Raw genomic sequence first — 144,179 nt, 5'->3', positions numbered from 1 at the left:
TATACTCTCATTCTCTCTCTTATCTCTCTCTTGCTTTCTTTTTCATTCTCTTTTTTGCTCTCTATCACTGAATTGTCTCTCCTCTCTTCTTTATTCCCTTCTTGTTCTCTCTCTGAATTCTCTGTCCTTTTCTCTCTCTCCTTGTTCGCTCTTTTTCTCTTTATTCTCTTGTTCTCTACTTCTCTCTGTCTCTTGCTTCTTTTTAATTATCTCTCCTTTTTTCTTCTCGGTCACTGAATTCTCTCTTTTTCACCCTTTTTTCCTCTGCTTTTTTCTTATTCTCTCTCTCTCCGCTTGTTTTCTGTATCTCTGAATTCTCTCTCTCTCTCTCTCTCTCTCTCTCTCTTCCCAGAGCAACAGTTCACGTGCGAGTGAACGATGTGAACGAGTTTTCTCCGGTGTTTGTGGAGCGCCGGTATGAGGCGTCCGTCCCTGAGGGTCGTCTGTTCGACCGGATCGTTCGTGTTGAAGCTTTGGACGCTGACTGTTCACCCCAGTACAGCCAGATCTGCTTCTACGACATCATCACCCCCAATGTCCCCTTCGCCATTGACAACGACGGTGAGAACTACAACTCCCATGATCCTCCAGCTTCCGAAATTGGTGGAATGTAATACTGCGTCAGCTAAAACGCTTCTCAGTCTCATAATAACATTACAGGAGGGTGCCGCCACTCTCATGGCTCAGTTTGTCACATCTAAGTTAATATCTAGTATCTTCAGCTAATGCTAAATTATATTATTAGATAACGACCAAGCTATTATTTAGTTATTTGATACGTTGAGTTGCTTCTGTCGTCTATTTTGAGCTAATTTGTATGAGCTAACTTCATTACGAGCACTTTGAACTCACTTAATTTGCGCTAGTTATGCTAGCTAGCTAACTGCATGACAGATAATGTTAATGTTGGCTAGCATTAGCTAGCTGATTTTCAGGTGAGCAAACTTAGACCAATCATTTTAAGTTCAGTGTAGTTTGCACTGGAGCTGTGAGGCTAATGTTGCTAACAAGTAATGGAAGCTCACATTCCACCAATTAGCGTAGTGCTAACAGCATGGCATCATCTCATGCTTGTCTCAGATTGTGTCGAGTTGTTGAGTGATCTCAAATAGACTTCCTTTCGTGGTTTTCGAGGCCGTCATATGTCATATAAGTGTACGGACATTCAGGCTTCAGGATGGCTGATACTAATGTAGCTCTGCGTATGTTTGCCTGTTGTGGTGATTTAAGCATGCAGTCTGGATGATGCTAAGCTCTCGGCTGGTCGACTAAGAGGGCAGAACTGTGATTTTTAACCTTTCTGTCTCTGTCTGTTCCGGTGAGAAAGTCGAGGTCTCCATCTTCAGTGGTGGTGAAGGTTTTTTGAGGGTGGTACCTGATCTGAGATCGATTCATCTGGCCTGGGTTCGATAGGGGATGAGAATCTCTTTCTCGCAGAGACTCATTGACAAATACTGAAGATCAATAGCCGACATTTTGTAACATGACGAGAGTCGAGGGACAGGAAGCCAAGCACGGAAGAGCGGCTGTGGGAGGAGAGAAGAAGAGACGAGCAGGAAGGAGATACATATATATATATATATATATATAGTGAGAGTTGAACAAACTGTCATAGATCTTTAGTGTTGGATTGTACAGCTCTGAATGTGAGCTGTTCTAGATCTTAAGAGCTGGATTGTACAGCTCTGGATGTGAGCTGTTCTATATCTTAAGAGTTGGATTGTACAGCTCTGGATGTGAACTGTTCTAGATCTTTAGAATAGGACTGTGCAGCTCTGGATGTTAGCTGTTCTAGATGTCTTGAGTTGGATTGTACAGCTCTGAATGTTTGCTGTTCTAGATCTTAAGAGTTGGATTGTACAGCTCTGGATGTTCGCTGTTTCAGATCTTAGAAGTTGGATTGTACAGCTCTACAGCTGTGGATTGTACAGCTGTACTTATAGATCTTTAGAGTTGGATTGTACAGCTTTAGATCAGAGAGCTGTTCTTTTAGATCTGTATTGATGGTTTTATACAACTGTGGATGTGAACTGTTCTAGATCTTTAGGGTTGGATTGTACATCTCTGGATGTGAGCTGTTCTAGATCTTTAGAGTTGGATTGCACAGCTCTGGATGTGAGCTGTTCTAGATCTTTATTGATGGTTTTATACAACTGTGGATGTGAACTGTTCTAGATCTTTAGGGTTGGATTGTACAACTCTGGATGTGAGCTGCTCTAGATCTTTAGAGCTGAATTGTACATCTCTTAATGTGAGCTGTTCTAGATCTTTAGAGTTGCATTGTACAGCTCTGGATGTGAGCTGTTCTTATAGATCTTTAGAGCTGACAGCAGCCGTTGGTTTCTCCTTCATTTTGCTGAGCATTGACGTGACTAACAGCAGCTCTGCTCCTGACCGTCTTCTACTGGCCATCAATACATCCCACTATCTTTACAGTACTTCTATACAGTGTCATGCGCTGGTATCTGCTCTCCGTCAGTGCAGTGTTCTCACAGAAATCAAATCAAAGTAGTGCATTTTTTCAATGGACACCAGAATGTTCTCATGAACGTAGCCTGTTAGCCTCCTATCAGGATCAGCAAAGCCAGCCTCTATTAGCCTTATTTTGTCTTATCTTCTAAATAGCTTAGAGAGACGGAGGATGAAGAAGAGAGCGTGAGGGAGAATGAGAGAAATATATATAGAGAGAGATGGAGGGCGGCAAAGCAGAGAGACACTGAGAGAAAGGGAGAGAAGGAGGAGGTAAAAGGAGAAACAAGAGAAAGAAAATTGAGAGATGGAGGAGGATGAAAAAAAATAAGAGAAGAGGGACGTGGAGAGAGAGAGGGAGGGAGGGGGGGGTGGTCTTTACAGTGATGACCTTGCAGATTTCTCTGCCTGGGTGTGAAGGGTTTGGATGGTAATTTGGGTCAGACTGAACCAGGCACCACTCAGTGAATACACTTCCATTGTGTCTTTCTCCACTGTCCTCTCTTGCTCTCGCTCTCTGTCTGTCTCTCTCTCTGTCTCTCTCTCCAAAAATCAGAGAACCCCCTCTATTTATTTATTAGAATTTCAGGTCAAAACGGCCATTAAGTACAAGTCATTCATTTTTCACTGTCGGGAAAAGCAGAAAACAGATATTTAACAGAAAACAACTAAATATATAAACAGTTTTAGTATTTGTGTTCAATCTCTGCCTGTATTACAACTTTAATTTTTTTAGGAGGCTCGTTTTCAGGTTTTCAAAGAAATCTGCAGGGATATTTTTCCACACCTCCAAAGTTCAGTCTCACCCTGCGTTCACAGCGGCAGCGAGAAGGCAGCTGGAGGTCATTCACCTTCAGTGAGACACGACAAAGTTGAGCGGAATTTAACTTAAATAAGGAGCGAAGCGACAAGGCGATTACCAATAGGAATTGAGCACTGAGCCAGAGAACTAGTAAAGAGGAGAATTATCGCTCTGTAATGTCTTCCAGGTTTCTCAAACACTAGAGGGCGCTCCTGAGTGAGTCAAGAATGAATTGGTTAATATGGAGCATTTGAGCAAAATCATAGTTTATAAATGCTGAAACATTTTTAACATACAAGAATACATTAATTTCCTGAACACTGAACAGCATAAAACGTTTTAACACTGCTGTTATATTTTAAGAGCTTTTAAACTCGAGATGTAGGAGTTTAAAATGCTGCCTCATGTTTATTCATGACGTCAGTGAGCGCGAACAGCCAATGAGCTGCTCCGCTCGCCAACCAATCAGCACTCAGTAGCAGGAATGTTAGCGTCCTGCTGCACAAAAACCGTTTGCTGTAGAAAAAAGGAAAAATACAGGTCAGTTTTCTTTGCTTTTTTTAGTGAAATAAATTCTTCTGCTTTCTAAAATTAAAGGAAAGTTCTGGTTCAGTGATTAGAAACTAGCCATTGAGCTGTTTACTCCCCATTCATTGAGGACTCGCTCGCGGGCGCCCTCTGCTGTTTGGCAGTCCTGTTTTTGATATAACGGGGGAAATAGGAAGAGGCCAGGCTCCTCATACACCGGCTCTGATTGAGCAGCGTTGTATGCACATCATCTCCGCCACTGTGAAAGGGTACACTCCTTTTTTGGTTCCTAGATAATTGTTCCTACTAGAGATAAAGTGATGGCGGCGGTGCTTTCGCCACAAATAAACAGTAATTGCAAAGACCAAATACTGTTTTCCTCACATACTGACTGAACAGACACGGGGATTAAATAAAAATAAGCACACAAGCGATTCCTCACCAGGATTTTTATTTTCAGCTGAAACGCATCTGATTTGTTCTTAGCTTCAGTGAAACCGTGGCAAACAGCGCCAGTTCGGGTTCAGATACGCCCTCAGGTGATGAGCGATCAGCGGTTTGGGCGACAAGAGGTGAAGAGTTGCTGCCGACCCTGCGTTCACACTGCCAGCGACGAAAGTGTCAAGGCAGCCGGAAGCCATTCATTTTGAAAGAGAGTCAGCGACACTCCGCGGCGAAGAGGTTCAGCTCTGCTCAACTTTATGCAAATGAGCAGAGACGTGGGGCGGCCATAACCAATCAGAAAAGATGTTTTCTCGTCCCGTGGAAAACGTTGCATTGACCTTGCTTCCTGCTGAAGATTTGTTCTGCTGCATTAGCGCAAAAATGTAGGGAAAGCGGGTCGCGGCGCTGTGTGGGAGCACCGTGCTGTGTGGAGCCTGTTGTGAACTGAGCTTATGCTGTAGACCAAGTTAACTGTAGCATCTGCTTTTTTGGCCCGATCCCATTTCACCCCTCGGCCCTACCACTTAGCCCTTAGCCCTTTGTTTTGCACATTCATGCCTTGAGGTAGGGTGTCCTGATTCTTGTTGAGATAGAGGGGTAGGGTGTTGGGTGTTTGGGCTACATGACCCTCCAAACGGAGGTTTTTCAGAGACTCCGAACAGAGTGATATGAGAAAAAGAAAAACCAGCAAGATGGCTGAACAAGAGACCAAACAAACCCACAAATGTGTGAATTTTCTCTGTTAAAATTACAATAACCACTGTATTGTCTTAGTTTAATGTCGTTTCAGTGTATTATGGTCCTTTTCTTCATAACAAGCATAAAAAATCGCTAGTAGTGTGCTGATGTCTTGGTAGCTGGCTAAATTTCCCGTTCCACTTTAAATAGTGCAGCAGTTACATTCTGCTGCCTCAGGGAAAATTCAAATAAGAAGCTGGTGAATATCTGACTTCCACTTCATATCACTGAAGAATTAGGGGTGCACGATAATAAATAACTGCCCCCCTCTTTGAAGGCATATGATGCCCTAAATGTAACTAAAGCCCAGCAGTGAGGAGCTGAACTTTACCCTCCTCTGCTGTCACTGCAGACTGGCAGGGTCGCCTACAGAGCAACGCTGGTAGCTGTTAATGAAGTAATGTTCTTTTTATTTGAGGGTCCCATTTCAGAGGGAAGACAACCACTACCCTTGTAATCAGTTCCAAGGGGCAAGGAGACACTCAAAAACAGCCATTTTGACTGGTAGTTAAATAAATGAAGGGTGGTCTCTGAACTTTGCACAGTTTTGTTTATTTAACTGCTGATATATGAGCAGCCGAAACAGACAAACTTCCTTGCCTGTTTCATTTTTAAGAAGCTTGCCTTTTGGTGCATTTTTTCAGTCTCTCTTTGTCATATGCTGAGTGTCTCTGGAGATATCTGAAGCGTTTCGCTGAGACGTTCCTGCCTCTCTCTTTTCATCTCTTTACTCCTGCGCTCGCTCTTTCTTATCTTCAGACTGTTACGTTGTTATAATATTTTAGGAAAGTATCTGCTGGTTTCTGTCACTCTCGCTTAGCTTTTAAATGACTGTCAGTGTCTGAATATCTCTCCCGGTCTCTCTCTCTCTCTCTCTCTCTTCAGGGAACATTAAGAACACTGAACCTCTGGACTCGAAGAAGCAGCGTGTTCACAGTTTCTGGGTGACTGCGTTTGACTGCGGGAAGAATCGAGCTCAGGCTGATGCTCAGGTCGTCATTACAGTCAAACCCTCCTGCAAGCCTGGCTGGATCGGTAAGCCAATGCTGATGCTAATGGTAAAGCATTGCTTAACATTTCAGCACCTCCCTCATTCTAGTGCGAACATGTGTGGTTGACTTATTAGGTGGTTTTCACAGACATCTGTCATTTTGTAATCGCTGTTATGACCAGGAGCTCCATGTCTAGGCAGTTTTGAGCAAAATGGATAACGAGGTTCAGTTGAAAAATTAATATTGCTGCAATCTTAAACTGTTGCACCCTGAATTAGCATCATGAGATTGATAACCCCACCAAAATACCCCATACAAACCACCAAGCTTGGTCTAATGTGGGAGTTTTAAGGCCTGTTCACTCCATTCATGTATTTCGGAATTCGGATTTTTAACGTAGTGGGACCTTCACATGAGTCCGATGCGTCATCTCGTCTAAACGCTATTAAGATGCGGTGAGAAAATGGATGATGAATTCATCTTTTTTCTTTCAATCACTACAACTAAACGACACACATTGGCTTCATGCCATTTTACAGAATAGACAAAAAACATGGGGAATTTCTCCGCCTCACAAAGGAGCACAAGAACCAAAACAAAAACACAAGCACATGGCTACAAAACAGAGGAAGTAATAGACACAGGAACAAAGGGAAACCATGACATCATCGTTGTCGGGACAAAACCTCTATTGTTTGTGTTTTGTTTTTTTTGTTTTTTTTTAATATAAACACAAAAAGCTCAAACTCATTCCTGTGTTTGTGTGTTCTGGACTCTCAGGCTGGTCGAAGCGAGTTGAATACACGCCGGGCTCCGGCAGCATCCCCCTCTTCCCCAACCTGCACCTGGAGACGTGTGAGGAGACGGTTTGGAACATCCAGGCCACCGTAGAGCTCCAGACAGGCCACATTGGGAAAGGCTGTGACCGGGACAGCTACTCGGACCGCTCCGTCAGGAGGCTCTGCGGTGAGTGAAAGCACTTCAGGACAGCGCAGCAGGATTAAAGGGCCAGATTCCATGTTTTTCATTGGATTTATTTTTTTCCCCGAGGGTCCATTTATGACGTCCCTGTGGTTCTACGTACCAGTCATAACTAGAAGGGGAACGTTTGGTTGGAACTTTATCCCAGGTGGTTGCTGTCATGTTGCTAGGCTGTTGCTATGCAATCCTGGACAGTTGCTAAGGTGTTGCTTGGTCGTTGCTCTGGTATGCCAGATATGAGGTGTTGCTAGCTCATTGCTTATCCCAGGTGGTTGCTAAGGTGTTGCCAGGTGGTTGCTAAGGAGTTACTATGGCATTGCTATTGTATTGGTTGCCAAGGCTTTATTAAGCCATTGCTGTGGTATCCCAGGTGGTTTTTTAGGTGTTATTTGGCTATTGCTACAGTATCCCGGGTGGTTGCTAATATGTGTGCATATATGTTAGTATGCATATGAATCTGTATGTAGTGTCTATTAGGGTCAGTGTAAGGTGTGTTTTATGAAATCATTTGAGGAAGTTCAATTTCAATTTTCTTAACATTCTGCTATTTATTTCCTGTAGTGAAAACATTGTTTGAACGAACTCTGTGAGAAAACCTTACATACCCCTCAAGTACAAGCACACTGTTCTTGAATAGTTTTGTGGTTCTAGCTCAAAAACAATGACTTTTTTTTGAAGCTTAGTTCCCATATATGGACTGTATGGATTGGGAAGTGAATCTGTATGTTTTGAAACTTTAACAATGTTTATACAGAACAACAAACTCACGTTATGGGTCCTTAATTAGGAAAGGCGTTAAAGGAAATTAGCGGCTACCTTCACTCGACAAACAGCTGGCTTTGCTTTTTCTTATCATCATTAAGCAATTTTTCTTTATCGCCAATACAACAGGTATTATTGCTTACTAACCAAATTAAGAGGTAAAATTTTGGCTGCAGTTGAAAATTATTTCTATAATTTATTAACAGTCAAATCGAAACTTTCTTCTTGAATAATTGTTGCCTTGTAAAAAGATAGATATAAAAGATTTAGCAGTTTGGCTCCGCCCATTGACCCTGAAGTTATAAGGAGTATTTCAACTCTAAATTCATTCTAAACAAGGCACCATACAGGCTGCCAATCAGAACAGAGCTCATTTGCGTATTCCAGCCTTAAAGGCATGGTAACAAAAGCACGCTGTTTAATTCTAAGGGATATAGAGGGGTTAGAAAATGGTATAAAAATTGATTTTGACATTAAACCAGACATATTTCTTCAGTGGACCTCAGGGAACACATTAAAGATTAATGTGGGATCCTACCAGTTTGGAGGTTGGACTACCTTGCAGGTCAGCATGTGAAGCTGTTGGGGCACAGTATTACCTTCCGTGACACCCCCCACCCCTTCAGTAACTGATGATCCATAATTCCACATTACTCTGGATACGGTTCAGGTTTAGAGTGAAGGAAAGTGCTTTCAGATTAGTATTCAAGCGGCCGCTGCGCTCTGTGTCGAATGCACAAGAGGATGCCGTCTGCTTTAGCGCTTACGAGCGGATTAAAAGGATTCCGTCTCCCGGCTGCAGACCCTGATGTGTGAGAGTTAATAACGCACCGTTTCTTCTCATGACAGAAAATTGTGTGTAAAGACGAGGATTAGCTTTTTTTAGAGCGTGTTTTCCCTCCTTGTTTTCAATTTAATGAGATTATAGCACGGCAAGCTATTCTGATGCTCTTATAAAAATCTTGGATTCATCAATTGGCGTCCAGTTCTGTTATTCACTCGGCTGCACGTTGGCACAGATTGGTCTGTATGTTAGAGGGGCTCTCAGGCCAAGATGGAAAGTGTAGCCATTGCTACATCTGCTGTAAACATGCCTGCTCACCTCCTACGGTGATGACCCGCAGTAGCTTTTAGATTTTCTGGTTTGAAGGCTAGGAAAGGTCCTTTCTGAAGCTTTATGTTGAAGGTGGAAGGGACTTTTGAGAAACTGCATTAGCTGGTTAGCTTCAAATCATCATTACAATGACAAGAATTACTCAAATGAGGAGAAAAGACTTCGGATGAGCGGCGCAACAAGCTAAAAGCTAATGTTAACAAGGTTACCTCAGATTTTTCTTTGTTTCTCTGTAAAACTGACAGTTTTGTGCTGAATAAAGAGAGAATTGCTGCGTTTTTTACAGTTTAGTTCAACGACTGAGGCTCAACAAGCTAAAAGCTAATATAAACAAGGTAGCCAGCTATCTAGATACCTTTCCTCAGATTTTTCTTCTTCTCTCTGTGAAAAACTTGTCAGTTTTGTGCTGAATAAAGAGAGAATTGCTGTGTTTTTTACAGTTTTGTGCAACAACTGAGGCGCAACAAGCTAAAAGCTAACATAAACAAGGTAGCCGGCTATCTAGATACCTTACCTCAGATTTTTCTTCATTTCTCTGTAGAAAACTTATAAATTTTGTGCTGAATAAAGACAGAATTGCTGTGTTTTGTTCAACGACTGAGGCGCAATAAGCTAAAAGCTAACATAAACAAGGTAGTCGGCTATCTAGATACCTTTCCTCAGATTTTTCTTATCTTCTCTGTAAAAACATTTTTTTGCTGAATAAAGACAAAATTGCTGTATTTTGTTACAGTTTTGTTCAACAACTGAGGCGCAATAAGCTAAAAGCTAACTAACATAAACAAGGTAGCCGGCTATCTAGATACTTTACCTCAGATTTTTCTTCATTTCTTCAAAACCTTGTCAATTTTGTGCTGAATAAAGACAGAATTGCTGTAGTTTTGCAGTTTTTGTTCAACAACCGAGGTAAGAGTTACACTAAAGCTAGCCTGGTTGTGTTTATTAGCCTGTGGATCAGTAGCTAGGCCAACAGTCAGGATTGGTTGAGACCACAGGGATTCCCAGTGGTTCTGTGACATGTTTCTGTGATGGATGCTGGGTATTGTAGTGAGAAAACATCGATGAATAAAACGATATGAAATTAAAAGATGTATAAAATCTAAACATATAAAAAATGTTTCCTGTTTTTTGTCCCCATAGGTGCTGTGAGGGGTGAGGTCGACCTGCTCCCGCCTCCCTCTCCTGCAGCCAATTGGACAGCGGCGCTGCCCACTCTGCCCTCCTCTGATTCATCATTGGTCTTCTCCTTCAATGGCTCTGCCCACGTCGCCGTGGTGCCCGACTCGGTCGCCTCCATGGTGTCAGGGGACCACTTCACCCTCCAGCTGTGGATGCGAAGGGGCGGGGCCAGCACTCAGCCGCCAGCCAATCAGGCGAGAGGGACCCGCAAAGAAGAAGAAACCATCATCTGCAGCACGGTGAAGAACGGTCAGTCACGTCTCAGCCTTTCTGAATGTGTTTGTTTACCTGTTCATAATTTGGTCTGGTCATTGGAAAACTGGAACTTTTTCCGTTGGTCATCGGTCCAGTACTAAAGGCTGTATTTTTATTGCTTTTGGTGCCTCCTTCCAGGACCTGATGGTACTTGAGGGTGTTCTCTTGTAGAGAGAATTACCACTCTGTAATGTATTCCGGGTTTCTCAAACACTAGAGGGCGCTCTAATGTAAAAGAATACATTTATTTCCTGAACACAGAGCAGCATAAAACATTTTAACACTGCTGTTATATTGTTAAGAGCTTTTAAACTCGAGTTACAGGAGTTTAAAACGGCGCCTCATGTACGTTCATAATGTCTGTGAGCGCGAACAGCCAATGAGCTGCACCGCTCGCCAACCAATCAGCACTCAGTAGCAGTAATGTTAGCGTCCTGCTGCCCAAAACCTGTTTGCTGTAGAAAAAAGGAAACACAAGTGAGGTTTCAATGCTTTTTAAGTGAAATCCATCCTTCTACTTTCTAAAATTAAGGGAAAGCTCTGGGAGAGTGATTAGAAACTATTTTAACTTTTTGTTTTTAGCCATTGAGCTCCATTTACTCCCTTTCATTGAGGACTCGCTTATGGGCGCGTTCTCACGTTTTGCAGTCATGCTTTGATATAACAGGGGAAATAGGAAGTGGCCAGACTCCTCATAAACCGGCTCTGTTATTAGTTTGTAAAGAGTTTGCTGGTTAGCTAGTCAGGAAGCAGTCGTGCTGGCCATGACACTCTAAAGCATGGGTGGCAAACTCAACCACTAAAAGGGTCATATTAAAAAATCTCAACAAATCTGTGGGGACAGAGAACGGCTTTGTTTTTATTTCAGTTTTTAATTAATATTTTGCTGTAACCTGAACAGGACATTGTTTATTCAAAATACGGCAAAACGTCAACAGCAACATGTAGGCATTTGTAGTGGACCTTGAAATATAACATGTCCCAAGTAGTTAAGTCTTTCAAACATACCTGTATGTTTGATACAGAAACCTGACATCTTTTCTTTGCTGCAGGTTTATTCATTCTTGGGATCAGTTTCTGAGCTGCTGAGTGTTTACAGTGTTTTTACTGGCTGAACTGCAGCTGAAACACAGCTAGTGTGTTTGTTGATATGACTGGTGTGGAATTGTGTAGTATTGCAGTGTAACTGCTGTCCCATTGTTGTTGAGGGAGTGGGCTGGGAGCGTACATAATGTTGCAGTGCATGCTGGGGATTGTAGTGCGGGGCATTCTGAAACAGGCTAATGTTAATAAAATATTGAAATAATCTTGCAGACCGGATAGGATTGTGCCGCGGGCCTCGTGTTTGACACATGGGCTCTATAGTGATTCTCTGTAAGGCTACATTCACATTACAAGCCTCATAGCTCGGTTCTGCTCAGATCTTTCTAACATGATGGTTCTCATTTGCATAAGTGACTCAAATCTGTTATTAGTATGAAACCCGTGTCCTGAAATGAGCTGCATGCGCTCATAATAATCAATAATGTCATGTGAATGAACCATGTGCCTCACGGACAGCAAACAAACTAACCAGCAGAAGAACATTGTAAAGGTAATTAGCTCTGAGCAGCTCTCAGCTGTTCATCATCAGAGCGAGATGAAGGAAAAAAAAGGGGGCTGATGTTTTTGCAGTTTAATGACACTAATGTCAGAATATTGGCTGCTGCCACGGTAACGCTGAACGATGACGCATGCGCAGTGAAAAAGAACCACATGAATTTTGATCTGAGAGTTCTAATTTAGGTCGTATGGCCGCTAATCTGAAATGTATCTGCTTTAGTGCCACATATAAAATTTGGATTTGAAAAAAGTCACATTTGTGTGTCCACACAGCTCTGAAAACAGCACGGCTTTGGCAAACAAATCGGATTTGTGCCGCCTCAGCCCGGTAATGTGTGGCCTAATTGTAGACATTTTTGTGAGCGAGTGCACACAGAACAGTGCAGTGTAATGTTTTAACTTAGGCCAATACATTAAGGTAACTATAGCTAGCTTAATGAGCCAACGTAGCCAGAACTGTCAAATGTGGTTATTATGATATTATGATGTCTCTTAGCTGTGTAAAGTGAAGTGATGCTAATGTCCTGAATGTATTACAGAGATATAGAGAGAGAGAGAGAGAGAGAGAGAGCAGGTACTATTTGGGTGGTGGATCATTCTCAGCACTGCAGTAACACTGACGTGGTGGTGGTGTGTTAGTGTGTGTTGCGCTGGTACGAGTGGATCAGACACAGCAGTGCTGCTGGAGTTTTTAAACACTGTGTCCGCTCACTGTCCACTCTATTAGACACTCTTACCTTGTCAGTCCACCTTGTAGATGTAAAGTCAGAGACGATAGCTCATCTGCTGCTGCACAGTTTGTGTTGGTCATCCTCTAGTCCGTCATCAGTGGTCACAGAACGCTGCCCACAGGACGCTGTTGGCTGGATATTTTTGGTTAGTGGACTATTCTTAGTCCAGCAGTGACACTGAGGTGTTTAAAAACTCCAGCAGCACTGCTGTGTCTGATCCACTCGTCAGTGTTCCTGCAGTGCTGAGAATGATCCACCACCCAAATAGCACCTGCTCTGTGAGGGTCCATGGGGGGTCCTGACCACTGAAGAACAGGGTAAAAGGGGGCTAACAAAGTATGCAGAGAAACAGATGGACTACAGTCTGTAACTGTAGAACTACAAAGTGCACCTATATAGTAAGTGGAGCTGATAAAATGGACAAAGAGTGTGTGTGTGTATATATGGAATGGCTTATCCGGCTAAAGGGCTGCTCTGAAGAGCTGCTGACAGCAGATGACTGCCCACCGTTTTTAAGCTGAGTCACAGAACAGAAAATAAATATATAAATAAGTACAGGACAGCAGCATTAATTTTTCTCCCCCACACTCTCGGAGCTGGTACTCTGACAAGATTTGCTTTCTTCCTTCCTAGATTACTGGCTGCTGAGGCTGAGAAGGACTGCTGAGAGGAAATTGAATAAAGAGCTGGATGAAGAATGACTGTAGCGTGTGTCTGAAGCCAGATACCACTGAGTAACCATGAGATGTCTCTGTTTGTTGTTATTGACAGATGACTCGTATTCGCACTACTCCCTGTCTGTGCACGGCTGCCGCCTTTCTCTCTTCTACTGGCCAGACGTGTCGGCTGCGCGGCCGGTCAAATTCCTCTGGAAGCTGGAGCAGGTAAACTGGGCCTTGTTTCTTCGCAAAACTAATAGCAAACCAGTAATGGAAGCTTGTGGAAACTGTAAGACATGCTGTTTATGGGTGGAGTGGTCCTCCTTCTCCATCACTCTGCACGATGCTAGCTAACGTAACAGCATTAGTGGATAGTGTTCTCCTCCAAGCGTGTTGAGCTGTTGAGTTCGTGGCAGCTTGAAAAGAGCTTCATGTGTCCCAGAGGACGCACATGCTAACCTTTGGCCATGACAGAAAGAGAAAAAAACTTTAAAAATAAAAAATGAAAAAATGAAAAAATAAATCAATTCACATTTCAAGACAACTGCTACTGTTTTTAGCTATGCTAATGTACTTTTGTCTATATTAATAGGTTACAGTATATCATGCAGTGTCAGAAACCACGTAAGCAAGTCTGGATCCCAAAAAAAAACTTCTAAAGCATCTTTTAAAATAGATTTGAAAAATGGAAAGTGGAAAGTGTGTGTGTTATAGTAGTTCAAGTTCATGAGACTATAAATTATTTCACAAACAGTCCACAAAAAGCAAGAGATATGTAATTTTAGAGTGCACCACCATGCACATATCAAAGACTCTACTGCATATTAAAGTAAGCAGTGGCCACATCATCAGGGAGGTCAGTAAAACTAGATCTAAGTTAATATTAAACACACTATAAAATGGTCATTTTGAAAAACTATGCTCAACTTATTAAATGCATATCTCTCCTTTTAAACTTGTGCTTTTGAAATACTTTAGTGACAAAATGTGTAATTTTACAAAATGTATTATTTTAAAAACTCACCTTTATTATTTGTTCACTGTTTTGGCTTTTTGGCCCTTTAGCTTACAACTAACACTGCACTTTGCCCCCCAAGACAAAGAGTTTGGATACCCTAAATTAGGCCCAATCCCATTTCTTATTTTAACCCCTACCCCTGTTTTCCCCTTGGAACTGAGTTACGAGGTGTAGTGGTTGAAATCTTCCTCTATGAAATGGGTCCTCAAATAAAAAGAGCATCACTTCATTAACAGCTACCAGCGCTGCTCTGTAGGCGACCCTGCCAGTCTGCAGCGACAGCAGAGGAGGGTAAAGTTCAGCTCCTCACTGCTGGGCTTTAGTTACATTTAGGGCATCATATGCCTTCAAAGAGGGGGGCAATTATTTATTATCACCCACCCCTAATTCTTCAGTGATATGAAGCTGAAGTCAGCTATTTGTTAGCTTCTCGTTCAGATTTTCCTGTTCCACCTTAAATGGAGCAGCAGTTACATGCTGGGGTTTCAAGTGTCAGAGCTGCTGCACCATTTAAGGTGGAGTGGGAAACATCAGCATACTGTTAGTGATTTTTTATGCTTGTTATGAAGAAAATGACCTTAATACATTTAACACGACATTAAACTAAGATAATACAATGATTATCGTATTTTTAGTGGAGAAAATCCTCACGTTTGTGGGTTTCTTTGGTCGCTTACGCAGCCATCCTGCCGGTTTTCCGTTTTTTTTTTCTTCTTGTAACACTCCATTTCTAGAGTGTATCTCTGAAAAACCTCTGTTTGGAGGGCCATGTAGCCCCAACTCTTCACTCTACCCCTCTATCTCAACAAGAATCGGGACACCCTACCCCAGACATGAACATAACGGAGGGGTAGGGCTAAGTGGTAGGGGCGAGGGGTGAAGTGGGACTGGGCCTTAGAGTAGTGCTCCACATTAAAGGACTCTAATCTGATTGAGAGCCAAATCCGGAGATCCCTAATTCAATTCTGAGATGATTCCTGAAGAACAAGTCATTTTATGTAATAAACTAATTCAGAACATTCAGTTCACCAAAAATATCTAGCTGATAGTGGCCCTGTGGTCAGAAACTGACCACTGGTGAAGCTTGAGAAAAACTGAGAAACTCAATCACATTGAAAAGACATTAATACAGGCTATATTTGAGCTTGTGTGTGCTGTTGTGTATTATTGTTGCCTTGAGGTCTTAAAAAGGTATTAAAAAGCACTAAATTGGATTTTTTACATTTCTAAACCTCCACGTGGTTTGAGGCGAGTGTGTGATGACTTAGGAATGAAGTTAGCGACATGCTTATTTGTGGACTATAAGCTTTTGTTACTTGTTAGTCACAGTAATGTGTAAAATTCTTTGTTTAGACCTCTTTTCTCAGCAGTTAGTGTGTTTTTGCCTGTTAAAGCACCAGATAACATTGGAATAAATGCCAACAAATATTTACGCAACAAAAATGAGCAAGAATTTCTTCTTTTATTTAAAAAAAATGGCTTGTGAGCTAGTTTGGTTCAGATTTCTCCTAATTTAATAAGGTATTGATTTGCCAAAGCAGGTGTTGCATGACAATTACAATTATTACTGGGCTTCGTTGAGGAGCTGGTTAAACAAACATACCAAAAATGATAACTTTTTACTAATGTTATATGTATTTATTCTAATATTAAGGTTTTTCTGAGCAGATAAAAACTTACTGACCACACTGTACAGCACATTAGCATCTTAGCTTCAAGGTATAAAACTAAAGAGGCAAACATGACACCAATCGTGTTGGCTGATCGACTCTATTTGGGGTTAGAGGGGGAAAACTAAGTGTAAATTAAGTGTATTGCTTGAATACTTGCGCTTCGTAGCTTTGCATTTGCATTTGTGAGTGATGAGAAAGAGAGGGCAGTCAAATGTATGATTTCATGGGGGGGCGGGAGGATGGTCTGGCGTGGCAGATGGATTTACACTCAGCAGATTAAGGATGGGGGGATGCAGTCTGTTCCAGAAAGACAGAGAGAAAGGGTCGCTTATACTGGGCTGATTTTGGCTTTCTATTCTCCAGCTTCTTATTCGAAGTTTCCGTTCCACCTTAAATGGTGCAGCTGCTGCATTACTTAAGGTGGAACGGAAACTTTGAATAAGAAGGTGGTGAATAGGGAGCTAAATTTAGCAACATTGCCCTCATTTTCTGCATGTTCTCTGTCCTTGTTGACCTTCTTGCTCTGACCTCTGCAGGTTTGTGACAGTGAGTGGCATCACCTCTCCCTCAGTGTGCAGTTCCCCTCCGTCACACTCTACGTAGACGGCGTGACCTTCGATCCAGCGCTCATCCACGATAACGGAGCCATCCCTAACCCAGCCCCACGCCAGCGGCTGGTCATTGGAGCATGCTGGGGTATGTAGTGTACGTTTGCATATGCAGTGTAGTGATTAGGATCTGCTAATATGGAAAATGTATCACTAATATTTACACTAGGGGTCCTTCAGTACTCAGATCTAGTGGTGTGTTATATTTTTTTTAATTTTCAAGTAGTGAAATAGTGAATCAGTTTCCAATCTGTTCAGCTCAATTAAGCAAACAGAAAGACTACTGCAGCCGGCTAAAGACTGCAGCCGGGGTTACACTAAAAGACTTTTACCCCTATTTTAGCCACGATTCTCAGTCTTGCTGAGTCTGTGCTGGTCGGCTCTAGTCTGCATATTTTTGGGTCGGTCGGAGTCTGACCCAAAGTTGGAGAGAGAATCGAGTCATGTGTGAGGGGCGCAGACTCCTATTTTTGGCCCCCCAATTGCGTTTCAGACCAGTCGGAGTTTATCAAACATGTTTGATTATTTTGATCCAACTCTGAGCGTAATCTAGCGTAAACAGGTCATTGACTCAATCTGAACGAACTCCTGCAACAGCCAATGAAAACTGAGAGTGCAGAAGAGGAAAATACAGCAAGTACACGAAGAAAAATGGTGAAAAGTCTCTCACGTGTGGAGCAAAGCTTTTTAATGAGCTGGGTTTAATAAGGCACGAGCACAATAGAGTTTATATACATTTAAAACTTGCTCATTTTTAAATCCCTGAGCCTCTTAAACATGTTTACCTGCTGCTTCTTTACTGTGTCAGCGCAAACGGCAGAGAAAACAGCAGCAGCAGTGAGACGCTCCACGTTTGTTTATTTGCGTCTCCTAGTAACATGAGAACGAGAGAGTTCGCGAGAGTTCGCGAGAGTATATAGATTCAACAGAATAAAACTTTCAGCATCATTTAGTGAGTTCATCAAGTTTAGTATCTCTCTTAACTCTTTACACACTCAGTGTTTTCCAGGTAAAAGGTATAAGGTAAAATAAGCAACGTGTCCATGCTAGTAACGTTAGCATTTGTCTGTCTTATTGAAATATTACTTTTTTTGGACGGTTGTGTATCCAAATACAGTGAGACCCCAGATGATATTAAGGAGGTAATGAAGAAGCCTGAATTGCGGATTTCAGTGCAGCTCTAGGTCTGTCACTATTTACATACAATTGAAATGATCACATTTTTTTAACTGACTGCAGACATTTTTCACAGTCGTTAGATTTCAGTCATATTACGCTGCAACAAAGTGAATTGGATGCTTTAGGTTGAGGCAAATGAATGTAAATAAAAGAAAGTAGCAAATGCATTCAGTGAGACATTGGAGGTGGGCGATATGGCAAAAATATTATATCACGATACTTCAAGACATTTTCACGATACACAATATGCATCACAATATTTTGTTTTTTCTGGGATTCAATAATTTGGAACAGATAAAACTGAATCTGTAGTGCCATATATAAAAATACAATAATATTCATTATAATAACAATAATAATACCTACAACTACAGTGATTTTACTTCAGTGTTTTACAAACTACACTGCACTAAATCCAATTAAGCAGTAATATTTATGCTCACTTTGCAATGAAACATGTAGTTAGTCACTGTTCAGGTACTGACGATATCCTTGATATGCTCAGAAAAGCATATTGTGACAATTTATCATGATAATGCTAAAATATCATCATATTGCCCAACCCTAGGAGAGATTATGGTACTTATCAGGAGCATCGGCTGGTCTGGGAGTCCAAAGCGGCAACCCTGTATATTTTCTAACCAGCCCTGATCCTCGTAACGTTAACAAATCACACATTTCACTCCGACTTGATTACACATTCTCATCATCCATGGTTTCCTTCAGGGTCACATTCACCCTGAGAGAGAGAGAGAGGGAAGGAGAGGGGCGCGGACAGAGAGCAAGAAGGAGAGAGCGTGCGTGCAAGAGTGCAGCGCGATAGAGTGTGAGAAAGAGAGACTGCGTGCACAAGAGAGAGAGCAAGCGAGGCCGTGATAGAGAGAGTGAGAGAGAGAGGCTGTGATCCTGAGACAAAGAGAGTGAGGGAGAGAGAGAGAGCGTCCGTGAGTGTATGAGTACTTTTTGGTCACCAAATTACCACCACGAGTCTTATTTAGCGCCAATCCAGCGGCGCCTTCTTCTCACGCTGGGGCTGAATCTCAAACGGCTCCCTGCTCCCTACATAGTGCACTACATAGGAATTTAAATACTGGATCCTGCAGCCCAACAGAGCAAAGTACAGACAAGAAATAGTCATTTGTGACTCAGACACATCCACACTCGATAAGTGATGCACTATTGGGCTGTAGAGGCTAGAATTTCTAAACTTATAGAACACTATTTAGGGAATACAGAGCTGTTTGGGATTCAGCCTGAGTTTGACACACAGACATTTGAAGTGCGTAAACCATTCAAGTGACACTTTTTTTAGACTTTTATATTGCAGTTTAACAGTGATTCATACCGTAAGTGCTTTAATTCAAGCCTGTGATATTAATGATGGAGTTGTTTAGGCTGTTGGCTCTTTTCAGCCTGGTTCTAGTTAAGAACATAAGTTGTCAGCCCCTCAGTTATAACAAAAAACTGGTTCTTACTTCGTCAGTACACTCTGTGGTCCATGCGACCAGCATGAGAGTCAAAGATTATTCCATTAACAGCACAAGGGTTTTTTCGTGATGTGATGCAGTGTTACATCAGTCAGCGTTAGAGTTCAGTCGCTGTGAGGCGGTCATAGCTGTGCGTATGTCGTGGATTTTACAGCGGCTTTGAACGCGGCTCAGCCAATCAGATTGTAGGACCGGAACTATCCGTTTTATAAGTATGCATAAGCATGTCAGAGATGTAGGAACGTTCCAGCGGTAGCGCTGATGCTAAAGGAGCCTGGACTTTCTCTTCTTTAATTACATGGCGTGTGTCTGTTTCAGTCTGCTATTAATACTCTCTGACTCATCTATTATTCAGCAAAACACAAAAACAGCTCTGTACGCGTACGAGAGTGAGACAGATGCCCAGCTGGGCTTTTAGTCTCCTGCTGTTCCACTCACCGCACCGTGAAGTTTGTTAATCACCTTTCAGAATTCCTCCATTATAGCACAGATGACACCAAATTAAGGGTGGGCGATTTGGCAAAAACACACTGTATGGCCAAAAGTATGCGGACACCTGACCATCACACCGACATGAGTGTGTTGGACATCCCATCCCAAAACTATAGGCATTATTATGGAGTCCAACCCCTTTGCAGCTAGAACAGCTTCCACTTTTCTAGGAAGGCTTTCAACAAGATTGTGGAGTTTGTCTGTGAGAATTGGTGCCTACTCAGTCAAAAGAGCATTGGTGAGGTCAGACACTGATGTTCTGGCTCACAATCAATGTTCCAGTTCATCCCAAAAGTGTTCAGTGGGGTCGGGACTCTGTGCAGGCCACTGGCGTTCCTCCACCCCAAACTCGTCAAGCCATGTCTTTATGGAGCTCGCTTTGTGCACAGGGGCTCAGTCATGCTGGATATAATTGTGTAAAATGTCTTTGTGATGTAGCATCAACATCACCTTCACTGGAACTGAGGGGCCCAAATCCTAAAAAACAGCCTCAGCCCATCATCCCTCCTCCACCACACTTTGGCACAGTGCATTCCGGTAGGTAACGTTCTCCTGGTATCCGCCAAACCCAGATTCATCCATCAGACTGCCAGATAGTGAAGCGTGATTCATCACTCCAGAGAACACGTTTCCACTGCTCCAGAGTCCAGTGGAGTAACACTACTCCAGCCGGCGCTTGGCATTGCACATAGTGATCTTAGGCTTGTGTGCAGTTGCTCGGCCATGAAACCCATTTCATGAAGTTCCTGACGCTCAGTTCTTGTGCTGTTGCTGCTTCCAGAGGCAGAGTGGAGCTCTGTAGTGAGTGATGCAACAGAGCATGGGTGATCTTTACACTGTGAGTTTGTGAGGTCTACCGCTTTGTAGCTGAGCTGTTTGGTTCTCCTAGACGCTCCCATTTCACAATTAACGATGACTGGAGCAGATTTAGAAGGGCAGAAGTTTCACAAACTGACTTGATGACCTGACTTGAGCTGTTAGAAATGGGTGTGGCTGAAATAACTGAACTCAGTAATTAGGAGGCGTGTCCACAAAGTTTTGGCCATGTAATGTATCATGCATACAGTCAGTGTTTCAGCTCCTGCATGATTCGAGCCTCTCGCTCTCATTCATACAGCTGGATTCTTGGTATGGTGGAGGATCTCGGGGGGGAACTAAAGCACTTTGCTGTAGCTTTTGTTAGTTTGCTGCTGTTTAATTTATCCATAGTTCCTCCTCTGAGCTCTGTCCAGCGTAGTCTGCTGAAGGTGCTGAAGGTTTCGCTTTAAAAGCCATTTAAAAGCTGTGTTTGAAGGAGCAGCTGGGCTTCAGCCTGCACTACTGCGGATGAGTTCAAAGGTCATACTATGAAAACATGCTATTGGCATGCTGTTAATAATTATGGTTGCTCATTGCAGTTTTCAAGATATCAACACCGTTCCAACTCCAGATTGTCCACTCTGATTCTGTGATTTGAGCTTTTACAGTTTTTTGTTCGGATGCACGTTTTTCGTATGATCTTCGTTAAATTCCCAATTTTTTTCCCATAGGAATGAATGGGGTGAAAATTGCATGATCATCTACTGCCCTCTGCTCGACCGAAAGACACCGTTTTGCATATACTATCTCATGGCAGGCCCCCAAGCACAAATTCAATGTTGTTCTGACCCACACTCATCTGTTTGTCATTTTTTTTCCATCCCTCGTTTCTCCCCATTCAGTCCCATTCATTTTCGCCACCACACAAACTATTACTTTGTTGCCCGACAGCCGCCAAACTTCATGTACTCACTAAGGGTACGACCTCAAACTCTACTGCACAGCCATACCGACCTGCACTCCTCTATGTGTCATTTTTTCATCCCTCATTCCTCCCTTAGAGTTACATTCATTTTTGCCCAAAACCCCAGCCCTGTTTTTTCCTTTGCGCAACAGAGACCAAAATGCATGTACTCACTCAGGGCAGGTCTCCAAGCTCTAATCCACAGCCATACTGACCCGCACTCCTCTGTGTGGCATTTTTTCATCCTTCGTTCCTCACATAGACTTCTATTCATTTTCAACAACACGTAGCTAACACCTGGCAACTCCCTACGAACAACTAAACACCCCATACACCATGGCAACTGCCTAGCAGCAATTTAGCAACCGCACGGGATACCATAGCAACTGCCTAGCAACACCTTAGTAACCACCTGGGATACCAGAGTAACCGCCTAGCAACAACCTAGCAGGAAGTGGGAACCATTTAAGCTGCGCAACCGTCCGGCGTTTACTTCAGGAAATGCATGTTTGTAGTTTATTGTGTGAAATTTGACAGCGCTAAACACAAAACAGTTGTGCCACATTAAAAAAGTCTAAAAAAACTATGAATGCAATAAACATTTTAATTAGACATTTGCAAAAAATATTTTAGAAGGAACAGGCGGAAAAATCAGAACATTGGTAAAAATTTAATAATAAAGAAAAAGCATATTGGCTTCCAATCAACTACTTTGCAGTTTGTACAGTTACTATAAAGTGGTTGTTGTTGTTTACCAGCTCTCTTAATATGGTCTAAATCTGTCTTTTTATGATCTATGCTGTTGTTCAGTGTTGTAGAAGTGCTGATGATACTCATAATGTACTCAGAAAAGTGCTGTGATGCAGTTTATCACTGTAACGATAACATATCGTCATATTGCTCACATGCACTGGATAGACTCTGTCCTCTCATAATTGTGGTAATATTTCACTCCTTTTCTGCCTCCCTCCTTTGCCCTCGCTCCCTTCCTCTCTTTGACCTTCACCATCTCAGAGCCAGAGGAGAAGCAGAAAGATATTCTAAACAACAGCATCCCCGAAGGCAAGGACACAGGTGAGTTTCAGGCTCCAGAGAGCCGTGTCTGTGTCTTAGAGAGTTAGTTTCCTCACAATGATTCTTTAGAAAAGGCATCATGAAATCCCCACCAACCCATTCGATTATTTTGATATAATTCAGTTTTTTTTTTAATACACCGAATAAATAAGTGTAGAGAAATCTGGAGGAATTATTTGCACAGCTGTGGAACACAGACAATAAATAATGAATAAAAAATAAAAAATAAAAACTAAAAATAGAAACTAGTATTAGTCCACTTTAAGGGCTCGTGTCCGTAATGGTGATATTGTGTAATTTTGTGAATTTGCTTGCTGTCTCTCTCAGCCGTCTCTATCTTGTTACCGTCCTCAGGGAAGTTTGTGGGTGGTTACCGGGGCCTGTTGTCGGGGGTGACGGTACGTCCGGGAAGCGTGGAGCCCCACAGTGTAGTGGAGTGTCTGTACGCCTGCAGAGAGGGCCTGGATTTCGGGGACCTGGAGACTCTAGGCTCTGGCATGAAGGTAATGTAAAACCCAACACTTGTACTGTAGCACAACACTCGTACTGTAACATAGTACAACATTCAGAACACAATACTTGTACTGCAAAAATCCAACCATACTGTTAAACAGCAGCACTCATACTGCAGCTAACTGGTAACTGGTACTGTAAAACATTTATACTTATTGCTTGTACTGTAACACGACAACGCTCATATTGTAACACATCACTCATACTTGAATAACATTCATACTGTAAAGCAACAGTTGTAATGCAATAATACATTTGTACTGTAAACAACACTCATACTCATACTACAACATGACATGCGTACTGTAAAAGATTCATACTTAACACTAGTACAGCAACACCTCACAGAGCAGGTACTATTTGGGTGGTGGATCATTCTCAGCACTGCAGTAACACTGACGTGGTGGTGGTGTGTTAGTGTGTGTTGCGCTGGTACGAGTGGATCAGACACAGCAGTGCTGCTGGAGTTTTTAAACACTGTGTCCACTCACTGTCCACTCTATTAGACACTCCTACCTTGTCAGTCCACCTTGTAGATGTAAAGTCAGAGACGATAGCTCATCTGCTGCTGCACAGTTTGTGTTGGTCATCCTCTAGTCCTTCATCAGTGGTCACAGGACGCTGCCCACAGGACGCTGTCGGCTGGATATTTTTGGTTGGTGGACTGTTCTCAGTCCAGCAGTGACACTGAGGTGTTTAAAAACTCCAGCAGCACTGCTGTGTCTGATCCACTCAGACCAGCACAACACACACTAACACACCACCACCACGTCAGTGTTACTGCAGTGCTGAGAATGATCCACCACCCAAATAGTACCTGCTCTGTGAGGGTCTGTGGGGGTCCTGACCACTGAAGAACAGGGTAAAAGGGGGCTAACAAAGTATGCAGAGAAACAGATGGACTACAGTCTGTAACTGTAGAACTACAAAGTGCACCTATATAGTAAGTGGAGCTGATAAAATGGACAATGAGCGTAGAAACAAGGAGGTGGTCATAATGTTATGCCTGATTGGTGAATAATAAATGAACCTTGCAGCTCCAGTGCAAAAGTAAAGCAAACGTCAGAATCAAACAATGACTTTTGGTCTCAGGGTGTAATATTGTAAATTTGATTTTAAGTGAACTGTCCATTTAACATTGGCCCCTGCAGTGTGGGTGGTTCTAACTGTTCTGCTGGGTTCTCAGGTCCATGTTAACCCCAGTCAGTCGGTGCTGGTTCTGGAGGGAGACGACATCGAAAGCTTTAACCGTGCCGTCCAGCAGGTGACCTACCGGAACTCTCTACGCTTCGCCACGCCTGGAGTCCGACCTCTAAAGCTCACCACGTCCCTCAGGTAAATACACCACGGATACGTGACCGACATGAACATTTTGTGACTGATGCTGCTTTTAAAGAGCTACCAATTTTCTCTGATTTCACCCTGAAACACGTTGGCGTCCAGTTTCTTTCAGTTTTTAATCAGGAACTAAATTTCCGCAGCTTTTCTACTAAAATAGTAAGTTCACGTTTTACATCTTTCTTTTCATTACGTTATTATAGATAGTTGTAGCTCAGATTTCAGTTCATGCTCATCTCCTGAAATGAAGAAGAGTCATTCTGTCTGTGGAGAAACGTGAAACGAATGAACTCAGCCCGAATTAGAAGATGAAGAGAGGATAAAAAGACGGGAGGAGAAGTGAAATGGCAAATCCCTTGAAAGCATCTACAGTGGACAGATACGGTCGGGCACTGATCCAAATTAGTTCAAAAAGGATGAACGATGAATAGGGAAGGTGCAATACAGTGCTTATTAGGAACGTAGTAGGACCATTATTGTTTTAATGAGTTAAAACATTGAATCATTTTTTACAGTGTGGAAGTAATAATGTTTACAGGACAACATGTTTATACAGTTATAATCTGAACAGTAAACAAAAAAAGCCAACTTACTGTTCTTTGTTTTCTTCTTATTATCATTATACTACACTTTTATACCACACAGTTTACGCGCTACTCCTACAGCTTTTGTGCTACGACCACAGAACTGAGCCTATAGCCGAATAAATTGCCTGTGCTTTTTCACCTGGAATACAGTACCAACAGCCCACCCAGCACGTTAGCAACCACCCGGGATACTGTAGCTGCTGACTTTTGCTAAACTATAAGGCAAGTCTGGTTTATTTATGTAGAACCTTTCATACACTGCTGTCATTGAAACTGCTTTACAAATGAGAAAATACAGAGTCGTTTGAAAAGTAAAGGAGAATAGAAATTAAAAACATTATTTAAACATGATTAAAAAAATGATTTAAAAGAGAAAATCATCAAATTAGAAATGAAATTAGGATAATAAAAAAAAAAACAAATTAAAAAATAGAAATTACAAGTAAAAAAGTTTTAAACTGAGCTGAAAACTGCTTAAACAGGAACGTTTTGAGCCTGGATTTGAAAGTGTCCAGTGTCGGGGCTCTTCTAATGCCCTCTGGTTCCATTTAAGAGCAGTATAGTAGCGAAACACCGTGCTTTCTCCGTGTTTAGACTTCACCTTCAGCAGGACTAACTGACCAGGTCCTAATGATCTGAGAGTTCTGCTCGGCTCATATCGCTGCAGCAGATCAGATAAATACGCTGCTCCTGCACCATTTATAGATCAGAAATAGTATCTTAAAGTCTATTCTGGAAATCATAGCCAGTGTAAGGATTTAAGAACGGGGTGTGATGGGGGTGATGGGAGACCATTAGGAGACCAGTACATGTATATATCGCTGCTGTTGGAACAAAACCTTGTAACTCCATTTTTGTTTTTCAGTTTTTGACACAGTTTAAAAGTACCTGTTGCTCTTTACATTGTGTGTAAATTTCATGATGAATGGACCAAAAGAAACGGCCCAAAATGACTTGGAAAAAAGTCTGGTTCCATTGACTTACATTAAAAGTAAAGTGTGTTTTTCCTTCTCCTGTAAAGTTACCATTTTGGAAATAGAAGGTTTTCTTCCAACAATGGTGATATGTTTTATAATCACAACAATTGAAATAACACTCGTCCGCCAAGCAGCGCAAGCTTTAAGCACGTTCACTTCAGGCTTTTCTTGGTGTCAAATTTTATATTTATCCACAATATATAGCAACCCTGTTCCCTAAATGAGTTCAGTGTACATTAGTTGATTTGTCCATTTTTGTCCAGATTTTGTCCAGTTGCCGTAGCCGATGCTTCTCTGTATAAAACAGTCCTGCTGCATTAATACAGAATTTAATTGATGTGTGCAGTCATAGGTGTCTATGCCGAGTGTTTTACTTCGAACGTGGCTCAGCCAATCAGATTTTAGAACTGGAACTCTTTTTTTTATAGTACTTTTGAAAGATTTTCAGTATATTTTAAATGACTGTGAAAATACTGTTGGAAAACTCTTTTAAGTAAGCGTTATATGTTGATGTAGCATTGTTAGGGCCTCAAAACATGCTGTTCGCTCCCCAGTCAATACAGTCCATATATGGAATATATGGAAACTAATCTCTGTGATGTCACAAAAACCAACATATTTACACACATCCACCTGTTCAGCCTACTTACAGCAGATTAGCCCCGCCCACTCATGGTGAAGTTCAGCGTGGACTACTTTTTGAATGAGGCAGCCAATCAGAACAGAGGTCATTTATGTTTACACTTTGCAAAATGTCCCAACTTTTCCGGAACTGAGGTTTGTATATCAGTCTTAAAGAGATGTTGAAAGTGGTCATGCAAATATGAAATATGACTGTTTGTGGTTCATAAACACACACAAACATCATCAAAATACAGTCATCGGTCACAGATAGCATACTTACCATGCTGTCCCATCACTCGTGGTTTATAGGGAGTAGGTGGACGGTGCTGGCTAAGCAGGCGTGGAGAGATTGTGGCTCGGGGCTGTTGGCGACAGTGTGTTTTTTAAGGCTTGTCTTCAGTATAATCAGATTTTAAGGGCAGAAGGTTGTGATGACCAGCTGGTGATACATCAGCGATCAGACTGAGATAAATATGACCAGCTGCTCATTCAGAAACACACACACGCGCAGATGTGCGCCAGACAGAGTGCATTTACACACACACACACACACACACACACTTTATGGCTTAATGAGTGCATCATCAAGTAATCAGATCTAAAATTACATGTATGCGTAGAGCACCACTTAGTGTAGACGTTACCATGACAACGAGCATCACGTGAGTCCAGTCAGAGTGAGGCGAGCAACTATGAAGGTTGGCACTTAGACTGCTGGTCACCATAGCAACTCAGACAGCAATCTCGCCTAGCTAGTAGCTAATTAAAAGGCAAAGAGAGAGATTTAAGACGTACATCGGTAATTTGAAGACGAACGGACTTACTTGCGTTTATAATCACTCCAGCTGGTTTCCTGATACGTTTAATCTGCAACGAGAAACTCAAAAGCTGTAGTCAGATTCGTTCGAATTGTTGTCCACCTTAAATGGTACAGTAGTTAAATTCTGTCATCATTTAAGGTGGAACGGGAAAATGTGAACAAGAAGCTGGCGAATGAGAAGCGACTTCAGCCTCATAAAAATTCGAACGTTGAGAGACATTTTACAAGAAACTTTTGCGGAAAAGTTTCCTGCCCGAGATGCGAGAAAAGCAGCTATAGCTGAGCTAAAGCTTAAAGCAGAGCACAGTAAGTCTGTGTTTTTGTTTATATTATATTTTTTCGCCTGTACTAGAACATCAGCACATACTGAGACACATTTGAAGCCAAGATGGTAAAATGGACAATATTGTGGCTCCCAAGATTAGATTTTTGTTGAAAGGACAAAATGGCTCTTCTTATCATTTTGATTGCCAACCGCTGGAATATGGGGAATAGTAAACAAATGTAAGACAGAAATGTGTTTGTGTTGACGTGCTTTTTACACTGGAAAAGTGAAAATGAGATCTGATCTCGTCACCCTGAGGATGCGTGTTGATGCAACATTCTTAAGTCACGCTATCGCTGTTTTTTCCCACATCTGCTTCAGTGTAAGAGACCGTGGGAAAATTACAGGACGAAACAGAAAAGCAAAGAAAAAAATACCCCCCCCAACCCAGTTTAACTGTTTACCATGGTTATTTACCTGAATAAGAGGGCTAGCGCAGGCCTAGCACAGCACTACACTTAAAGCACTAAGAGAGAATGGACAGTCATCACATCCCCGTCTCTTTCTTTAGGTGCTTCAGTGAGGAGAGCTGCCTCTCTCTGAGGCAGCTGGAGGGTTATTTGGTGGTTCTTCAGCCCGACGCCCCCCAGATTTCTCTCTCGGGGGTTGGTCCCCACCTGGCCCGCCCGGCCCCGGAGTTCGAGAGTCCGCGTGGGGTCCCCCTGTTCCCCGAGCTCCGCATCGTCTGCTCCCTTTCTCACGCTGTCAACACGGCCGCTCAGGGCATGGAGGGAGGAGGTGAGTCCCTGAGGAGAAGCACACACTGGCTAGTGTAGACGTTACCATGACAACCAGCATCATGTGAGTCCAGTCAGAGTGAGATGAGCAGCAGTGAGCAGCGCTTGTGTTTTTAATTGCTTTAAAATGATGTCAGACTCAGGAAAACGTCCTTCACACGTCCTTATTAAAGAAGGCCGAGAGGAAGACGTCGTGCTCTGAGACACATAAGCTGGACGTCCGTCCCACCGCCGTCTTTTAAAGATCAGAGCATAAACTTTGTCTCCTCTGCAGACCAGTTTCTGCTCCGCCATGTTGAACGGTATAAACTTTCACTATGACGTGACGAACATGATCAGAACGGACTGAAACTTTCTGATAGGGAATGTAATCAGATACAGGCGTTTACACTGATATTATCCTTCTATTTAACGGATTATTTACAGGATTGCCCACCTCGTTCAATCAGGTAGAAACTGTATTCCGAATGGCCTCAATCAGACTAGTCTATTCTGACTGAGGTGTTTACATGGACGTATTCTATTCCGACTATCAGGCTGCATGTAAACATGGCTACTGTCTGTTTTAAAGCAAATCAAATCTACACAGTTCCTCCATCTCACCCCACATCGGCTGGTGACTGAAGCTTCTTTACTTTTGTACTGGAGCTACAAAGCTAATGTAGCAAAGCTTATGCCCCACCAATTACCATTGTGCTAACATCATGCCTAAATCATCATGTAGTGGCCTCAAACTGGGTGGAGCTGTTAAATAATCTCAAATAGACTTTCTCAACATTAAATAATTATGGGTAAGATTCAGACTTCCTGTATTTTTTATAGCCACACAAAGATAACCACATAAACAAGTTTATTACAGGTCTCTTTAACATCGTACGATCATAGACAAAGTGTGCACGGCTCGCGTGAGGTAATAAAACAGTGAGTAGTGGTGCTATGAAGTAACATGGACACATCATTGTAGTAAAAGTGATAAAGAGAATGGCAGCAAAACAAGTGACGACTCACCTGTTTACCTCCTTACTTATCTGATTACCCTTTACCCTCCTTTCCCTCTGTCTCCCTCTCTTCCCCCTTTGTTATCTGTGGCTCTATGATAATGCAATCACTCCTGACGAGCCTTTTGATGTATTGTGAAACGCATTTGCATACAAAATGCACTGTATTTAAAATATACTAAAGAAGAATTCAACTGATTTTTCAAAATTCATTTAGCAAAAGTTATGCAGAGTGGTTTAATGTGAATACTACTGACTTGTTTACAGCAGTGGTGAAGGGAAACAGGGGTCACAATGTCTGTAACACATTTTATTCACTATATAAAACCGCCAGTGATCATACGCCTGTCTTCTGAGTGTTTATATGTAATGTGGATGATGGTGAAAATAGTAATAAATCTGAAAACAAATACATTTTGACTTGCTCGCTAGATTTTAAACATAGGTTTTAAGCCAAAATGTTGTTGTAAAACAATGTCTTAGACATCAAGCATCATATTGGTCACCATTTCATGTAGTAACTTTCTGGGAGGGAGCTTTTAGAGGTGGACGTCTGGTTCCTATCACCACCACTGTGAACAATTCTGAGTCGCTTTTCTAGAGTAGAGCATTTCACACCAAAACGGTTTGAATGACTTTGTGTACATTTTAAGCTGAATGATTTCATTTTGTGGACATTTTGAAAAAATACTCTTTAAAATACACTCTTATTTAGATTTTGAATGGTTTTGACAGTTTACTGGGATATACTGCATTTCCATATGGGCTGATTCCCCTGGTATTGCATTGAATTCTGGGTTGTTTTATCCCCGTTTTGTGTTCACCTAGTAATAAAACAGCCCAATTATTATCTCCTCATCTCCATAGCATATATTCTCTACTTTTATTTCTCGTATATACTTAAAGTACTGTCAGTATAACAAGCCTCACTTCTGCATGTCTTGTGGTTTGAGAGTAACTGAATTGTACTGATTCTGCACTCTGTATTTATCCGAATCAGCGCTCATGTCAGACGCAGTGGCCCACACTCTGGACGGCTGTGAGGTCCAGCCCCTGGGGGAGGAGCTAAACCCAGAGAAGGAGGAGCTTCTGGTGGATATGGAGTCTTTGAAAGAGCAAGGGCTGGACATCATCAACACCACAGCCTACATCGCCATCACTGGTAATGTAGCTACATTACATGTAGAGTAATGCAGTGCAGTTATCTACAGTGCTGTGCAGCCAACAGTTGTTTAAAGCTGTTTTTCTAGGCAGAAAGTGTGTTTTTGTGTGTAAAATATTAGAGTAGATACAAATAAACATAAACACAGTGAAACATATCATTGTTTTCAGTGAAGGCCGAAAGTATGTAGACCAATTACTGAGTTCAGGTGTTTCAGCCGCACTTATTGCTAACAGGTGTATAAAATCAAGAACATAGTCTTGCAATCTCCATAGACCAACATTAACAGTGGAAGAGCTCAGTGATCTTAGAACACCACCTTTGCCACAAGTCGGTTAATGAAATTTCTGCCCTGCTAGATCTGCCCTAGACAACTGTAAGTGCTATTATTGTGATATGAAAGCCTCTTATTTTGCATTTATTTGAATATTTGTGTTTTTTTGAGGCAATAAATGCTTAAGGACGCTACAGTGCATAGTCATATGACAATGGCCTTTCAGTTGCATTGATTTCATAATGTTAGAATTGATTATAAGCAACCATAATAGTCTTCAACAAAGTATACATTAATTGAACTGAATCAAATCCTGGTGAAATTTTAGATTTCATGATGCACCGAATTATTTTTTGATCACAAAGAACTGTGATCAAACTGAATGGTGTGGTCACTCCTATTCTCTTGTGTTAATTACATGAGGTGGCATTTGTCCATTTAGTGAATGTCTTTGGATACAAACTGGACAAAATGTCCACTATTATGATGAATACAAAGCACTCACTTACGGAGTCCTACTGGTGACATCCCATATAAATAAAAATAATGTGTGGCCACGCCTTATTAACGAGTGGGAACGAGATCCTAATTTGTGGCTAGTAAGGGGTGGGCAGAAGATCATGCCTTACTAAGTCGTGGCCACGCATTAGGATCTCGTTTCCACTTGTTAATAAAGCGCCGCCACGCATTAGGATCTCGTTCCTTCACGTTACTAAGTCATGGCCACGACTTAATTATCTTGTTCCCACGCTTTACTAAGTCATGGCCACGCATTAGGATCTTGTTCCCATGCATTACTAATTCATGGCCACGCATCAGGATCTCGTTCTCACTTGTTAATAAGGCGCGGCCACACGTTGTTCCTTACTTACATGACTTACTAAGTCGTGGCCACACATTAATTTTATTCATACAGGATGTCACCAGCGGGGCTCTGTACATCACTAAAACAGTAAAAACTCTTTAAGTTGAAGCAAATAGTCATATTGAGGCTGAGCAATGTGGCCAGAACTCTTATCATGGTGTGTTTTTCTATATCATTCAATATTGATAATAATCAGTGATTATATGCATTTATTAATGCACCAAAGTTACTGTTATTATTTATCATTACTAATAATTAGCAATACTATTATATATTACATACTATTATTATATTAATACTATTACAATTAGCAATGCCCACTCCTAACTCTGCTTCTTCCACTGTCATCCTCAGGGGCGGAGTCAATCTCAGTGTACGAGGATGTCCTGCGTTCTATTCGCTACAGACTAGCAAAAGGCTCCGCCCGCTTCGAGAGGAGGTTCAGACTGTCCTGTTCAGAAATGAACGGACGCTACACCAGTAACGAGCTCACACTGGAGGTACCAGAACTTTTCCCCACAGTGACAGACAGCATTCAGAGTCAGATCACGTACTGGAGATACTAAACGCCAAACGAAACATTTTGACTTGCATTCAAATTCAGGACAGTTAAAAGTAGGACTGGGTGAAAATCTCTCCGTATGATTCGATATTAGATGTTGTCGACAGTTTTTATATGCATTTCCTGTTACTGAATTCTGACTCTGAATAGTATTTCGAATCATGAAGAAAAAATGCCCATCAGGGCTACACGATAAATCGTACTTTTATCGTTACCGCGATATGAGTTTCCGCGATAAACACATTGTCAGAGCGGCAATGACAGAACAGGTCAAATAACCTCATAAAAAATGTTTATTAGTTCTTGTGCGCCTATATAAAATATAAAAAATAAATATATATTTGCTTGTGGAAAAAGCTGTTGAGGTAATGCCGACTGTTTCTTAGCCTTTCTGTGCACAAAATGTGCTTGCAGTTCTGATGTAAGTAGCTTTTAGTATTTCTTTTTATTTTGCACAATAGTGAACAGTGCTTTTATAAAGTTTTATTCTGTTTGCTTAAAGGAGAGGCATGATCATTTATCACTTGTCATATCATCATCGTGACATCCGACAGCTTTATCAAACATTGCATTGTATATCAATACTGTACAGCCGTAATGTCTATTCTGGTGTAAAGGTAGAACATAAAAAAGAAAATATAAAATAATATAAATAAGAATCTTTCCTTTACATTCAACAGTCCACAGACATCACCTTAAAACTAATTATTATGAACACTGAAAATATCCTGCTAGCTGTTTGTGGTGCACATAGACTGTATATATAGTATATATAGTTGTCATATATATATATATATATATATATATATATATATATATATATATATATATATATATATATAAATGGGTGTGCATTAATGGCTAGAATTCTTCTTTCTTTTGAGCCCAGACTGTATATGGTCTGATAAAAGATCCACAGGCGCCACCTAGTGTACAGAAATCGGCCAAAATTCAAGCCTTTGCTGCAAATGCTGGATTGAAGAACAGATTGGCCTAATCGTATCATTGAAAATGCATTATGAGTCAAAGAAAATCTCTATTTTGATGCTTATTGTTACTGTGTTGACGTCCTCTCCCGTCTCTCTCTCTCTTCCAGGTGAACTTCCTGCACTCTCTGGACAGTCTGTATCACCCCTCACACCTGCTGGCCTCTCAGCAGCAGTTCCTCCACCCGTCTCATCACACAGGAGAGCTGAGCGGACACACACTGCCCAATCCGCACCGCAACTCAGGTACACACACACACTCGCTTCAAAACATGTTCTTGGCATCTGAAATGTACACTCTCAAAAATAAAGGTATGAAACTGTCACTGGGGTGGGACCCTCAAGGATACATCTCAGTACCTTTAGTCAGGGAACATAACTGAACCATAATCCACTGAAATGATATGTTCTAAGCTGTACTGACTCCACACACCCCGTCTCGTCTCCAGGCTTTTATTTTACTGTTCTGTTTTAAAACATTCGGTTATGAAAAGGTACAAATACGAACTTTTCACCTGGAGAAACTTATTTAAGGTTCACAATCAGACCTTAAAACCACTGTTGTACCTTTGAGGTAACATTTACACTGTTTGTACCTTGATGAATGAAAATGTACCTGAACAGAACCTTTATTTCTAACGGTAAAGGGCAGCATATGTAGTATTTCTCATTATAAGATGAGTTTAATCTAGTATTACCATTATAAGTTGTGTTATTGCACAGACAGATGATCCTGCTTGTTTTTTAGAAATATACATAATTGTCTCGTGCAAAATAGTAAGTATTCAGTTTGTCCACCATTTGCTTTTATTATAGCTTACATTTTTTCAGGGGACTCGATTTCAGTTTTTCAAAGCAAATCTGCAGCCACACCTCCACAGTTCAGTCTTAGAAGTTGGTTTGGCATTTTCTGCTTCTTACGAACCAAGTAATTACGAACACATTCAGTGATGTTGAGGTCTGGACTGGGGTGGTCAGTCCTTTGTTCTGAGAACACCAGCGGCTCCTTTTTTTTTCTCAGTGAGGTTCTTCTTGATCAGCTACACATCCTTTCAGACCCACAGCGCTGAGTCGTCTTCTCACAGTGGAAGGATGGACAGAAACACCTGTGGATGTTTTCAGATCTGAAGCAGCTTGATTTTCTCCTCTCTCTCAGAGATGAAAGCTTTAAGTGCTGTTTATCTGATGGGGGCAGTTTTGGTGTCCACCAGCTCTTCCAGGTGGTTGTTAGGAGGCACATTTTCTCTGTAGCTTCTATATTTTTTTTTAACTTTGATTTTCTCATTCAGTATCCAAGTAGAGTATCTCATCTCCTCAGAAATATCTACTGCAAATGAATATCTTGTACTTAATGATCAAAAGGAAATAAATTAAGACTAGCATCTGGTTTTTGAACAGACTGTATATAAGTATAAATAGGTTGAATAATATAATATTCTTATAAGCATGTAATAAAGAGAAACATTAGTTATATTGGCTACATTTAAGATGCCATTATTTGCTATGTAATGACTAATCAAAAACATTTATTATTGTATAAACTGCAGTGCCAGGCAGCCGGGCGCCAGATGCCCCACCCTACACCTCCCTGTAATATTACAAACACATCTCTCTTGCAGTAGTTCCGGGAGCTGCCACTGTCATCATCATGGTCTGTGTGGGGTTCTTGGTCGTCATGGTGATCCTCGGGGTGTTCCGCATCCGCTCCATCCATCGCCGTGGAGACGGAGCCAGGGGTGGCGGCAAAGAAGGCAGCAACCAGTGGGACGATTCGGCCCTCACCATCATTGTGAACCCCATGGAGGTAATTGCTGCAATTATATATAATACACATATTTACCTACTCAGTTTGGCTCTATACACCAAACACACTTCATCAGCTGTGACATGTTTGGTGTCTGGCACTGGAGGCTAGTAGTGAAAGCTTATACCCCACCAATTAGCATCTAAATCATCTCATACTTGCCTCAAACCACGTGGAGCTGTTAAATATTCTCAGATTGACTTGCTTATGTGTTTAAATTAGGCAACTTTCAATATTTAAATTTTCCAATATTCAGTCTAATATATTTCTTGCAAATTTGAATTTAAAAATATGTTTCACTTTAAAGGGCCCATGTCATGGAAAACCAAATTTTCCTTGCTGTTTTATTTTTTAAATACAGGAGTTTGAAGTGATATGTAAACATTGTCAAAGTTTTAAAAGAATACCCAGCCCATACAGTACCTATATATGCAAAATCAGCCTGTTTTGAATTCAGTGTGATGTCACAAGAACCAACACATTTACATATATTTAGCTCCGCGCACTCGTAGTGAAGTTCTGAGGAGTGTTTCAGGTCTGAGTGCTTTTTGGATGAGGCAACATACAGAGCCAATGAGAGCATACTAGATACATAAATACATGTTATGGTCTCTCTCTCTCTCTCTCTCTCTCTCTCTCTCTCTATATATATATATATATATATGTGTGTGTGTGTGTGTGTGTGTGTGTGTGTGTACATGTATGTATGTATGTATGTATGTATTAAAGTTAGCTTAATGAAAACAGCCAGTTGAATTATAAGGAAAAAGAGAGGATGGAAAATGGTCATATAAAAAATCAGTTTTTTGGTACATAAAAGACAAAAAATGGGCCCTTTAATAACTGAATAAACAGAAAAAAAAACATTTCTTTTCTGTTTGTTTTATTTAGATTTTATATATTATTATTTGCCTTATATTTGCATGAATATTTGGTCATTTTATTTTATTTTTAACACAGCTTAACTGAAATACAAAAGGTAATGAAAAAACATCACTGATAAGCAGTTATTTTCAAAGGCAATTGCATTAAAATGCAATATCAGAAGTACTGCCCAATCTGGCAACCCTGTACAAGTTCCTGGCTCTGTTTGACCAGCAGTGAGCAGTGCAGCAGTTTAACCATCCTCAAAATTGAAAACAGTCGTTAGCTGCCGCAGCCTTGTAGCTCCAGTGCTAAAACTAAAGAAGCAACAGTGTTGCCAGATTGAGCACATTCCTGCCAAATTGGGTGGAGTTTGGTGGCGGGGATTGTGTTGGTGGTGGACAACATTTGGGCTGGTTTGTCATCATTTTGGCAGGTTTTAAAAAGTATATGCAATTACATAATAATACAGGTGCAATTATAATAAGCTATATCCAGTTTGTAATTGATGTGATGGATGAGTGTTCTGTAATAGATCCAGTTCACTCTGCATTACTGACTGTACACAGTTCAGCATTATATATATATAATGACCCATAATCTGTTTTAGACGTGTAAAAAATGAATATGCTTTAATTTAATTTGATTTAATTAAATTATTTTATTATTATATAAGCAATCTGGCAACCTTCAGACTACCAAACACAGCTGATAGATTGCATTTAGGGTAAGCGGGGGAAGTGAATGTAAAGGTTTTGGCTGAACTATCGCTTTAATGCGGATCTCTTTCAGACGTACGAGAACCGCATGGGCATGGCGGCGGATACAGAGGGGGAAGGCGACGACGAAGAGGAGGTGGTGGAGTCTCCTGACGACACGGGCGACGACCAGCGGATCATCATCAAGAAGGAGGGAAGAGACTCCGCCCCCCGTCGCTACTAAACGAAACGCCCGCACACGTGAAACATGAAACCCATGATAAGCCACACACAGCGTAAAGATATTGGATATCAGCCTTCGTGAATGCATTGTCTCTGGAATGTATGCTCACACAAACACGATGCACAACGCCCAGCCGACGTTTAGGCCACATTTAACCCAACACTCCTCCACGTATGTATGGCACAACGATGTAAAACTACTGTATGTATATCACTCGTCTAATCCCTTCGGTGAATGTGATCATTGCACTGTATCTAAAACCACTGAGAACACCGGGTATCATTACAGACGAATGTAAGCTAAAGTGATTTACGTTACTATAGAAATTAGCCACTTAAAAAGTGCAGTGAAATCAAGGTTTTACGAGTTAATCATGTTTTAACGTAATAGTAGCGTGATTCACATTAACTCAGCGTTGTTGTCGTTTGTCTGTACAATCTTTTTTTTTTCAATCTCAAAGCATTCCGCCATAAACGACTACAGTGAATTTGCGGTTAGACTTCAATGATATAAGCTGCACTTACTGTCCACTATATTAGGGCCTTGTTCCTACACTTATTGTCCATTTTATCAGCTCCACTTACTATATAGGAGCACTTAGTAGTTCTACAGTTACAGACTGTAGTCCATCTGTTTCTCTGCATACTTTGTCACCCTGTTCTTCAATGGTCAGGACCCCCACAGGACCCCCACAGAGCAGATATTATGTAGGTGTTGGGTCATTCTCAGCACTGCAGTGCTGAGCAGCCACAATACACATTTGTAGTTCATCCATTTTGGTGCATTTAGCAAGCTAGCTAACTCGCTAACCATAAACAGTAAAAATACAAACATAATAATGTAATATATTCACACTCGCCAAAGTATATTTCTGCATGATGGTCTGTAAAACAAATATTTATAGATAACTAGTGTGTTTGGTGACACTGGGGTGAGCATTGTGGTTAGCAATCTGGCTAACATGTCTACTACTGAAACACAGAAGTGAATCAGATGATATACTCGCCACTGCTCAGAGCTGCACATTGATCTGTAGCAAAAAAAAAAAAGTGTAGATAATCGACACGGCAGTGGGATGACTTGTGTGCAGCTGCAGTTAGCCAAGGAGCTAACATAACAGATAGCAGGTTGGCTAACTTGCCTTTCATAGACAGTAAAACACAAAAATGAACATAATTATATCAGATAACTATAGAAATGCCACAGCACAGTGCTGCACACTGAGTGGTACCAGAAAAGAGTAGATAACAGCTCTAGTTGGCTACAGTGAGGTGAACTGTGTGCAGCTGCAGTTAGCCAAGGAGATAGCATAGCAGTTAGCAATCTGGCTAACTCACCTACCTAAAACAGTAAAAGCACAAACGTAAAGACAGTATTACTAATTGACTGTATTGGCCTCTCTTTCAGTGTTTATTTATAGCAAGTGGGGAAGAAATGGTAAAAGGTTGATGTTTAAACACTGATTAATTAGCATTTTTTTCTATTTTGGAGATTCAGTGCTGCTGTTAGGGCTGGGAGTCGATCTCAGTAAGTATCTATGGACTCGATCCCGTGCTTGTGTGCACACTGATTGTGCGGCGAAATGATTAGACAGTGTGTATGGAAAACTACAGCCTTCTACAAGTCACACATTTGCCCTCCGGGGGCCGTATTACGGAAACTTCCTATCGTTTTGTCTTAAGATCCGACCTTTTTTTTCACAAGTTAGTATTATCTTCATTTACATCCTCGTTGGCATCTTCGATCTTATCTCAAATTAGGAAATCTTACTTCAGACAAAGTGGAAAACTAAGGTAAAATAGAAAAGTAGTAACTACAGATTGGCTTACAATCGAACAGCATTGCCAAGGCCAAAACATTTACGCACCTGAAAGAGTGGACACGACAGAATCAGGTACAACTTAACCCCTGTTAGAGAGCTAAATTAATATAGTTAGCTCTCCAAATGTTCAGGTCAAATCAGATTCATATTGTACTCTTTATTTTTGACAGATAGCTCTCTCTGCATCCAAAGCAGTGAAATGTCAAAGATCTCCAAAACTGAACTCGATGTGAAGTTTCATGCGCAAAATGTATTCATCCTGGAAACATCGCGGCGAGTTCCATTGAAAATAATGTGATTTCGCTTGCAGATGCTAGTGGGCCTAAACAATAGCTGCTCAGTGGGGGTCCTGTGGGGGTCCTGACATTTGCTAAACAGGGTAACAAAGTATGCAGAGAAACAGATGGACTACAGTCTGTAACTGTAGAACTACAAAGTGCACCTATATGGTAAGTGGAGCTGATAAAATACAGTACCTAATAAAGTGGAACCTATGTGTGGATAACTCAGTTTCCCCAGCGGTCAGAATGGTTCTCAAAACCCAAAACATGCACAGGAACAATAAAATAAACCTGCACACCACTACTAACACTCCCCGCTCCGCTGCATCAGAATGTTTGCTCAAACCTGGGCAGTTTTGATTGTATTTAAATGTATGTAAATACAAATTACTACTATTATTATCATTATGTATGTTTTTGTTATTCCCATTGTTCTGATCCGCACTTCTGTCTTTGCACTTTCGGACGGGGTTATTTTCTATTTCTATGATTTCGCTGATGATTACAAGTTCTGTAACATGCCGTATAGTGATAATGATAATAATAGTATTAGTAATAATGATAATAATAATATTAATAATAATAATAATGGTAATGATTGGCTTGATGAGTGTCTATTTATTTGTGTGTTCAATTGTGTAATTTAAAACCTTGTTCATATCTGAATCACGGTGAAACAGAAGGCACGTTGTCGTTATAATGCAGTGCTCCTCTTCCCCTCCTTCACCCTCTTCTTCTCTTCCCTCCTTCTTCCAGTCTCTGTCTTTAATTCCTCCACTGCTTTTTTGTTTTCTGAATGTACAGCTCAGTCATTCTCTCTCTCTCTCTCTCTCTCTCTCCTCTCGCTCTCTCTCTCTCTCTCTTGTCTCCTCTTGCTCTCTCTGTCTGTGTCAGTGTACAGTGGAAACCTGTCAGTTAATAAAGGCCTGTTGTTTTTCAATGTGATATTTAGAATGGATAAAAACTGCATTCATATCTTATGGTTATTATTGGGACATTTATCTGTACTTACTATTGATACGATAACATGGATTATTGACTGATTGTTATTGATAATCGTCTGAAGTAAGAAAAAAATAATCTGTTCAAAAAGTTCATAATAAAAACACTCGGATGACGTCAGCACGTGGTGAGTGGTGATAAATGAGGAAATTAAGGCAAAACACTGGCAAAAGTAGATATGACCACTTTGGTCCCATCAGTAATTTTTCGGATTTTGGATAAATTGCATAACACGTTCTCTATAACACTACAACTCCCTAACTAATAATAATAATAATAATAATAATCATAAAACTGTCAAAACCCAATGGAAATATGTTTATTTCAGCATATTTTATCAGTTTGTGACCATTTAACTGCATTTTACCAAATTTAATGTAGTCTTAGCCCCGCCCAGTGGTAGAGAGAGATGTAATTTTGTACTGGTCACTGACTCTTGTGGCCAAAGTAAGAGATTTGTGGGCAGAATTATAAAAATATTGTTTATTGTATATCGTCACTGTATTTCCAAAATGGTGACTTTACAGGAGAAGGTAAAAAACCTTACATTTTAATGCAAGTCAATGTAAAGAGAGTTTATTGTAAGTGATTTTTGGAGCATTTCTATTGGTCCATTCCTCATGAAATTTTCACACAAAGAGCAGCCGCTGAGCTCAATTTAAGTAGAAAAATAAAAATCATCAAAAATGATGACACATGCTTTTCTTTGGACAGCGATGATGCACTATATTTCCAAAAGTATTCACTCACCCATCCATATCATTGAATTAAGGTGTTCCAATCACTTCCATGGCCACAGGTGTATAAAACCGAGCACCTAGGCCTGCAGACTGCTTCTACACACATTAGTGAAAGAATGGGTCGCTCTCAGGAGCTCAGTGAATTCCAGCGTGGTACCGTGATAGGATGGCACCTGTGCAACAAGTCCAGTCGTGAAATTTCCTCACTACTAAATATTCCACAGTCAACTGTCAGTGGTATTATAACAAAGTGGAAGCGATTGGGAACGACAGCAACTCAGCCACGAAGTGGTCGACCACGTAAAATGACAGAGTGGGGTCAGCAGATGCTGAGGCACGTAGTGCGCAGAGGTCGCCAACTTTCTGCAGAGTCAATCACTACAGACCTCTAAACTTCATGTGGCCTTCAGATCAGCTCAGATCAGGGTAGAGAGTTTCATGGAATGGGTTTCCATGGCCGAGCAGCTGCATCCAAGCCTCACATCACCAAGCGCAATGCAAAGCGTGGAATGCAGTGGTGTAAAGCGCCACCACTGGACTCTAGAGCAGTGGAGACGTGTTCTCTGGAGTGACCAATTACGCTTCTCCGTCTGCCAATCCAATGGACGAGTCTGGGTTTGGCGGTTGCCAGGAGACGGTACTTGTCTGACTGCATTGAGCCAAGTGTAAAATTTGGTGAAGGGGGATTATGGTGTGGGGCTGTTTTTCAGGAGTTGGGCTCGGCCCCTTAGTTCCAGTGAAAGAAGCTCTTAATGCTTCAGCCCCAAGAGATTTTGGACAATTTCATGCTCCCAAATTTGTGGGAACAGTTTGGGGACGTTCCAACATGACTGCGCACCAGTGCACAAAGCAAGGTCCATAAAGACATGGATGAGAGAGTTTGGTGTGGAAGAACCTGACTGGCCTGCACAGAGTCCTGACCTCAACCTGATAGAACACCTTTGGGATGAATTAGAGCGGAGACTGCGAGCCAGGCCTTCTCATCCAACATCAGTGTCTGACCTCACAAATGCGCTTCTGGAAGAATGGTCCAAAATTCCCATAAACACTCCTAACCCTTGTGGAGAGCCTTCCCAGAACAGTTGAAGCTGTTATAGCTGCAAAGGGTGGGCCGTCATCAAATTAAACCCTATGAATTAAGAATGGGATGTCACTCAAGTTCATATGCGTGTGAAGGCAGACGAGCGAATACTTATATATATAGTGTATATACATCGGATTTACAGCTGACAAACATGCAACAGCACCAAAAAAAAACAGCCAAGTGTTGCTTTGAAAAGGAAACATTTATTAAAAACTTTACATTAATGAGATCGCGTGCACTCGCACTCGTTCAGCCGTCTGAAGTTTCTCCACTAGGTGGAGCTGTTAGCACTCTAGTGGCTTCTCATTTAAAGCGAAGAAACAATCATGAACCCACACCAGCAGGAGCTCACGAATGTACATGTTTGCAGTCATATCTTACAAAATGAGAGAAGTTCATTACTATTGAGTTACATATATTATTTAGCATGTGATCTTCTTAAAGATTCCCATTAAATCAGTTAATGCTAAAAAAAAAAGATTTTAAGTTAAGAAAGCATAGACAGTAAGTGTCATGCTAAGTTACTTTTTTAGATATCGCCCAAACCAGGCCTAGTGAAAAGCTATTATTATTATTATTATTATTATTATTTTACTAGATTATCTGGATATGTCTATTTCCTTTGTATTGAGGGACATTACAGAAGGATTCACAGTGCAGTTTCACAGTGCAGTTTCTGCCTGTTCTGGAGGCTCCTCAGTTGAATTATGCATTTATTCTTCTTTAATAATGTTGAAGGTTTATATTTTGATCGAAATGTGTCACAAAACTGGACGCGAACTGGATTTGAATGGAGCAGGCAAGTCGATACTCACAGTGTGAAAGTGTTTTTACTGTGTTTAAATGCTATGTTTATGTTGTGTCAGTCGTCCTGGACTGTTTATAAGAAGAAAGCTGTGATTGCGCTGACCATTTGATCCTTTCTCTCCCTTTCACCCCTCATTGCTCATTAGCAGCTCAACTAATGTCCTAGTTCATCTGATAACAGTTATGGGGAAAATATTTTTTTTAGATTGTACTGATTAGAAATATCAATTTCCATTCTGCTGGTGAAATAGCCACTAGGACAAATGCAGAAAGAGGCTACTATATTACTAATAACTAGATTTAGGCTAAATCAGGGGTGCCCAAACATTTTGGCCCAAAGTGTAATGTTTGGGGTGGGCCGAGGACCAAAAAGACAAAACACCATACAAATAAAGAAGTAATTTTAAAAAACAATTTAATAACAAATTTATTAAGTTTAATAAACTATAGTAAAACAATATATTTTGTTCACCCTCTCATCTCTGAGGGGGTGGGGTTAGGGCGGGCAAAATCGTTTGTCCTCGAATGCCACAGTATTACAGAGATTCTGTTTCTGTAAAATCCTGAAATATACATTTCAACTCTAACATTGTCTGAAGGCTGGATTTTATTATGTAATGTAATGTATTTTCTCATTTGTACAGAGCCCCTAGGCGTGGTCATGGGCTGGACGTTAGGGAACCAGCTTTGTGACCGGAAGGTCGCCGGTTCAATCCCCTGAGCTAACATTACGTGACTGAAGTGCCCTTGAGTAAGGCACCTAATCCCCAGCTGCTCTCCGGGCGCTGTGGATAGGGCTGCTCACCGCTCTGGGCAAGTGTGCTCACTGCCCCCTAGTGTGTGTGTTTCACTGCACGGATGGGTCAAATGCAGAGGTGAATTTCCCCACTGTGGGACTAATAAGGGTCACTTAATCTTCGTCACACATTAATATATAGAGACCACAAGTTATTATACTGAGGCCATAATTTACTACATTGAGGCCACAAACTACTAGATTAAGGCCACAATTTACTATATTGAAGCTACAAATTACTATATTGAGACCACATTTTACTATAATGAGGCCACAATTTACTATATTGAAGCTACAAATCACTATATTGAGACCACATTTTACTATAGTGAGGCCACAATTTACTATATTGCGGCCACAAATTAATTTAAAAAAATAGGCACTATGTTGAAGCCTCGAATTACTATATTGAGGCCACAAAATACTATACTGAAACCGCAAATTACTATATTGAGACCACAAATTAATATATAAAAAAGACTCACTACATTAAAGCCTCAAATTATTATACTGAGACCACAAGATAGCATAATAAGGCCACAAATTACTATATTAAGGCAGAAATTACTATACTGAAGCCGCAAATTACTGTGTTGAGGCCACAAATTAATATATAAAAAATTGACGCACTATACTGAAGCCACAAATTACTATATTGGGGCCACAAAATAATATATATATATATATAGGCCACAAATTACTATATTGAGGCCCCAATATAACAATTAATTCGTGGCCACGCCTTATTTCAAAAACGATCACCATGCCACTTCAGGGGCTCCGTACATTTGCATATCTAAATGTAATTTTCTGAGAAACCTTCATTTCCATAAAAAATCACATGTGAACAGCAGCTTTAAGCATTATTAGTCATACAGCTCCTACTTTATGAATAATACTAGTGCTGCACTAACAGCGCTGTAACTGCGGCTCTCTTACTAAACCAACGTGGACTGACAGCAGTGGACTTTGTATCCGTCCTTGAGCGCATGACATTTATGCTAAGTTGCATTTTAAACTCCAACTAAAGAACAAATGTCTGTCTCAAATTCATCAATTAATGGTTTAAAAGTGCCTAATTTGGTGGAAACCATCTTATTGTAAAAGCACCTCATCCAGTAACACACCTTTGGTCAATTTTTAGAGATGCCTTCGTTTTCTTTTTTGCTGTCATTTTAGGAATTTTACGTAAGCTACGCACCGACCGTTTTTCACATAAGGCGATCTGGCGCCAGACGCTTCGTATCTCACGTTCGTGAATGTCACTTCTGTAGCGTTGGATTCACGCAGCGCCTTCTGAGAGGGGAAACAGGTAAATAAATAAAGATTTATACACCTAACCGACCACCGCAGGGCCTGTCCTTCGGCTCACTGACAGCCGGACGCTTCTTAATCTTATCTGTTTTTGTCAGTAGCTCACACGGTGCGTCATATTTTCGGTCAGGTTGCTAAGCTAACCGAGCAACGGCCGTGAAAACGGCGTTAAGTGACTGACTACAGCGGCCACATAGGCTGGACTGAGGGCGAGAGGTGAGTTTGTTAACTCGTTTAGCTAAATAGCTGCATTTATCTTAACCATACTAACACTGACTAACGGCATTTTTGCTATTTTTGTACGTTTACTTACTTACTAGCCAGTTAAACGAAGTTGGCTTCCTATTCGCCAGCTCCTTGTTCGAATTTGGCCGTTCCACCTTAAATGGTGCAGCAGTTACATGTTATTGCTGCACTGTTTAAGGTGGAACGGGAAAACTCGACTAGGAAGCTGATTTCGGCTTCGTGTTGAACGGGGTGTCCTAATATGTTTCCACACTGCTGTGGATTATTAGCCTGCATTGCTACGTTGTTGTGCTGACATGTACATTAAACCGTGATAAGACAGGCTGGACAACACAGAACCACCTGAACATTTAAGGACCGATATGTTTACGTCAGTTGTCATGTAACCAGCTGTATTGGATCTGTAATGAAGCTCAAGTTAGCTTCTTACACGATTTTTCCGTTCCACCTTAAAAAGTGCTGCAGTTACACTGTGGCGCCTGTGCAGGACCGAATGAATCGGCTGCGCCGTTTAAGGTGGAACGGGAAGTTCGACTGGGGCTTAACTACACACTTAAAAAGGATGGTTCTTTAAGGATTCGTTAGGAAAGCAATGGTTCTGTCGTAGAACCATTTACATGCTTAAGTGGTTCTTTGCATGGTGAAAAGGTACTTCAGACTGATGGAGAATGTGTTCCACATAGAACATCTTTGAGAATGGTTCTGTACAGCACCAAAGAGGGTTCTTCTGTCGCTCTACATGCTTGATATTGTAACAATAGCAAAACCCTGATCCATTTTCAAAAAAGGTTCGTGTAGGAACATGTACGACACGTTCGTTATCAGTCTGAAGAACCGTTTCACCATGCAAACTATTTAAGCAGGTAATTGGTTCTATATAGAAGTAGAACCAATGCCTTTACTAAAGAACCTCTGAGGAACCATCTTTTTTAGGAGTGTATTGTTGCCGTCTTAACATCATAACAATAGCAGAACCCTTTTTGGTGCTATGTAGAACCATATACAACACATTCTCCATCAGTCTGAAGATTCATTTCAACCCTGCAAAGAACCATTTAAGTGTGTAAATGATTCTACATAGAACTCATGGTTCTAAATCACCACTGCATTGACTAAAGAATCTTTGAAGAAGCATCTTTTTTGAGTGTGTAGAGTTGCCATCTTGACATCATAACAATAGCAGAACCTTGTTTGGTGCTATTTAGAACCATATACAACACATTCTCCGTCAATCTAAAGATTCATTTTGCCATATAAAGAACAATTTAAGCGTGCAAATGGTTCTGTATAGAACTCATGGTTCTAAGTATAACCATTGCCTTTACTAAAGAATCTTAGAAGAACCATCTTTTTTAAGAGTGTGTTGTTGCCATCTTGACATTGCGACAGTAGCAGAACCCTTTTTTGTGCTATATAGAACCATTTTCAGAAAGGTTCTATATAGAACCATATACAACACATTCTCCATCAATCTGAAGATTCGTTTCAACCCTGCAAAGGACCAGTTAAGTGTGTAAATGGTTCTATGTACAACTCATGGTTCTAAATCACCACTGCCTTGACTAAAGAACCTTTGAAGAACCATCTTTTTTAGGAGTGTATTGTTGCCGTCTTAACATCATAACAATAGCAGAACCCTTTTTGGTGCTATGTAGAACCATATACAACACGTTCTCCATCAGTCTGAAGATTCATTTCAACCCTGCACAGAACCATTTAAGTGTGTAAATGGTTCTATATAGAACTCATGGTTCTAAATCACCACTGCCTTGACTAAAGAACCTTTGAAGAACCATCTTTTTTAGGAGTGTATTGTTGCCATCTTGACATCGTAACAATATCAGAACCCTTTTTGGTGCTATATAGAACCATATTCACTTTGCCATGTAAAGAACCATTTAAGCATGCAAATGGTTTATATAGAACCACTCAAAAAAGATGGTTCTTCAAAGGTTCTTTAGTCAAGGCAGTTGTGATTTAGAACTGTTAGTTCTATATAGAACCATTTACACACTTAAATGGTCCTTTGCAGGGTTGAAATGAATCTTCAGACTGATGGATAATGGTTCTATATAGAACTCATGGTTCTAAATCACCACAGCCTTGACTAAAGAACCCTTGAAGAACCATCTTTTTTGAGTGTGTAGTGTTGACTGTAGTCTAAACGGGCTGTCCTTATCTCGCTGCATGCTCGGCTGAAATGACTGACGCTTGTGTTCAGTCAGTGGTTTATTCAGCAGATGGGATCCTCATAGCAGATGAGGTTGGAATGAGAAGAGGATCATTCTGAAATATTAGTCTTGGACAGACACATGGAGGGTTTCGGTTGCTGCTCTCTGAGACGTGTCGCCCCCTTGAAATTATAAGGTTCTGTCTGACGTTTCTGTCAAAATTGAGTTTTTCACATTTCACAGATTCTTATTCTGTGACAACCTCTTAACCTTATGTGAGGTGTTTTTAAAGTTGTGTGCATTTTTGGACTCTTTATCTAGAAAACAATCAGGTTCAGTCTCCAAAGTCAAACTCTAACTTAGTTCTATAAGGTTCTGTCTGCGAGCCAATCAGCACTTCGAATACACACAAGAGGACCAATCAGGTTCTGCCTCTTTGTCAGGTCGCCGCTCTGCTCAGTGACTGCAGGAAAAGTTTATGAAACATCATCAAACATGAGAACATGTTGCTGAAACTCCGCCTGTCTTCTTACAGCTCTTTAAAAAGTCTAATTGTCTTAAATTTTATTAATATTAAGCCTTAAAGGTGATTAAATAGTAAACATTTGAATGGAGGGGCTCTTAATTACAACATAAATATTAATTTCATTTATTAATCCGTCTTTTCTTTTTCTTCTTTCTCCCAAAATAAGACATTTTGCCTCATTAGAGTCACATTTCTGGTTCAACACAAAACCTCATACTGCCTTTAGACTGACCTGCTACACTGACCTGCTGGGACAGTTTATTACAGTAGCTGTTTCTGTCTGACCTAAAGGACACTTAAACTAAAGGTTCCTACCTAAAACTGACCTCTGCACTGAACAACATGTTTAGCACTGACCTTTATACTTAATCTGTCACTCGGTGCTTTTTTGAATAAGATGATTTGTCCTAAAACAAGAAATAAACTTTATAAAAAAATAGATAAATAATAAAAATAAATGCCATAAAATTTGTCATGGAAAACATTAAATTTAACTCTCTGATACCTGTAGAGACTCTGTTACAACACTAACCTTATGTTTTAAAGATGGTTCTTCTATTGTTCTACAAGCTTGACATTGTAACAATAGCAGAACCCGGATCCATTTTCAAAAAGGTTCTATGTGGAAACATATACAACACATTCGTTATCAGTCTGAAGAACCGTTTCACCATGCAAACTATTTAAGCATGTAAATGGTTCTATGTAGAAGTAGAACCATTTCCTTTACCAAAGAACCTTTGAAGAACCGTCTTTTTTAAGAGCGTATTGTTGCCGTCTTGACATTGTAACAGTAGCAGAATCCTTGTCGGGGCTATATAGAACCATTTTCAGAAAGGTTCTATATAGAACCATATACAACACATTCTCAATAAATCTAAAAATCCATTTCCCCATGCACAGAACCATTTAAGCATGTGAATGGCTCTATATAAAACTCATGGTTCTAAGTAGAACCATTGCCTTTACCAAAGAACCTGAACCTTGAAGATCCGTCTTTTTAAGAGTGTATTGTTGCCGTCTTGACATCGTAACAATAGTAGAACCTTTTTTGGTGCTCTATTTTTCAGAATCAGTGCTTTTCATGTTTTGCCAGATAGAACCTTATAACTCCCAGCAGAAAGTGAGTTCTTAGGATTACAAGGTTCTGTCTGCTTTTAACCTGTTCCAAAAAAAAAACTCATTAACAAATATAGTAGGATTTTGATATTTTACATTTAGAATAATTTAGGGTGTCTGTTATTTTCACATATGAAAGAGACGAGTTCCATGTATCAGTTTTGCTCTGAGTCCAAAATCTTTGATCTCATTATCTCAAAACGGCTCAGAACGCAGACAGAACCTTATAATTCCAAGGGGACGATTTGTCTTAAAGGGGAATTCCACCCAAATTTTAAAATGTCTGCATGAAAAAATTAATTGTTGAGGTGCAGAGTCACTCAGAGTGGTATGATGTGATGAAATGGTTCATATCTACTGTCCAAAATGACAGTAAAGTGCATTTAATGTTGATGATGGTACAGTAGTGCTGAATCTGAAAAAAAAAAAAGGTTTTCTGTGAGGGAGCTGTTAGAGGTGGACGTCTGGTTCCTATCACCACCACTGTGAACAATTCTGACTCTGTAAGTTTCTCCAAAACGGAGAATTTCACACCAAACCACTCTGAATGACTCTGTTTACAGTATAACCCTTTAATTATGGAGAAATTTGGAAAAAATGATGGAATTCCCCTTTAATCACATCTCTTGTGAAGCACTCACCGTTATAGGTGTCTGTCAGACGTCCCTTTTGAAGGGAGAACCTGCAGACTTGAGTGTCCATCCGTTTTATAATGTGCCCTGTAGCTAATCGTTTTAGTCTTAATCAGCTTATGCGACATGTGTGGATGCCAGGGGAAGATTAGACCGGAGGGACAGAGATAACAAGAAGGACGGCTACTGATGAAGCTGATGATGCTGCGGCTTATTGCCCATGTAGCTCTAAAGGCCCAGATTTCCTTGAGCCAAGCCAGCGGTCAGTTGTATTTGACTCGGATTGTATCGGAACAGTTATTAAAGGAATAGTCTACAGCATGTGTCCTGTGTTGGACTGTAGTCTAATCCTGTTCGCACGGCCGTATTTGTGTCTTCTCTCTTCCCCAGAAACTCCCTGCTGCTAGTCGGAGCCGTCCTGACCCTGCGTTGTCATGGCGATGCGGGAGCTGGTGGAGGCGGAATGTGGGGGAGCCAATCCCCTCATGAAGCTGACAGGTCACATGACCCAAGAGGGTGGAGCTTGGAGACACAGGTCGACGCCCACCGTAAGTTTTGTTGATGTTATTTGTTTATTATGAAGGATAAATAAGCTCCCACTATCACCACCTAATGCTAACTGACAGCGAATGCATTCTGCTCCAGTATTGGGAAACATGTTTGTATTCCTAGGCAGACTGATTGTGTTGACATGTAGCCTAAAACATGTATACAGTACTGTGCCTTTAGTTACCAGATGAAATTAGGTTTAAAAAAAGGTATTTATGTGGGCACTAAGCATTTTGCTGTTGTTGGAAGAAAACATCATATCTTCAAAATGGTAACTGTACAGGAAAAGGAGGAAACCTACTTTACTTTAATGTAAGTCAATGGAACCAGACCTTTTTCCAAGTCATTTTGGGCCGTTTGTTTTGGTCCATTCCTCGTGAAACTTGCACAAGGTTTTCTTCCGACAGCAGCGATTTATTTGAGCAGAAAAAACAGAATATTTTAGTAAATACAAAAAAAAATTAATACACTTATTTGTGATTTTACACGAGAGGCTGTATTACATGACAACTTCAGTACGGACTGAATTCAGGACAGTAGCTATTACAGAAAAACAGTTCTTAAGTTCAGAATCTCATCATGAACTCCAGATAAGAAAACAGCATCACACAGACATCCTAACTAGACTAAACCTCCTGAATCCTGTCCTAACTTTAGGATGAACCCCAACAGGGTCCTCACTTCTGTTTAAGGTCCGTTTCTATGGTTTTTAGGCAGCTGTGTCAGCAGCATAGTTCACTACCAGCATAATGAGCTCCATTTATTCCTACTGTAAAACGCTGCTTTCACTGTGAGATGATTTTCTTTTCTAACTCTGCGTTTTAAAGATCTCAGACGCTGCAGACTCGATCTCCACCGCCCCTCTGATCACCTTCGTGTGTTAATGTTGATGATGAAATATTACAGTGATGGTGGTGAATAATGAGGAGACGGAGCTGAATGTGTGTCTGTTTATTAGGAGGAGTAACGTTAGCGCGCTCGGCTAAAGCGTTTGGGAAATGGAGACTGAAACCGGAGAGCAGTGATGCTCTGATAAACAGCACGAAGTGCTGTCACAACAATATTAACTTCAAGTTTATCGTGTTTTTTGTTTTGTTTGAAAACGAATGGACGAAGCTGAACGGCTGTAGGCGGAATGGACTGAAAAGTGATATATGTAAATGAACTATTTCTTGTGACATCACAAACAGTGAATTAAAAACACAGGCTGTTTTTGCAGCTTGGTTTATATATATGGACTGTGTACGCTCTGACACTGTTAAGAATGTTTACATACGACTTCAAACTCCTTTTTTTCACATTGTGATTTCCCATGATATCTGCCCTTTAATTAATGTGCTTTGTACCTTTTTATGCATTCTCATGGTCAGTGATCCTTGACAGGTCATTGTGGACCTTTAACTGCTTTCTCAGAGTGCTTTCTGGCCAGAAAAGCGTTCAGGAAACCTCTCAGAGGGATTCCTGAAATGCTTTGTGGATAGTCGTTCATCCACCAGCGTGTGCTGCTTTTTGCTGTACTCATTTTCAGCATAGTAGCAGTAAAGTAAAGCTGTATTGGTCACAGATGGTCATTGTTTGGAATCTAAATGCCTCTTTCTGTCTCTTTCCACTCAGATCCCCCCCACACCAATCGAGATCGCCACAGAGGAGGAGGTATCATTTCCTTTTTTTTTAATCAATTCTGTTTGTTCTGTTGACCAGTTGTTTGTGAATCTGCAGTTGACCAGGTCTATAATAAATGTACGGTCAGTGTTTTAAAATGTTTAATGATGCTAGTAAAGACCTGCAGTGAAATACACTGTGGAAAGTGCTGCGTTGAAATTACATAATTCAAAAGCGTCAGTTGTTTACTTTCGTCTTTATCAATGATTTTGTTAATGTAACATATTTTAGTCATGTGGAAATTACATGATCGTTCGACTCAAGAAAACCTGATGCAGTCTCGTCTGGGGTGCCAAAACTTTTGAAAATGCTGTGTTTTTAAAATTAATTTTATAACTATGCAAGTAATTTTGTAATTAAAAGTCATAAATTTATTTTTAAAAGTAAAATAAGAAAAAAAAAGATATATCATTGTATGCAAAAGTTTTGGCACCCCAGGTCAAATGACATGTTTACGTTGATTTTGTAAGTGAAAATAAGTTAACACACTTCAGCACATTTGAATGCACAATTATTGTTTATTGCTAAATTTAACATATTGGAGAAAAAAATTAAAGCAGAAAATGTGGCCTGTGTGCAAAAGTTATAGCACATTCAATATTTAATGCTTTATCTTTCCAATAAGTTAAACCAGTCTTGTCAAACTGGGGACCTTTTGGGCCGAAGTGCTGTGGAGATCAGCGTTTACCCTCATCTAACGCTCCGAAATCAGTTCACGAAGGCCTTGCTAATCAGCTGATGAGCTGAATTGGGTGTGTTTAATGAGACAGTGTGCTGAAGTCTGCGGTGTTTTGGCCCGCAAGGACTGGAGCCTGACACATGCGTTAAACTCAGCCTAAACAGAAATTGTGAACTAAAATTAGCAGAAAAATCTTATATTTAAGTGTTTTCTCTGTAGTGGGTGAGTTAACTTACTCCGATCAGGCATAACGTTATGACCACCTCCTTGTTTCTACGCTCATTGTCCATTTTATCAGCTCCACTTACTATATAGGTGCACTTTGTAGTTCTACAGTTACAGACTGTAGTCCATCTGTTTCTCTGCATACTTTGTTAGCCCCCTTTTACCCTGTTGTTCAGTGGTCAGGACCCCCATGGACCCTCACAGAGCAGGTACTATTTGGGCGGTGGATCATTCTCAGCACTGCAGTAACACTGATGTGGTGGTGGTGTGTTAGTGTGTGTTGTGCTGGTCTGAGTGGATCAGACACAGCAGTGCTGCTGGAGCTTTTAAACACTGTGTCCACTCACTGTCCACTCTATTAGACACTCCTATCTTGTCAGTCCACCTTGTAGATGTGGAGTCAGAGACGATAGCTCATCTGCTGCTGCACAGTCTGTGTTGGTCATCCTCTAGTCCTTCATCAGTGGTCACAGGATGCTGCCCACAGGACGCTGCTGGCTGGATATTTTTGGTTGGTGGACTTTTTTAAACGCCTCAGTGTCACTGCTGGACTGAGAATAGTCCACCAACCAAAAATATCCAGCCAACAGCGTCCTGTGGGCAGCAACACACACCAATACACCACCACTTACTGCAGTGCTGAGAATGATCCACCACCCAAATAGTACCTGCTCTGTGAGGGTCCATGGGGGTCCTGACCACTGAACAACAGGGTAAAAGGGGGCTAACAAAGTATCAGAGAAACAGATGGACTACAGTCTGTAACTGTAGAACTACAAAGTGCACCTATATAGTAAGTGGAGCTGATAAAATGGACAATGAGTGTAGAAACAAGGAGGTGGTCATAACGTTATGCCTGATTGGTGTATTTTCACTTAGAGAAGAAATGAACCGTGTCATTTGACCAGTGGTTTGCATACAATAATATATTATGTTTGTTCTAAATTATACGTAGTGTAAAGTACGTTTGGGTATCGGGTGGGTTTGGGTGACTTTCTGGCTTTCCTATCAGACAACGTCCTGGGCAAAATTTGTCCCACAGGCCACGCTTTGGGCAGCCCTGGTCTAGGTTCACTGTGACAGAACCCTTGAAAAGAGATAAATGAGTAATAAATGGTGTCATGCAGCCACTGTGGGAAAACCTAAAACGTTATGATTTCTGTGGCAGCTCAGAAATGAATCTGCTGTATTTCTGCAACACACTGACGGCACTTTTAATTGCAGCTGGTGAGTGAGTTCCTGCAGGCGCCTCCTCGGCCTCCTCACAGCTTTGACATGGGGCAGCTTCTGGAGGAGATGCAGCAGATCGACCAGCAAAGCTACAGACAGGCTCCACAAAGAGGTAACACACCCATACACAATCTGAGATGCTCTCAGCTTGAGTTACCATGCATGCTTTAAAGGGGAATTCAACCAATTTTTCAAAATTTCTGCATAATTTAGTCGTTGAAAAGTCGATTCAGAGTGGTTTAATGTGAAATGGCTGGTTGTAGAGACTCAGATGTCTTTACAGACATTATATACATAATTCCACTATTTTACCAACATCAACATTACAGTGAGTTATTGTATGTAATGTTGATGATGGTAAAATAGTGGAAAATCAGAAAAATGAGTTTTGTTTGGGGACTATTTTGCCTCACAACACCCTGCTGTACCTCTCCGCCATGAATGACTTTTCAAAATATGTTTTGTGCCAGAATCTTCTAAAAACTCTCAAAACAATGTGTCACATCAGACAGCATATACATAATCATTTCATGTAGTAACTTTCTGTGAGGGAGCTTTTAGAGGTGGATGTCTGGCTCCTGTCACCACCACTGTGAACAGTTCTGACTCTGTACGTTTCTCTAGAATAGAGTGTTTCACACCAAACCACTCTGCATGACTGGTATCTTAACTGTTTAATTATGCAGACATTTTAGAAAAAATGGTGGAATTCCCCTTTAAACCATGCTGTATTATGTTTTAACTCAAATCTCAGCAGTATCAATATCAAAAGTTTCCATAAAAAGGTTTCCAACGAACAGATTTGCTTAGTACTTTCAGAAAATAATGTTATTGTGCCCAGTGGTTAAGGTGCCAACGTTTAAGCCAGAATCTTCATAGTTTAGATATAGAGGCTTTAAAAGTGGGTGTGGTCTTTTTTGCCTTAAAATTAGTGCTACTGAAAAGGATGACGAACTTTGATAAGTCATTTCCTGTGAACCGTTGATGCTAGAGGTGTGAAATCTTCAGGGATTATTATTGTAATTGTTTTACCATCAAATCATAAGATACAGAGATGCTTGTTTGCTGTTATAAGCCTTTATGCATTTAGGCTCAGTAGTTAAAAAGCAATGACTTAAGGGAAAAATGAAGGCCATGCCCACTTAAAGCCCCTATCATCTCAGAAACTAATGAATATTACAAGCCTAAAGTTTTGCAAACTGGTTTTATGCAGATCTAAAAGTAGAGGGGCCTTCTGTGATTTCATGTTGGGGGGTTCTGTTAAGGTTTGTTAAGGCCTGTTAAGGTTTTTCCTGTATGTTTAAAATGCTTAAACACTGAGACAGACCTGCAAATGCAGTTTCTGTTCGGGATGTTCAGGAAACTTTCCGTCACTGTTAGGAATTTACACGCCGCCAGTGTGTGAGTCATCTTAGAACAAGCACATGGAGGACTGGAAGGAAAATATTTATGTAATGAACTGACCCAGGATCAGATTCTTCCCCTGTTTATGGTGATATTAGAAACAGATACAGAATACAGAATCACTTTAATCTGTTTAAACTGTCAGATCTTTCAACATTATGTTAATCTCTCTATTGACATTGTTTATGTGCACTATGTGGACAAAAGTATTGGGACACCTACAGCTTTTATGAATCCCATTCTAAATCCATAGGCTTTAATGTGGAGTTGGTCCCCCTTTGCAGCTCTAACAGCTTCCACTCTTCTGGCAGGTTTTCTACAAGATGTTGGAGTGTCTGTGGGAATTTTTGCCCATTTATCAAGAAGAGCATTTGTGAGGTCAGACACTGATGCTGGACGAGAGGGCCTGGATCACACTCTCTGTTCTAGATCATCCCAAAGGTGTTGGGATTGGGTTGAGGTCGGGGCTCTGTGAGGGTCAGTCAAGTTCTTCCACACCAAACTCACCCAGCCAGGAATTTATGGAGCTGCTTTGTGCACTGGGGCTCAGTCATGCTGGAACAGGAAAGGTTCTTCCTAAAATTGTTCCCACAAAGTTGGAAGCATAGAATTGTCCAACATGTCTTGGTGCTGAAGCATTAAGGTTTCCCTTCACTGGAACTAAGGGTTCTAGACCAACCCCTGAAAAACAGCCCCATATCATCATCCCTCCTCCACCAAACTCTACAGCTGGCACAGTGCAGTCAGGCAGGTAACGTTCTCCTGGCATTCGCCAAACCCAGACTCGTTCATCAGATTGACAGATAGAGAAACGTGATTTGATTGCGAGCCAGACCCTCTCGTCCAGCATCAGTGTCTGACCTCACAAATGCTCTTCTGGATGAATGAGCAAAAATTCCCACAGACTCTCTCCAACATCCTGTAGAAGCTTCCCAGAAGAGTGGAAGCTGTTTTAGCTGCAAAGGGGGACCAACTCCATATTAACGCTTATGGATTTAGAATGGGATTCATAAAAGCAATGTGTAGGTGTCCGAATACTTTTGTCCATTTAGTGTATCATCAATCTGTATGTTGGAATATTGGAGTGTTAATTTTATTGATTTAAATGTAATTAATTTTCTTACTTGCATTAAATTTAATAACTATTTTTAAAAAGTGCATCTGAATAATTCAATAAAGGGAATTTATAATAATTCGTTTTGTAATATTATATTACAGTATTATAATTTAATAATAAATGTGCTGTGGCACCCCAGTTTCCCATCGTTCATTAACTCATAATACTTCACTTGTAAGCAGCAACAAACAGTTGTATGCAAGAGTTTGAACACCGCTGGTCAAATTACACGTGTTTTCTAAGTGAAAATAAGTACAAACTTATTTTTTTGCACAATTAGTGCACAATTGAGTATGTTTTATGTTCAATTCAGTAAGTAAACAGTATATGCATTAAATGTGCAGAACTGTGTTCTCTGTAGAGGATGTGCTCACATATTTTCACTTAAAAAATCAACGAAACATGGAATTTGACCAAAACCTTTGCATATGACTTGGTGATATTGTTTCCTGTGAGACGTAACATGTTAATAATCTGTTTCAGCTCCAGATGTAGCCGCCTTGGCGTTGTCCGGCGACTGGGCAGCAGAATTCCTCTCCGGAGTCGACTCCGCAACTTCTCCTGGTCAGGCAGGTCTCGATACGGCAGATGCTGACTGGACCCGAGAATTCATCAATGAAGTGACAGGTTAGTCTCTGTGTGACCAGTTTCTGATTTCCAGACTGCGCCTGCTCTGTCTCCCTCATTATTTAGCCTTTCCTGTGGTGTTCAAGATATTTCCGTCAATGGTTCAGACACCTTAAAATGTTTGGTATTGTTTGGTTTTGTACTGGAGCTACAAAATAGACGTGTTTATATGGTTTATCTTACTGTATGACATACTGCTGTCTGTAAAAATAGCTACATTGGGGCAGATTTATTAAGAGAGGCTCTAATTGCTGACTGTCTGTTGGTAGCATTAATAAAGTTAATGAGCCTATGCTTTAAATAAAATGAGTAAGTTAGCATTTAATACTGGTAATGAGTAAACATTAATAAAGTTAATAAGTTAGCATTAATAAGTAATAAGTAACTATTCAATTATTAAACTGTTACAACGAGCCCCTCAGTTTATTACAAGTAACCCTGCACTTAACTCATGGGGTAAGTTGCAACATGTCCACTCGCACCTCTTTTGGCCGTATTGTTCACAAACAGCAGGTGCTGAAACAATATTCTGTTTGTCAGTGAAAATCTAAGCTGTGCAGCCCAACACACGTGCTTGTCTCTGACACTGAGTAGACGCCACCAGTCACCAGTTAGCATGATGTCATTTTCATAATGCTAATTAGTGGCTATTTGCTTTTATTCATTGTTATCAATATTAGCATTATTGATGGAACCACTCTTTTAACTCTCTCTCTCCCTCTTCCTCAGACCCTGGACGATGGGCTGAGGAGTATCTGGAGCAGTCGGAGGAGAAGCTGTGGTTGGGCGATCTGGGAGAGAAGGAGCAAGAGAAGGAGTGGTGAGAAAGAGCGAATCATAGCATCTGAAAGTGAAAGAGGGAGGAAGGCCAATAAAGGGCAGAACGAATGGGAGATATATTTGGATGGTTCTACCAAAATGGTTCAGAGTTGAAAACATATTTGAGACTTATAACGAACAAATGATTAAACAGTCTTAACGCTGCTGAAACTGTACCAGGTGTTTCAGTAGTGACTGTTTCGGTAGTGACAATTTACCTAATTTTGGGCAGAACTCAGAAACACTAGCTAGTACATGAACACAGCTTTGTAGACACAAAAATCACAATGTTTCTCCTCAAACCGCAAAAAGGATTCATAAGTGCAGAAAATCTGTGTTTCGGGAGTGACAGTTCTTAATGTTACACACTGATTTAGTGATTTTCAGACTTTGGGACACATTTATTTTAAAACAATGGGATCTAACTGCTCACCATGTGGCCATGAGGGACAGGGATGCAGCATCACTTCCTGCTCTAAAATGCAGGGACGTGGCTAAAATAAGGCTCCGCCTATGGACTAAAACTCTCTGTTGCACTAGTGACATGAAAACGTGGGACTTCACTTTTAAAAGGAAAAATGAAAAAAATGTGAAAAATGAAAGTATTATTATTACAAGTTGAAATTTTGGGATTAGGGTTTGGGACAGACACATCCCAGTAGAACAGTTCGTATCATAACAACATAATCTTTGTAAATTTCTATGGTCTGAATACCTCATTGTTTTTTTTTATAGTTTTTTTTTACTATAGGGCTGCAAAATGGTCCATAAAACACCCGAAAGAGTAAATCATTGAGGCGAGGTCAGAGCAGGTCAGTGAGATTCCTCTGATGATACAGTGCACTTGAGTAATTTCACATTTCGGAGGAATGAGAGAGCATTAAACTTCAGGCCTGAGTGTAATCTAAACAGAACATTTCTGTGGTAGGAGAGCAGATCAGGTCCTTTAGGGCTGAATGTGGTTTGAGATCCTTGAAGGGGAGGTTTTACTAAGTTACTACTTTTATTAGAGCAGTCAGGCTTTTACCTGCAGATGTTTTTGAGGATGTAAGCCTTTACATTTCTACATTCTGTCAAAGATCCTCTGCCTTCAAAAACTCCCATTGGATGGGTTGAATATAATTATATAGGCCGGTATTTGGGTCAAATTAGTAGTGCCAGTTTTCCATTTTTTTACACTGGAAACAGACTTTCTCATGCATTTGAATATAGAAAAGGATGTTGAGGCGCTGTGTCTGAGCTCATTCACAAAATCATGGTCTAATATATTACAGTATGCTAATTAGAGGATAACATGGCAAGCTTTTATTCATTAACTGTAAATATTTTATTCATTTTTATTCATATACTCGTGAATTTTAACACGCATGCACAAACTAGGGATGTGTGCTTGAGCACTCGGTTGACTGTTCCAAGCAACAGATATTGAAATCACTGTTTGGATATTATTTTATTACAGGAACATGGAAAAAATACATAGAAACAGTAAATATACTGGTCAAAAGTTTTACAACAGCCCCATTTTTCCAGTTTTTAATGACATGTAAGCAGTTCAAGTCCATTGAATAACCTAAAATGGTACAAATGTAAGCAGTAAACTGCCAGAGTTAAAAAAACTAAAAAAATGTACCCTCAAAAGACGCTTTTTAGAAGTTTAAGTCTTATTTAACAACTTACAGCTGTTCTGCAGCAATGGAAGTAAATTAAGCTTTTGACAATCGCTTACAAACCATCTGTGTGAATAAAGCAGTGTTGGAACAGACTCACTCCACCCTCAACATTGTTAGAAATAAAGGTTCTGCACAGGTACATTTTTTTGTTCATCAAGGTTCAAACAATGTAAAAGTGCCCTCAAAGGTACAACAGTGGTTTTAAGATACAATTGCGCACCTTAAATAAGTTTTTCCCAGTGGAAAAGTGAACGGCCAGCGCAGTATAACCCCCTGTTTTTACAATTTACTTTTTTCCTACAGAAGCATGTTTCCACCAAGTAGGAGAAAAAAGATTATAGTATTAGTCAATATTATAATATTGACTTATTACGGCAAAAGTTTGACTTTTCATCTTAAAATAATAACTTGTTTTTTTTATATATATTTTTGACTATTTATATGACTTGCAGTGCCTTTATAATGACTAATTTTCTCCAGATTTTGACTTGAAAGGTCAAAATAATGTGTTATTCATGTTAAATAATTTGAAAAATCAGTATTTTGAGAAAATAAGTTACTATTTTGACATAATAAGAAAATAAGCCGTTATTTCGACTTACCAATCCAGACCTTCACATTTGAAATTCTGCTGCCAGAAATGGAGGGAAAAACAACAAGTAACTTTTTTTTTACCTGGTAGAACTGCATACAGTCAAAAGTAAAAGTTTGGGTGCTCCTGGTAAAATGACATGTTTTGTTGACTTTGCATTTTGTTGATTGTTGATTGTGTTGCATCTTGCCATTTCGCTATAGCGTAATTTGTCAAGCTAAATGTGTAATATAGCCAGAGAAGAGGGGGAATAAAGGGGGGGTTGGGATGGTGGGGTGAACATGGTGGTGTTTTCAATTTACACAGTCATAACTCTGTGATCTTTATGAGGGTAAACATGCAGACTTACTCCTGAACCATTATTAATAGTTTCTTGTGAGTGAAAGTAACGTATAAAATGTCGAATAATTTATTGTTCAATGTAGGTTTTTTTTGTTTCCTTGTTTAACTTCCTTCTTGTGTGGTACTTGAAACCTAATGAGTTTTAATTCATTAGGACAAAGGAATACGAACCAGGCGAGGAGCTGAAACAAACAGCCAATGAACTTCTGGCGAAGGTGGACGACCCCAAACTCCAGAACACAGAGGTGAGCATGTGGCTTTCTCATGCTGGATGCATTTCTTCTTCTGGACCTCACCTGTACCTGCTGACACGTTATTTTAATCCAAAACATTTACTGAAATGACACAGAAACATGAATAAATGCTCCAAATGATTTTCAGCTAAGTGTGACTGCATTAAATCTCACCAAAAGCTTGATTTTGTTTTAATGTAAACCATTTGAGTTACAGCCTGGTCGAATACTAACCTAAGACCTAAGTGTAAAGCTTTAACGTACTTTACTAAATATCAACTTGCTGAACTTTTTTTTCAGTTTTTCTCTTGCTTTGTCAGGTTCCAATAGCATGACATTCAACCATTATTTTAGCCATTATTAAAGAATAATTCCACCTATTGTTCAATTTTTCTGCATGACTAAGTGATTAAGATACAAAAAGAGTCATTCAGATTGGTCAGTTCGTACTGCGTCAGAATTGTTCACAGTGGCTGTGATAGGAACCAGACGTCTGCAGAGCTTAATGCTTCTAGAAGCTCCCTCAGAGAAAGATACTTAAAATGGGTACGAATACACTGCCTGGTGTCTCTGACAGTGAGTGAGTTTACATGCACTCAATAGTCCGATCATAATTGATTTATTGATTGATAAAGGATTTCTGCAGTTACCCCATTATTCAAATGGTCATGTAAACAGCACACTCCAATTTCTTAGGTCAGAGTAAGGTCTAGAGAGGCTGGATCTTAGCTCGGTAATCAGATTTCTCAGTGAACTTTGATTTCTTGCGGATTTCTCATGTGTGAAAACGGACCACAGTACCGGAAATAGGCGAGCAGCGTCGCCGCGAGACGCAGCAAAACACAAATACATTCTTGATCAAATGAAAGATTTAAATGTTCATCTTCTAAATGATGTATGTTCATATTTTCAGGTAAAGTGGTGCAACGTTTTTAAAAAAAAGTTTGAGTTTTAAATTACGTTTACGTCACGTCTTCTTCTGTGAGTTTATTGGCCGGTTGCAAAGCAGAAATCCGATTACTTGTCTTACTCATGTAGACCTGGAGTTTCCCCATTATTGGATTCCCCGTTATCGGATTGCACTCTTTCAGTTATCGGAGTATTAAGTGCATGTAAATGCACTCAGTGTGTTTGTGATGGTTTTGAGAAAGTTTTTGGTCTAATTTGTGTTTTCAAAGGGCCTGAGGTTTGTGCAGGTTTATGTACCAAAAACAGAGTAATTTATATCTACATGACCATTTTGCCATTTACAATTTTCTCTTTATCCCATAGAATTAAACAGGCAGTTTTTGTTGCTGTGCTTTTGTGACTGATATATGTAAATGAGCTGACGGTGGTCTGACAGGCTGTGCTGTATTTTGCCTCATTTAAAAACACTTGGATGTGAAACACTATAACAGGTGGGAAGGGCTGAAATGCTGTTGGCTGATACAGTGGGTTTAGTGACATCACAAAATACAATGAATTCAAAGCGGACTGTTTTTGCAGCCTAGTTTCCATGTGGAGTAAACGTCAAATGGACTATATATAAAAAAAAAAAAATCCGGCCCACACTTATGGTAGAGAGGTGCATGCAGGATGTTGTGAAGCAAAGCAGTCCCAAAAGAAAACTGGTTTTACCATCATCAGCATTACATATAAAACTCAGAAGACTTGTGTAGGTTCACTGGTGGTTTTGGATGGTAAATAAAATGGCTATATTTGTGTTGTAGACATGGTGACCCCTGGTTCCTATCACCACCACTGTAAAGAGATCAGTTTCACATCAGACTACTCTGAATAACCTTTTTTTACATCTCAATGATTTAGTTATGCAGAAATTATAAAAATTTGGTGAAATTCCCCTTTACATTTTAAACCAGTTCATATGCCCTCATAGCTCTTTGGCTAAAATGCAGAGTGAAACATCATGAGGTGCAGGATCGTTTTCTGGCTACGTCTGAATTCCACGTAGAGCAGTCATTATAGACCCGACCCCTGAAGTGTTGCTGTGTACGTTTGTAAAATTTTGTGTAGTTTGTGATGCTTTTCCTCCTTTTTCATTTGTAATTCATTTGTATGTTTTTCTCACCATTTATCTCATTAATTGTAACGTTGACTGTTTATCTGTGTTGTTCAGAGTGGAGCCCTGCTCTATTGTGTTTGATGAGTGTAGTCATGGCAACCTTACGAGTGTACACCAGAACGTGTGTAACACTGTGCCCTTCCCTTTAGCTGTAGATGTGTAATGGCCATTGTTGTTGTTGTTGTGTTGTTGTTGTTGTCGTTGTGTAGTTCCTGCGGTTCATTAGGCAGATTGGCGAGGGCAGTGTGACTGTGGAGGACAGAGCAGGGAAGCAGCTCACTGATAGAGCACAGGCCAGGGAGGCACACAACTGGGCCTCCAGCTTCACCCAGGTACGACCCCTACGTCCTCCCAGTCAGGAAGCTTTGGAAAGGGGACAGCTAGGGACGTTCCGATCCAGTTACTCCCCCCCAAGAGTCCCGATCTCAGTCATTTAGTATTGAATATCTGCCTAAAACAAGTCTTATCAAGCAGCTTATCAAGTAGCTAGACCTGTCAATTATATTAGTAACTGATTAATCTACTCCTTATGTGGATGAAGTTATCCGAGTTTTTCAAGACGAAGGACTTAACTGAACAATAACTAACCATGAATAAAACCTTTGGATAAAGATAAACTAGGAAATTTGGAAAAAAGACTGTTTAAAAAATATGAGGACCATAAAATGCATGCAAAGGTGTTTCTTACTGTAAGAAACTATCAACTAATCACTGCTGATCCATTGAGGAAGTAAATGAAGGCTTTCGCTGCAAAATACATGATTGACCGCTTTAAAATTTTGACTTTTTTTTGTGATGTATATTGTTGGGAGGGGGCGTTACTCATACAAGAAATATTGATGCTATCTTATGATTAATACCACCTTTATTAGAGAAATAAAAACATGGTTTCAAAAACGTTGAATTGCTACAGACCCCTATTTCCTAACACCACCACTGTTAAGAAATCTGAGTCAGTAAGTTTGAACCACTTCACATCAGACCACTCTGAATGACTTTGTTTACGATGAATTAAACAGGAATGTTGAAATATCTGTAGCATTCCCCTTTAATATAGCCAATACTGATTAATTCAAATCTATATTTAAATACACCGATCAGGCATATCATTATGACCACCTCCTTGTTTCTACACTCATTGTCCATTTTATCAGCTCCACTTACTATATAGGTGCACTTTGTAGTTCTACAGTTACAGACTGTAGTCCATCTGTTTCTCTGCATACTTTGTTAGCCCCCTTTTACCCTGTTCTTCAGTGGTCAGGACCCCCACAGACCCTCACAGAGCAGGTACTATATGGATGGTGGGTCATTCTCAGCACTGCAGTAACACTGATGTGGTGGTGGTGTGTTAGTGTGAGTGGATCAGACACAGCAGTGCTGCTGGAGTTTTTAAACACTGTGTCCACTCACTGTCCACTCTATTAGACACTCCTACCTTGTCAGTCCACCTTGTAGATGTAAAGTCAGAGACGATAGCTCATCTGCTGCTGCACAGTTTGTGTTGGTCATCCTCTAGTCCTTCATCAGTGGTCACAGGACGCTGCCCACAGGACGCTGTTGGCTAGATGTTTTTGGTTGGTGGACTATTCTCAGTCCAGCAGTGACACTGAGGTGTTTAAAAACTCCAGCAACACTGCTGTGTCTGATCCACTCACACCAGCACAACACACACTAACACACCACCACCACGTCAGCGTTACTGCAGTGCTGAGAATGATCCACCACCCAAATAGTACCTGCTCTGTGAGGGTCCATGGGGGTCCTGACCACTGAAGAACAGGGTAAAAGGGGGCTAACAAAGTATGCAGAGAAACAGATGGACTACAGTCTGTAACTGTAGAACTACAAAGTGCACCTATATAGTAAGTGGAGCTGATAAAATGAACAGTGAGCGTAGAAACAAGGAGGTGGTCATAACGTTATGCCTAATCGGTGTATTTCTGATTGGATCGGGACATCCTTAGGGGTCAGCTTAGCTGGTGGCCGTCTTGGCTTATGCTGTTTGGCCGAATTACAACTTGTGAATGCCCTTGCCAATGTGCACCCACCGGTGCTGTGTTGTTATAAAATATGAAATGTAGTTAAATGTAGTTCATTTGAGCATATTTGCTGGATTTCTCCCTCAGCCACTCCAGCTTTGAATCCATTTAAGATCATACATTATTACTGTAAGATTTCCTTCTTCTTTTGTCTACAAACTACTATAACATCTTCTTGACCTATTTACCTACATCCATACCCAAATATAACTCCTCAATGAACCCAATTCCAAACCCACCATGCCCATAAATACCCGTCCCTCCCACCTGCCTCTCCTCATAATGGCCGTCCAGTACCTGGAGGAAACAGGGGGAGGGACTGTGCAAGTGGAATCTCGAGAGTGCAGAGAGAAGAGTGACCAAGCTAAAGCTAAACAGGCAGAGCAATGGGCTTCTGTCGTCAGGCAGGTAGGACCCCTGGTGCTTGGCAACACAGATACAGTGGTCCTTCTGTTGTTTATTTACATATTTATTCTTTTTTTTTTTGCTTTAATATTCTAGTCTCCCTTCCTAAACATTGTACATTTTTTTAGTCTTATTATTTCTGCCATAGTTGCTTTAAAGTCTTTGTGCTTCCTTGATTAGCATTGTGATGCAAGAAGGCAGTTTCTTACAGTAACCTGCTTGCATTCTGTGAGAGCAGATCCACCGTCCTGCTCCTGACAGCGCAGTAACGAGCCATTTGGTTGTTCATTAAAGGGGGCAGGTGCCTCTGTAGATGAGTAGTCTGCTTGCTACGTGTAAGTAGAGAGGGAGGGAAAGAGGGATGAATGAGGGTAAGATGCTTTCTTCTTCGGTCAGCCTCCCCAGCCCTCTGTCTCACTTCCTTTTTGTCCGTTTGTCCTCCACTCTCGTTCATTTTTACTGCTGTCGTCCTCTGTCTCTGTGTGGAACTGCGGCGTGGTGGTCGTAATGCGTTATAAAGCCTCGATCCGTTCTGCCTGCAGGTTTCGGAAGAGTCTGCAGAATCCTGGGTAGACGAGTTCACCACATCAGGGCCGGAGTTCCAGCAGGCCAAAGCTGCTGTGGAGGTACCAATGCATTCCTATACGATACGTACTCTACCTCATATACCTTGTTTTTAGTTTTATTGTCCATTTTATCAGCTTCACTGACCATATAGGAGCATTTTGTAGTTCTACAGTTACAGACTGTAGTCCATCTGTTTCTCTGCATACTTTGTTACCCTGTTCTTCAGTGGTCAGGACCACCACAGGACCCCCACAGAGCAGGTACTATTTGGGTGGTGGATCATTCTCAGCACTGCAGTAACACTGACGTGGTGGTGGTGTTTTAGTGTGTGTTGCGCTGGTCTGAGTGGATCAGACACAGCAGTGCTGCTGGAGTTTTTAAACACTGTGTTCACTCACCGTCCACTCTAGTAGACACTCCTACCTCATCAGTCCACCTTATAGATGTAAAGTCAGAGACGATAGCTCATCTGCTGCTGCACAGTTTGTGTTGGTCATCCTCTAGACCTTCATCAGTGGTCACAGGACGCTGCCCACAGGACGCTGTTGGCTGGATGTTTTTGGTTGGTGGACTATATTCAGTCCAGCAGTGACACTGAGGTGTTTAAAAACTCCAGCAGCACTGCTGTGTCTGATCCACTCAGACCAGCGCAACACACACTAAAACACCACCACCACGTCAGTGTTACTGCAGTGCTGAGAATGATCCACCACCCAAATAGTACCTGCTCTGTGGTGGCCAGTACAAATTATTGAATTCATAGTTTTTGATAGCATTTTTGGTAAAATATGTTACATTAAACAGCACAAATGCCTTAAAAGACCCATGATTTTTGTTCCTACTTATTTTTGATATAAAAGACCTTGATGTAGTGTGTAAACACTGCAGAAGTTTTAAAACTGTCCACTCCCCACTCCATACTGTCGTATGACATTATATATGAAAAACTAGTTGCAAAAACAGCTAAAAAAAAAAAAAGATTATTTCTTTTATGTCATGAAAATGAATACATTTACATTCATCCACCTATTCAGCCTGCAGCAGTTTAGCCCCGCCCACCTACAATGAAACTACAAGAAATGTTTCTTGCCTTTTTGAATGAGGGTAGCCAATCACAACAGAGCTCATTTACATATATCAGTTTAAATAGGTTGGAAAATGGTCAGGAGCTGACCATGAATCGTGACTCTTTTTGGTGCATAAAACCACACAAACACATTTTTTATGTGGACCTCACTGGAAAAATTAAATACAAGAACAGTGTAGGATATCGCTGCTGTCGGACGAAAACCTCATATCCCCATTTTTGTCGTTTTTCAGTTTTTGACAGATTTGAAAAATGCTTACTGTCCTTCATATTGTGTGTAAATTTCAAGATGAATGGACCGAAAGAAACGACCCAAAACTACTAAAAAAGTCTGGTTCCATTGACTTACATTAAAAGTAAAGTATGTTTTTTTCCTTCTCCTGTAAACTTACCATTTTGGAGATTCAAGGTTTTGGTCCGACAGCAGCGAAGTGGGCCCTTTTAATGTGACGAAGGATGTGATTGAGAAGTCAGAGATGCGGATTATAGAGCAGTGTGGCAGACTGACTCTAGCTGGCGTTAGCTAGAACTCAGAACAGTGACTATTTCTCAGCTTTCAATGGTACAAACTGACTTGTTCTTACATCATAAACTTGGGTAAACTTTGTGTTTTGCCGAACAGTTTTAAAGAAAAGGCAAACTGTGTTGTAACAGTGCACGTGTTTGTGTTCAGAGCGATGTCGATTTCTGGGAGAAGCTGCAGCAGGAGTGGGAGGAGATGGCGAAGAGAGACGCTGAGGCTCACCCCTGGCTTTCTGACTTTGATCAGCTTCTCAGCACCTCCTATGACAAGGTATCCCTGTGTCTGTCTGGGTTGTATCCTTGTGGACTCAGTTTCACTTTTATATGTTTATATCTTTTATAACTGGTGTGAGTTAAATCCATGCTGATTAAAAGAGAAATCCACCGATTTCCAGAATTGCTGCGTAATTAAATGGTCAAGATGTAAAGTCATTCAGAGTGGTTTGATGTGAAATATGAAATGTAGTGGGTTAGAATTGTTCACAGTGGTGGTGATGGGAACCAGACGTCTTAATGCCTCTAAAAGCTCCCTCACAGAAAGTTGATGTGTGGAATTGTTATGAATATGTCGCCTGATGCCTGAGACACTGTTTTATGGTAATTTTAAGAAGATTTTAGTCTTAAATGTATTTTTAAAATCCATTTATGGTGGAGAGGTACAAGCAGAGTAAAATGACACACAAAGAAAATTTACCACTATTTTATCATCATAAACATTTAATGTAGAAACTATACATATAACATTTACATACAAAAGATGTGCAGGTTTTGTATTGTGTTTGCGTTGTATGTATTGTGACCCCTGGTTCCTATCGGCACCACTGTAAAGAAATCATGGTCAGTAAATTTCTGTACAATGAACCATTTCACATCAAAGCACTCTGAATGACTTTGTGGCATCTCAAAAACTAAATTATGCGTAAATTTAGAAAAATTGATGGAATTTGCCTTTGCGGCTGCTCCTGATATACAGCTCCTTTCCTTCAATGCTGAAGGAAACCCCCTATTGATTCGCAGTACAGGCAGAGAACTGTTTGCACTCATAATCTTCGTTCAATAGGATCAGTATTTAGTGTTAGTCTAAAGATGCATTAATTACCCTGTTTTCAAATAGTCAAAGTCAAATGGAAGAAATGAAACAGACTGTAAATAAATGTTAGTGCCATAAATGTGTTCACTGAGTGCTTCTAAGGCATGGAATCCACTGTATTTATGAACCTCAGGGGACTCTTGTTTTGCTTTGCACTAAATGTTTGATGTGTGATTCTCAGGGGTATCAGTTTGAGGAGGAGAATCCGTACCTGTCCCACGAGGACCCGCTGGCGGAGGGGGTGCGGAGGATGGAGGCCGGGGATATTCCCGGAGCTGTGCGGCTCTTTGAGAGCGCCGTGCAGAGGGAGCCAGACAACCAGCTGGTTAGAACCCTTTGTCTGTTTCATCACTAAAAGTCGTCCCTGACTAAGGATTTACTTCATCCACAGAAGTTCCCCCTTACTCCAAATATAGTCGGTTGATTTCTGGAAGCTTATAGTCACTAAAGGTCAACTAGCCCCCCCCCGAGCCCCAACCTGAAATACAAATGCTAGTAAATAAATAACATAGTATTAGAAAACATTAGACTACAAGAACTTAAAATCTGTTTTCACTTTAAATGTAAGCATTCATTTTTTTAAGTTATAGAGAACGTTTTGATAACATTTTAAGTTTCTTAATTAACATGTCGCTGTTGTCAGAAGAAAACCTTGTATCTCCAAAATGGTAACTTTACAGCAGAAGCAAAAACATACTTTACTTTTAATGTAAGTCAATGGAACCAGACTTTTTTCCGAGTCATTTTGGGACGTTTTTTTGGTCCATTCTTCATTAGATTTACGCACAATATATAGGGCAATACGTATTTTCGAATTATGGCAAAAACTGAAAATCTTCTGACAGCAGCGATTTACAAAGTGAATAACACGTTAGATGTTATTGCCGCTATATATTTTTTGGTACCTTAGCATGTAACATACATATAAAAACTAATAATTATGACTAGCATGACATTTAGCATGACAACACCTCACCTACATTTTTAAGTGGTGACTTATTCAGTGTTGGCTCACATCGAGTAATGAGGGAAGAGAGAGAACCGAGAGAGCGAGGACAGATGTGATCTCTTTGACTCCTGCTCACCGATGGCTGTGGCATCGTTGGGGGTCCCGATGACGGGGCTTATATAGATACACCATTTGAACCCTGTATGCTTTTTAGTGATGCGTCATGTTCAGTGCCTTACTGTATTGTGTAAAATGCTGCTTGCAGAGTTTGTATTCCACCTTCATAGGATTTTAATGTTTTTTCTGCCTTCTCTTCAGTAACCAGGGCACGACTGTTGCATGCGAGATTCACTTAATGGAGACTCTCTACCTGTATAGTCAAAAATTATTTATTGCCCACCTGATTTCTGCTGCGTTTGCAGGCCTGGCAGTATCTGGGAACTTGCCAAGCAGAGAATGAGCAAGAATTTGCAGCTATCAGCGCCCTCCGCAGGTCAGTAAAGGATCTGTGCGCTTCAAAAAATTTTTTTTTGGTTTAGATTTACAGTGTATGTAACTTGAACCTTTTTGAGTGCCCATTTATATTAAGTTGTCACTGTTAAATGGAAAATTACATTTTTTCAGTTTCTGTATTGTTACTCCATTTGAAAACACCAGCTGCTTGTTACATTAACATATTGTTGCTGTTGGAACAAAACCATGTGTCTTCATTTGTGTTAGTTTTTTTTATATATTTACATAATTTGAAAATGCCAGCTGCTCTTTACACTGTGTGAAAAATTTTCAACAAATTGGATATTTGGGCCCAATCCCATTTCTTCTTTTACCCCTACCCTTTGTTTTTGAGTGTCAGCCTAACACCTTGGAACTGAGCTACAAGGGGTAGTGGTTGCCTTATGAAATGGGACCCTCAAATAAAAAAGAAACACTGCTTCGTTATCAGGCTACTAGCGCTGCTCTGTAGGCGACCCGGCCCGTCTTCAGTGATAGCAGAGGAGGGTTAAGTTCAGCAACCTCGCTCTTTGGTGATACGAAGCTGAAGTCAGATATTCACCAGCTGCTTGTTCGAATTTTCCCGTTCCACCTGGTGCATCAGTTAGGAAAATTAGCTAGCTGGCTACCGAAACAGTAGCAGACTATTAGTCATTTTTTAGATAATTTTTTATGCTTGTGATAAAGAAAATGATCATAATACACTGAAACGACATTAAACTAAGATAATACAGCGATTATCGTAATTTTTAACAGAGAAAATTCTCACATTTGTGTGTTTCTGTGGTCTCTTGTTCTCCATCTTGCTGGTTTTTCTTCTTTTCTCATATCTCTCTGTTTGGAGTCTCTGAAAAACCTCCGTTTGGAGGGTCATGTAGCCCCAACACTTCACCCCCCCCCTCTATCTCAACAAGAATCAGGACACCCTACCCCTAGATGTGAACACGCAAAACGGAGGGTTAAGGGCTAAGTGGTAGGGGCGAGGGGTGAAATTGGGATTGGGCCTTGGATTGGATAAATAGAAATGGTTCCAAAACACTCAGACTTTCTCTATAATAATTTCAGTACTTTCCACATGAATATCTATCATAAGTTACGATGTTTTTGTTTTAGCTCTCCTACAGAGTTACCATTGCAGAGATACCAGGTTTTGTTAGGACAGTGACAGTATGCTGTTGCTCTTCCTCTCGTTTTGTTGCCGTCAGGTGTATTGAGCTGAAGAAGGACAATCTGACGGCACTGATGGCTCTGGCGGTCAGCTTCACCAACGAATCACTGCACCGGCAAGCCTGCGAGACGCTCCGTGATTGGCTGAGGCACAACCCAAAGTACCGGCACATTCTGGAGCAGAGGGAGAGAGAGAAGGAGAGGGAGGGAGTCCGAGAGAGGGACAAGGAGAGAGAGAGATTCGGATCCCTGCTGCCAGAGTACGGTTAAAGCGATGCTTTACACAGTTTCTCCTTCTCACCACGAATGTAGTCAGTCAGCAAAGGCGGGTCTGGAGTCTGAAGTTCACCATCTTGGCATCACTGCCGGTGTGAAGCCCAGTCTCACATCCCCATCCTGATTGCACCTCCCAAAGGACCCTAAAACGTGTCACTGTTTTAATTCAGTTGTGTGCTAGCTTCGTTGCGTTTGTTTACGAATATATTCAAGTTTACAAAAAGTTCAATAGAGTCTGGCTGCAGACTTGCGCTCTCAGCCAGATGCACTCTCAGCCCCAGTGACATCACGTGCACATGCACTCTCTGCCACAACGGCAGAAGAAGCCCAACGACACGGTAACTTTTGGCTGCTGCTGCTTAGCGATATCATCATTTAGTTCATGTTTTGTCCATAAGCTAGAGTTACATTTAATGTAAATCATAGGACCCATTAAAAGTGTCTGTTGGTTCCTGTTGGTTTTCAGTAGTCGCTTATGGTGCTCTGTGTTTTCCTGATGGGTTGATATCACAATATAAAGGATTCTGATCGTTTAATCAGGTCTTCTGGGACTGATTCCAGATAAATTTGATCGTTTCCTAATGGCCTCTAACGGCAACCATGAAGCCAACTCCCGTTAGGAAGCTAAACCATCAGGTTTTATTCCTAACGGCCCTGCAAACACAGTTACGTTGAGACAACGTACTGTTTTGGTGCCTACAGCGTCGTCTGCTTGGTGTCCTCTACATTGTCACAGCGTTGAAATTTAATTCCTCAGAAAGTTACGACAACGTTGTCTGACAACTTTCGAGGAGATTGTGACGACGTTGATCAGACAGTCTCCGGCCAGACCCTTCTCAAAAAGTCAGACACATACATATTCACCAATGCCTTTTGAGGTTCCTCCCAGAATTGTTGATTGACGGCTGTGGTACGTATGATTTATCCAATAACAGTGTGGATATTGTGGCCAGAAACCAGCCGGACAGTTATTTCCAGTCATATAAAACCAGACTCCTCTCTTTGAATAAAGAGAGACCTAAACTGAAGGTGTAATTACTGTCTCAAAACCATATTTGAAATCACTAGTAAAGTCTGACAAAAATGTCATAAAATGTTTTGTCGTGTGTGTCAGTGGTCAGGACCCCCATGGACCCTCACAGAGCAGGTACTATTTGGGTGGTGGATCATTCTCGGCACTGCAGTAACACTGACGTGGTGGTGGTGTGTTAGTGTGTGTTGCGCTGGTCTGAGTGGATCAGACACAGCAGTGCTGCTGGAGTTTTTAAACACCTCAGTGTCACTGCTGGACTGAGAATAGTCCACCAACCAAAAATATCCAGCCAACAGAGTCCTGTGGGCAGCATCCTGTGACCACTAATGAAGGACTAGAGGTTGACCAACACAAACTGTGCAGCAGCAGATGAGCTATCGTCTCTGACTTTACATCTACAAGATGGACTGACAAGGTAGGAGTGTCTAATAGAGTGGACAGTGAGTGGACACAGTGTGTTGTGCTGGTACGAGTGGATCAGACACAGCAGTGCTGCTGGAGTTTTTAAACACTAACACACCACCACCACATCAGTGTTACTGCAGTGCGGAAATGATCCACCTCCCAAATAGTACCTGCTCTGTGAGGGTCCACGGGTTCCTGACCACTGAAGAACAGGGTAAAAGGGGGCTAACAAAGTATGACAGAGAAACAGATGGACTACAGTCTGTAACTGTAGAACTACAAAGTGCACCTATATAGTAAGTGGAGCTGATAAAATGGACAGTGAGCGCAGAAACAAGGAGGTGGCCATAATGTTATGCCTGATCTGTGTATATAATCATTAGTGTCAGAAACCATGTAAGCAACCTCCTATTAGAGAGCACTGAACAACTCAAGTTTGTGGCAAGTCAGCAATGATTTGGTCATGCAGTTGGCACCATGCTAATTAGTACTAATTATTGCCTGTTACGTGTCAGCTACATTAGCCTCGTAGCTACAAAAAAAAAATTGTCTTGGCTGATCAGCTACATTTATAGTAAGCTGGACTGTAAATTTGATTTTTGAAAGCTGGTGGATGTCTTGTGCACATTGTGCATGAATGTCTTGTGTTTCTCTGTTTCTCTCAGGGCGCTTTTTAATGAGGTGCAGACGTTGTTTCTGACAGCGGCAGCCTCGGACCCCACACGGGTCGACCCTCAGCTGCAGTGTGGTCTCGGAGTGCTCTTCAACTTGAGTGGAGAGTATGACAAGGCTGTGGACTGTTTTACTGCTGCATTGTCTGTTACTCCACAGGTACACAAACACACATGTATGCTTGTATATTACTCTGCTTGTGAGCAACTAAATGTGTTTAAGCATAACCTGACCTTTGATTTGAATTCTGTTACTCTGACCAAAGCTTGGCCCTCATTGCAGCCATAACTAACCCTGCCAAAACTATAACTGCATCATTGTGTCATAAGAAAAACATTTTGAACCCGCCAGCAGACCTTTACATTGTGTTGACGTGGATAATGAACAGACAGATATAAATACTTGTCTATCTATAAGTTTTTATTAGTTTACATTAAGAGATGTTAACATTAGAACATATATAGGCTTGTCACTATCGATTATATTGGTAATTGAGTAATCTAGCAATTATTTTGACACATAATTGCATAATTAGTTTTTTTTGTTCTGTGTGTTTTTAACACTTTAGACCAGAATACTAAATTCTGGTTATCGATCACTGTTTTGAATAAAATGTTCCATTATAAAATTTAGAAAATACAGTTTATTTGAAGTATTTTAAGTCATTTTTAAGTCTTTTGAGTGATGTAAGTCAAAAGCGACATGAGAGCTGATATCGCCCCCTTGTGGATAATGTGCAGACTGCTGAACCCGGCTTTATAATGATGTGCAGTTATCCTGTTCATCATCCAGATTACAAACTAATCGATGAGCTGATTTATTGAGAACCTAAATTTAAATAATTAAATTTTTTTAATTGAGTAATTGATTATGATCAGGTAATTTCGCTATGGAAGGACACATAAGGGCACGTTTTTGGATGGATTGTAGCTGCACTTTAGTTTTTAATTGCAGTCTTTTTCTTCTACTTCCTTCTTCCCAGGATTATTTGCTGTGGAACAAGTTGGGAGCTACTCTAGCCAATGGCAATCGATCTGAGGAGGCAGTGGCCGCCTACAGGCGGGCGCTGGAACTGCAGCCTGGGTTTGTGCGCAGCCGATACAACCTGGGGATCAGCTGTGTTAACCTGGGAGCTCACAGGTGAGAGAAATCATCCTGTGTGTGTCCACCAGAGGTGGCTGGACAGTAGAGGAAACCGAGCACAGTTCTGCAGAGCAGCTGATGTAGCAAAGAAAACTAGTAGTAAATTAGTCTTGCGGGACCAGACGTGATCTCATACTGAGAATACACATCTGGTCTCATTGTCACATGTGGTCTCATTGTCATATGAAGCGCAACAATTTACACCATCACTCGGAGACTCTAAACCTGTCGAATTGAGCCAGCACTCTGTTTGCAGCTTTCCTCTCTTCAGCCTGACATCCCGCACTCGGTGGCTGTAAAACATCAACTGTCTTTAGATGTTTCAGAAAAAAATAATCAAAAAATAATAAAACTGTGGTCTATAGAAGCTTTTGTGGTCCCCAAGTTGGAAAAGGTTGGGAACCCCTGATCTTGACATTAAAGCTGAACTATGTAAGATCTGGGTTTTTGGAGACCTCTCTGGTGGAAATGTGTAATTGCACACCACATCTTCCGAGTGGTCAGTAAAAAGCATGAAGTCTGATGTTAGCTGTGTTTGTGTCGCAGGGAGGCGGTGGAGCACTTCCTGGAGGCCCTCTCTCTGCAGCGGCAGGCCGCCGGAGACGTGGAGGTGGGCGCAGGCCGGGGGCCTGGAGCCGCAGCGACCGTGATGTCCGACAACATCTGGTCCACCCTGCGCATGGCGCTGAGCATGATGGGAGAGAGCTCGCTGTATGCGGCGGCAGACCGGCGCGACCTGGACACACTGCTGGCTCACTTCTGCCAGAGGGAGGGAGAGACGGAATGAAGGGGGGAGGCGGGGGAGGAGAGGAAGAGGGGGGTGCTGTGCGAGTGCGGGGAGAGGTGTCTCGGAGAGACTTCTGAATTTTAACGGGGGGTCGTTAGAGGAAGATGAGGAGAACAAAGAAGAGTGAGAAAAGCTCAACATGCACTACATTGGTGTGAATGGACAGACGGACTGACCGCTGGCTGTTTCCCTGAGGAATGGCCGATATATCAGAAGGCTCACGGTACATCAGTCAGCGCAAACCACCAACGAACTGCCAGCGGAGAGCTGCACTCGAGGTCCTTGTGCACAAAGTACATTGTTTTCCATTTTGTTTGCCATTGAAAAGGCGCGTCTCGGCTACAACAGCGAGGTCAATATGTTTTCACACTGTGATCCGAAATACTAATCATGCATTTTTGGAAGAAACGAAGACTCGAAGAAGCCTGTTTGTGTGCCATTCTGCATCTTTTGTTCCTGTACGATCCGTTAATAGCCAGACTGTTTGCAAGCCAGACTGTTCTGATTGCCGGTTACTGTCAGCTCCAGCTGAGAGGAGCGAAAAACATGAGAAAATGAATGAAACAAAAAAGGATGAGAAATGGGAGCTGCATGCCAGCGCTCTCTCTCCTTCTCCTCGTGTGTAATTTGATACTGCTCATGCTGTAAATTAATCAGCTTAATTGTAAATGCTACCAGCCATCTTGTGTACTGTAATTGTATTATTATTATTATTATTATTATTAATATGCTCGTTTTGAATATAGCCAACAAACTGTAATGATTATGTATGTAATCCAAGCAATAAAACTTTGAACTAATGCGAGTGGGTGCTCATACCATGTAGTGTTAAAGTCCTCATGTTATGCTTGTAAATTTATTTGGAAAATTGGTACCTTTTCAAGGAAATAAACTGTTTTAAATAATAATTGATCATAAAACTGCATATAAAAGTAATAAATGGCAAAAAAAAATAAATAAACTGCTTATAAATAACAAACATAATGCTGTAGTAAAACTAATATTAATAATGGGCAAAAATGCTTGTAACAGTCATAAAATTGTTAAAATAATACCGTTTACTATAATCGACATGATAAAACAGGTTATTAATAGTAAAAATAATTACAACTGTTTTACAAATAAAAATAATCAAAATAGTAAACCATTTATAAATAATAAAAATTTGAAACTGTTTAAAAATAATTACAATTAGTTTTAACTTATTTTGTTAATAAAGGACAAAAATAATGATCTCATTAAAACAGTCAAAAAGTTGTTAAAATAATTCAGTGCTTAAAATAAACTTCATAATGATCAAATTAAAAAACGTATAAATACAAATAATGTAACTGCTTTAATAAAAGTAATAATAATATTACAAAATGATTACGTAATAAAAACGTAAACAAACTGCTTAATAATGATCACAAAAATCACTTGTAAATAATATTAAATAAAATAATGAGGCTGCTTAAAAATAGCAAAAACACTAATGATCTAATAAACGTATTTAATAATATTAGTAGTAATAATAAAGGGAAAAAAATAAATAATTTTTAATTAAATAATAAAGCGATTAAAGTCTGTTGTGAACGCCGTTATTATGAGGCGTCTCTGTTTTATTTCAAATCGTGTTTAAACGCCCCGGGAACGTGCGGCCTCAGCCAATCAGCGACGAGGACGTAGCGACTCTACTAGACGCTGATTGGACGGTTTGAAAATTGCCGCAAACCAGCAAAGCACGATTTAAATCCTCCAGTAGTGGCGATAAGAGAGAGAGAGCAAGTGGGCGAGAGAGCTAACGTTACTGCGAGTTACTGTTCCAGCTTCGCACAACACTACACGTATTTATTCTTTAACGGCTGCGTGACGAGTCAGACGTAGATTTTGGAGAGGAAGATCGGAGGAAGACGTGTTTGGGCGGCTGTGGAAAACTCGTCACATCAAGGTGAGCAAGTCTGGATTGTTTTTGTCTAGAAAACTAACTTGGCTAACAAAGGTAAACAGGTTCTTGTTCGAATTTTCCCGTTCCACCTTAAATGCTGCAGCAGTTCCATTCTCGCCATTCAAGGCATCGAGCGCTAGAACGCGACTGCTGCACCATTTAAGGTGGAACGGGAAAATTCGAATATGAAGCTGACTTCAGCTTCGTCAAACAAAGCCACGGCAGACTTAGTTACCTTTTATTGGTCTCTTGTGAAAAAGAAATCCTTAGGAACAACGGACTCTTTACTACGTACGTTTTAACCGGACAAACTTGGCTGGCTAACTGTAACTGGACTTCACGTTAAAGGGGAATTCCACCAGTTTTTCCAAAATTCTGCATAATTAAATAGATAGATGTAAATAAAGTCGTTCAGAGTGTTTTTGTGTGAAACGCTCCGTTCTAGAGAAACTCGTTGAGTTAGTTTTGCTCACAGTGGTGGTGAATGGAACCAGGCGTCTGAAGACTTTTAAATGCTTCTGAAAGCGACCTCAAAAAAATGTATTACCTGAAATGGTTAACTAGATATACGCTGCATGATATCTGACACGTTTTATGATAGTTTTGGCTTCATATGTATTTTAACCCATTCATGGTGGAGGGATATGTGCAAGGTGTTGTGAGGCAACATGCCATATAACTTAAATCTCCGAAGACACGTGTAGATTCACCGGTATTTTTGGATACTAAATTAACTACATGTCTTTATTTGTGTTGTAGTCATGGCGACCCCTGGTTCCTATCACCACCACTGTAAAGAGATCCTAGTCTTTCACAGTGAACCATTTCGCACCAAATCACTCTGAATGACTCTCATCTCAATGACGGAATTAAGAAATTTTGAAAAATCGGTGGATTCCCCCTTTAACTGACCTGGCTATGTCTGAATGTGAACTGAATGAGTGATGCTGGGTTTGTTTCATACCTTGCTCTTGTAATGTGTTGGCTAGCATGCCAGTGAGCACTGTTTTTGCCTTCATGTTTTAATGTTTTTGTTTTTGGAACCGAGTCTGAATCTCAAATTGCTCCCTACTCCCTTTGTAGTGCACTGTATAGGTTAGATCATAGAATAATGACTTCTACAACCAAATAGTGCATTATATGTCTGATCGAAAGGCATTTGGGATACAGCCATAGGCTGTACAGCTCTACTGAACATTTTTAGTGCACTGTTTTGGTGTTAAAACTTAGCATACCATGGGCACTGAACACAGATCAGCCATGACATTGAAAGCTCCTCCTTGTTTCTACACACATTGTCCACTTTATCAGCTCCACTGACCATATAGGAGCACTTTCTAGGTCTACAGTTACAGACTGTAGTCCTTCTGGAGTTTTTAAACACCTCAGTGTCACTGGACTGAGAATAGTCCAACAGCAAAAACCATCGAGCCAACAGCGTCCTGTGGGCAGCGTCCTGTGACCACTGATGAAGGACTAGAGGATGACCAACACAAACTGTGCAGCAGCAGATGAGCTATCGTCTCTGACTTTACATCTACATGGTGGACTGACAAGGTAGGAGTGTCTAATAGAGTGGACAGTGAGTGGACACAGTGTTTAAAAACTCCAGCAGCACTGCTGTGTCAGATCCACTCGTACCAGCACAACACATACTAACACACCACCACCACGTCAGTATTACTGCAGTGCTGAGAATGATCCACCACCCAAATAAAACCTGCTCTGTTGGGGTCCTGAACACTGAAGAACAGGGTGGCAAAGCATGCAGAGAAACAGATGGACTACGGTCTAACTGTAGAACTACAAAGTGCTCTTATATGGTCAGTGGAGCTGATAAAATGGACGATAAGTGTAGAAACAAGGAGGTGGTTTATGGCTGATCTGTGTATAGGGAGCCATTAGAGACCTTCACTAAATGCTTGGCTGGATGCTGATGTTAACTGTCGACTCATACTTGCAGAGGCATCACTTTACTGTCCATTGGTCTGTACTGAAGAGAACCTCAACATGGGCACCAGTGAGAGTAAGATGGCTGCGGTGTCCACACCAAAACCCGAACCAGGCCATGCAGCTCAGAACCGGCGCCTGGCACAGCTTGCTGACCCACGGTCACCTTCTTGCGGCATCAACCGCACTCCGATACAGGTAAAACCTGATGGCCACTGAAAAATGCCTTCAGTTTGGCTCCTGAACTTGGATCCATGGATCATTCTTAAAGGAGAATTCCACAGATTTTTGGTTATTGTAAACAAAATTATTGCGAGTGGTTTGGTGTGAAAAGCTCCGTTCTAGACTTAGTCAGAATTGTTCACAGTGGCGGTGATGGGAACCAGACGTCTGAAGAGTTTAGTTCCTCTAAAAGCTCCCTCACTCAGAGGTATCGGCTGAAATAGTAATGAATGTACTGTCCAGTACAAGACATTGTTTTACCATAGTTTTGACAAGATTTTAGCCTTTAACCCAATTTTTAAAATCCTTGGGGAGAAATGTGTGCAGAATGTGATAAAGTAAAATATTTTATTATTTCAATTTTCAACCATAATCAACATTCCATATAACAACATAGGTTATTTACATATCAGTCCTTAGGATGGATGGAAATAAAGAAAGAACTATTGATCCTGAAGGGAAATTGCAGTGTTAGAGTAGCAAGACACATAATTGCTCCTATTGCATTTCGCTGTTGTTGGAAGAAAACCTCGTATCTCCAAAATGGTAACTTTACAGGAGAAGGAAAAAACCTACTTTACTTTTAATGTAAGTCAATGGAACCAGACTTTTTTCCAAGTCATTTTGGGCTGTTTCTTTTAGTCCATTCATCATGAAAGTTTACACACAATGTAAAGGGCAGCAGATGTTTTCAAATTATGTGAAAAACTGAAAAATGAGAAAAATGGAGATACGAGGTTTTCTTCCGACAGCAGCGATGTAAATGGGCAAAAAACCTGCACATAAGTTAAAGTATGGGCGGGTAGAGATAAAGTATATCTTTTTGCATGTTTACATAGCATATAGGACAATAAGATTTGTTGTATTAACATGAGAGCAGGTATTGCGCTAAGTGGTATGAGGTAGTTACAACACAATGAGTATAAACATAACTAGGAATAGCAGCAGTATTTACAGTCTAAAAGGTGCAGTAAAAGGGGGTCATCACAGTAGCAGTTATGTTATATAAGAAACATTTAACAAAAAAATGGGTCTGGCCAGCTGCATGAAGGGTTCTAGTGCAGGTCTAGAGAACTTTTAAAGCACTTGTCACATCAGGAAGAGTCTGAAAGCTCAAACTCCTGGAAATTCAGACTGTAGATATCCTGTTTTCAAAGTAATGCAGATTCTAAAAGCCAAGATTCCAAATCTGCTTCAGAGGGGAAAATAAATAAGAATCCCAAAGTAGGCAGATGTTTTCTTCTCGTAAGGTTTGGAAAGTGTAAAAAGCAATTTGGAAAAAAGTCTTAAAAGGAAATGGCAAGAACCCTGTGTATGTTCTAGGTGGGTGGAGCAGCCCCTTGCGTCCATGAGGTTCAGGAGTCAGCTGGACCTTTGTGTGTTGACCCACGATCACCCACGCCTGGCATCGTTCGCACCCCAATGAAGGACAGTATGAAAGGTAAGGTGGCAGTCAACATTTAACATGAGCAGCTGTGAATATAAGCGTTTGCCAGGAGTTAATTTGTCTGGCATTATCTTATTTAAAGTGATAGTTTAGCCAAAAAAAAGGAAAAAAACACAATGTTGTCCCCATTTACCCGAATATAGTCTATTGGCTGAGCCATTTTTGATGCCAGAAGTTTAGTTCTTTGATTTTGTACTGGAGCTGTGAGGCTAATGTAGCTGACAAATAATAGCTTATACCCCACAGTTTAGCTTTGGAAAAACTCCATACACAAATAATCACATACTTGTATTAGGGCTGGACGATAAAACGATAACGATAATTATCGCGATATAACTTCCGCGATAGAGCGATAAGAAATGTTAGATAGATGTTCGATATAATACACCATTCTCACGTTTCCATGTTCAGCGAAAGCCCTGGTGGCGTTTTCTACTGCAAGGAAAGCGACACTACTCTGCTGTCGCCAGGAGAGGGCGCACTTCCGAGTTTTTTTTTATATGATTAGAGAGGGAGGGGGCCACGAGTAAAATTGAGTCACCAACTATACTTTAGCAACGTCTGAAACGTGGAGTTATATATTCCCTGTCTGAGTGGAGCGACCGGCGATCTGCCCTCCTGTGACCGAGTCTGAGTGACGAGGTCAGTGGCGTAACTGTACTGTCCTACAGCGAACTCACTCCTTTCCCTACATCCTAACAAGCTTTAGCTGAGTTAAATCATGTCTGCTCCTCTCAACTACAGCGCTCAAAAAGTCATATTTAAGTATTCGTGCATTCCCAACCAATGAAAATGAAAGAAGGAAGTGGGTTCATGCAGCTTACAGCCCTGATTTAAACGAAAGTAAACTGAGGAAGCTGTGAGGCATTGGAGAGCGGTTCCAGGCTAGCTGTTTTTAGCAGCTGGCTAACTTGAAGCAGCGCTCCGTCACTCACACAACCCGGCGAATTGATGATACTGTGGATCAAACAAGACACAAAAGCACTGATTTCAGTTTAAACGTACCTAAAAGGAGGACTCTGTTTGTCTGGTGTTGATATACTGCGGTTCACCCCTTAAACTACTACAATTGAATAGAGAAGCCCAGTCGTCTGCTAGCTGGTGTTAGCTAATAGGTGTGTGTGTGTGTGTGTGTGTGTGTGTTTAAGACCCTATGTCTTATTTATATAAATGCATGTTGTTTAGCTAAACATTAGCAGCCATTTTGAAGCTTGTCTGTATGTTTGTCCTTTCATACACATTTTCTAAAAGTGTAACAATACAATGTAGTACTGTGTCGTTCAGTATGAGCCTCTCAGTTCAATGCGCAGGGCAACATTCCTCACAGCAGGTAAAAGTGGCCCAAATGAGATGTTTTGTTAAGCTGTTCACAATAATTTTTTAATGTGACCTATATCCTACACGAGTCTGAATAGAGCACGCTCCTAAACTGATCTTCATGTGGTGCGCTCGTCCAGAAGTAAACAATCATGGCTGCCTTGCAGGAGTGATAATGAAGCTCCAGTGGTGGACAGCTGGGCTCATCACCCAGAATGTGTTCAAGCTCCCCGTAAAAAGGGCACGTTATTCGGACACGGTCCTTTATTTGGTTTGCGTCCTTAAACTTTGCTTTCAGATTTTAACTTTTCTCTGACACTGCAGCCTCGTTCTCCTGCAGCCGCGTTGAGCCATTTCTTTAGAAATCTCTCCGCTGGTCTCATTGGGTGCTCAGCATCCCTACAGCTCTGATCGTAGAATCGCCCCCCGCCAAACGCTGAGCGGTTGTGATAAGTACCTTCTAACTGTTTGTACAGAAACATCACCCTAAATGTTTGAGGTCCCAGTAGGGCAAAATTCTGACTAATGTCAAGTTGGATTGATGTTAAAGTTGCAATAATTCTGATTTGGCTGTTCTGACTGAGTCGCATTGCCGCATATCGGATATGTATCGGAGTTCAGTACCACATATGAAAGCGTCCCAAATTGGAACAGAAAACGTCAGATTCAAGAAAAAGATCAGATTTGGGTCACTTTTACCTGCGGTGTGAACATAGCCAAAGTTACGCATGGTCAGTATTAAACTGAACATCGCTGTTGGAGCAAGACCTTGTATCTTTGATTTTAACTAAAAACAAAGAGTAAAGTAAAAAGCACTCTTGACACCAAACATGTCTTCGCTGGTTGCCTACATTTTGGGGGGTTAGGGGAAATGCATTTATGTAAATTTGATTTTTGGTCAAACTATCACCTTCCTGTCGTAGTGGCTTAACCAGCACAAAACACTAAGATTTGGACCTTAAGCCTAAACCTTGTCTCTCCTTTGCAGTGACGGTCAGCTCACTGGCACGCAAGCTCAGCACCTTTTTCCTGAGTGACATTGGGACGACAGACTCCTCCACTCTTCTCCCTCACGTCTCCTTCACTAAACACCCCAGCCTGCCCAGTGTGGAGCAGCAGGATGAGCTGAGCTCCAAAGAACCCCTCCTCCCTCCCAACGACCCTCAGGGACCCCCCAGCGGGAACAAAGTTGCTCCGTCCAGCCCAGTGGCCTGCAGCCCCTCGGTGGGCTACGGCTCCTTTTCCAGCAGTCCGTTTGTGCTGGTGGGCGAGGTGGAGGTGGAGGTGGATGCGGCGGTCACTCTGGAGGAGGCTGAGGAAGCTCTGCTTCTGGGAGAATCTCCGCTCCAGAGGGAGCTCAGCCTGAGCCTGCTGGCCTGCAGGGATGGCGTTTACCCCCCTGAATTCTACACCTCAGCTGAGGAACGTCCTTCTACTCCTCTTCCGCCTTCAGTGGACAAGCAGCACAGTGATCACTCCTACGCTTTTGCTTTGGTGTCCAGTGAGCCCGTCCATCCTTCTTCTCCTGCCGAGGGAGCTGTCTTGCCAACAGCCAGTATTGCTCAGCCTCCTGAGCGGGAGGTATGTTTTCAGTGTCCTCTAAAAAAATAATTAAAAAATCGAACTCCAAATGTTGTCGATTAGCCAGGTTTACTACTTTAGTTTTTCATGAGAGTTAGAAGGATAACAGCTTGTGGGAGCTATATAGAGATGGAACGATGCCACTTTTTCTTTTCTCATACCAACATTGAAACCTCGAATCATCCGATACCCATCTAATATTTTTTTTATTAGAATTAACTGCTAAGCTTTAAAATTTAGGTTCTTAATGATGATCTGAAAGTAGGCTATGATACGGAAGCTACTGTCACTCTACTGCTCCACAGGAAGAGCTACACACCTAACATTACAGCATGAATCAGTGTGTTCACTACAGATTTGTTGCAGGACTGGATCAGATTCTTCCTTTTTTCCCTTCACTATCTCCTTCATCCAGTTTTGCTGGTACTGGCCCCAGCTGTGAGTGAAACTCTTCATAAAGTTTTGGCTCCTGGATGAAGCAATAAAAGTCTCAGCTCACCTTTGAAAAGTCTCGCTTGCTTCTACAAAATGCAGAGCGGCTTATGAAATATTTTCCCGTTTTACAAAGAGCAAAGGATATCTTCTTAAGATATCCCGGCCTCCCCAAAATACAGTAAAAATCAACAATAAAGGACCTGTAACAGTGACATGGTTGAGGCAAGTGTGTAATGATTTTGTCTGAATCATTTTGAGGAAATTAGCCGACAGGTGGTGATATTTTGTGTTGTTTTTGAAACTTGAAATGTCTTCCCTCTTGTATGCAGGAAGTGAGAGAAGAAGCTCCTGCTGTGCCTGAGCAAGAGCCAGTGCAGCCAGAGAAGCCCAAACTGGCCACTCTTGAACCAGTCAGTATATCCACCAAGCCCAGCCTGACCCTGAATGTCAACAGTGAAGTCCCTCTGTCCGGTATAATGATCCCCAGGTTTGACACTCGTAGCCCAAGCCAGGCAGTGTTCAAACCCCAGTGGCTGGGTGTAGGGTTTGGGGCGACGGGCGTCAGGGCTAGAGGGGTCCAGGGCCGTGGCAAAGGGACCTCCTCCCCACTGTCCACCCGCAAACCAGCCATCGACGAAAACGAGAACAAGGTTGTTCTCACCAAACAGAAGCAGAGAGGTGAGTTTCCTTGATGGCTATTTTAAGGAAATAACATTTCGTATAACTGATTTTAATAAATCAATGTAAAAATAAAACAAGTGGCTTGAGATTTTAAGGTAAATAACCTTTAAAGGAAACTCCTGTAATGCAAAACTCCCAAACTACAGTTGTTTTAGAGGCTGATGTTGGGTTAAGTTTTTCAAAATAACATCACATTCCTTAATGCGGGTTACATATACCACATTGGAAAGGATGTTATTGGTCCACTGTTTTTCATATTTCTGCATAATTAAGTTTTAGAGTAACTTACTGACTCAGAATTGTTCACGGTGGTGGTGATGGGAAACAAACGTCTAAAAAGCTTAATACTTGTAAAAGCTGCCTCACAAAGTTATTACATGAAATGGTTACAGATATGCTGTCTTATACCATTATTATAAATATTTATTTTTGAATACACTTATGGTGGAGGTGTACATGCAGGGAGTGTTGGGGCAAAATAGTCCCTAAAGAAAATTTAGAAAACATTTTTGTCACATTTATCATTATTTTACCATCAACATTATATAAAAACTGTCGTAGGTTCACTGGAGGTTTTGTATACTAAAAATGACTATATACAAGGTGATTCAAAAAGATTAATCCGATATTAAAATGATTTATTTCACTCGTAAATAATTACAGATCAATGCAGTAAAGTGTAAATGGTTTAATTGAGCATAAAGTTTATTATGTAATTTTACAAGTGCTCAGTATGAACCTCCTCCAGCTGTACAGACAACATCAACGCCATAGTCAAACTCATCCCATACTGGATTGAGCACGTCGGGTGTTGCTGCACTCACGGCTCTTTCAGTGCGATTTCGGGGATCATCCAGTGTCGTGGAACCAACACCGAATGCTCTGAGCTGTTGGAGGTTCACTGCCCACGAAAATCACACTGCACAGTTATGACGATTCACTCTTATTGAAGTAGAGAACGCAGAACGCTTTCTGCTCAGGGGTCTCATCTCCTCGCAGACTGAAGGGAGCCATCTAGCGCTGACAGTCATAAACTCTGACCTCTTTCAATTGGAATGTGATTGGTTCCTAGGCGCCTCACGGTTGTAAAAATATGCCACTTTGAAACCTGATGAATCTTTTTGAATCACGCTGTATATTTGCTGTTCATTCGTCAATATATTTGTGTGGTTGTTACAGTAAGGTGTGCTTGAGAGTTTCTACAGAATGCATGCGTTTACCTTGATCTGTTCTAAATGTTACATTGGTTGGTTTTCCCCAGTTTTCCTCAGTGAGGCATGTTTTTTCCTGTGTTTCAGGCAAGGCTCTCATTGCTGAAGGCAGGTCTCCTCTGCAGATTCTGAAGGAAGCCAATTCACCCAGAGGCCACACAGCGCAGGTTTGTTCTCTCTGTTTGCCTCACGAGTTCATTCGTTTCAATTCGGGCGAGATCCTCGGCTCTATGAACGGCTAAAGAAATTGTGGCTGTTCACCTCTTTCTACCATGGTTCCCTTGATGCTCTGAGGTGTGTGCACTCTGCTCCCCTTCTTGAAATCAGTAATCGCCTCTTTGGTTTTGCCCACACTGAGGGAGAAATAATTGTCGGTGCAGCGCTCTGCGAGGAGTTTCACCTCCTCTGTATGCTTCCTCATTGTTATAAGTGATGAGGGAACTACCATTATATCGGCATTAAAAATCTCATCAAATCTGCAGGCCAATGGAAAAACATTTTAATTTTAATTTTTAATTAATATTGTGATGCTGTAACCTCAACTGACTGTTGTTTACTTCAAAATATGCAAAAAACTTCAACAGTAAAATAGACACTTTTAGTAGACCTTGAAACGTTACACGGACGCTTGAAATATTCAAAATTGAAATGTCCTCAGGTGCTCGGCCCTCTAAACCTACCTATTTGCTTGAAATAGACACCTGGCATCTTTTCTTTGCCGCAAGTTCCTTGTGACTCAATTGCTGAACTGATGTTAAGTGTTTATACTTGTTGAACTGCAGCTGAAATGCAGCGTGTGTTTGGTGATATGACTGGTGTTGTTGGTGTGGGAGAGTCCGAGCACGTTACGTTGCAGTGCATGCTGGGAACTGTAGTGACGCGCATAGTGAAACGGGCTAATATTAATAGAAAATTAAAATACTTTTGCGGGCCAGATAGGATTATGTGGGCGACTTGTGTTTGACACATGGGTAGTAGAGTGTAAAAATGAACTTAAACCTAGCTTTCATCAGCTCTCTCTGCCGGTGCCTCGGGTTCCTGAATGTAACTGCTGCGCTATTTGAGGTGGAGCGGGAAAATTCGAACAAGAACTGACGAAGATGTAGAGCTACCTACTTTGCTGTGCTATTAGAGACATTTTAGCTGCCCTGCTGTAGCTCAACCAGCGTCACCTGAACGTTCTGGCATACAATAAATGCATCATCAAATGTTGGTTTGAAATATCCAAGTCTAAGCATTGGCCTGATGCCGTTTACCATGTTTGGTATCAGCTAGTCTGGAGATGATGAGTCCGATATCTTCTGCACGCAACACTGGCCGAACGTCAGCCCCATTCGGATTAGCTAATGCTAGTCAGCAATGGCACACTGGACATCATGATGGGAAAAATTAGTCTTGCGTCGTGAGGGATGTTTGAGGGAATTATTTGAACATTTCATGAATAACGTCTTACAAATGTCAATATCAAATCTGACTCTGAATCTGATGCCTACCCCTCGTGGACACGTGTCCTCGTGGGACTTTGCTGGCGTTCTCACAACGTTAACGTCCACTTGTGCGTAAGAACGCAGAACATTAAGTTAACTTGTCTTCCTTTTCTTTGCTTAGATGAAGCTGAAGGTTTCAACTCCAGAGAAGAAGAGGTTTGGCCAGATGGACAGAAGAGCGCTTGTTCTCTCTCTCAACAAAGAGAACCAGTGAAGGACAGAGAACTGGAATGATGGACTGAATCACACGCTCCACCAAACACTATGTACATAAAGATCAGATGTACAGTTCTGTGTATATCTCTCTCTCTCTCTCTATTTTTCTCTCTCTCTCTCAGGAAGCAGCCTTAAATTGATCCAGAATGATTGTCTGCGTGTCTGCATGTGCGCGTATGAGCGTGCCAGCTTTATTTGTGTATGTTTACGTTCCTTTCCTGCCATTTCCTCAGTGTCTTCCACTTTTTAAAAATGTAAATAAAATTTGTTATTTTATTTCGATGTTTCATGTCATTCCCTTCAGAATTTAATTTTGCTGGAGCAAGTTTAGGAATCATCAGAATTGAGTTCTTTGTCTATACAAGGAGGGGACTTTTTACCTTTTTACACCGGTCAGGCATAACATTATGACCACTGCCTCGTTTCTACGCTCATTGTCCATTTTATCAGCTCCACTTACTATATAGGTGCACTTTGTAGTTCTACAGTTACAGACTGTAGTCCATCTGTTTCTCTGCATACTTTGTTAGCCCCCTTTTACCCTGTTCTTCAGTGGTCAGGACCCCCATGGACCCTCACAGAGCAGGTACTATTTGGGTGGTGGGTCATTCTCAGCACTACAGTAACACTGACGTGGTGGTGGTGTGTTAGTGTGTGTTGTGCTGGTCTGAGTGGATCAGACGCAGCAGTTTTATATAGACTGTATAGAAGAGGCTGAATCAGCGTTAAATCCCGCGCTTCAGTATTTGCTGCAGCCACGCGCTCATTTCAAATCTAAAATCTAACGGCTCCGCTAACGGTCAGTTGAAGCGCTAACGTTACAGGTGAGGAAAGTATGTTAGAAGTTAAGTGCTTATTGTTTTTAATTATGTTTAGAATTAATACTCTGAGACATATTAGCAGGTCTATAATGATGTGCCGTAATGTAGTCGCTTTAACGGTCAGTTTAAATCCATGTTTAACGTTATTTGTCCTGGCCTACTAACTTAAGTTGACTCCTCAGTTCAGTCAGGACAGCTAACGCTAGCCAGCTTCACTAGCAAGCCAGGGTAATATGGAGCACCCAAGCGGCCGTGGTTAAAAAAATAAATAACATTGCGTTCCCTCGCAAAATATATACTTGTCAGACAGCAAGCAAACGTAGGACCAGAGGTGCCCAGCGGTTTTCAGCATAGCTAACGTTAAAAGCTGTTTCGCCAGTCTGTGCTGAGTTTATTCAGCTGTTGTTCTCTGCAGTCTCTGTAAACGTAGCTTCTACTGTACGAGGACCCTCGACCTCAGTCTCAGTTTGATTCACTAACAGCAGAATCATGATTTTGAGAAGCGACACTATGACTTTATATTTCAATACAACATTAAAGGAAAATTCAATGAGCTGCTCCACCTCTGAGCTTAAGCACAGCACAGCTTTTACAAGCGAATGCAAACCGTTTGCATTGTAATGCAAAACTTTGTGAGGGAATTCAAAACATTTGCGAGGGATTGCATTTTTTGTGAGGGAATGCATTTTTTTTGCAAGGGAACACACTTTTTGCTGTGGGAATGAATTTTTTGTGAGGGAACACAAAACATTTGCGAGGGATTGCATTTTTTTGCGAGGGAATGCATTTTTTTGCAAGGGAACACATTTTTTGTGAGAGAACGCAAAACATTTGCGAGGGATTGCATTTTTTTTGCGAGGGAACACATTTTTTGTGAGGGAACGCAGAACATTTACGAGGGATTGCATTTTTTTGCGAGGGAATGCATTTTTTTGCATGCAAACACATTTTTTTGCGAGGGAATGCATTTTTTTGCAGGGGAACACATTTTTTTGCGAGGGAACACATTTTTTGTGAGGGAACACAAAACATTTGCGAGGGATTGCATTTTTTGCGAGGGAATGCATTTTTTTGCAAGGGAACACATTTTTTTGCAAGAGAATGCAAAACATTTGCAAGGGAATGCAATGTCATTAACTTTTTCTTCTTAACAGAGGGGACTCTGTTAAAAGAGTCCATAGGGACTCTGTAGGGTAACATTGATGCACCACACCAACATGAATTTCCTGCTGGTTTATGCTGGTCTGGTGCTGCTTTAACTGGACACCCAACATGGTCATGCTAGTTGACCAGCATTCCAGCATCCAAAACACAACATTTGCTGGTCTATGCTGGTTTTCCTAGCAGGGATAATAGCTGTTTTAGAGTGCATAATATACAGGGTACGTTAGCTACCCTTCTTTTTCTGTTTTAGCGCTTAGCCTGCTAACTAGCAAGTTATCACAGTATAATAGCTAACAACCTGAAGAAGGAGTGTAGGTTAATAGATGGAGGAGTTTACTCACATGAAGCCCGGTTTGAAAGTGGAAAATCAAATATAATTTTAAGTATTAAACAGTGGACGAAATGAATGTTGCAGTTGGCTATGGGAACAAAGTTGTGTCCTAGAAAAGGCCAAAGATGGAATGTAGGACCACTGAAATTCAAGGCTGCCCTACGGAAAAAAATCCTTGAGACTGTCCCAAGAGAAATGAAGCAGATCTCAATATTTTATTAAAGAAGGATAACAAATTTCAGATATCTTTTTCTAACAAGCATCACCAGTCATAAGGGACAGGCTCTCTTTAATCTAAGAGTAAAAACACTGAAAGCTTTGTCTACTGTAGGTGACGTGCTGCAGTAGTGGACCGAAGAATGTGGAACTTCATGGTTGTGGCGTCAGCGCAGCTCCAAACATTGTAAGTAAATTCACAACAGGACTGTCATTTAAAACCTATTTATCACTGAAAGGCACAACGTTTCATGTTCTACATTCTTAAAAAAAGATGGTGCTTCAAGGGTTCTTTATTAAAGAAAATTATTCTATATAGGACCATAAACACTCAAAGAACCATTGCATGATTAAAGGGTTCTTTGCATCATGGAAGGGTTCTTCAGATTGATGGAGAATGTGCTGTAGGTTACCTTTGTGAAAATGGTTCTGTGTAGAAACAAAAAAACAAAAGGGTTCTTCTGTTGTTACGGTGTCAAGCTGGTAACAACAGAAGAACCCTTTTCAAAAGTTCTATATAGATCTGTCTACAGCACATTCATGCACATTTTCCATCAATCCAAAGAGCCCCTTCTTGAAGCAAATAACCTTTTAATCATGCGAAGGGCGCTTTGAGTGTTTATGGCTCTATGTAGAACCATTTTCTTTACTAAAGAACCCTCAAAGCACCGTCTTTAAGAGTGTGCTTTCGTCCTCAGTACTTTACAAAACAAAGTGACGCTCTTGAGCCTATGTAACTTCAGTAGGAAAAATAAATAATAAGACACTTTTTCACAAAGCTGTTTGTGTGCAGCGCTACTGGAAAGCTGTCAGAGATGGGCGGGTGCTCACTAAGGCCATCTTTTCGTCTATTATGCTTGGCAACTTTAAAGTAAGCGTGAACAGGAAACTCATTTTCATTACATATGCTGATGTAAACATGGTATCAGGGTGCGTCTCAGAGCTAGCGGAGCATTTTCTCTCCACTGCTAGCTTTAAACATGGATAAAAGTACATCACATGGCTGAAAACAGAAATAGAAGTCAGCTTAAAGCCTGAAAGTCGTCTGTACTTTTGTCTATGTTGTCCATACCAAACATCTCTTGTTTGATTGAATACATTTGGGTTAAAGGTAAATTTGATGTTTGGCCAAACCATCGCTTTAAAACTGTATTGCTTGATCAGATGTATGTCTGTTCAACTGGGTGGTGGGAAAGGCAGTACAGATGGCCTCTTGTGAGTGTAGTGGTTCAGTTAGTTTCAACAAAAGAGTGTCCAAGTGTTTGGCACTGGAAACATGAAGGACTGTATTACATTGTTTAGCCATAAATGGCACCAGCATAGTCTTCCTTTGATAATGGCCTTTTTGCAGACCTCAATTCTGGGATAGACTTTCTTTTTGCAGCTGGTATTCAGAAAGAGGTCACACAGCGTGTTTTTATTGTGTGTGCTCGGTGAACCCTTAATCTGTCCATTCTGTGACTAGACCTGTCACAATCGTGAAATTTTAGCTGTTGATTAATAATTGCAGTTAACAATTGAATTCATTTTTGTTCAATGCACTCACTACTGCCCTCTAAAGGTGTTATTAACAAACATCAAACGAGCAAACATTACTCACCAGGGCCCTCTAAAGGTGTTAATGAACATCAGATAAGCAAACATTACTCATCGCAGCCCTCTAAAGGTAATATTAACAAGTACCAAATGGACTAACATTACTCAGCATCGCCTTCTTAAGGTGTTCAGTATGAAGAAGACTTAAGTTAACTTTTCCATTGATGGAGAAGATGTGGAAATGGTGGATTAATTATTAACAACAGAGGATCCAGCACTCAAGAAATACGACACAGATTGGCACTCAGCAGAACGAGAACGACGGAGCTTGAAAAGATAATCAAATGCAGTGATTTGACTCTACAAACGAAGATTAGAACTGTCCAGGCTGTGGCCATCTCTGTGGTTCCTAGTGGATGTGAAAGCTGGACAATAAACAACAGACAGGACAGAAAAATATTGATGCCTTTGAACTTTGGTGTTAGTGAAGACTTTTAAGAGTACCTTGGACGGCAAAGAAAACAGACAAATGGATCTTTGAACTGAAGCATCTCATACTTTGGGCATATTCTCAGAAGAACCAGTTAATTGGAAAAGACTATTATGCCCAGCCATTCGGAAGCCTGAAGACTCAAACCGATGACAGGATATTTGGAGACACGTTGTCCATACAGTTGCCAAGAGCTAGAAACGCCTTGATGGCACTTAATAATAAAAATAATAAAATGCACTGCTGACCATTAAGGGTATTATTAACAAACTTCTTAGCAAACTCTAAAGATGTTATAGCACCATTTAGAAATTTTTGTTGTCATAAGACCCGTGACGTGTTTTAGTAAATGTATTTTCTGCTATCTTTAATTTACATGTATTTGTCTTGACCCAATGGATGAAAATGTACCCAGTTTACTTTCTGTTTGTTGGGGCATACACATGCGAAAATAGATAAAATAGGCCCTTCCTTCTGCTTGAACATCCAGGTATCGGTGTGACAAATGAAACAATGAGACATCAGAGAATTATGGTTATCTTTCTTTTAATGGCAAGTATAAGAGCAGTGGAAAAGCAAAGGATAATCAGATAATGCTAAAAGTAAACTACGAAAAAAGAGACTAACGCAAAATCAATCAAAAATAGTAAATAAATAACAGATATCTATACTTCAGCTTGAGTAAATACAGATATCTAAAATGTCATCAGTGTTCCTCAAACTCATAGGTCGTTAAAATCTATAAATCACACTGTATTTGTAAGCGATGGACTTGACTCTATTTGCCTATTGTAATTTGGCAGCTCCTGTAAAAGTTTTCATTATTTACATGTTACAGGATTTCATTTGAGTTTTTGGTGGCCGTGTTTCAGTCATTTCCTAATTACTATGCGTTACAGTAACAGTACATGTCGTTTATCAAACCAACACTAATTGACCTACATTCAACTACTTCCATTGTTCTCTGTCATCAAAATTAGTTGGAAAGTGCCTTCTGCAGTAATTCAGAGTACAGTGGTCCCTGAAAGACGAAGATTTGAAGAATCTCATCGTGTGTTTCATCAGTTCATCTCATTTGTGTTATTGCATAATTTCTCGGCAGAAGAAAATGCTAGTGGCCAGCCTGCCTCTGAAGGAGATATTCCGTCTCAAGCTAAACCCTTCTCTTTAGGACTTGGCACAAAAACATCCCTCTCTTTGTCTCTTCCCCTCGCTTACCTCCCACCCCCTCCCCCCATCACCCCATACCCAATTTTTATAATCACTCAGATGTTCCCTCATCCTGTCTTTTTTCGTTTGCTCTTTCAGAAGGTGCCTCAGTTCCAGATCTTCAGGAAGCTATCCCATGACCCCGTGCAGCAGGCCATGCCGTCGGCTGTCACCCCGATGCAGCTCACACGGTTATCGTGGCCCGCCAACACTCCTGTCAACATGGCAGAACAGCGCAAAGTGAGAACAATGTCAGAATTACTTTTCCTTCCACATACAGGCAAAAGTTTGGACATAGCTGATTAAATGCACTGTATATTTTTCATAATGTAGCCTCTTTCTGCATTTTTAATTAAGGTAATCAAATAAAATATTTTGTCCCTATAACTATTATATACACCGATCAGGCATATTATTATGACCACCTCATTGTCCTTTTTTTTTTAGCTCCACTTACTATATAGGTGGATCATTCTCAGCACTCACTATCCACTCTATTAGACACTCCTATCTTGTCAGTCCACCTTGTAGATGTAAAGTCAGAGACGATAGCTCATCTGCTGCTGCACAGTTTGTGTTGGTCATCCTCTAGTCCTTCATCAGTGCTCACAGGACGCTGCCCACAGGACGCTGCCCTCAGTCCAGCAGTGACACTGAGGTGTTTAAAAACTCCAGCAGCACTGATGTGTCTGATCCACTCAGACCAGCACAACACACACTAACACACCACCACCACGTCAGTGTTACTGCATTACTGAGAATGATCCACCACCCAAATAATACCTGCTCTGTGAGGGTCCATGGGGGTCCTGACCACTAAAGAACAGGGTAAAAGGGGGCTAACAAAGTATCAGAGAAACAGATGGACTACAGTCTGTAACTGTAGAACTACAAAGTGCACCTATATAGTAAGTGGAGCTGATAAAATGGACAATGAGCATAGAAACAAGGAGGTGCTCATAATGTTATGCCTGATCGGTGTATTTATATTGTATTTGAACTAGGGACACTGCTGTCCTTCTGTGGGTGAAATACTGCAAGTGGAACTGGAAGTGTTCAGAATGATGAACAGAGTGTTCATCAAGAAGTGATAATACAATTTGAAATCAATCTTAATTTTGACAGTCTTTTGAATGGTAGTTATTTTGTATGTGTGTGTGTGTGTCAGTGTGTGTCTGTGTGTTTGTGTAAATTGAAGGCTTAATTTTTGTGTATTATAATAATACAGAAATATCCGAATGCCTTGTATTTCAGATGCTAATCAAATCTTAAAGCAGATGTGTTTTGTAATTAGATTATAATTACTTATTTAATAACTTTTTATTTCCAAAATAATACAAATTTAAATAAGTAGTACATTACTAATAACAAATAATAATTAATTTTCATTATTTAAATAAAACAATATAAATTTGTTGTAATCTGACAAATACAGATTTATTATAATTTGTATTTTAATAAAATGAACATCCAGAATGCCTTGTATTACAAAAGTGGTATTAAAACTATAATATCAAATACTTCTAGTTAGATTATTTTTAATGGTCAGTTATTTAGCACTTAAGAATTTTACCTTTTAATAAAATATGTATTTTTAAATGTCCACCCCACCAACAAGTGTTTTTTAGCTAAAATGTAAAATGTTAAAGCAGTCATTATATCATCCTAATTAGTATGCAGATCTCTTTAGAAGCTAATTAGTGGACCTTGTTAACACATTTGGGCCAAATTGTGTTGCTGCTAAATAGCCCCGTTTTGGTTTAAGGTCTGTATTTCTAATTGGAGGAAATCACACAAGTGTTATTTCATAGTTTTGATGTCTTGAGTAGGTGTGTCCAAACTTTTGACTGCTGCTGTAGTTCAGGTATAACTTGAATGGTTCTCTGTCCCTCCGTCTCACTCGCCCTCACTCACCCACTCTCTCAGCCTTCAGCGAGTCCCAGATGTTGCAGTTGAAGTCATCGTAGCCAGCCAGGATGAGGCGTCCCGAGAACGAGGGGGCGATGGAGGTAACTCCACACATGATGCTGGAGTCCTGGTAGGTGATCAGCTCCTGGTCAGCGCGAAGGTCATACAGCTTACAGGTGGCATCGTCCGAGCCTGTGATCACCGCGTTACCGTTGGGGAAGAACTGAGGAGGGAAACGGACAGTGAGGATGAAGGACGAGAAGAACGATGGTGGAGTTTTAGAATTTAATACATTCAGTAATTTTCTATTGCTTATGTGGTTTTATGCAAAAGTTTGGGAACCCCTGGTCAAATGATTTGTTCTGCAGATAATGTAACATCCTCTTTGGGGTATAAGCCTCAGGATGGCATTTTTCTGCAAATTTTAGTGCACAATTTATTTGCTACAGTTAGAATAAAAGAATAAAATAAAAACATTCGCCCATGCCACATTTTAGTTTTTTTCTTTTTTTGTTTTTTGGTTTTTTTTTTTTACATTTTTGACATATTTGCAGCTACAAAATCAACAAAACTTATTATTTGTTGCCCAAACTTTTGCATATATATGCACATGCACTGTATATATACACTTGGACAACTTAGACATGGCCGTACACGGTCAACACAGTGTCCAATCATGTCCATAAATATTTGAGTTTAATAAGCATCACACAGATAAACAATATTCATATAATTTAGTAGGTCAGTTGCAGCTCTATGTGGTACATCAAAAGATAAAATTATTCATTTTCTATTCATGTCTTTGCTTTTTTTAACATTACCACAGTCATTTTTAAAATTTTAAACCAGAACGACTGTATTTAGTTATTTTAGGAAGTGTTTTAGAAGTAACCATATGAATTTAAACTGTTGACTATCATGACTTTAATGATTTCTTGTAAACTAAAACGATATTAATCATTTTAATTTTAAAATCCTTACAATCTTGTGTTGCAGTGATGAGAATTTGGTCACTTAAGTTGGAAAATATCAGTTTAAAATCGATTAAATTATTTAGTTTGTATGTTCAAACATAAAAAAAGAAAACTTTAAATTTTAGCCATTTTAGCTTTTTCAAGTTGAGTCCCAGTATTTGTTATGTTTGTGAGAACTACCCATAAATATAATATAATAAGGGACTCACGGCTATAGCGTTTATATCACTCTCATGGCCACTGAAAGTCTGTCTGCACTGGCCCTCCCGTATATCCCACAGTTTGGCTGTGAAGTCACACGCTCCTGAAATAAAAGTCTTAAAGTCTGGAGACACGGCCAGGCTCATGCAGTCGCCCATGTGGCCGATGAACACGGTCTTCTGTGTGCCCGTCTCAATGTCCCACAGAACGCTGAGGAAAGAAGAGAGGGCACATTGATTTAGCGAAACAGATTTATCCATTATACAGTACTGTTCAAAACGACAGGTATTTACTAATGTTTTATTCCAGTCTGTTAAAAATATTCTGTTCTTTGCTGTTCTAAATATTTCAAGTTTTTGTAATTAAGCAATTTACAATACTTTCTTGTGTCAATACTTATACAATACAAAGAATATTAAGATTAATGTGTTAACATTGTATATATTGTTATTACTATTTAAACTATTTATCCAATATTATTATAGTACATTTTGGACAGCTTTTTCAGTAAATATGCACCAGTATATGTATCAGTAACAAAATAGGATTAAAAACAGTGACTGCAAACTTCTGAATGGTTGTATAGGACTGTTCTCTGTTTTATTCCTAAAACCTTACCAGGTACAGTCACCAGAGCTGGTGATGATCTCAGCGTCACTCAGGAAACGACAGCATGACAGGTAGCCTAAGTCATAAAGAACAACAGGAGAATCAGTGAGCTGGCGCCGGGTTGCACCACGCTGTGCCAAAGTGAAAACGTAGGCTAGATATGATGTAAGTTTTAACTAAGTTAGGTTTACACATTACTAAATCCAAATAAGGTGCACCACACAAACTAGTTGCAATGTTGAGCTTGGTATCCATTAATTATTTGCATCTCCTTCTAAGCAGGAGACAGTGTTGGGGAAACCAACGGAAATGTGATAAATCGCACAAAAAAAGACTAAAACGTGACTTTTTTGGTTAACTAAGCTAAAAACAAAATTCAAGAAAATATTAAAGAATAAACAGACGACAGCTACAAGTTTTGAGTTTTATTTAGTAAACTGATTGATTATAGATTAGTTCTGAACATGTTACCGTCAAGTTAAAGGGATGTACGCATTAGGTAGTTGCTGCCAGCTAAGACATAACTTAAAGATTTGTGGTCCACCCTGGATTTAGTAAAAGGATAGTGTGAAACTAAGTAGTGTTATTTAGGGACTTTACGCACAAGCTTAGGTATAAACTGGTGCAACCCAGTGCAGATGCACCTTAAAGTCTGATGAAAAGTAAAATGTACACAGTTTTCTTCTGAGCCAAAATAAAGTCAGAAAAAAAAATATATATATATATATATTTTTTACTACAGAGTCTACAAAAGACTTTGTAAGCTGTTCTGATTTAAAAACTTAAAATTGTGTGGGTGGCACCTGTGTGTGCTGCCAACTCCCGCATGACCTTGACGTTGCCGTCTTTGCCCTTCAGGTTGTAGATGGAGCACATGTTGTCCAAACCCCCACATGCCACCATGTTTCCTGAGGGGGCGTAGGAACAGGTCATCACCCAGGAAGACTTCAGAGGGATGGCGTTTACCTGGGAAATGTACATGGGGGAGAACTGTCATCATTTCTGTTGATTTGGATTCCTATGCAGCCTCTGTAGGTGGGTTTGGACACAACTGCTCTGTGTAATCAGTCAAATTATGCTATGTTATAAGCTCATATAAGTCCAAATTGAGGATTGTCCAGTATGAATGTTTGCTTGGTGGGAAGTAAAGTCATTCAGATTGTTTTGATGACCCATTCTTGAGGAATTTGTCACAGGAAAAATTGTGCACATTCATTAATAGGAACCTGGGGTCTGAAGAGTTTAACACCTCAAAGCTGACTCACAGAAAATGGGTAATAATGCATTGCTTAGTGTTTTACAAGGAAATATGAAACCCAAAGAAAACTGATTTTGGCTGAAAATGGCTGTGTTTGTGCTGTATACTTCATCACCCATGGTTCCTATCACCAACAAAAAAAAAACAAGTTGGTCAAGCACTGGGCATGGCTGGTAATTTCTCACCAAGTCAAATATGCTTAAACTTTAAAAATCACTGGAATTCCCCTGTGTCTCATTTAATTAACCGAAAAAATGCTCTTATAATAATGAAAACTCCCTTAATTGTTACACAAAACAAAATACTGAGAATGAAGAATGAATCTCCACATCAGGCTCATTAAAGGGTGATATATGACCATACAGGCCAACTTAGATGTCTAAGGTTAGAATTACAGAGGCCCCGAAAAGTATTTAGCCATTATACTTAAAAAGGTTCTTTGTGTTAGGAAACAAAATGTTAAACCAAGTGACATTTATTTTAGCAAACTATTCCAAGACTGTCATTTTCTTTTTGGCAAAATATTCTTACAAAAGGTGCCTGGTTTCAGATTGTCATTGTTTAAGCAGTTTCTTTGCAGACTTTTGCAGGTTTGCATTCAAAATGCCCTTGAATTCATGGTCAAATCAATAAGCAAAAAGCTCATCAACAATATTGTAAGAAAAACAGCCCCATACTTTGATGTTTCACCCATGTGCTTTACAGAACCTTTAGTGCACTCTGATTGGAGTTCCTCTCCAGCCTTTTTCCACACACAGTCTACCATCAGTTTGATGTTGTGATAAAAGTGTTTTACTGAAAAAAACTTCATTTATATTTATCAGAGATTAAAGTGCCCAGATACTTATTGGAGTCACCACAGACATAAGGTAGGGGTGTAAATCTCTGACATTACAGTGATTTGATAACAATTCTTTAGGAATCAGAACGATTATTTTAGTATGATTCAGAATTGTTTTTAAAAATACACAGAATTAACATTCTAGTTGTCTATATTTACACAATAGTAAAATATAGACAACTAGAAAAGTTCATTTATTGTAGAAAATGCAGAGTGGTTGCGCAGCTTAAGGAGTGGTCAGGCAGTTGCTGTGGTATCTCAGGTGGTTGCTAGGGTGTTGCTAGGTGATTGCTGTGGTATCCCAAGTGGTTGCTAGAGTGTTGCTAGGTGGTTGCTGTGGTATCCCAGGTGGTTGTTAGAGTGTTGATTGGTGGTTGCTATGACATCCCAAGTGGTCGCTAGGGTGTTGCTAGGTGGTTACTGTGGTATCCCAAGTGGTTGCTAAAGTGTTGCTAGGCGGTTGCTATGGTATCCCAAGTGGTTGCTTGAGTGTTGATAGATGGTTGCTATGACATCCCAAGTGGTTGCTAGGGTGTTGCTAGGTGATTACTGTTGGATCACAAGTGGTTGCTAGAGTGTTGCTAGGCGGTTGCTATCCCAAGTAGTTGCTAGGGTGTTGCTAGGTGGTTGCTATGACATCCCAAGTGGTTGCTAGGGTGTTGCTAGGCTGTTGCTATGGTGTCCCAAGTGGTTGCTAGGGCGCTGCTGTGGTACCCCACATGTTTAATAGAATGTTGCAAGTGAATTTGTATCATGGTGATGTAAGTGGGGTGCACAACCCCCCCCCAGCCATTTGTTCCTTTTGGGAAAAATTTAGTGGTCATTTAGTGATGATTGTATGAAAATCATATGTCTGATCAAAAAGCTGTATACAAGCACACCAATCCAGATCAGAGTGAACATTCCGGAGTTGGAACGGTGTTGACATCTCGAAAACTGCGAAACTAGTTAGCGGTCAAAAAATTTGGCAAACAAATAATAAAAAGAAGCCCAAGCATTCTATTTCAGCTTTTAAACAATGAATGTGCATTGTATTGAATATTAATCAGTACTAATGTTTCAGAATTGATGCAGTTAAATGTCCTTCAGATGAACTTCTACACTCTGAGTGTAGAGTCAGGTTAATTATTTAAAGTGCACCAAGCTTTGTGGTCACGTCAGCTTGATGCTACTAAAGGTACTAAACTGTCGCTGTCACTGTCGCTACCTTTAGGGAACATATTTATACCAGATTCTGTTGCAGTTACATTGACTCTGTACACATTGCCTTGACTCCAGGCTTTTTAGTTTTGTTTTACTTTTCTGTTTTCTAACATTTGGTTAGGAAAAGGAACAAATATGTCCCTTTATCCTGGGAAAGTGGATGTAGTGTATATATGAAAATCATTTAAGGTATTTGACCTTGAGACCAGGATATATTTACGTTGTTTGTACCTTGAACAAAAATGAACACTATGTACCCTTACCCGTCCCTTTTTTTCTGACAGTGTACAGTTAACTATCATATCTTGCGCTCACAGATTTGACCACTAGATGGCACTGGTGGATGTGTGGATGTGGCTTGAAATAGTCACTCAGTACCTTGTTGGTGGTGTAGCTGTCCCACACAATCAGCTTTCCATCCTGAGATGCACTCACACAGAGTCTGTGAAAGAGAGAGGAGAGAGAGAGAGAGAGAGAGAGATGATAATAACTTAAATTGGACAAATAGGAAAAGGGAAAGGGTTCAGAAAGTGCAAGACAGGCTGCAGAGACTATAACAGTGACCCTGCATTTTTTAGGGGTATAAATCTCTGACCTTACAATAATTTCCTTCCACTGAGTGCAGCGTGTGTTAGAAAATGGTGTTTTCTACGAAGACCCCTGACAGAGTTTTGGCCGCCTCGTGATTGTCTATGCAGGAAAAGCCCTGCACTTGTCCGCCTACTTGGACCACAGCAGTTTAGCCCCCCCATTCACACTGAAGTTATAAGAGGTGTTTTAGCCTGGACTGCTTTTTGAATGAGGGACAATGTATGGCAGCCAATCATAACAGAGCTCATCACTCTTAAAGAGAGTAAGGATAAAGAGAGGTTAGAAAATTATTAGAAAAATATTAGAAAAACTTAGAAAAAGACTGTTTTTGGTACACAAAACCACACAAATGTTAAAGTGGACTTGAACAGAAAATGTAGAAAATGGTAGGTTTTTCGTTTGAATTTTTGTCAAAAAATGAGTAAATGCTTTACTGAATATTATTATAACTTAATATAATTGATTCTGACATTATACGATTGATCGCCCTAGAACCACCATTTCCAGATCAATGCTTATATATAATTTTGCAACATTTTTATATGCTGTAAATGTTTATTTGTAAATGTTACTATCAAGAAAGTGTTATTTAGGTCCACCAAACATTTAACATCCACTAAATCCCATCAAATCCCATCAAAGGCAGCAGAGTCTCAGAGCATTAATCCAATTACTCAATCACAGCTTTACATCTGCTGCTTAAAGCGAGCCTAATCAGACAGAGTAAACATACACAAGATCATGAGCCAGGCGTCTTAGCGTAGTGTTGTGTTTCAGTGATGTCTGCTCATATCTGCTGATGTGTTGTTTGTATGAGTGTTTAGTGATGCAGTGGTGTCGATTTGACCTGACACATGGAAGGGACCAACATTGAGAGCATTCAATGCTCGCAATGCATAAAAACTTTTTAAAAAAACTATTATGCTACCCTACAGAAATATCTTGCTCAAGAGTTACGGGACAGGAGTAGTGCTGGAATAAGTTAACAACATGTGCTGGGAAGCAGGAGGAGTGCTAGAGTAGGGCAAGTGAGCTAAGAGGAGAAGTGCTGGAGTGAGTTAACAACACTAGAGCTAAGAGGCAGGAGGAGTGATGGAGTGAGCTAATGACACTAGAGCTGGGAGGCAGAAGAAGTGCTGGAATGAGCTAACAACACTAAAGCTGGGAGACAGGAGAAGTGCTAGAGTAAGCAATCAGCACTAGAGCTGAGAGACAGGGGGAGTGTTGGAGTGAGACACCCACACTAAAGCTGTAATATAGGCGGAGTGCTGGAGTGAACGATTCTAGAGCTGGGACGTGTTCTTCGACTCTATCGACTCTGTGTTTTTTCATCATAATTGGCTTCAGGAACATTTTGACGGAATTGTGTGAAAAGCACTCTGACTTCAGTACATGAGTTTCTTTAATAACCAGGCTTTAAACAGTGCTATTGCCGCTCACCAGCCGCTCTAAGCACAAACTCTGCTCGCAAAACCGTTCTTGACATGTCATGCACTGCTCTGCACTCCACTCTAGAGCTGCAGACAGGAGGAGTTTTGGAGTGACCTAATGACACTAAAGATGAGAGACAGGAGCAGTGCTGAAGTGAACTAACGACACAAGGTGGGAGGCAGGAAGAGCACTGGAGTGAGCTAACGACATTAGAGCTGGAAGGCAGAAGGAGTGATGCAGTGAACAAACAGCACTAGAACTGGGAGACAAGAGGAGTGCAGAAGTGAGCTAATTGCACCAGATCTGGGAGACAAGAGGAGTGCAGGAGTGAGCTAACAACTTTGGAGCTGGGAGCAGGAGGAGTGCTACAGTGAGCGAACCGCACTAGTTATGGGAGACTGGAGAGTGAGGTGTCAGTTGGTGGGGATCGTTTGCAAACTATGGCATTCAAACAGTGTAATTGCATTAGATGCCATAATTAATAGAATGTCCACATGCACATTATCAAGGTTCTGTTTGTAACAGCACACAATGTGTTGTTACACCTCTACACAGCAGCATTTACACTTACACAGAAGCACATGGACAGGAATACAGACATGTTCATGAATGTGTGTTTACTTTGAGTCTGTAGCCCAGTGCATGGCGTAGATTTTGGCCAGATGTCCTCTCAGGGTCTTTCTGGTTTTGAGCTGGACTCGGCCCACCACGGCCGTCCCTGAGACTGTGTCCTGCAGTGTGGCATCCTGCACTGCTTTACGTGCGGCCTGCAGGGTAAATTAATTAACCGTTATAATGCAGTTATACAAACAGGCGCTGCTGCTGACAGACAAAAAAAGATTGGAGTGATAAAGCACTCCAAGCAAGATTTTTACTAAGCTCAGATTAAGGATAGCTGATGTTTTCCCCTCTTACCCCAAGTGTATTCAGTCAGCCAAGGCATGTCTGGTGTCTGAAGGTTGCTTAATTAGTTTTGCATGCAGTTTCCATTACTTGTTAGCTGGTCTCAGAGCTCCAGTGCTAATACTAAAGAAGCAAACTTCAGAAAACCAAGCATGTCTTGGTTGATCCAATGGGGTAAATTGTGTTAATTTGGTATTTTATTGGTTTAAAGGGGATTTTTTAAAATAATTAAATGGCTTAGATGTAAACCAGCGTTGGGGAACTGAGGGCCAGAATCCAGTGCTGTAACTTTCCAACTAAACCTGGCAGTTAACGGAGTTGAATCAGGTGTGATTTGAGCAGAAACATCACCAACAAACTGTGTAGGAATCCGGCCTTGCAGGACTGGAGTTCCCCGCCCCTGATGTAAACTAATTCATTCAGAGTGGTTTGGCGTGAAATGCTCTGTTCTAGAGAAACTTACCGAGTCAGAATCGTTCACAGTGGTACCAAGCCAGACATAAAGATGTCCTGTCACATTATAAGAGTATAGATGATACATTGCCCAATACTATACTAAATGTGTGGCATACAAATTTCATTTTGTCTTGGAAAAATCATGGAAAAGTCATGGAATTCCACTGTTTAAAAAGTGTATGAACGCTGTGCATAAATATTCTCTATTTTTGCATTTAGAAATTGTGATCCCTGGTTCCTATCACCACCACTTTAAAGAAATGTGAGTGAATTTTGAACCATTTCACATCAAACCACTCTGAATGAATGTTAAGTTGTGCGGAAATTTTGAAAAACTGGTGGAATCCTCCTTTAATGTTCTACTAGTGGGAATTGCACTAGTTCCAAGCGTGTAGTCTTACGAATTGTTTGCTTTGTATCGTGTTAGATTTGGTTGGGACCAGTGACACTAACAGTGATATCGTCCTTCAGGCGCTCCGCCTCCTTTCGAAGCTGCTCCATTTCACCCATGGCAACGGTTGTCAGGCACAGTCACCAATGGAGACGAACCAGGAGTCCGATCAGGTGAGCAGAGAGAATGCTGGGAAAAAGTAAATTAAAAGAGGTCACTATATTTTCATTGTTGCATTAACAAGTGCTGTTTTAAGAGCAAATATCCTTTTTTTAGTTAGTTGCACGAGATGGTCAAGCTTTTCATGTTTTGTGAAACTAAAGCTTTCCCTGCCTCGGACAGGCATTTGCAATTCAAACTCCTCTCAACTGGCTTGCAAATGCTCACAAATAAGGATGCACGCAAAACATACACTTATACAACCCAGTTCCCACAAAACATTCAAAAACCTATATGCACACATGCACATAAAAACCTGCTTAAACAAACAATCATGGGTCTCGTTAGTTTTTGTTTTATCACACAATGAGTGATAGATATGTTTGCATGTGCTGTATGTTCACTTATGACTTCCAAGCTTGAAGAAAAATATCTGGAACTATGGTGAATTTCAGTTTACAAGTCACACCACGCAGTAAGAGGCACACAACAGGTTATTATTTGAGACTAACTGTATTCACTCAGAAGGAATTTGTCACTAATTCATCATTTATAAAATCCTGAACACCTCAGCATCACACAAAAACCATTATGTGAGTGCTTAATAGGTTTTCTGCTTTAGTGGCCAAATCTGTCTAAAAATATAATAACAGAATTGTTCTCTGGAGTGGATCTGCTGAAAACAGCATACTTAGTGTCCCACCCTGATGAATTTTGGTTTTTAAGGCTACAACAACACCTATAAACCTTCATAACAACTGAAAAACTATATAGACATTTCAAAAGGCTTATTCCAACAGGCATCAGTTGCCATGTCTGTTGCTGAAGTCACATCAAAACAGACAGCCCTAATGACAACTGACTCTTGTTGAAATAAGACTTTGGAAATGTTTATAGAACTTCATGTCAGTTGTCATGAAAGGCTTATGTAGGTGTTATGCAGCCTTATGAACACTGCCCTTGGTAAAGTGCTACCTGAATTTTTATTAGGCCTTTATATTATGACTTTGACATATATGTATATATATATAGACTTTTTTAATAAGTTTAAAGCTTGTTTCAGTAAGAAAACTGTCTATGAATCTTACTGTGAATGTCAGTTCACAGGTCGTACACAAATATGGCAAAAGTTATTACACTGTTGTACGTTATTGACAGGTCCATTATATATTAAAACCTTACCTTAAAAAAGTGATGGTAGCTTTATGATCCCCTTTTGTTCTATTGCTGTTTAAATCTGTGTTGTTGTCTCTAGCAAGCTCTTATGACCAAACGACTTTGCCTAAAATTTGTTTGAGGAGGGGGAGTGGGAGGGAACTGCTCAGTCATGGATATTAGTCAAAGGGTTTCACCTTACACCTATTTCAGTAGAAAAAAAATTACACAAAACCTCCAGTTAGGGTTACCACCATACCAGATATTTGTCTTTGATACCAGTACCAAGTGTAGTATCACAGTACTTGACATCAAAATGATACTATGGCAAAAAAGTGAGAAACTTTTAAATTGAACACAAATAACTAATTGTTTACTCTTAATTATCATCAGTCTTTTTATAAAACTTATGTAAATGTAAAATAAATCCAATAATAAGTGTAGCCTAACATGCACCACACACACAATAAAGCCTAACATTCATCACACTGTATTTAAAACAAATACAGCCTAACGTTCGTCAGACTGTCTTTAAAACAATTACACTATAGCCTAATATTCATCACACTGTTACAACAAATACACTATAGCCTAATGTTCATCACACTGTGTTACAACAAATACAATACGGCCTAACATTCATCACACTGTATTTAAAACAAATACAGCCTAACATTCGTCAGACTGTCTTTAAAACAATTACACTATAGCCTAATATTCATCACACTGTGTTACAACAATACACTATAGCCTAATGTTCATTACACTGTATTACAACAAATACACTATAGCCTAATGTTCATCACACTGTGTTACAACAAATACACTATAGCCTAATGTTCATCACACTGTCTTTAAAAGAAATACACTATAGCCTAATGTTCATCACACTGTTACAACAAATACACTATAGCCTAATGTTCATCACACTGTCTTTAAAAGAAATACACTATAGCCTAATGTTCATCACACTGTTACAACAAATACACTATAGCCTAATGTTCATCACACTGTGTTACAACAAATACAATACGGCCTAACATTCATCACACTGTATTTAAAACAAATACAGCCTAACATTCTTCAGACTGTCTTTAAAACAATTACACTATAGCCTAATATTCATCACACTGTGTTACAACAAATACACTATAGCCTAATGTTCATTACACTGTATTACAACAAATACACTATAGCCTAATGTTCATCACACTGTGTTACAACAAATACACTATAGCCTAATGTTCATCACACTGTGTTACAACAAATACACTATAGCCTAATGTTCATCACACTGTGTTACAACAAATACACTATAGCCTAATGTTCATCACACTGTGTTACAACAAATACACTATAGCCTAATGTTCATCACACTGTTACAACAAATACACTATAGCCTAATGTTCATCACACTGTCTTTAAAAGAAATACACTATAGCCTAATGTTCATCACACTGTTACAACAAATACACTATAGCCTAATGTTCATCACACTGTTACAACAAATACACTATAGCCTAATGTTCATCACACTGTGTTACAACAAATACACTATAGCCTAATGTTCATCACACTGTTACAACAAATACACTATAGCCTAATGTTCATCACACTGTGTTACAACAAATACACTATAGCCTAATGTTCATCACACTGTCTTTAAAAGAAATACACTATAGCCTAATGTTCATCACACTGTGTTACAACAAATACACTATAGCCTAATATTCATCACACTGTGTTTAAAGTATATTTTAGATGTGGTAACTGTTTACCTTCATGTTTTAAATATGCTAACTCTTCACTTTTATAGTTTAGGTATGCTTACTCTTCACCTGTATGTTTCAGATAAGCTAGTGAGTGCTTCTTGAGTAATATTAACATGCTTAATTCTGCCTTTTGGCAGAATGCAGCAACATAGTGTTAGTTTATTTATAAATTAATTATTTATAAAAAGAAATGAAAGTATTAGTTAGACTATTTAATTTTTTGCCACATTGTAATATTGATAAAGCATGGAACTTTCGATGCATCATGCAACACTTCTGTGTTTGGTCTCTGCTCTAGTGTTACATGGTTTGTGTTTATATTAGATTTATTTAACCTTTTTCTATAAACATAAACAGTTTTGTATTGATGAAAAACAGACTGAATTTGAAATTTCAGTTACAGTTATTCAGTAACATATTTTCTGTGTTCAATCCAATACAGTGTTCCGATGATGACAGGTATTTTTAACGTTTTTGCTAAAGCGTCATCATAGTTTTAACTTGGTATCGGTCAAACTTTTAGCATTGCGACATCCTTTCTCTGCTCTACAGAAGACTTTGCTTTGTCTGTGTAATTTCTGGTAAGATAGAGACAGTGTTGTCGTTATTAGGTGTGTGGTAAGGGAGATAAAAAACACGGATTGTGCTCAATACAAAGTCCGAGAGACATTAAAAAAGGGAGCTAACATTCAGCGAGAAGAGCTGGACCAATCAGAGCGAGAGGGAGAAGGATGGATGGATGGACGGAGGCAGGAGAGAGTGGGTTTAAATCCAGGCTGCTGAGATTTTAAGGGAGGCCTTTTGAGTCAAATCTGCTCTCATCCGATTACTGACTGCTCTTTGCATCTGGATAAGAGCTGGGGGGGGTTGGAGGGGTAGAGTGAGAGAGAGAGAGAGCGAAAGGCTATGCGGCTAATGGGTGTGAATGTGGCCTAGACATTTGAATCCTGGACACTGCTTTCACAGCAGATGACTCTGTTGTCTGAAACTTCACTGTAGAAAACAAAAGTCTGAGGAACCCCTGTAGCACTACAAGATCAATTTACACTTCTTTTTCAGATCATGATCTCATAATAAAGTGGTAAACTGTTATATTATTACTATTAAAAAAGGTTGTTATACTTAAGGAAGTACTATGAATATCAAGTTCAGTTACATTATTGTTTCGAACATTTTTAAGTCACCTGCATAAATTAAGCTACTTTTTGTATGGAGCCACTTTTGGCTTAGTGTGAATGGAGCTGGTCAGTCTTGTGAGTGCCAACCTTTGGAAAACCTTGGTGGTCAAACGTTACTTTACTTTTATTTAAAAATGTAATTTTTGGTCTTCAGTTATTCTCTGCTCATCACTGTAGCCCACAAGCTGTAGTACAACACAGCATTGTGTATATAAAAATAATAAAAGAACGATTACCTGCAAAATATAGAAAACAATGGAATAGAATAGAATAAAATAGAATGAATTGGACTGGAACAGAGTAGAGTGGAATACAGTGCAGTGGAATAGAATAGAATAGAATTGAATACAGTGGCATTAAATGGAATGGAATACAGTGGAATAGAATACAATAAAATGGAGTACAGTTGAATGTAGTACAATAGAATATATATAGTTGAATGGAATACAATAGAATAGCATGGGATGGAACAGAATACAACAATTTAATAAAATTGAATGGAATATAATAAAGCAGAATGAAGTGGAATGGAATAGAATGGAATACAATACAATAAAATGGAGTACAGTATAGTAGAATGGAATACAATAGAATAGAATGGAATGGAACAGATTACAACAGTCTAATAGAACAGAATAAACCAAAAGAGAAGGAAATCACTTACCTACTCCTCCTGGATTATATCCTCTGCGTATGTTTATTTATTTTTGGTTGCTTTTATCTTTGTGTCGATACCTTCAGTGTTTACTTAAGTAACTCCAACTTTCTCTTCCTCTCGGCTGGTCCCGGGACTCTGTCTCACATTAAGCTCTCTTGCTTTACCACCTCCTGATCTCTCCGTCTGCGCCTGACTGCCTCGCTTTGCCACTTCTGTGATGGACAGATGAGGATTGAAGGGGATGAAATGAGATCAGGTCAGAGGGATAAAGCAGTGGATGGAGAGAGTGGGAGAGAGAGAGAGAAAGAGGGAGAGGGATATCGGCCCATGAGGAGAGATGGAGAGAGGTGAAGGAGCTGTGGGCAGAGGTCATGGGGTCAGGAGACAGAAAAGCACATGTAGAAAGTGGAAGATGGAGAAGCTTTAAGTAAATGGGTTTTAGGTTTTGTAAGATCTTCAAACTTGTTTTTAAAGTGGCAGTTCAACCAGGAAATTTGTATGTGCTGTCAGGATTTTCTGTATATGCAGAGACCACAGTATTGTGCAGCACCTCGTCCGTCATTCAGACTTGGTTCAGGTTAGCGGGTTGTGTAAAGCTTCACGGCAGAATCTTCAATGCCTTTCAACCCATGAAATCGCTGAATAAAGGGAAGAACTCAAGGGATTGTTTGCTGCTTGTTTACTGCATCGCTTGTAAAAACAGTGAAGTGACACGGATCACAAAATCCGATAAATTTTTATTTATTTGAGAAACTATGAGAAATTTTAAGCTTTACTATCACCCCTGCTGATTTAAAACATGTATTGTGCATGTATGGTGGAAAATGTTTAGAAGCGTCCATTTTACTTGCAGTTTGCTCATGTATTTACGAAGGTTTCATGAATGAGGGCCACTGAGCACTTGTATACACCGATCAGGCATAACATTATGACCACCTCCTTGTTTCTATGCTCCCTTTTACCCTGTTCTTCAGTGGTCAGGACCCCCATGGACAGAGCAGGTACTATTTAGGTGGTGGATCATTCTCAGCACTGCAATAACACTGACGTGGTGGTGTGTTAGTGTGTATTGTGTTGGTCTGAGTGGATCAGACACAGCAGTGCTGCTGGAGTTTTTAAACACTGTGTCCACTCACTGTCCACTCTATTAGACACTCCTACCTTGTCAGTCCACCCTGTAGATGTAAAGTCAGAGACGATAGCTCATCTGCTGCTGCACAGTTTGTGTTGGTCATCCTCTAGTCCTTCATCAGTGGTCACAGGATGCTGCCCACAGGACTCTGTTGGCTGGATATTTTTGGTTGGTGGACTATTCTCAGTCCAGCTGTGACACTGAGGTGTTTAAAAACTTCAGCAGCACTGATGTGTCTGATCCACTCAGACCATCGCAACACACACTAACACACCACCACCACCACATCAGTGTTACTGCAGTGCTGAGAATGATCCACCACCCAAATAGTACCTGCTCTGTGAGGGTCCATGGGGGTCCTGCCCACTGAAGAACAGGGTAAAAGGGCGCTAACAAAGTATCAGAGAAACAGATGGACTACAGTCTGTAACTGTAGAACTACAAAGTGCACCTATATAGTAAGTGGAGCTGATAAAATGGACAATGAGCGTAGAAACGAGGAGGTGTTCATAATGTTATGCCTGATCTGTGTAGATTGTAATAGTGCAGGTTGTGTTAGTTGGTGTATTAGTTATGGATGGATGAGCAGGGCCTCAAAAACACGCTCAGACCTTATCCTGACGGAAACTAAAGGAAGAAGGGGTTCCAAATGGTAAACAAAGGATTTGTGGGACATTTCTATGTATGGTATAATAACTGGCTTGAGATCATGACTCGATTTGGTGTTGTGTAAACTTTGGAGAGGGCTAATTTAGTGGATGAAGAAAGAGGGTAAAGGGGGAGAGGATGAGGAAGTGGAACATGCACAAAGCCATAATAATAACAACAGCTGTACATTCAGCTCCAATACAATTACCCAGTCTGCACACTGATCTAAACGGATGAAACAGAGTAAGTTGTTGGGTGAACTGGATTTAGGAAGTGTTTGGGAGGGGGGTGGGGTGTATGATAACAACCCCTCCCACTGGGTGGAAGGGAGGATTATATTCTGTTAGGGCTGGGATGGGGGGTGTTACTTCTGGAAGGATGAACACTGACAGACAGTCTATTGAATTAGGTTCAGTGTCATTAAAAAAGCTCTTTATTTTGAATACAGCAAGTGATATCTTGGTGTATGGCAATGCATTTGGCAAGACTGCTGCAAACCAGTCAGATTACTGCAGGAGGAATCTTGTTAGGGTACATTTGTGATAAACACGGCCACACAAGTCATATTTAGGTGATGTGAGAATAACAGTTGGATCAAGCAGAGCTTTTGTAAAGCTGACATAGAAAATGAGCTTATAGTGAGCTTTGTTCTTTAATGATGCTCAGTTTCAGTCCCTAAATAGAGCTGCGCCAGGGCTGCACTGGAGTGAGATATTGAAATATTTGACAGGACCTGACGGGACCTGACTGATCACATCAGGTTCAGTCAGGTTCCCAAGTATGTCAGCCTTGGGTTGCATTGAAATTTGACATTTGAGTTCCCACAGCCCGTCCCCACAGTTTCCGTCAGGCCCCTGAGACCTTCTCCACACTAAGCACGAAGGCAGTGAAGACAGATGTTACATTACACATGGATATGTGCTTTTGTCTGAAAGGGAAGCTGAAGTTGTAGATGAAGTCTCCAGGGCAAGGACTGCTAACATCATTGACTGGAAAAATTGTCATGATGTGAAAATATTCAGATAAGTTCGCCAGCTTTTTATTTGAGTTTACCCACTCCACCTTAAATGATGCAGCAGTTTCCATTAATGGTGTGCAGTCGCCAGAATGTAACAGCAGCACCATTTAAGGTGGAACAGAACATGTGAATAAGAAGCCAACTTTAGCTTTGTTTTTCAAACAGTGCTCTGGTTAGATTTATTACAACTGTAGTGTAACCCTGTTTACTATCAGAGATGAGGAGATTAGAGACGAGGGCAGAGGACAAACATAGAAAGATGACAAGGGGGAAAGGAGAGCTGAAGAAGGAAAGTGGAGGAGGGAGAAATAACAGGAACATGGAGAGGGAGAGTGAAGTGAGTGCACATTTCAATAACCTATCACTTTTACTTGTTTGATCTGGGTTGTTTAAACATATGGATAGAGTAGTTGAATGATGAGAGTATCAGCTTTATTGTTGACACTGAATGGAATAAATCATTCAGCGGTGTCCTAAAACAAGGCCTAAAGGCACGTGCACTATTAGGTATGAACGTTAATTATTAAGCGTAAATTTAATTATAGAACACAGATTTTTAAAAAAGCTATTATTGATTCGCATTGTCCCCGTTTCATTTGAGATTATGCTTTCCTGCTGTGGAGTGCTTTGCTACACAAAGGGTCTTCAGCCAGGGACAGTTTGGTGCAGCCAAACGTTATTCATAATTAAATTAAATTTGTTTGGCCAAAAATATTTCTTTATAGGTCCGACACATTGTAGGTACATTCACACAGAAATAGAGTTTAAGGGTTAAACAGGTAATGGCTAACATCTCGCTATATCAGCAGCGCAGTGTGAGAACAGTGCAGTATGGAAAGTTTATTATATAAAAAACACCTCTGTGTCGCTGCTGGACTGAGAACCAAAAATATCCAGCTGAAAGCATCCTGTGGGCAGCGTCCTGTGACCACTGATGAAGGACTAGAGGATGACCAACACAAACTGTGCAGCAGCAGATGAGCTATCGTCTCTGACTTTACATCTGCAAGGTGGATCAACAAGGTAGGAGTGTCTAATAGAGTGGACAGTGAGTGGACACAGTGTTTAAAAACTCCAGCAGCACTGCTGTGTCTGATCCACTTGCTGAGAATGATCCACCACCTAAATAATACCTGCTCTGTGGGGGTCCTGACCATTGAAGAACAGGGTGACAAAGTATGCAGAGAAACAGAAGCACTACAGTCTGTAACTAGAACTACAAAGTGCTCCTATAGGGTCAGTGGAGTTGATAAGATGGACAATGAGTGTACAAACAAGGAGTTGTACTTAATGAAGTGACCAGTTGGTGTTTAAAAACTCAGGAGACTTGTGTAGGTTCACTGGTTGTGTAGGTTCACCGTTTTGGATAGTAAATAAAATGTCTATATTTGTGTTGTAGACATTGTGACCCCCTGGTTCCTATCACCACCACTGTAAAGACATCTGAGTCAATATGTTTACACATCAAACTCTCTGTACTCTGCACATGACATTGTTTACATCTCAGTTATTGAATTATTAGGACAATTTGAAAAATCTGGAATTTCTCTTCAAATGTTGATGATATAAAATTATATTGTCTAATATCAGTTCTTAGAAGTTTTAGCTCCTTAAAATCGGTCTTGGTGACAAAATGTTCTCATCGGCTGGGCTCTGGTTTATATGGCCAGCATTTACACTTACAGTACTGTAAAAATGAACCAGAGTATTGCTGCATCAAGGCAACACTGATAATCACTCAGATTAATCACCTTCTACATACCCCTCAGTGTGCAGTACTGGAAAACGTAATACCTGAGGCCTACTACAGGGCACTGCGCCATGTCTTACATAATTCTGATGCAGTCTGGTCTCTCGGACAGAGAAACGGAGATGATAATCAACGGTTAAGTGATACAGTTACAGCACAATGAAAAGCAGCACAGGAGGGTTTTAGTCATTTACCTAAGAGGAATTTCCATGCATCTGCCATGCTCTTAAATACAGATTAACGCTGTGTTTTAAAGCCCATAGGGAAAGGTTAGCGCCTCCTCATCCATTAACCTACTATGAGAGCATCTTTCCGCTTAATGGACATTATTACGCACGACAACGCTGAGAGGGTTAACGCCACGCATACATTACAGCTCAAGGCCGATTTAGGGCATTAGACGAAGACATTAGGTCCAAGACCTTAGGGTTTGTTTTAATGGCAAAGAAGTCATAGTGTGCTTTTTATGGTGTGGTGGTGGTGTGGTGGTGGTGCGGTGGGGGGGGTGGTGGATGTGAATGATTAAATGATTTTTTTGCATGGATTATTATTCCATATTCTAAATGGGAGCTTTGCAAGCTTCATAAACAAATGCACTCATTTGTGAGGGATTATCTGTAATCTCGCTCTCCGTCCTCCACCCTTCCATCCCTCCAAATAACCCTCTCCCTTTCCCTCCCTCTCACTTGCTCTTGTTCTGTCTCTCCATCAGCTTTAATGTGGTCCATCACTCCTCTCTCTTTTTTCACTCTCCCTCCCATCCTCCTGCTCTCTCCCCACTCCGTTTAATGCATTGGACTCTAGCAAACTGACTAATCTAACGTCTCATGTAAAAATGGGCGATATGGCAAAAATATACCACCGATACTTAGATAGTTTTACAACACACAGTTTGTATCATGACTGATTTTCTGAGGTTTGGTAAGTTGGAGTAGACAGTGCACCAGTAGTGCCACGTTTTAACCTTAAGAAGGTGAGTTATTACTGCTGTTCTGCAGGTATTTTTATGTCCCAGCTGTAGATTTTTGATTATATAAAAATAGACAAACTGGTCCTGAAGTCTCTTTGGCCGAGTCGCATTCTAAACTTTTGTATAATACTCAATATATGTACACCTACAGCTGCGCACTTATAATGAAATATCAGTCTTTTCAATATAAAACCACAAGTATTTAAAGGCCAGTTTGTAGTCTAGGCAATAAGTGTTGCTCAACAGAAAATACTGTGGTTGACCGATGTTCACAGTCCTGTAGGCTTTCATTGTCCTGCGCCAGCAACTTAACGTCGGGATAGGACATCATCTGTAGTTTCTATGAAAACTTGTATGACGATGCAGCTAATGAAGCAGCAGTGAAACTGGACAAAACAAACAGCTGCTACAGTTAAAATGCATTTACAGTAGAGATTTTAATCTGCAGAGTCGCTCTGACAACCAGAAATTCTACAGCCCCATTTCCAAAAAAGTTGGGACGCTGTGCAAAATATAAAAAATAAAACCAAAATGCAATGATGTTTAAATCATGTAAACCCTATATTTCATTGACAATAGTACAAAGACAACAAATCAAATGTTATCAGTGGTGACAGGTCTGGACTGCAGGCAGGTCAGTTTAGCACCCAGACTTTTTTAATTCGGAGCAATGCTGCTGTAGTACATGCAGAACGTTGTTTGACATTGTCTTGCTGAAATAATGAAGGCCTTCCCTGAAAAAGACGTTGTCTGGATGGCAGCATATGTTGCCAAAACCTGTATATATCGTTCAGCATTGATGGTGCCTTCACAGATGTGCACGTCACCCAAACCCTGTGCACTAATGCAACCCTATACCACCATGAATACTGGCTTTTGAACTGTACACTGATAACAAGCTGGGTGGTCCTTTACCCCAGAGGACAGTGTCCATGATTTCCAAAAAGAATTTTAAATGTTGATTCGTCGGACCACAGGACACTTTTCCAACTCCCCTCAGTCCATTTTAAATGAGCTCGGGCCCAGAGAGGGCGGCAGCATTTTTGGATCCTGTTTATATATGTTTTTTTTTTTTGCATTTTAGAGTTTTAACTTGCATTTGTGGATGCGGCGTCGAACTGTTTTTACAGACAGTGGTTTTCCTAAGTGTTTCTGAGCCCATGCAGTGATTTCCACTACAGAATCATGTCTGGTTTTAATGCAGTGCCGTCTGAGGACCCAAAGATCACGGCCAGCAAATAGTGTTTTTTTGTTCTTGTCCCGTGCATATAGAGATTTCTCCAGACTCTCTGAATCTTTTAATGTTATTATGTACCGTAGATGATGAAAAGCAAAAGTTCTTTGGTATTTTATGATGAGAAATGTTTTTCTTGAATTGTTGCACTATTTGATGGTGCAGTCTTTCACAGAGTGGTGAACCCCTCCTCATCTTTACTTCTGAAAGACTCAGCCTCTCTGAGATGCTCTTTTTATACCCAATCATGTGACTGACCTGTTGCTGATTAACCACCAGCTTTACCAGCCTTTTGTTGACCCATCCCAACTGTTTTGGAACATGTTGCTGGCTTCAAATCCAAAATGGGCATATATTTTTCAAAAAACAATACAATTTCTGTTTCAACATTTGATTTGTTGTCTTTGTACTATTTTCAAATAAATATAGGGTTTACGTTATTTGCACAAAATTGCATTTTGTTTTTATTTACATTTTGCACAGCGTCCCAACTTTTTTGGAAATGGGGTTGTACTTGTTTTCCACACACATTGTGTTTTACCTACGAGCTCCTTCTCCATCATGCAGGGTTGCCATGGTTTTACCAAAAATTCTGTTAGTCAAAGTGCAGTGCGGGGGGAAATTACACTGTCGCGGATTGCGTTTTCTGCTTGGACTACTTTTTAAAGTCATCGCATTAGCAGAAAAACATTTTAAATGTATATTGATCCTAGTTCTGAATAGCTGGCATCTCATTCTGTTTCTGAAAGCAGCGGAGCAGCAAGAAAGTAAACACAGCCGCACACTGTGACCGTGGCAACTTTGAGTTTCCATCCAGTCAGAGAGCGAGACAGAGTCTGTGCCCTCTCATAATTTTTGATATATGCGACAAGGTCTGAGACACCCTGGCAGACACAAATTTTGTCTCCTTTACATCATTTTTGTCAGGCAATGCTTGTTTCCTGGACTATAAATTGGCCATAACAGTAACATTCAGTGTGTCTAGGGAAATTTCCATTTGCCACAAAGAGGGGTGATAAAGCCTTAAGCTCTTTTTACACCGATTTCAAGGATATGGTGAAAATCCAAATCCACAACAAGTCAAAACAAAAGGCAAGCTCTGAAAAAATACACATTAACGCTAATGCTGTCTTTAACGCTCTTTTTAATGCTTGTTGCTCCGAGCTGAACCAGAGCCTCAAACTCCTCCACAGACACACAACGCCTGCTTTGTAGAGTTTCAGATTCTGTGATTTTTTTTTTTTTTTTCACAGAATGGACTGTTACACTGTTGAGTTGCACTGGCTAGAAGAAAAATAATAACCTTGTCACCATTACTATTCAATGGGTCCATTTTTTCTTGCTCTTTGTCTTTCAGAGTGTGTTTAATAAAGTAAGCGTCTAAAAAAGCAAATCACTGTGCTAAGAACTGCAGGTGTAAATAGCGTCTTGGTGTGAAAAGACCACAACTACTACTTTAACGCTAAGAAAAATACTGTTTCTTACGGCATTTTCTCTGAATAGCAGCACATCAGTTTCACTCACGGGACAAATCACTGCTGCAAGTGTAACTGAAGTAAAACCAGAGCTATTTCAGATAACTAATCTGACTTACAAACACATATGTGGTATGGATTGAAAGCTTAGAATCTGTTCTTTTGGCAGGTTCTGCTGTTGTTTCAGAGGAAATAGGGATATGTTTCCCAATGTGTTACTTATTCAATCTTTAATACTCTTTATTATTAACAACACAAAGACATACTGTCCCTACAGCAACTTAAACAGCTTCAAAATCATTTTTCTACAGATCCTTTTGACCTTGTAGAAATTTTACTGTGGATATTAGACCAAAGTTGATGATAAGTATGTCATAGTATGATCATAGTATGTAACAGAGCAAATATTCAGTTAATAATTAAATTGCTGTTCAGTTTAATCCCATTATTGTTCCTTTATTCCGAGAAAACGGCTTCACGGAATAAATCCTGAGGCTTCAGCACCAAATGGCCTTTCAAAGCCACAAATCTGGGTGAGACAGAAATAAACTTAGAGACATACATATACTCACACTCGCACACACAGTCTTGGAGACATATCTGGGTATGTCTGGAGTGAATATAAAACGTTCATGTGGGACTGGCTGTCACAGATTTAGGGATCGCTTTCAAAGTTCATCCCTCCCACTTGTCACTCTCTCCCTCTCTTTGCTCCTCCCTTTAGATGTTTGGCTCCGCCCACTCCGGGCAGGTGCAAGGGTGTTGTCGGGATCCTCCTGGTCTTCCTTTACCACGCTCTGTCCATCTGCTGCCCACATGGCCTCCGCCTGCTCCCGCTCCTTTTAGCACGTAATCAAATTCACACAGGCACTTAACACACACATATATTAAAGCGAGAGTTCAGCAACAAATCAAATCTGTAACTTGGCGATCAGCCTAGATATGTTTGGTGTCTGAAGTTTGCTTCTTTAGTTTTGCTCCGGAACTACAAGGCTATGAGTAATGAAGACCTCACCAATTAGCATCGCTAACTGAATGCCTAAATCATGCCTCAAACCATGCTGAGCTGGACAACATGGACAAAAGTACACTGCATTGCTAAAAAACAGTAGTAGCATGTCCATGTATATAGATATCAGTTTGTCATACAGTTACAGAAACCACATAAGCAAGTCTATTAGAGATTACTTAATTACTTAATAGCTCGACACAGTTTGAGTGTAGTGTGTAACAATTTAGGCATGCAGTTCGCACCATACTAATTGCTGGGGTGGACTTCCATTACTTGTTAGCTACATTAGTTTTGCAGCTCCAAGCCCAAAGTGGCTGAAGTCATGAAGTCATTAGCACCTTAGACTTAAGGCTATCTGATTATTAATCCAGGGGCCAGCCACTCCAATGCTAAGAAGAGCCATTTTGTCCTTTTAACAAAAATCAAACCACCTTGGGAGCCACAACATCTTATGCACATTTTATTGAAGTAACGTTTCACCATCTTGGCTGTAAATATGTCTCAGTATGTGCTGATGTCCTAGTAAAGGCTAAAAATATACTATAAACGAAGATGCAGACTTACTTTGCTCAGCTTTAAGCTTTAGCTCAGCTGTAGCCGCTTTTCTTGTAAATGTCTCTCAACATTCAGATTTTTACGAGGCTGAAGTCAGCTCATTCTTCTTGTTCAAATTTTCAGGCTCCACCTTAAATGATGCCTGAGGCACCCGAATATAACTGGGCACCATTTAAGGTGAAACGGGAAAATTCGAATGAGAAGCTTTTTTTTTTTAGACTTTTTAGTGTTTGACAGTTTCTTGTTGCAAATTAGATGTATCAGGAAAGCAGCTGAGTGCTTATAAATGCAGATGAGTCCATTTGTCTCCAAATTATCGATGTACGTCTAAAATCTTTGTCTGTGCCTTTTCGTTAGCCAGCCTTTAGGGTTAAAGGGTGAATTAGCAGTTCTACATTAACTCCAGCGTTTAAGACCATTTAGTGTTAAACTGTGTTGAACGATCAGCAGAGCTTTACTGCAAAAGAGGATTATTTTATTTTTTCCTAAAAATCTAATTTTGCTGTGGAGCCACAACAGGGCAGTAAAAGAGCTATGAAGCTATTTATGAAACTAATATGTATGTAGTAGTTGAGGTTGAGGCTGTAGTCACTAATGGTTCCAGAGGATCTAACTGATTAATGATCATTCAAATCTGTTCAAATCAATTGAGCACAGATCACATAATGGCTGATAAGACTAGTACTATACTAACAAAGTCTCTCACCATGTCTCTGTGGTGTTTTTCCGTGGTGAACCACAGCGCCAGAGCACATCTGCGGCCTGCTGTAACTGCGGTAACACCATGAGGGTTGACTGGTCCTGATGTGAAACCAACGAGTCTCCCACAGCTGGGCTTGACCCTGGCCTATAGACAGAATGCAAAAGAATGGATGCAAAGTAGTAAAGGCAAAGGGTGGACCCACTAAATACTTATACTTGGTTATTGAGGTTTCTGTTCAATATACTGTACTGTGCAAAAGTTTCATATGCTTGGGAAAATTACAGTAAAAAAAAAAAAGCTGTTTAACTGGGTTGTAAGTGTTTGTCCAGAAAACGTAAATATTAGAATTAATACAAATAATATTAACACAAAAAGCAAAAATTTCATGGATGTCAGTGTGTTTGTTTTACCATTTCCAAACCATTTCTCAACTAATAAGGAATTATTTGTAGTCTTCATCCAGTACTTGGTTTGGCTAATAATGCTTCATTAAGTTAAATCAGATTTGTTGGTGATGGAGTTCTGCATGATGGCTGGGGGCATCCAGGAAAATCTGGAACACTTTGTTCTTCAAACAAGCTCACAAGATCTCAGCTACTTTTTTAAAACTAAGAAGTTTGTGTTTCTTTTTACAGGGCGGCACAGTGGGTAGCGCTGTGGGTTCAGTTCCCGGCTGGGTGACCAGGGTCCTACTGGTGTGGAGTTTGCATGTTCTCCCGGTGGGTTTCAGACATGCAGTCTGGCCAACTGGACACGTTAAATTGCCCGTAGGAGTGAGTGTGTGTGTGCATGTATATGTCTGTCTGTATGTCCGCCCTGCGATGGACTGGCGACCTGTCCAGGGTGTTTCCTGCCTTCCACCCAATGACTGCTGGGATAGGCTCTGGCTTCTCCCACGACCCCGAAGGATAAGCGGCTTAGAAAATTGTGCTTAGAAAACTGTCACTGCTGAGATAAACTGTTTTAAACAGTGTGCTTAGGTCCCCTAAGACTTTCACACAGTACGTTGTACGTTTTCTGCATTTTTCCTGGTTAACTTGTACTTAATGAGCATTTTGACTGGATATTAAATGGTCTCTGACTTTTGCTCAGTACTGTACATCATGGCTTATCGTTACTTGGAGAGTTGGTATAATTTGGCCAGCATGGAGGCAAGAATGAGCAACTTACTGTGACTGTTTTGGCATCTCTGTCAGTGAAGAACAGCTCCCCTCCTTCAAAGTCTTCATTCAGGTAGAGAATCGCACTGCAGTGACATTTTGACATTCAGGTCATAGCCAGCACAGTGAGGGTGTGAAAGTGTCTGCTGTCTCTCAAATGAACGTGTATTTATATGTAATCAATATGTGTGTATCTACCTCAGATCTCTGTGTGTGAAAGCTGGAGCCTCTCTCCAGCACTGCCTGGTCTCTGGCTCCAGTATGCAGTTATCCACATGAACAGGATGAGACAGATCCAAGCGTCCATCTTGATGCCCTACACACATACACATGCAAAGAATCGGTCCCCTGGAATTGTTTACATGCATACAGGTGAGGTATAGTGGTGTAAATTCTTTAGGAAATGATTCAGTGCATCCTAAAATCTGAAATTTGATTTTATTATTTTAGTATGATTCAGAACTATTATTATTATTATTATTATAATATTATGCATTTTTTTTTATCTAACTGCCCCCCCAGTACAGCTGTAGTTGATTCCACCCACTGCTTTGGATGGAAGATGAAGTCTAGCACATGCTTCTTCCAAGACACGTGAAGCATCACAGATCTTTTCAAACTGCCACTAATGCTACTGGACAGCTTAACACTGCTAATTCTCTTATGTCAGCAAACAGACACCTGGGTCGCCTAGCATGGTGCCGAGTAATGAAGGATGAGGGAGGACCATCCTACCCACCAAGAGAAAGAGAGAGCGAGAGGACAGTTATGCTCTCTTGGACTCCTAGGCATGGACGGCTGTAGCATTGCCGGGGACTAAACTCATGATCTGACAATAGGGTCAGTGCTTAAGACAGTTGTGCCACGCAAGGCCCTAGAATTGATTTTTTACTTGGCTGGAGGCCTACAATAGAGGAATATGGGAAAAAAGACTTTTAGTTTATTTTTTTACTTTTACATTTTAAAAAATCACTCTAAATTTAGTTTTAGCTCAAATGAGTGCATTGTTTATTATATATTTTTTTTAATTGAATCTAACATTTTCAAATCAATGCAGTTGAATCTCTGATGATTCATACTGACCCTAGTGAGGTGAGTGTCTTCAGTGTACCTGGAATGGCGGAGCGGCAAACTAGGTGTGTGTAGGCAAAGTACAGAGCTGCGTGGCTCCTGAAATACGAATGCAGTAGCGTTCTGGCTCTCTCTCCGATTTCATGCAACAGCCTGGCATCTGATTGGTTCACTATTCCATCCTGGCCCAACTGGAAGAGAGCAGAGATGTAACAATTCACAAAATTCATTATTCAGTGTGATACAGCAGGGCTGAGCAATATGACAATGTATTATAAACCTGAGAAAAACGAAATACTGTGACGCATACTGTGTGTCGAGAAGATGCCTTGAAGTGTCGTGACACTATAGTTTTACCATGTCACCCCTGTGATACAGTAGTGTATCGATTTTTATACATTTCTTAATACAGCCAAAAAACGAGTTGCTGAAAATATGTCTTAAGTTTATAGGTTTGTTTATATTTTCAGTTTTTTTAGTGCATTCAGCACTATAAAAGTACAATATTGCTTTATAGTGTCCCGATCTAATGCTCACGTGTCAGGCTCCAGTCCTTGCGGGCCAAAACACTGCAGACTTCTGCACACTGCCTCATTAAAACACACCTGATTCAGCTCATCAGCTAATTAGCAAGGCCTTCATGAACTTAATTCAGAGCGTTAGATGAGAGTAAATGTTGATCTCCACAGCACTTTGGCCTGGAACGTTCCCAGTTTGACATGCTTGTTTATGTTTATTTATCTTAAAATGTAACATGAGTAGGTTTTATGTTCTTTCACCTTAAGAGCTCTTAGAACAGTCAGGCCCTCAAATTTCTCATGAGGTGTGTGAGGAGAACGTCTTCCTTTGTAACCGTCACCAACTGAGGCAGCAACCTGTACAATCACAGACAGCATGTGAGGTCAAAACCCTGTATATCACTCTCCTGTTACTGTTGGGTTGTTGTTATTGATATAACTGTAATATGATGGTTAATCATTTTAATTGGCTCACGCTGGCCAGCTGCACCACAGCGTCACATTCAGACTGCGACAAGACCCCATCCAATACAACACGATTTGTTCCATTCAGGGCCAGGTCATCCATTGTAATTGTCACACCAACCAGGGGAACTGGACCCCCTAGAGAAGAGAGAGAGAGACATAGGAGGAAAGGGAGAAGGAAGAGATTTTCTTATTAATTGACAGACAAATGGATACAAAAGTCTAAAAGATGTGTGGAAGAGGCTGACAGGCCCTCACCTGCATAGAATCCACTTTCATCCACCTCTAACAATTTTTCCCCTTCCTTCAGTTTCTCATTAAGCAGTTCCCTCTCTGCTCTGAAAACGAGAAAGTGAAGAGTTGTAGTGTAAATCACCGGAATCTGTCCGTAACCCATAGAAGTCACAGTCATTGCTGGCAATAACAAAAGCATGTTGTTTTTTGTAAAGGCTGTCAAACCTTTCAAATATTTAATCACATTCTTTGGTGTAGTTGATCATGATTCATCACATTTTTGTCTTATTTGCTCAGGTTTGAACATAAAGAAGGTTTATAAGTCCATTTAAAAAGCAGACCATTTTGTTACAGCTATGTAAGTAGACAAAATAAGCTTCACATGAACAGAAGATGAAAATCATGTGATTGGTGAGTGAACGCAGTTTCCAATTTTGGCAGTTTCTCACTTTATTTGGATAGTCCCCTATAGATCATCTACAGATGTTCAAATTATTAACAAACTATCTGTTGAAACTCTAAACACTGGTGGGGTTAGGGTTAGAATTTGGGCCAGGGGTAGGGTTGGGTTTAGGTTTTGGGTTGAGGTTAAGGTTAAGGTTAGGATTAGAGCAGGTTTAGGGTTAAAGAAAATTATAGTCAATTTAGTAGATATTTAGTAAAATGTAACTTCCAAGTAAATTAAGTATCTACAAAGCATACAATGCATCTAAAGTGGACTATCCAAAGAAAGTGTTTATATATATACACACACCCACACACACACACACACACACACACATATATATATATATGTATATTTATATATATATGTATGTGTGTGTGTGTGTGTGTGTGTGTGGGTGTATATTAGATATACACCCCTTCATCATTGTAGACTTTCATTCGTAAGGCTTGTGGGTTACAGTGGGGACACTGGGGGCCAGAGAGCACTGTCCAGTGTAGTCTGCTGAAAGTACTGCTTTAAAAAGACATTTAATAGCTGTATTTGAATGAGAGCGCTACCATTGTAGATTCTATCAAAGCAGCTTATGGTGCGCTTCAGCTGGAATTCAGCTTGCACTACTACAGATCATTCAAAAGGTCAAACTAGGAAATTGCATTAAACTGCACCACATCATTGTGTTAACATGTTAACATCCCCAAACGTTATCCCTGATGAAATATTGCTCATTCGTTGCTTACTGAACAAGTGGAGAAACTTCAGTCTATTCCAAATTAGTGTAAGTAGAAGATGATTGGATTTGACTTTGATGGAAAGTTATTGTTGTGTATATCATTTCACCATTCGTTTCATTTTTGTGATACTTTGGTCAACTTTTTGACTTAGAAACAAATGGAAACTGGAAACTGTCAACAGAATGTAAATGGAATGCAAATATGGTTAATTTTGTAACAGTAACTGATAATTAGATCTGAAAAGTATAGCAAAAATGACAAAAGTAACTCTAGATATCTAAAGGTTGACATGTCTGCATGTCTGTCTCTCACCTCCAGCTTTCCCTCAGTGCCTCGGGAACGATGTCCTCCGGTGTCCACAGATCCTGTTGGAGGAGGAGTTCAGGCCATGTTTGGTTAGTTTAACGGATGAACGAACGGAGCAAACAGTAAAAACTCAGACTTAGGTAACCGAGTTGTGCGCTGTACCGGGTCAATGAATTTAAAATCCAGGTTTTCCACTCCAAAGTAGAGCAGTTTCTTCTCTGCTAAGGCTCTGCTGACGTAGCTGGCAATCTCCTAAGAAGGAAACAGTAACAATCATTAGAGCAGTAGTTCTGTGAACAATCATGCTGGAAAAAGTTGTTTCAGACATTGTATTACATACTGTTATCAGGCGTCAAGATGGCTTATACTACTGTTGTTAGCTATGCAATGTACATTGGCAAACATGTCTTAGTTTAGGGGTCGGCAACCCAAATCTGATGAAGAGCCATTTTGTCCTTTCAACAAAAATCAAACTACCTTGCCACAACATTGTAAATCCATTTTATTGGCTGTAAATATGTCTCAGTATGTGCTGATGTACTGATATAGGCTAAAATTAACAAAAACGCAGACTTACTTTGCTCTGCTTTAAGCTTTAGCTCAGCTATGGCTGCTTTTCTCGCATCTCCGGCAGGAAACTTTTCCACAAAAGTAGAACAGTTTCTTGTAAAATGTCTCTAATTATCGATGTTCGTCTTGAATCTTTCTCTTTGTCTTTTCGTTAGCTACTAGCTAGGCGAGACTGTTGTCTGTGTTGTTATGGTAACCAGCAGTCTGCGCGCCAACCTTCAGGGTTAAAGGGTGAATCAGCAGTTCTACATTAACTCCAGCGTTTAGGACTATTTACTGTTAAAACTGTGTTGAACGATCAGCAGAGCTTTATTTTACTGCAAAGGAGGATTATTTTATTTTTACCTACAAATCTAATTCTGCGGTGGAGACACAACAGGGCAGTAAAAGAGCCGCATGTTGCCGAACCCGGTCTTAGCTGATGGGTTACTCACTCTCAGAATTACATAACTGCATAGTAGTTATTGAGTAATTTATAAAAAAATACTAATAAGCTTTTAGCACCTTTTAAAAATTTATATTTAATCTTTATCATCATACTCAAGATTAAATACAAGACTAAATCTAGGGTTTAGGAGGTTAAAGGGAAATTCCACCAATTTTTTGCGTAATGAAGTTGTTAAGTGTTCTAGAAGAACATCAGAATTGTTCACAGTGGTGGTGATAGGAACCAGACGTCCACCTCTACAAGCTCCCTCACAGAGAGTTATTAAATGAAATGGTTACAAATATGTTTCCTGGTGCCTGAGATTTAATAATCAACATATAAAACTCAGAAGATACATTTAGATTCTGTGATTGTTTTGGACAGTAAATAAAATGGCTATTTTTGTGTTGTAGACATGACAATCCCTGGTTCCTATCACCAACCACTGTAAAGACACAGTCTGTAAGTTTTTCTATAATGAACCATTTCACATCACACCACACTGAATGACTGTTTACATAATAATTCAATTATGTGGTAATTTTTGAAAAATGGGTGGATTTCTCCTTAAAGTCTTTTCAAAGCCTAGACTGCAAAGATGACAGCCGTAAACGAGAAGAGTGAACCGCATGAATAGTTCAAGTCAGCAAACTGTGACTGTGTGGTCTTTTGTGTTTGCTGATAAAGGAACTGGCCTTTTGTGAGCAGCAGTTTATAAAGCAGTGTGGTTTTATAATGCTCACATTATCACACCACAAAAAAAAAGCAAAAATATAGAACGAGACGTCTACCTTTACCATCCATCCTTCAGAGCATGCACCCTTCTATCCAAACTCTATCCCAACATGCACCCATCCATGGAAAACACTGCTCAGTCATTTTTCCATGCACTCGTAGCAGAAGTGGCCTACTTGTGATGGGCCCGTGTCCTGAGCCTCAGCGTCGCCTTCCAGAGACTCAGAATACAGCTGCAGGTTGCTGAGGGAGTCGGAGTCCGTGGGATAGAAAAGCAACAGAGAGCGCAGAGTCTTCACTGCCCCCTTCAGGTCACCAGCTATCATTACAACACATGCAGTGAGACACCCAGGAGAGCGACCAAGCTAATACTACTAATTAAAATTAACCCATGTTAATTAGCAGAAACATCAGATTACTGTTTTAGTGCTGTGATGTTGATGTACATTTACGGTGTCAAAACTATAGAAAAAGTGTGATGCTTAGGTAACGTATGCTTAAAGGAACTGTTCGGCAAAAACATCAAATGTACATGTTTACCAAAAATGGAGTCAATCAGCCAAGACATGTACGTTTGGTGTCTGAAGTGTGTTTCTTTACATTTGCACTGGAGCAGAAGTAGCTAGCAAATAATTAAAGCCAATTCCTGACCAGTTACACATACAAGTCGAGTTGTTCTCTCAAGTGAACGTTCTAATGTGGTTCCCACGCTGTACCATGTACTGTGTATGCATCTATAAAAAATCTATATGCTTCTATAAAAATGGACAAAACTGTCATAGGATTGTCAGCATCCAACCTGAAGCTTCTTTAATTTTGCACTATAATGTAATATAAGAAACACCAGTCACCTCTTGGCTGATCAACTACTTCTGGGATAAAGGTATAATTGTGGAGTTCAGACTGGTTTATGCTTTAGATCATTCCATTAACCCCATCTTTATTAAAGTGTACATACATGTGTGAAAGTTCTATGTGGGGACTGTGGGAGAGTGCCCACATCCAATATTTTTCATGTGCATATCTGCCACTGCTGATACATTAACAATTATAATGTACAAGCTGGTGCTACATCTGCTTAGATTAGCTTTTCAGATAAATATAACTTTAGCACAGTAGCCCAGCATCACTCAAACAGTCTGCTCATTCAGGAAACAATAAATACATCAATAAATATCTTGAAACGAGGGTCAAATCTAACCATACGTCCCTTTTTTAAGCAATTATCTGCCGATATTGCCGATATGATATCCTCGTGCATCTCTACTTCTGAGTGCACAGTTTTCAATCACTTGACTTTCCTCTTAACTAGATAGGAAGACAAACGTCTTGGTCATATCTGACCTTTGTACTGGGCGATATGAAGATGCTCCAGCTGCAGTGGAATGAAGTCCTCTTGAGGAGAAATCCGTCCGGGTCGCGTCGACACCAGAGATACACACATCTGCTTGCATGACAACAGCGAGAGAGAGAGCGCTGGATATAAAGAGAAAAGGTCTCTGTTAGTTCCCTTTTGAAAATCAAAACCAGTGCAGAATCGACCTGAAATTGTGCTGATTACTTTAAGGGTGCGTCTGTACCATTTTGGTTCTGGTTTGCTTTGCGTTTACACTGACATATTTAATATCGGACCAGAACATGTAAACAAAAGTCACATGAGTAAATGGTTACAAATGATTGGTACCGTGGTTTTGAGCAGGGTGAAATCCATGCAACAGCCTTGAGTGGCTCACTTCTTTTACAAAATGGAGAAACCCTGGCGCCTCAATACATAATATAATTTTTATGTGCAGTCAGTTGTGTATATTGAGTATTTTATAATGGCTTTAAACAAGCCTCAGCCTCGTTTTAACCCTGACGTTATGTTGCGGGACAAACTAACCTTTTTCAGAGTTTAAAAATACTTTTAATCATTTTTGGAGCATGAAAACTTTTCTGCTGGACTTTTGGCTCCTTTAGTGTGATTTGAATTGAAAGAGTCAATTTGACATGGAACGTAAGAGATGTTTTGTTTGTAGTCAACATGCCCCCAAGAGAGAAAATGTGTTGTGTTGAATGTCTAGTTTTTGCCTGTACAGAAAAAAAGAGTTTGAAAATATTTTTTGAAATGAAAAACGAGTGAATAATTGTAAGAAAACTGTGATCGTAAATGGAGTGAAACATTTCACTAAGTACTGATTAAATTGATATTAATTGAGCTAAAGAAAAACATGCTTTTTAACTACTTTAGGCTTCTTATATAATAGCGTGTGTGTAGTACAGTAACACTGCATGTTTGTAATAAGCAATCAGTAATAGTAATAAGTAAATTTCATCTGTAATATGTTGTTGTATTTGTGAAAGCAATGGTTTAGCCAAAACCCAAAATTACACAATGCCCCCACACCTTACTCTTATCTGAAATGTGTCATTTTTTTGTGAAAGTGGAAAGACGCCTGCTTTTTGTCCATTTTGTAGATAACGGTATGTCACGCAGCGTCAAATACAGATTTAGGCATGCATTTTGCATAGTCATTGTTGAGGGGGATACGTTTCGTTTACGTGTTAGCTACATTGGCCTCAAAGCTCCAGTGCAAAACTACTGAGGTAAACTCCAGACACCAAACGTCTTAGCTGATCACCTACTTTGGCCAATCAATTAACTTGGCTCTATTAATGAATTCGCTCTCCCCTCACCTGCAGCTTTCTCGTACACTCCCTCTGTGCTGTCTGTCTCCTCCGGGAAGCGCTGCGAAGCCACAACACACTGAGCTCTGCAGTCGTCCGTCTGCTTCAGTGTCTCGTTCACGCACTCCTTCCATCTCTCCACTGCCCGTGTCCAGTCCGAGGTGCTCTCAGCCAGGATAGCCGCGTCATAGAACTCCTGAGAATGAGCAAGAGGAAGTTATTAAAATTATTAACTAAAATTTTCGTGTTTACGAACTACATAAACCTCTTTATTTAATTAAAAAAAAGCGAATTGAGCAAAATTTCTTTACGAATCATATTTGTAGTTATTGCAGTTATTACCAGCAATAAAAGCAAGGTGTAATTTCCTATTAATTTCTTCTGACTTGTAGCTCATTGATACAAAAATTGCAGATCCTATACTTTCAATCCATACCACATTTGTGAATGTAAGTTTGTAAGTAGTAGACAACATATTTTGTTAACATAAATATCACTGAAGCAAAGCACGGCGCTGATGAAGCACCAAAAGTTACTGAGTTGCTAACAGCGCCCCTTGTAGAGAATCTTCAGCCTGCTAAACAAGAGTGAGTGAGTGAGTTACAAGCCTGGTCCATGAGGTGTTTCACATCTAAAAATGATTCCTTACATTTTTGCCATGTTCACCCATGTGTATGCTTTGCCAGAGCGATAACTGAATCAAAACAAAAGACAATTGCTATATAATTACGCATCTGTATATATAATTATATTCTGTGATTATGATCCACACTGAAGTATTCCTTTCTTCCAATTCATTTTATTTCCTTACTTCCTGCCACACGGCCCTGCATGGTTAAGTACTTCTGTCTTGCTCTCCTCTGCCTTACCCAGTGCTTCTCTAGCTCTCTCTCTCGGTCATTAAAGGCATCCCCCGTAACGCCGCTCATGCGCCTGTACTTCTCAATGTTGTTCCTCATCTCCAGGTGACTCGGGTTGGCCACGAAGAACGTGTGGGCAGCCGTGGCGGCCTTTTGCAGCTTTCCCAGCTGTGCAAACAAGAACAAAGACGTGTGATCTAACATGCAAGTCCTTTTAAAGGAGTACTCTCAGGAACGAGGGAAGGCATTTTAAATTGAGCACTGAAATTTAAGCAGAAATCATTCAAACTAACTTTTTTCATTTGAATTTATGGGATAATTTACATCAAAATGAATGTGTCATAAGGTGCTATAATGTGGTGAAAGACAACAATATACACTTATAACTGACACAACAAACCAAGTGCTGTTCACACTGGTTCTGGACAAACACCATGCAAATGAGCCAAGCATCAGCCAATCGGATTAATGTCATACAGCACTGTAACTGGCTGGGCTGCCCATAGTCGAGCTACCCGCTGAACATTCAACACTGAGCGGAAGATGTTACGTTTTTCAAAACACAGAAATAATTTGTTTAGATTCATTTTTAAGCCTAAAAAAACAAGAACTAGAACTAGCCTACAACTCTGCACATATGTTTACTTCAAACACCTAAACCTGCTTGTGTTTTAGCAGCACGCCCCCTGAAGCAGCCAACAGTCAGCAAGGCATAATGAGAATGCAGCATGTAACTTCACCAGAGCATGGCAGATGTTGAAAATGTGCAAATGAAAGGTAAAGAAATAAATACACACAAACTCTAAAACAAGCAAATCCAGGACTGTGCAAGTCTCAGGACATAAGCACATTGGTTTAATCCAGTTCTCTTGTTTTTTGAATAAATTAATACACTAGAATAAATGCAAATTAACAACATTTTACAGTAAAGAACTGTAAACACACTGATTTAAAGCTCACTTATAACAGAAGACATTGGGCAGTTGCATAGTTCTGTCAGTAAGCATTCATGTGTAAAGCCCATTGGTGTAGCACACTTCTATGAGTTCTTCAGGTGTTTGTAAATTAAGCTGTAAGTCTGTAATACTGGTTCTTTCAGATGTGGGTCTAGTTTTCCAGAGAAAAGGATTTGTGGTAATTCATTACCGGAATATCCCTGCTGTCGGAACAAAACCTTGTATCTTCAAAATGATAACTTTACAGGAGAAGAAAAACATACTTTACTGTAATGCAAGTCAATGGAACCAGACTTTTTCCAAGTCATTTTGGGCCGTTTGTTTTGGTCCATTCATTATGAAATTTACACGCAATGTAAAGGACTACAGACATTTTCAAATTATGTCAAAAACTGAAAAACGACAAAAATGGAGATGCAAGGTTTTTTTGAGACAGTAGCAATGTAGTGGGTGGAGTTTCCCACAGGCCCCACCTGACGACCCTGGCTACCAGCAAATCTCAGGGAAAGCAAAAGTAACAGGAAATACTTGTGTTCCAGTGTTGGAAAGATGTGTAAAAGTTCATAAAAGCATGTTCAGCTGTCCAATGACGCTGTGTTAGCGGCAGCTCTAAAAGATGCGTGTGCTAGCTTTCACCCTCCGAGCACTGGTGGTATCGTGTGACTGGGGGAGTCCTAACGAGTGGGTGGAACTGGATATGATTAAACTGGGGGGGAAAATTGGGAAAAATCAACAAAAAAAAGGTTTGTAAGACCAGTGTTGATAAGACATTCTCTGAGATGGTAACAGCTGCAGTTTCATATTTGAGTTACGTTTAAAACATTTATTCACGATATTCAGCAGCTGCTCCAGGACGTCGGTTATAAGTGAGTATTAAGCTGGAGGCTCTTGTATTCTTCTCTAAGTTCTGGGGGGGTTACTGTGTCAAAATGACTGTGTGTGGTAACTGATGGTTATGATACAGATTCAGCAGATAGCGATTAGGCTGAAAAGGACTGGAGTATTTCTTTAATAACAAAACTCAACCTACGTTGTAATAGGTGACCTGCAGGAAATTATAAGGGTTCCGGGTCCCAAATTCATACTCGATGTCCGTCGATACAGGAAGCTGCCCGGCAGGAGTGACGCTTTGGCCCAGACAAAACTTTATACACTCCGCTCGCTGCTGGATCCAGTCAAGTACCAACAAGTCCCAGCTTCTGCCTTTTTCTGTGCCTGGACGCCACATATTTACACACAAACATAAGCAAACGCATAATAATAATCAGGGATGCACAGTGATATCAGATTCATATCCATCTCTGCAGATAACTGCTTTAAAAAACATCTGCATCAGAGAGATGTTTGGTTCTTTATGGCACCAAAAAGGGTTCTTCTAGTGTTACAAGCTTGATATTGTAAAATCAGAACCCTTTTTGGTGCTATATGGAACAACTGTCAAAAAGGTTCTGTATAAAACCATGTACAGCACATTCTCCATCAAACTAAAGAACCATTTCACCATGCAAAGGACCACTTAAGCATGAAATGGTTCTATGTAGAACTCATGGTTCTAAGCTGAACCATTGTTTTTACTAAGAACCCTTGAAGAACCTTTTTTTTAAAGTGTATACTAGCATTTGAAAGTACATGGAAAGGTACAAACCCCTCAAAATTGTACTCGTGTTCATGGTTCACTCATGGTTCTAAACTGAACCATTGCCTTTACTAAAGAACCCTTGAAGAACCCTTTTTCAGTGTGTAGTTTTACTTACAGTGGGATCCAAAAGTCTAGTCAAAATGCTTCTATTTGCATTCTTTTCTAATTTAATACAAAGTTTTTCATTAGAAATGCTTTTATCAGCACAGCAATTTGAGTGAAGAGCAGAATATTTGAAATGTTTACATGGCTTTAAGAATTTCGTGGTATTTGTTATTTGCTTCTTTTGCTTCAAAGGAGAATTCCACTGGATTTTCACATTTTCTGCACAATTAAATTGCTAAGATGTGAACCAAGTTCCTCCAGTCTAAGCAACTGACTTTGTAAGTTTCTTTAGGACGGAGCATTTCACACCAAACCTCTCTGAATGACTGTTTACATCTCGACCATTTAATTATGTAGAATTTTTGAAAAATCGGTGGGGTTCCCCTTTAAGTTCGTTTGTGTGTCGGTAACTTCAGCTTGAGTAATTTTAGTGAAGTAACCGTTTCACAGTATACTGGTGTACAGCTGTAGTAGTTCTTAGGCTACTATGATGCTACCATGCTCGAATTTTCCGTTCCACCTTAAACGGTGCAGCAGTTACATTCTGGCGCCTGCTGCACCATTTAAGGTGGAACGGAAAATTCAAACAAGACGCCAACTTTGCTTCGGCTGGCTACTCTTTAGCTTCAGCTACCTAAACTACAATAACAACAGCAGTTTGCTCCTCATGAACAAACCTAGTCCGGACGCTAACTCGTTCCCGGTCGTTGAACACTCGTCGTGACATTTTCTCCGGGTCCTGTGGAGGGCCTGTCTGGTCGAAATCGACTTTTCGATGTGCTCCGCAGCTCTCTCCCACTCCTCCTTGAAATATGCCCGCACTCCGAGGTAGTACAGCGCGTCGTAAGGCGGCAGGAGGCCGGAGAGAGAGCCTGGAGCCGAGGCTCCGCACAGGCTCCCCAAAGCGGAGAGCAAGGCGAGACTGAGCGCCACGTATACAGCGGCGACTCTCAGAGCCATAGCGGTGCGCAGGGGATGAAGGAGGGATGAGGAATGAGGGCGAGCAGCTCTCTCTCCAGGAGGGAGGAGTGAAAGATGGGTGGAGATGGATTAGGGGAGTGTGTGTAGAGGATAGCAGACTTTAGGGTCACCTTAGATAAGGCTATACATATATACACGGATCAGGCATAACATTATGACCACCTCCTCGTTTCTACACTCATTGTCCATTTTATCAGCTCCACTTACTATATAGGTGCACTTTGTAGTTCTACAGTTACAGACTGTAGTCCATCTGTTTCTCTGATACTTTGTTAGCCTGTTCTTCAGTGGTCAGGACCCCCATGGACCCTCACAGAGCAGGTACTGTTTGGGTGGTGGATCATTCTCAGCACTGCAGTAACACTGACGTGGTGGTGGTGTGTTAGTGTGTGTTGTGCTGGTCTGAGTGGATCAGACACAGCAGTGCTGCTGGAGTTTTTAAACACCTCAGTGTCACTGATGGACTGAGAATAGTCCACCAACCAAAAATATCCAGCCAACAGCGTCCTGTGGGCAGCGTCCTGTGACCACTGATGAAGGACTAGAGGATGACCAACACAAACTGTGCAGCAGCAGATGAGCTATCGTCTCTGACTTTACATCTACAAGGTGGACTGACAAGGTAGGAGTGTCTAATAGAGTGGACAGTGAGTGGACACAGTGTTTAAAAACTCCAGCAGCACTGCTGTGTCTGATCCACTCATACCAGCACAACACACACTAACACACCACCACCACGTCAGTGTTACTGCAGTACTGAGAATGATCCACCACCCAAATAGTACCTGCTCTGTGAGGGTCCATGGGGGTCCTGACCACTGAAGAACAGGGTAAAAGGGGGCTAACAAAGTACACAGAGAAACAGATGGACTACAGTCTGTAACTGTAGAACTACAAAGTGCACCTATATAGTAAGTGGAGCTGATAAAATGGACAATGAGTGTAGAAACAAGGAGGTGGCCATAAAGTTATGCCTGATCTGTGTATGTATAGGTGTATCATGTAGTGAATGCAATCTAAATGAATAACTTCCAAAAAAGGTGAAGAATGTAGCTCTACTTCAGTTCATATGCAAATAGATGCTGGGTGTGTTCCACTTTTAAAGGGGAATTCCACCAGTTTTTCAAAATCTCAGAATAATTAATTGGTTGAGATGTAAAAAGTTGCACAGAGTGGTTTGCAGTGTAATGCTTGATTGCAGAGAAACTTAGAGATGCAGATTTATTTACAGTGGTGGTGACAGAACCAGCTTTAAATAGTTCCATTTGTCACACTTGTGTGTTCAAAATCATTATAAATGGTACCAAAATAATCGACTCAGGTTTGTGTTGTTATGAGGTCAGACATTTACACCCCTTGGTCCCACCATCTTATGGAAGCCCATTTCCACCACTGGGAAAAATGTATAGCTGTCTAGTAAGTCATAATAATGACAAAGTTCTCCATACTTATGAATTGGTATCCCATAATTATGACTTGGTGTCTCATAATAATAAGATTGTAACTCATAATTTGTATCTCATAATTATGACTTACTTTCTCATATTTCACTTAGTATCTAATAATGAGGTGATATTCACTTTCATAAATATGACCTAATATTTCACAATTATGATGTAGTATCTCATAATGATGAATTGCTACTTACTATGTCATAATTACCAATAAATGTCTCATAATTATCATTTACTGTGTCCTATTTATGACTTAGTATCTCATAATAATAAGATTTAATCTCATAATTATGGCTTAATATTTCATAATATTAACTTAGCATCTCATAATAAAGACTAAATATCTTATAATTTTTACTTAGCATCTCGTAATAATGACTTAATATCTCATAATTATGACAGTATTTCATAATAATTACGTTCTCATAATTGATTTAGTATCTCATAATAATTACTGTCATAATTATGACTTAGCATCTCATAATAATGACTTAAAATCTCATAATCATGACTTACTGTCTCATAAATTACGATTTAGTATCTCATAACGATCAGATTCAATCTCATAATTAGGACTAACTTTCTATTTTTCTAATTATGAGAAATTTGTATCATTATTATGATATGTATAAAGTCGTGAGTGTGAGATAGAACCTCATTATTGTGAGATATCAAATCATAATGAGTAACTGGATCATAATAATGAGATTCTAAGTCATAATTGTGGGAAACCTTCTCATTATCACGACTTATTAAATTGATATTTTTCTCCAGTGGCGGTTGACTTCCTCACTGCCTGCCCTCTGAAAATGTAGCTGCGCGTCTATGAGGCTGTTTACGGTCCAAACAGCGGAGCGGATCCTGTAGCGCCTTGGTGGCCTTGAATGGAGCGGAGCGCCGGACGGAGAGCAGCTCGCTGAGGGGAGAGAAACAGAGGAAAAGAGGGGCTGTAGAGAAGCCGGACACCGGGACTGTGGAGATCGCGGTCTGGGAGCGAAAAGACGAGCAGGCCGGTCGAGTGGTGTGAAAACAAAGCGGCGCAGTGATCTAGGAAGAGATGGCGGAGGTTAGCGAGGTGTTGATGTCAGTCCTGTCCACGGTGCGGGTGCCCAGGCCCGGGGACCGAGTCCATAAGGACGAGTGCGCCTTCTCATTCGTCTCCCCTGTAAGCGCTCTCCCCTCTAATTTACACCGGAATCGGGTCGCTCAGTAACGGCTCCGTGTATGAGATTCGGGTGCATGATTTTCGTGTTATTACGTTTCTGCTACGTTGATGATGCTGGGATTCGCGAGCTAGCAGCGCGGCTAACTGGCAAGCTAGCTAGCCTCGTTCAGAAATTTAGCACGGTTTCACAAAAGTTAGCCCGGGTTATCTTGGTAGCTGCCCTGCCGTGTTAGTTCAGTTAGTTCTGCCTGTTTAAGCTTGTTAGCTGTGTCAGAGAAAGCTGAGTGTTTATGAACAGACGCATAATCAAAGCTAGCTAGGTTAGCGTTAGCCTGCTAGCGTTAGGTCTAATAAGCTAAGCTAAGCTAAAGTGTGCGCTAGCAGCAGCGGCCAGTTTGCTGAGTAATGAGAGTGCTAGCTAACGTTCCTACGTCCGAAATGTGCAGCTTTGGTTCTGGATACCGGCTGCTGACTACACTCTTAAGAAAGGTGGTTCTCCAAGGGTTTTTTAGTAAAAGAAAAACGGTTCTGTTTAGAATCATGAGTCATATATAGAGCCGTTTCATGGTTCTTTAGATTGAGGGAGAATGGGTAACTTATTGTAGCAATAGAACCTTTTTAAAAACAGTTCTGTATCGCCCCAAAAATGGTTCTTACATTGCTATAAGCTTTTGGTGCTGTGTAGAACCATTTGCGAAAAGGGTTGATATAGAGCCACATACAGCCCGTTCTCAATCAGTCTGAAGAACCATTTCACCATGCAAAGAACCATTTAAAGCATTTTTTTTGGAGTGTTTATGGTTCTATATAGAACCATTGTCTTTATCTTGTTTGAGTGTTCTATTGTTAGAAGCTTGACGTCATAACAATAGAAAAAAAAATGTTTTTCGTTCAAAAGGTTCTACATAGAACCCTATACAGCACGGTCTACGTCAAGCTTAAAAGCCGTTTCACCATGCGCAGAACCATTTAAGCATGCAAGTGGTTCTTTTAGTGTTCATGGTATTGTATGGGACCGTTGTCTTTCTAAAGAACTCTCGAAGAACCATCTTGTCTAAGAATGCTCTGTTGTTACAAGCTTGACATCGGAACAATAGAAAAACCCCTTTTGATCCTATATAGAACAATTTCCAAAAAGGTTCTACATAGAACCCTATGCAGCACATTCTGCATCAACACTAAAGAACCATTTCACTGTGTTCGGAACCATTTAAGCAAGTAAATGGTTATTTGAATGTTCATGGTGAAAGGTTCATAGAACCTTTGGTTTTCTAAAGAACCCTTGAAGAACCATCTTGTTAAAGATTGTTCTATTACAAGTTTGACATCGTGACAATAGAAAAACTCTTTTTCCTACATAGAACCATTTCCGTAAAGGTTTTTTACATGGAATCCTATAAAACACGTTCTACATTAACCTGAAGAACTGTTTCACCATGAATAGAACCAGTTAAGCATGCTGAGTGTTCATGGTACTGTATAGAACCATTGTCTTCACTAAAGAACCATCTTTTTTAAGAGTGCAGCTAAAACAGTTGTTATTAAAGGCGTATAATGTATGTGGGATGCATTTTTAATAACCAGAAACCCTTTTTTCTCTGTTTTTGGTCCCGTCTCAGGAGAGTGAGGGTGGCTTGTATGTTTGCATGAACAGTTTTCTCGGCTTTGGGGGTCAGTTTGTGGAGAGACACCACGCCCGAACTGGACAGAGGGCCTATCTACACATCACCCGCACCCGCAAGGCCCAGGTAACGTCAGCCCTGCCCTTAATGAGTAGGATTCAGTGGCTGAACCTCAAATGGCTCTCTGCCCCTGTATAGTACACTGCTGTACTGTCTGCACTGCACTTGTAGAATAATTCCTCTGATTTTTCAGAATTTGAGATGTAAACAGAGCCATTCAGAGTGGTTTGGTTTGAAACGCTTCATCGTAGAGAATCTTGCTGATTTGGATTTCTTTACAGTGGTGGTGATAGAAATTAGGGGTCCTGATGTCCACAGTGCAGATTTACTATTTGTACAACAGTTAGTTTCGGCCACGCAAGCTGATTGGTTGAGAAGTGTTCTAACTGTGCTGTTATTTCGCCATAACATCACAGGTTTTTCACAAACACTGTATCACTCCGCTGAGACGCTGTTGCTAAGCAACGACTTTGACAGCTGTAGGAGACGCTCAAACCATTTGAACGTTTTTACTTCTTTACTTTGCCACAAACAGAAAATGGACACTTTTAAGATCACATTTGACCGACAGCCGATTTGGTCAGACTCTGAAGATGAGACGACACTAAATTCCCAAACTGTCATCACCACTGAGCAGCTTTTCAGTCGGCAGCTGAGACAGAAGAACAGCTAAACAACCTGGAATCAGCCAGAAATGAACCCAACACCATTCGCCAAACGTCTAGTCTGATCTTCAGAGTCTGACCAAATCGGACTGAGGCACAAAACTGCCGCAATAGCTTGGTCAGTGGTGATGACAGTTTGGGAATTTAGTGTAAGGAGCTGGAGAACGAACTGCCGGCTGTCGTTACTCTGACGGAGCTTGTTAAGGAACTTTAATTCGGCAGAAGGAACTGTAAAAATTAAAACATTTTAAATGCAGCGTTCACGGCCAAATTATGTAATATGTATAATATATAATTACATTATATATTAAAAATATTTTGCTTTAGAACACGTTCCATGTATCCCTCCACCATGAATGGGTTATAATATGTTTTAGACCAAAACTTCACCACTAAATTATCTGAAAACAGGAGCTTTTAGAGGTGGACATCTGGTTCCTATCACCACCACTGTGAACAGTTCTGACTCGGCAAGTTTCTCTAGAACAGAGCGTTTCACACCAAACCACTCTGAATGACGCTGTTTACATCATAACAATGTCATTATGCAGAATTTTTAAAAAATTGGTGGAGTTCTCCTTTAAAGCCCCTGTCTACTCATCAACAGTCTTCTCTTCCCATCATTCTGGTACAAGATGTTATGCACAGATGAGACAAGTGACAGAAGAACACCTAAACAACCCGGAATTAGCCAGAAATGAACCGAATGCCATTCGCCAAACGTGTAGTCTGATCTTCAGAGTCTGACCAAATCAGACTGAGCCATAAACCTGCTACAATATCAGGTTCAGCTCAGTTTTGTCAGTTTTTGCCAGATCAGTATTAATGTGTTAATGTTTTGTTCCAGCCAGTCTGTAAAGCATCTTACAGCCCATTTAGTTTGGCGAATGGTATTGGGTTCATTTCTGGCTGATTCCAGGTTGTTCAGCTGTTCTTCTGTCTCAGCTGCCGACTGAAAAGCTGCTCAGTGGTGATGACAGTTTGGGAATTTAGTGTCGTCTCATCTTCAGAGTCTGACCAAATCGGCTGTCGGTCAAATGTGATCTTAAAAGTGTCCATTTTCTGTTTGTGGCAAAGTAAGAAGTAAAAACGTTCAAATGGCTTGAGCTTGAGGATCCTACTGTAAGAGATTAACTTCATTTAGCTAGCAGTCCACCTTAACTGTAGGAATTATCTGAAATGATACATTAGCTTAGTGTTACATTAGCAACCCCCTCCTTACCATTGAGACTCTCAGTGTTTCCCTGTGATCGTACTTGACAGGCATGATGCACAGTAAATCACATGAGGAAAATTCTCCACAGTGTCTGCAGATAAGACTGTGCTGACTCATAATGGGAGACTGTGATCTCGGTTTCAAGAGCGCAGTCCAGCAGTTAGCTCGCTACCGCGCCACGGGTTACGGATATAACGTTAGCGCTGAGTCAAATATCAGGCACGATATGTCTGTGATCTACCTGTCATAAGACACAGAAGCCTGAGTTCTCAAATACTAGCTGCAAAATGTAATTATAACTCTAAAATGGCTGTTAGACAGCTTGTTCTCCGTTTTGCATCAGTCAGCCAATTCTCTGGCAACCAGTTTGTGCTCTGACACACCCGCACAGTTCAGAGCAGCTGGGCGTTTTGGGAGCAATTATCTACGATTAAACTGGATTAGTATATGTCCCTGCCATCGGGACAAAACCTAGTATTTTCATTTTTGTCATTTTTCATTTTTTGATTTAGTTTGAAAAAGGCAACTGCCCTTTATATCTATATGTCAAAATATCACAATGAATGGAGCAAAAGAAATTGTCCAAAATGACTTTGGGGGGAGGATGTCTTCATTACTTCCGTTAAAAGTGAAGAACGTTTTTCCTTGTCCTTTGTGTTACTTTTTTGGAGATTCAAGGTTTTGTATGTATGTGTGTGTGTGATATATATATATATATATATATATATATATATATATATATATATATATATATATATATATATATATATATAAATAGTATACATATATGTTGCTGCTGTCGGAACAAAACCTTGTATCTCCATTTTTGTTGTTTTTCCTTTTTTTTTTTTTTTTTTTGTGTTTTACACATAATGATGAATGGACCAAAAGTAATAGCCCAAAATGACTTGTAAAAATACAGTTTGGTTTTTTCCTTCTCCTGCAATGTTACCAATTTGGAGATATGAGATTTTGTTCCGACTGCACCATTATAGTATATATATTTAACAGTAAAGGTATACAATGTAAAAGGTGTTTACCATATATATATATCTATATAAATGTGTATATATATATGTATATGGTAAACACCTTTTACATTGTATACCTTTACTGTTAAAACAACAGTGTTAACACTTGTAACCTGGTTGACAGGGGCTTTTAAGTTCTACAGCCTGTGGCTGAATCTCAAATGACTTTCTAGTATTTTGGTGAATTTCATGACCTACATAGTGCCCTACATAGGGAGTAGGGAGCCAACTGAGATTAAGCAATTACCTAGTAATTAATCACTAGAAGTCCAGATCATTAGTTGTACCCCTCCTTCCATTACCCAACATGTTTTGTTAGATATGTCAGTGAAATAGTAATTTACCTGCTGTTTCTGTATTTCAGAAAGAGGATGACAACAGTTCCGGTTCAGGTGACCCACCAAAGAAGAAGCCCACTCGACTGGCCATAGGTAGGAGCCTATTCAGTGTAGAGGTCTGCATGCAGCTTTGAGACTCGACCCCTCCAGGCCTGACTGGTGCTGCTAAATTTGAAGCCCAAACCTGAGTAGGAGTGATTTGCTTTGTTACTAATTGCTTGCGTTGAGTGACAGAAAGTGAAATAATAATAAAAAAAACCTTGAGCTTTTGCTGTAGCCGACGCGGACCTAGCTGGTCCGAGGAGGCTCTGACAGTGACCTTTGTTTGTGTGGAACGTCTACACGTGACGACGTGTCCTTCTTCTGTCAGACCTCAGAATACTGTCTCAAGCTCTACGGTGTACGAGACCATTGTGTTTTATATCTGATGTAACAACTGGGTCGTAATGTTTCCACAGTGGAGATGTCCCTGACCTTTAACAAGCTTATTTTTTATTTTGTCCACGGCCAACAGCTAGAAATAATACAAAATCGCTCATTAAAAAAACGTCCTTAGCCCCAAAACTGATATTTCGGGTCTGGTAGTAGACCTCAAGTTTAGTGCTTATTCAGTGTTCATCTTTCTGTGGCTGTGTTTACATGCAAATTTTGCCAATCCAATTATATACATTCTGATTATAATTAAGACTGAGGTGTTTATGCTCACTCTGCTCCAAAATCTGATTAAAATCTCCGTTTGCGTGCTCACTACAAGTAATCAGATCCAAAATGACACTCATGCGTAGAGAACCGCTTAGTGTAGAAGTTACCATGACAACCAGCATCACGTGAGTCCAGTCAGAGTGAGATGAGCAGCAGTGAGCAGTGCTTGTGTTTTTAATTACTTTAAAATGATGTCAGACTCAGGAAAACGTCCTTCACGTGTCCTTATTAAAGAAGGCCGAGAGGAAGACGTCGTGTTCTGAGACACATAAGCTGGACGTCCGTCCCACCGCCGTCTTTTAAAGATCAGAGCATGAACTTCGTCTCCTCTGCAGACCAGTTTCTGCTCCGCCATGTTGAACGGTATAAACCTTCACTATGACGCGACGAACATGATCAGAACGGACTGAAACTTTCTGATAGGGAATGTAATCAGATACAGGCGTTTACACGGCTATTATTCTTCTATTTAACGGATTATTTACAGGATTGCCCACCTCGATCAGTCGGATAGAAATTATATTCTAAATCACCTCAATCAGACTAGTCTAATTGAGGTGCATACATGGACGTATTCTATTCCGATTGAGCTATTAGTCGGGTTATTAACGGATTATTAGGCTGCATGTAAACGTGGCTTGTGTTGTGTATATCAGACAGCCAAAAATAATATCAGGGAAGGACAGAAGGGAGTCACAGCTGCTCAGTTCTAATTCATGCAAATGCATTCAAATTCTGTCGCTCGCTGTGCTGTGCAGCAATCTGAAATTTGTTGTAGGGTTAGAGTCGTAATTACACGTGTTATGTCAGTGGAAACACTGCATTACATTTGCATACAAGTAATTTTGCAGAAGCGAAACCAAAACTGAGTGGCAGAAACATTTTTTAACCAGCACAGTAGAGATTGATTGACTGATTATTTGTAATTGCATATTTAAAGGAAACAGCATATTATTCCCTTTTTTCCATGGTTTTGTCAGAAATAATCAGGCCTAACACAAAAAAACCCCTAAAGGCGTTCACCCAGTGTCCCTGTTATACTATAGTGCTGGGAAAGATGTCGTCTGTTTCAGACCTGCCCAAAGTGAAGCCCGTGAGCCGAAGTTGACCCGTTTGATTTGGCCAACAAGAAAGCTGAGGGGAAAAAAAGCATTTTTATATGACTGAAAATATGACTGATTTTTCCTTTTAACATTTACAAGGGCTCACATCCTATTTATATAGCCATATCTATACAACACCAAAACTGGCTCTTCTATTGTTAAAAGCTTCATGTCTTAACAGTAGCAGAACCCTTTTTGGTTGTATATAGAATCATATCGCTGCTGTTGGAACAAAACCTTGTATCTCCAAAATAGAACCTTTACAGGAGAAAGAAAAAACCTACTGCACTTGTACTGTAAATCAATGGGGACAGACTTTTTGTCCAAGTAATTTTGGGCCATTTCTTTTGGTCCAGTGATCATAAAATTTACACAGAATGTAAAGAACAACAGGCGTTTTCAAATTATGCCTAAAACCGAAAAACGACAAAAATGGATATACAAGGTTTTGTTCTGACGGCAGCGATGTACAACACGTTCTCCATCAATCTGTAGAACAATTCACTATGCAAAGAACCCTTTAAGCATGCAAACGGTTGTTGTTCTATATAGAACTACTGTCTTTACTAAAGAACCCTTGAAGACGTCTCTTGTTTAAGAGTGTGTTGTCTGGTGCTTTGATGTATTTGCAATATTAAACTGAACCAGTGCTGCTCAGCACTAAAGCGTACAACAGTTTCAGTAAGACCAATGAAAGAGTCTCAACTCAGTTCAGTTTTATGAATTGATTTTCCCCGTTTGTGCCAGTCTGATATGTTTTGATTTAATACGTTATGATTCGATGAGTGATTTTGTAACTGCATTGGGCTTATTTTCTGCATCTCTCTGTCTCTCAGGTATCGAGGGCGGGTTCGATGTTGAGCAGGAGCAGTATGAGGAAGATGTCAAGGTTGTCCTTTTTCCAGACAGACAGGAGGTGACATCGGAGGACCTGGCCACCATGCCTGACGTAGTGAGAGAGCGAGTAAGACTGCTATTTTATGAGTTGTATCTTAGGCATCAATCTCCATTATTCCTTATGTATTCCTTATGTATTGTTTTCATGAAGCTGGCATGTAAATGTGATTTTCTAATTCTAAATGGCATCGATTCTGCATGGCTTTTGAAAATATTAACACATTGTCAGGACATTTTATATCCTTCTGTACTGTAGTTTTAGTTGCAAGTTGAGGCTTCATTCCCTTTCACGCAGTAATTATGATGCAG

The 144,179-nt window shown here is 40.4% G+C and overlaps 6 protein-coding genes across 15 annotated transcripts in view; 4 read left to right on the top strand and 2 right to left on the bottom strand.

Annotated features, from left to right (window-relative positions):
- clstn3 (calsyntenin 3) overlaps positions 1-37,373 on the top strand; it is a 51,219-nt gene extending 13,846 nt beyond the window's left edge. For 2 of the 3 annotated variants that reach the window (XM_036595286.1, XM_036595277.1), the window contains 15 exons: positions 353-561; positions 5,867-6,016; positions 6,754-6,939; positions 9,971-10,258; positions 13,369-13,481; positions 16,484-16,643; positions 22,490-22,549; positions 22,904-23,052; positions 24,249-24,397; positions 28,245-28,471; positions 30,469-30,630; positions 32,124-32,269; positions 33,428-33,563; positions 34,937-35,121; positions 36,778-37,373. In XM_036595286.1, the coding sequence (XP_036451179.1) occupies positions 353-561; positions 5,867-6,016; positions 6,754-6,939; positions 9,971-10,258; positions 13,369-13,481; positions 16,484-16,643; positions 22,490-22,549; positions 22,904-23,052; positions 24,249-24,397; positions 28,245-28,471; positions 30,469-30,630; positions 32,124-32,269; positions 33,428-33,563; positions 34,937-35,121; positions 36,778-36,927 (2,470 nt within the window). In that variant the 3' untranslated portion in view covers positions 36,928-37,373. The remainder of the gene's footprint in view (positions 1-352; positions 562-5,866; positions 6,017-6,753; positions 6,940-9,970; positions 10,259-13,368; positions 13,482-16,483; positions 16,644-22,489; positions 22,550-22,903; positions 23,053-24,248; positions 24,398-28,244; positions 28,472-30,468; positions 30,631-32,123; positions 32,270-33,427; positions 33,564-34,936; positions 35,122-36,777) is intronic. The other variant, XM_036595294.1, reaches the window with a different exon arrangement.
- Positions 37,374-44,666: 7,293 nt separating this feature from the next.
- pex5 (peroxisomal biogenesis factor 5) lies at positions 44,667-76,123 on the top strand. 7 transcript variants are annotated; one of them, XM_036595231.1, is made up of 17 exons: positions 44,672-44,771; positions 44,904-44,989; positions 49,858-50,015; positions 51,631-51,669; positions 53,807-53,924; positions 56,817-56,960; positions 57,690-57,780; positions 60,538-60,628; positions 62,891-63,013; positions 65,671-65,754; positions 67,456-67,575; positions 68,576-68,719; positions 69,766-69,836; positions 71,041-71,262; positions 73,382-73,547; positions 74,371-74,528; positions 75,078-76,123. In XM_036595231.1, the coding sequence occupies exons 3-17, from the start codon at positions 49,902-49,904 to the stop codon at positions 75,316-75,318; spliced, it is 1,926 nt and encodes a 641-aa protein (XP_036451124.1). In that variant the 5' UTR covers positions 44,672-44,771; positions 44,904-44,989; positions 49,858-49,901; the 3' UTR covers positions 75,319-76,123. The 7 variants fall into 7 exon arrangements, with proteins under 7 accessions (XP_036451133.1, XP_036451124.1, XP_036451108.1 ...); XM_036595215.1 differs by having other exon boundaries at positions 44,680-44,771; positions 44,875-44,989; XM_036595223.1 differs by having other exon boundaries at positions 44,706-44,771; positions 44,872-44,989.
- A 928-nt stretch (positions 76,124-77,051) lies between these two features.
- On the top strand, positions 77,052-88,068 carry cdca3 (cell division cycle associated 3). The gene is made up of 7 exons (XM_036579904.1): positions 77,052-77,248; positions 79,209-79,393; positions 80,741-80,858; positions 83,170-83,762; positions 84,527-84,875; positions 86,177-86,256; positions 87,698-88,068. The coding sequence occupies exons 2-7, from the start codon at positions 79,256-79,258 to the stop codon at positions 87,788-87,790; spliced, it is 1,371 nt and encodes a 456-aa protein (XP_036435797.1). The 5' UTR covers positions 77,052-77,248; positions 79,209-79,255; the 3' UTR covers positions 87,791-88,068.
- A 4,992-nt stretch (positions 88,069-93,060) lies between these two features.
- gnb3a (guanine nucleotide binding protein (G protein), beta polypeptide 3a) lies at positions 93,061-105,698 on the bottom strand. The gene is made up of 9 exons (XM_036579892.1): positions 105,667-105,698; positions 104,388-104,514; positions 103,197-103,342; positions 100,932-100,995; positions 98,055-98,217; positions 97,261-97,327; positions 96,651-96,852; positions 95,474-95,690; positions 93,061-93,773 (listed from the first exon to the last, which is right to left on the bottom strand). Exons 2-9 carry the CDS (start codon positions 104,442-104,444, stop codon positions 93,667-93,669), a joined length of 1,023 nt encoding a protein of 340 aa, XP_036435785.1. The 5' UTR covers positions 104,445-104,514; positions 105,667-105,698; the 3' UTR covers positions 93,061-93,666.
- Positions 105,699-117,130: 11,432 nt separating this feature from the next.
- Positions 117,131-133,621, bottom strand: p3h3 (prolyl 3-hydroxylase 3). The gene is made up of 16 exons (XM_036595204.1): positions 133,314-133,621; positions 131,923-132,107; positions 129,946-130,104; positions 129,086-129,272; positions 127,754-127,885; positions 126,586-126,728; positions 124,840-124,929; positions 124,684-124,736; positions 123,217-123,296; positions 122,969-123,096; positions 122,755-122,850; positions 122,016-122,166; positions 121,103-121,220; positions 120,915-120,990; positions 119,748-119,888; positions 117,131-118,313 (listed from the first exon to the last, which is right to left on the bottom strand). Exons 1-16 carry the CDS (start codon positions 133,594-133,596, stop codon positions 118,143-118,145), a joined length of 2,193 nt encoding a protein of 730 aa, XP_036451097.1. The 5' UTR covers positions 133,597-133,621; the 3' UTR covers positions 117,131-118,142.
- Positions 133,622-135,914: 2,293 nt separating this feature from the next.
- usp5 (ubiquitin specific peptidase 5 (isopeptidase T)) overlaps positions 135,915-144,179 on the top strand; it is a 23,849-nt gene continuing 15,584 nt past the window's right edge. For both annotated transcript variants that reach the window (XM_036595190.1, XM_036595182.1), the window contains exons 1-4: positions 135,915-136,236; positions 137,856-137,984; positions 141,195-141,261; positions 143,810-143,937. In XM_036595190.1, coding sequence (XP_036451083.1) covers positions 136,129-136,236; positions 137,856-137,984; positions 141,195-141,261; positions 143,810-143,937 — 432 coding nt within the window. In that variant the 5' untranslated portion in view covers positions 135,915-136,128. The remainder of the gene's footprint in view (positions 136,237-137,855; positions 137,985-141,194; positions 141,262-143,809; positions 143,938-144,179) is intronic.

This window comes from Colossoma macropomum, unplaced genomic scaffold (genome assembly GCF_904425465.1).
Source record: "Colossoma macropomum unplaced genomic scaffold, Colossoma_macropomum, whole genome shotgun sequence".
Lineage (NCBI taxonomy): Eukaryota > Metazoa > Chordata > Actinopteri > Characiformes > Serrasalmidae > Colossoma > Colossoma macropomum.
This window is presented reverse-complemented; position numbering and strand designations above follow the sequence as displayed.

Bases quoted from the DNA above. Each gene is read 5' to 3' on its own strand.
- pex5 (XM_036595264.1), top strand. From the start codon at position 49,902: ATGGCGATGCGGGAGCTGGTGGAGGCGGAATGTGGGGGAGCCAATCCC. The intron at 65,755-67,455 runs GTACCAATGCAT...GTTTGTGTTCAG, and splicing joins AGGCCAAAGCTGCTGTGGAG to AGCGATGTCGATTTCTGGGA. The intron at 73,548-74,370 runs GTACACAAACAC...CCTTCTTCCCAG, and splicing joins CATTGTCTGTTACTCCACAG to GATTATTTGCTGTGGAACAA.
- cdca3 (XM_036579904.1), top strand. From the start codon at position 79,256: ATGGGCACCAGTGAGAGTAAGATGGCTGCGGTGTCCACACCAAAACCC. The intron at 79,394-80,740 runs GTAAAACCTGAT...TGTATGTTCTAG, and splicing joins TCAACCGCACTCCGATACAG to GTGGGTGGAGCAGCCCCTTG. The intron at 80,859-83,169 runs GTAAGGTGGCAG...TCTCCTTTGCAG, and splicing joins AATGAAGGACAGTATGAAAG to TGACGGTCAGCTCACTGGCA.
- gnb3a (XM_036579892.1), bottom strand. From the start codon at position 104,444: ATGGGTGAAATGGAGCAGCTTCGAAAGGAGGCGGAGCGCCTGAAGGAC. The intron at 100,996-103,196 runs GTAAACACACAT...TCTCTTTCACAG, and splicing joins CACTGGGCTACAGACTCAAA to ACTCTGTGTGAGTGCATCTC. The intron at 97,328-98,054 runs GTGCCACCCACA...TTTATGACTTAG, and splicing joins GGAGTTGGCAGCACACACAG to GCTACCTGTCATGCTGTCGT.
- p3h3 (XM_036595204.1), bottom strand. From the start codon at position 133,596: ATGGCTCTGAGAGTCGCCGCTGTATACGTGGCGCTCAGTCTCGCCTTG. The intron at 127,886-129,085 runs GTGAGGGGAGAG...CTTTATATCCAG, and splicing joins AGTGTACGAGAAAGCTGCAG to CGCTCTCTCTCTCGCTGTTG. The intron at 119,889-120,914 runs GTAAGTTGCTCA...TTCTGTCTATAG, and splicing joins GAGATGCCAAAACAGTCACA to GCCAGGGTCAAGCCCAGCTG.